Source organism: Castor canadensis, chromosome 11, assembly GCF_047511655.1.
Source record: "Castor canadensis chromosome 11, mCasCan1.hap1v2, whole genome shotgun sequence".
Lineage (NCBI taxonomy): Eukaryota > Metazoa > Chordata > Mammalia > Rodentia > Castoridae > Castor > Castor canadensis.
Window position 1 is genome coordinate 17098268 of NC_133396.1, and position 137320 is coordinate 17235587.

Consider the following 137320-nt stretch of genomic DNA (forward strand, 5'->3'; position numbering starts at 1 on the left):
CAAAAGATCACTGTTCAAGGCCAGCCTGGGTAAAAAGTCCTGGAGACCCCATCTCAACCAATAAAAAAGCTGAGCATGCTAATGTGCACCTATCATTCCAAGTAAGAGGATGGTGGTCCAGGCCCGATGGGGCATAAATGTGAGATCCTGTTTGAAAAATAACTAAAGCAAAAAGCTGGGGGCATGGTTCAAGAAGTAGAGCATCTGCCTAGCAAGTGCAAAGCTGAGTTCAAACTCCAGTACTGAAAAAAATATTAAAAAGTCAGCAGATTTAAACCCAAATGTATCCATAATAAAATACATCAGTGGAGCTAAGTGCTTCATCATGGACAAAACGTGAGACAGGCTAAGAAATCCAATCACATGTCATACGAGGAGCATCTCTGGAACATCAGGGATCAGCAAGCCCCACCCCCACAGCTCCAGCAGAAGTTCCATCCTGTAGTACACCACCTCTGCCTACTGGCAGAAGAAATGCGAAGGGCTGGCAGGATGATTCCAAATCTTAGACCTGCCCCTGCTCTCCCCTTCTCCTGCAGTGTCAGTCTACTCCCTGTCCCCCATCCCCACTTGACTCCAACCTCACTGTTCCACTCCCTCCCTCAAATGCCCAGCAGACTCACATCTGGCGGTGACAGAATAGCCACCCAGTGGCGACAGATGTCCTTCAACAGCATCAAAGCCAGCGGAGACTAGGACCACTTCAGGTGAGAACTTGTGGGCAATGGGCATCACCACTGTCCTGCAAAGAGATGGCCCAAGCTGACACCAGCAGGTGACAAACCCAGCCTCACTCCATTAGACTCTCCTCTCAGAGACCGCAACCCCCACACCCAGAACTGAGTGCCTGCTGCTTCTTCCACCTCAGAGCCACAGGACTCCCACCCACCCTTGGCCCTTTCTCAGTTCTCACCTGAAGGCTGTCAGGTACTCCACATCTCCAATGGGGGGATCCACACCTCCTGTCCATGCCACGTTCACATTGTACCCCATGCCTGGCCCTCCACCAACCTGGCCAAGATACCGGAGGGGGTTATTCTCACTGCCTGGCAATCCCAGACATTGCCCTACCCTCACCCTCGCCTCCAAGGCCCCACTCCACTGACCTCTGTTCTGCCTGAGGGGCAGTCAGACCCGTGAGGTCCTCCCACTAGGAGCCCTCAGACGCCCCAGGGACCAGCACCACATGGGCTTTCGTGGATTCCTGCAGGGCCCCAGTCAGCTACCTCCCGGAAGGGCCTGAGTGCAGGCCCACGAGCTGTACCTCTTCAGGAGCCCCAGAGCCTGGAAAGAAGTTCCCGTTGTCATAGCGATGTAGAGAGATGTAGAGCACAGAGGGATCATTGTAGAATGCTTGCTGGGTGCCATTGCCGTGGTGAATGTCCTGGCAGGGAGAAGGGGAAACTTGGGGAAAATGGCCCAAGCTCTGACCCAAAGGTCAAAATGCCACCTGTCCCCAACCCACCCTATGGGGAGCTTTAGGCATGAGCCCACCACTGGCTCTGGGGTATCTATGCTCCATTCACAAGAGATTGCCTGCCCCCTACTTCTCTAACTAGGGTCTGCACAGGCTATAGAAAGTCATGGGTTAAGTGGTTTATCTTCCTGAAGAACCCATTCCATTGAAGTTTGGGGGAAAACATTATGGTCTTAAAAAACAGTAAATTCTAAATAAGGACCCAACATTTACATGAATTTGTTGGTTGGCTGTTTTATTAAATTTTTTTTGTGATACTGGGGTTTGAACTTGGGGCTTTGTACTTGCTAGCCAGGCACTCTACCACTTGAGCCAATCCTCCAGCCCCGGTTTGTTTTTTTGAGACAGAGTCTTGCTATGTAGCCCAGGCTGGCCCCAAACTCACTATCCTCCTGCCTCAGCCTCCCAAGTGCTGGGATTACAGATGTGTGCCACCACCCCTGGTTATATGAATTTTTAAGTCAAAACTGGGCTTCAAAGTTTCCACCCTTACTAAGGATTGCTCCCGGGGACTTCCTCAGCACAGTGAGTGGTGTGTACCTTTCACTCCACCATTAGGGCAGGGTCTAAGAAGCACTCATGACAGCAGAAGTGTGGCATCTCCAGCTAAGAGACCTTGAGTAAGTCTCCAACAGTACCTTCATTTATACAAATGGACATCTAGTTCTTTCTATTTGAGGTGGCACCATGTATTGAGTACTAGGTAGGTTTCTGGCACATAGGACCCCCCAGTAGTAAGGGGTGGGGAAGGAAAGTAGCTTCTGGCAGCGTGGTGGCATCCCTGTCCCTTCTGTGCATGGGAGAAAATCCCTTGGTTGCTTGAGGCTGCCAGGGAGAGGACAAGGTGGGTAGGGGCTAAAAGTGCTCTAGGGTCTCTCAGGGAGAAGAAGGAGCCCTACTGGAACGTTAAGGACCAAACTAATGGTCCAACAGGAAGGACTGAGGTTAGTCGTTCATCAGCATGTGAGACCGAGGAGTGAGCCCTGTGCTGCCCGCATCGCAGCTCTGCCCACCCTTGCCCAGTGCCCCATCCCACTGCCTACCCAGTCCACGATGAGAACCTTGCCCACGTTCAACTTCTGCTGCAGGAGTTTAGCTGTGATGGCTACAGAGTTGAAGAAGCAGAATCCCCTGGGGGGTTGGGGGGAGAAGAAGGCAGGGAGGTCAGCTTCAGAGTTGGGTTAGGACTCACTTCCTGAGCAAAGGATAGGAAGGGCCAAGGGGGTGACAGGACGGCACTCACATGGCTGTGGACTCCTCAGCATGGTGTCCTGGGGGCCGGATGATGGCAAATCCATTCTGAAGAGGTGAGGGCAGAGGGACAGAGCAAAAGACAGGGAAGTGAGGTGGCCAGAGACAGAGTGGATACAGAAGAAGAGAAGTACAGCCAAGCAGAGAAGGGAACGCAAATCAGAAACACAAATACATATTTAAGAAGCCACTATGCATATGCCAACCACAGGCCTTTTGGGCAAGCAGACACTGTCTCTGCCCTGTAGACATCCACAAGCGCACCAAACATTGGTCGTCCATTCAGCCTCTCATGCCCCTCAACCCATAGCTGTTCCCAGAGTTGTCACCTTCTCCCCACTTTGGCACCTGAGAGTTAAGATTACAAAGGACAGTGCCTCACTGACTGGGAAGCCACAGCTGTTCCCATCTCTACTCCTGAGGACACAGGACCAAGCCAAGGAGCACTGAGACCCTCACCTTGAGCTCTCCTGAGGCCACCTTGAAGGCCAGCTCTACCAGGCAGCCCACCGCCATGCGCACAGCACTGGAGGAGTGCATCTCGTTCCACACAGTGTCACTGTCCACCTGTTGGGGCAGGAGAGCAAGCTTCAGCATACCCACGGCAGTAGGAGGGCAAGACTGGGGTTGGGCACCAAACAGCAAGCCAGCAGTGAAGCCAGCCAGCAGGAAGGGAGAAGTCAGGGCTGGGAGAGCCACCAATCCACTCCCACTGAAGCACACCCCACTCACCCCAATACCCCCACAAGGCAGCATGGCATACATCTTCTGGCTGATAGGGCCTGGAAGGAAGAAGACTAAAGTTACTCTAGAAGGTGCCTCAACTGCCAGGCTACAAGCTAGGCTCTGCAAAGGGCAGTGAGCTCAGCCCAGATCTAAGCTCTGATCTAGGCCCAGGCTAGGCCTCTGCAGCCCAGGCCAGGTGGGAGCTCTGTGTCCCATTCTGGGGGTACAGCCTACCTCTGGGAGCAGATGGAAATCATAACAGACTGGAAAGAGCAGTAAAGCACCCATCACCATCACTTCCGCCCTCCTGCACAGCACCCTCCAGCATGCTCAGGCTGCATCCAGGTTAATGACACCCTCTGGAGGGATGGGACGTGGTATATGTGTCTATCAGGACCAGTGCCAACCCCAGCCAGGTGATCTTCCTGATAACCTTATCACACCTAGACATTCAGACCTGTCCTGGCCCATGTCCTGCCAGCTCACCGAGCAGCTTCTTGCTGTCTAGCTTCTGCCTGTTGAGAGGGCTGGTCCCATAGAGCAGGGTGTGGTATTCAGAGTGCACTGTCTGGATCTCGTCCAGTGTGGCTTTGCGACCCCGAATCCGCTGCCAGGGGAGGGCAGGAGAGGCCAGTGAGAGGGGCGACACTGAAGGCTCAGTGCTCCTGATGCCCACAGCCTGGGGCCTACAGAACCATCCTTGAGAGATCTGAAGGATTTTGAGAACCTATGCCCTGACCCACAGAGACCCTACTCTAGGCCTTTCCACAGGACCAGGAGGGAAACAGGTCTCAAGGGACAGACCTGGGGGGAAGGGCTGGCCACACGACTCAGGTGTGAGAAAGGTTTCACTGTGGAGAGGGGGAGCGGAGAAAGAGAGACAAGGTTCTGCCTAGTCAGAAGCTGGGGCTGGAGAAAGGGGGCTCCCTCACCTCACACTTGCTGAGCAGGCCAGTCTCCTGCAGCCGGGACCAAATGCTTTGGATGCGGCCAGCATGCTCAGGGTGCACATGCGTGTTCCCACACATGCACTGGTGCTTCAGCATGAATGTGTCGTAGACCACGCCTGGGCCACAGACCCTAATGTTAGCCAGCATCACAGCCCGACCACCCCCCAACCGCGCCCCCCGCCCCCCGACACACACACATCACCTGCCCTCTCTCCTCTTTTCTTGAAATTCCTTTCCTTATATTCCTGTCAGAAGCCTCCAACTTCTCAAGTCCAGCAAGACTTCTCTTCACACCCCTAACTGGTTTTGATCTTTGCCCACTGTGTTTTCTACACTGCCTCCGATATCCCCCTTCCCTCATCCCTCCCAGCCTGCGTGCTGCTCCCCATTGGTGAGACGGGATCATCCTCAGCTAAATCTGTACCCCCTCAGAGTCTAGCATGTGGCCACTTCATGGAGAAGAGCCTTCTGGAACCTACTGAGGCCTCACCGTCAACCTTACAGGGAGCAGGAGAGGAAGCTAGAGGGGCAGGGCCCAAAAGAAACAGGTGATTCTCTCCACCCAGGGCTCTGGATCTTGCGGGGCGATGGTGTAAAATCAAGTACCCTGCAGTAAGGGGGCACAGAAAACAGTGCTGCCCCCAGTGCATAGGAGCAGAAAACTATTGTAACTACCATGAATAAACCATGGGCAGAGAGAGATGAAGACCCACTTTCCCTCCCTCCAGGGTGTCTGAGCGGCCCTGGATGCCACATACAGGACTCTGGTGCATGGTAAAAGCATGTAACAGGTGACGATGGGGCTTACCTGTGGTGAAGAGGTGCTTGGTGGGCTGGTCTGGGGGGCTCTTCATGCCCCCAGGAGCAGCAGGTGAGGACTGGGTGCGGCCCAGGGCCTGGTGAGGCACAGTGGCCAGACTGAGGGGTGCCTGGTACACTTGCAGGGGCTGCAGCTGCTGGGCATCTGTGAATAGCTGGTAAGAAGTGAGAAGAGGTCTGGGTGAGGCTCGGCCTGGATGGGAGTGAGGACAGGTGCCCTTGGGGCCTCCAGGGGCCCCCCAATCCAGCCCTTTCTTCCAAGTCTCCTCCATCCCCCACCTCCTCCTACTGGCTCCCTCCAAGGACAGAAGACATTTCAGCCTTTGCCATCTCCTGCAAGACTGGGAGGGCTGAGGGGACGTGATGAGTCACACCAAAGAGTCACATTGAGGTAAGAGGCTGAGGGGCGGAGGCGGGATGAGTCAGGCCGCTAGGGCTCAGCTGTGTCCGCAATGAATGGAGCGAGCGGTAGGCTCAAGGCAGACTGTAGTAACAGCGGGGGTGTGTACACACGCACACAAGCACGCAGAGACCGACGCACGGCCAGCAGGCACAAACACATATACACACGGGCCACGTGCTTGCATGCACATGACACACTCAGAAGCAGAGAGGTGGGAGGGGAGCTAGCAGATTGGTAGAAGCACAGCTCAGGTACCAACACAGCAATTCTCCCTTCTACTCCCTGCTGGCATCCCTCCTCCCCTCCTGCTCTTCAGAAAGCTGGCAACTGGCCTGCTGGGAAGAGGGACAGGCAGGGGTGCAAAAGAGATGGGAAAGACCAGCAGGGTAGGGGCCAAGAACTGGGACCAGGGGCAGAGTGGGGGGTGCACCTTTTTGTAACCGGTACTGGACTCCTCCAAGTCTGGCCCCTCTTCAGGTCCACTCTCGCCTTCCTCATCCTTGACCTGGATGCAGTCTTCTTCCTCTTCTACCTCCTCCTCTTCCTCTTCCTCCAGGTCTTCTTGGGTGCTCTCACTCTCTGTGGAGCCTTCCCGGGGCATGGTCAGGGCTCCCTCTCCCAGTAAGGCCTCCTGCTGCTCAGTCAGCTCTTCCTCTGTCTCCTCAGGGTGGGTAGTGGGCTGCCTAGACAGCTCCCCAGTCTTGGTGAGGATCTGGAGGCAGAACATAGCAGGGAAACATCAGCAGGCAGCGGGGCACAGCTATGCAGCTCTTAGCTATCCTTCTCTCCCTTCTTCCAGGCAACTGCGAACCCACAGAGCTTTATGCGAATTAGAAAACATGAAAGTGGCTTCCCTGGGCAGACATGCACCCCTGGTGTGACCCAGACTCAGGGCCCATCCCTTCCTGCCAGCCTGGGTCTCGCCTGGACACAACCCCAGAACATCTGTCTCTCCGGGTGCACCTTGCCCAGCTGCAACTGCTGCTGCTTCTGCTTCTCCAGGAACTGCTGGTGCTGCTGCTGCATGACCAGCTGCTGCAGAGCCTGGGGACTCTGCGGCAGTGGCGAGGACTGAGTGCGGCTCAAAGGCCGGTGCCTCGGAAGCTTTCCCACTGTCCGCATGCTGGTGGCCACCCGTTCACCAGTCACCAACGGGGATTGCCCATGCAGAGGCACTGTGGAAGCAAGGGAGGGAAGTAAGCACCACTGTCAGGGGGGGCACCAGGTTCACCTTCATCCCCCTAACATTTCCCTCTCCTAGAACACTACACCTACATACTAGAAAAAGCCATGGAGGGGTTTCAAGAGCCCCATCCTAAGCCTGAGCCCTATTCTGCCTCCTTTCCACAAATGAACAGCCTCAACTCAGAGGCACTGATGCCAAAAAGTCTCTAGGAAGTCACCATTTCTCCCTTTGGTTTGGTCAACTGAGTGCACATTAGAAACCTGGGCCAGCCACATGGAAGAACAGCGACTAGCTCTTCCAACTGCAACAAGACCTCCCTGACCATGGAGCCCAGGGATCTCAGCAGGCTGGGTAGCCCTGGACCAGGGTCCCTTTCTTTCAGCAGAACCTCTACCAATGCTAAGAGGTTAAGGGCTGATGAGTGCTCTGTTATCCAATGCCATAGCTATTGGCCATCTGTGGCTACTGAGCAGCCCTTGAGACATGGCCATCTAAATTGTCATGTACCATCAATGTGAAATACACACAAAATTTCAAAGACTAGGTATGAAACAAAAAGTAAAATTTCTCATTAATAATTCTGTATTACATGTTGGAATAATATTCTGCCCGTAAGTTAAGTATGTTATAAAATTAACTCCACTGTTTCTTTTGTTAGGGACAGTACTAGAGTTTGAACTCAGTGCCTTACACTTGCTAGGCCGGCACTCTACCACCTGAACCATGCCTCCAGTCCTTATAGCTTTAGGTATTTTGGGACAGGGTTTTGCAATTTTGCCTGGGCCAGCCTGCACTGAGATTCTCCCATTTATACTTTCTGGGTAGCTGGGATGATAGGTGTGTGTGCTACCAAAACCAGATTTTATTGATTGAGATGGGATCTCTCAAACCTCGATCCTCTCCATCTCTGCCTTCTGAGTAGCTAGGATTACAGGCATGAGCCTTCCCACTGGGTCCCACCTATTCCGTTTTAAGTTTTTAAATGTGGCTATTAGAAAACTTCAAACTACACCTGTAGTTCGCGTTAGGCGTCTACTGGACAGAGCTGCTCTGGAACATGAACTTGATGAAGAAGAACAGTGCCAGGCACTGTTCTTCGGAAACTGTGATGTCTTCGAAATACGGAAGAAGTCAGTGATACTGTTGAGGGTTTTGACAGGGCTGGAAAGTATCCCTGTCTGCTTTGCCCTGACAGTTGGTCATGGCTTGAGCCCCTTTGAGGGCCTAATGCCCCCTCCCTAGCACAGCCGCTCCCCTACTCACCAGCGATGAGGGTGCTCTGCTGCCGGGCCTGCTCCAACAGCAAGACATGTTGCAGGAGCGAGGCATGCCCGTGGGGGCTCGTGTCACCCTCCAGTGCCACACCCAGCAGGCAACCAGGGATGGAGGAAGTGCTCATGAACTTGCCCGTCAATGTGCTGCCCTGACGCAGAGACTGAAGGGCCTGCCTCTCGGCCTCCTGCTGTGTTGACAGCTTGGGGGAGGCCTGGCAAAGGGCGAAGAGAGATGGGAGATAAGGCAGAGGCTTCCACCGCCCCATCCTGCCAACTTTAAACCAGTATCCCTCAGCTACCCTCTGCCCATCCCCCTCCTCTGGCCTTAGGCACAAAGCCCCAGCTGGGAGCATGCAGGACCAGTGACCTAAACACCAGAGGGGGAGCATTATGTGCTCTGCACTTACGGTGAGGTGCGAGTTGGTGACAGTGACTGTGGCTTGCAGTCCTAGGGAGATGTTGGGCAAAGAGGGAGATGTGTAGAGGCTGAACTGGTTGGGGGAGCTGTCCAGAGGGAGGGCCCGGTGCTGGGGGAGCATCTGAGGAGCAGTCGGGAGAGACAGCCATGAGAGTGGGCAAAGGAGGACAACCTGGGGCTGAGGCCCAGGGCTCTGAATGGGCCCCACTCTCCCCACCATGAGCCACGACAGGGGGTGGCTTAGAGATCAGAGCTCTTCATGAGCTGGTGGGAAATGTCCCTTCGAGGCAAAACATCTAGGCAAGACCCTCCAGGCGAACAGAGAGGTCTCTCCTAGGTACTCTCAGCCAGACTGGAAGGAGCTTCACTCCAAGGGAAAGAAAGCAGCTCTGGGTCCCACCACCCCACCTCCGCCAGCCTCAGCTAGGCCTGTACCTCGGTGGGGATGTTGGGGACTGAGCCAGTAAAGCCGTTCTCAGCGATGGTGCTGTGGGAGCTGTTGGGAGAGCTGGGGCCGGAGCCAGGCGCACTGTTACACACGGACGACACTACAGGAGAAGTGGCTGTCACCTGGGCCTGCTCTGAGCCACCCCCATTTCCAGACCCTCAGAATGGGGACATGAGAGGAGGCCTTACCCCCAGGCCCAGTGCCTGTGATCTCAACTGCTCTCTTCTTGAAGGTGCTAATAACTGTTCCATCCTTGCGACGCAGGAGGGGACTGCTTCTCCGCTCAGCCACCTTCTGTTTTAGCCTTGAACGCACTTTCAAGTTGGGTTCAGAGGCTAGAGAGAAGGTAGCCTAGGCTCAGCTTTATCTACACACACCTGCAAGCCAGCCCCTCCTCACACATTCCCACTTCTGCCCCAGCAGCCACATCTGGGAGGCCAGGCCAGTCACGCACCTGTTTTGCGGAGGGGGAAGTCATCACGGCTGTCATAGGGCCCAAGCAAAGGCAGTTTGTAGGAGGGAGGCGTCCCAGGAGGGCCGCTCTGGGGAGGGGAACTCTGGTCCAAAGAAGCGTGGTGGGCTCCCCTGGGGGGTGGGGAAGCAGGACTAGGGTTACCACCCTGCCCTTGGACCTGCCACCTGGCATTCTATGGTTATGAAAAGGCCATTGAACATTAGAGACAAGAAATGGACCCTGGGGAGGGAATCGAGGAGAGAAACCCATGGTAAGAATTTCATTTCTACTGATGGAGTGGCTCAAGCAGTAAGAGCACCTGCCTAGCAAGCATGAAGCCCTAAGTTCAAACCCCAGTGTTACAAAAAAAAAAAAAAAAAAATTCATTCTCTAGGAAAGATTGCAGAGCCTGAATATGGCCACAAGTAGGAGCCCCTAGACACCCTGTAGCCAGGCAGCCCCTGGTCAGGGCCCCTCCGCCCACTCTTGCCTCACATGGCCGTTACCAGCATTTGGGGTGCTGAGGGAGGGAATGGTTGAGGCCGCCTGGCGTGGGCTCCTTTGACTTCGACAACAGGAATTCCTGGAGCCTCAGTTTCACCTCTGTGCTGGCGATGGCACCTGCGGGGCAGGGCACAGCTGACCTAGCTGCTTGAGGCCAGGGCAGTGTGGGGTGGGCAGGAGCCCTGGGCCTTGCCCACAGCCTTACTCTCTTTGCTTTTCTCCTTGTTGCGCAGGATGAGCAGCTGCTGTTCCAGCCGCTGCTTCTCCAGCTCCTCCTGCCGCTGCTGCTCCCGCTGCCGCTGCTGTTCCAGCTCTTGTTGCCTCTTGGCTGCCAGCATCTCCTGCTGCTGCTGCAGGAACGCAGTGGGGAGCGTTGAGCTAGACCCCGGGGGCAGGGCTGCAGCTTTGGGTGGCCTGGCTCCCTTTGCTCACCTTGAGGTGCTTCTGCAGCTGAACTTCATGCTGCCGTGTCAGGTGGTCGTGCTGCTTCTGGAACTCAGCAAACAGGAGCTGCTTCTGCAGCTGCTGCTGCTGCTTGAGCACCAGGAGCTCCTGCTGCAGTTGCTGCTCCCGCAGTGCAGGATCCACAGGGCCGGCCAGAGCCCCCCGCAGCTCCACAGGGCTGGGGCTGCCTCCACCCCCTCCCCCAATGGGGCTGGGCATGGCTCCTGGCAGCACTGGTTTCACCTCCACTGTGGACACAAGACACACAAAGGGTCAGTGGGCCCAGACCCAGACCTTACTAGGTCCTGGCAGCCAGGCCTGGAACACAGAAGGCACCGGGTAGAATTATTAGACTCAGAATAGAGAGCGGGGGACAAAATCTCTCTGCCTACAGATGCTATCCTCCGCCTTCTTCAAATGACGCTAAAGCCATGAGTTTCAGTAAGAAAATATGCAGAAGGTCCGGGGATGGGGGGTTAGCTCAGTGGTAGAGCTTAGCATGCATGAGACCTTGGGTTTGATCCCCACTACCACAAACAAATGAACAAAAAAAATTTCAGGAGCGTGAAGAGTGGTAGTAGGCAGAATGAGTACCCAACATATAATACTGTCACTGATGGTAAACTGGGCATTTGACATAACTCACTTAAACTGCAAAGTCACTGGACTGGAGGTGTGGTTCAAATGGTAGAGCACCTGCTTTGCAAGTGTGAAGCCCTGAGTTCAAATCCCAGACCCACCAAAAAATTACCATAAACTGCAAAGCTACCTATGCCTTAGTTGCCATTATCACCTCCATTTTACAGATAAGGAAACTGAGCCTGAGAAAGGTTTGAGTAACTTAACCAGACACAGCCAGAGAACTGAAGAACCAAGATGCAAACACGAATCCTGCAATGTGCCTTCTCCTTGTCTCTTAACACTATGCCCCAGAGACTGAGGCTCACAGGTGGTTCTAGAACTGCTGGGCTGGCAGCCAGGGCCCTTGGTAAAACCAGGCCTGGGGAGGCTGTCTGACCATCCTGCCCTCTGCCTTTCTCTCTACCTGGTACCAGATGGGGCAAGAGGAAGAATAAGGTCTTGGAGGCAGGGTGGGAACAGGAGGCCTCTGGGAAAGGGGGTGCAGGGCTGCACCAAGCCAGGGACAGGAGGGGGCTGGAAGTCAGCCTGGCTTCCTTTGCTGGATTATCTCCTTTCAACAGTTTTATTGTAATTACCCTGAAAATGCCGCTATATATAGAGCGAGCCAAACAGCAGCTGTGTTGGAGGGAGGGGGTGAGAGAATGGGCGGGCAGGGAGGTGGGAGGAGGAGACAGGACAGGAAAGGGAATCAAACAGGAAGAAGGGTGAGGGCAGGGGGAGGGCTGGGGCTTCAACAGGGACCTTAGACTTCAGCCCCAGGGAGCACAGGACACACTGAGAAAGGGCAGAGCAGCAGAGGGTCCCAAAGCTTTTGAGGCCTTGGGTCCAGGACTCCATGCGGACAATGGGTTAAGGGGCCATAGAGAGCACAAAAGATTCCAATGGACTTATGGGAAAGCTGGGTCCTTGATCCTTGTACACTATCCTCTAGTCACTGAATGTCACTCCCCACCACTGCCCTGTGGTTGCTGGGGCAACTGGGCAAACACCACACTAGCAAGGAACCCCAAGCCCAGCCCACACCCTATGAAGTCTCCCGACGCCAGCAGGAAGGGGAAGGCAGCATACCGCTGCCTGGGAAGGAGGAAGCGAGAAAGACAGGGCCAGCCCATCTTGTTTCTTTTCCACTTTCTTCCCCCCAAAAAGTCCCACTTTCCTCACTACAGCTCAAGAAGACCACAAAGGGCTGGGAAGATGTTCCTGTGCCCAAGTGGCACACGGCATCCTAAGCAGAGAGAAGCTGGACCCAATATCCTGATGGCTGCCAGAGAACAGACCTCTCCCCAGGCACCCATGGCCATTCCATGTCAAGAGTGGGAAGAGTCTGGAGGAAGAGAGCTACAGGAGGCACCTATACCCTGTCCATAAGCCTGGCTTTCTCCAGGGAACCCAGCATCAAAAGGGGCATCACTGAGGCATGGGCAAGGCCAAGGCCATGCCACCCTCATGCCTAAATATGCCTCTCAGAGCCACTGGAGGCAAGGGTGGGGTGTGGAGGTGTAGCCTGAGCAGAATGTCTCTATTCCACTGCCCTTCCTCCCCTAGCACGGCTGGGCACATTCCTCTGTGGTTTCCCCATCAGCCGCACTGACGACTCTGTGGCCACCAGGCCAGAGCCACATCTGCAGGAGTGGCCAGATGTGGCGAAAGGGGTGGAGTTTTACACACAAACACTCTCTCTCTCTCTCTCTTCCTCTAAGCTCTGCCCTGCCCCAGTACCAGGAGAAAGGGCCCTTGAAAACTTCAGAGGGCCTTTCCATGGGGGACCAGCCCTTGTTCAGGGTGAAAAGCAGGGTGGCAGCTTTTCAGGTGGCCCTAGCCCCTGCAGCATTAGCAAGGCCCTAAGCTGGCTGTAGGGTTATCTGTACCTAGGCAAGGCTGGTTTGGCCCAGGGCACTCTGATCCTTCAGCCAAGGGGTGGACGGGCTTCAACCTGCTGTTCCCAGCAGTGCTGGGGCTGTGGAAGCCGGATGCCAGCTCGCCTGCCCAGGCAAGGGCAGGGGTCCAAGCGCTCCTGGCTCCCAGCAGACAACTCTGCCTCAGGCTGGCACTATGGCCAGCAGGGCTGGCTTCCCTTGAGGGAGCCGTGCAGAAAGCACAGGGCTCAGACCAGGGCAACCTTCTACTGCCAATGCTGGTGAGACGTTCAGCCCAGCACTGCGGTGACAGCCACAGCCCCACTGGTATGCAGGTGGCAAGGCAGCCAGAAGGCTATGCCACAGCCTTGTTCCCGTGCAAGCAAGACACACAGGCAACTGGAGAATGGTAATTTGCAGCCACATGCAGCGGTCCAGGGGGCTGTCAGGTAGCAAATGTTTCCATCCCAAATGGACATCAGGGAAAAGGAGACACGGAGTCCCCAGAATGTAGTCTGTCTGGCACAGAACCTATAGCCCTGTTGTAGGGGCCTAGCACCCCCTTGAGGATCTGTGCCCCCTGCCAGCTTGGTTTGAGCAAAGCAGGTGGCAGCAGCTGCCATCAAATCAAGCACCTGGAGGGGAAAGTAAGCGTGTCATGACTGGAAGAGGCTCTTGGTCACCTCCTGGTGGACCCAGAAGGGCAGGCAGAGAGGCACTGTTCCCTAAGGGTTGGGACCTCTAGGCAGTAAAGAGCCCAGAAAGGTCAAGAAACAAGGCCACATGGGAGGGCAAGCCCCTTGGTCCTTCCCTCCCCAACCAGGCCTCACTCTGACAGATGCAGAAAACTAAGAGGCCAGACAACTAACACCTGGTTCTCCTGTGAAGGGAAGAGGTAGGGTTCCAGGGACAGGCCCTGGCCACCCACCCTGCTCCACACTTACTCTTCCCAGTGGACTCACACCCTTCCTCCTCCTGGGAGTGGTGGCCTCAGGAACAAGCCACAACCTATCCTGTCCTCTGGCCTTGTGGCAGGGATGACCTGCACTGCCTCCATGAAGCAGCTCCAGCTTGAGCAATGGGGTGGGAGGGCTTCATGTCTCCAGCCACCAGAAAGGCCCTGCAGGTACCAAGCACTGGCTCAGAAGGGGCTTCCCTACCCAGCTCATGGGTACAATGAGGTCGTGGTGACACCTCAGTGAAACTTCCTTCCTAGCCAGCTGGGCCTTTCTCCTTCTCCCATGAACCCCATCAGCCTAGAGAAATTCCATGGCAGATTCTTCAGGTAGCATAAGACACAGCCTGGCTCTTATGTCCTATGGGGAAGATGATGCAGGGGCTGTTGGGGCAACTCCAGGACTACTACAAGAACTGCCTTACCCTAAAACCAGGGGGCAAGCTGGGTGGGGTAGTGCATCCTGTAATCCCAGCTACTCAGGAGGCTGAAGCCAGAGGACTGTGAATTCGAGGCCAGACAAAGCAATTTAGTGAAAGCCTGTCTCAAAAACCAACAAACATTCTGAGTGCTGGTGGCTCACGTCTGCAATCCTAGCTACTTGGGAGGCTGAAATAGGGAGAATCAAGGTTTGAGGCCAGCCTAGGAGGGAATTTGTGAGCCCCCGTCTCAACCAATACCTGTGGTGGCACATACCTGTCATCTCAAGCTACACTGGCAGCTGAGATGGTGAGGATCATGGATCCAGGGCAGCCTGGGCAAAAAAGTTTGCAGGACCCCATCTCAATGGAAAAAAGTTGGGATGGTGGCATATACCTGTCATCTTAGCTACAGCACAAAGTATAAAACAGGAGGATTGCAGTCCAGGATGGCCTGGGCAAAAATTGAGACTCAAGCTCCAAAATAATCAGAGCAAAGAGGTTGGAGGTGTGGCTCAAGTAGTAGAGTGCTTGAGTTCAAACCCCAGTACCACCTGCCTCCTCCCCCTCACCAAGAAATAATCATAAAAATAAAAACAGAGGCTCTGAGCAAAGGGACACAGCTTCCAAGCAGACATGGGGCTCTGGGCCACAAGGGGCAGGTTTTGGCAGCACCTTTGGGAACAAGGGTTCAAAGTAAACAGGGCTAGCTGCCGAAGAGCAAGAGTAAGGTTGCTCTGAACACACACACCATAAGCCATGTCCTCACTCCACGCCCCCTCCTGGCAACATCACCAACTCAGACCCCTGGCCAGCAGGGAAAGGTACCTTTTGTTTCCCTGGAGAACCCCTGAAGCAGGCCAGTATGTGGACCCCTCTTACAGACCCAAGAGGCTTAGCAGAAGGCTCTAAAGACCCTGCTCCAGGAACCACCAGCCACTGAGGACTAAGGGAGAAGGGGACCCAGGATAGGGAACATTACGCTGTTTGTGACATTTACACAGGGCAGAAAAAAGGCTGCACAGACAATCCCTGGCTCTGAGGAGCCACCCTTCTTTGAACAGACAGGGTGAGAGGGCCCTTTGAGACCACTCTTCCAAGCCTCCACTGACACATAGAATTCTGATCCTGTAGCAGGAGATCTGAAGCCAGGTGGCCAGGTTCCCAGCATGGGTAGGATTCCCTGAACTCAAATGTGTGTAGCCTGGCTCCACTGAGAGCACAGGTGAGCAGCCCATCATCTTCTCCCAGCACCAGGGCCCTCCAGGCCTCCCTCACCAGGCTGGGCAGTCACCAGCTTCCTTAAACGTCTAATTACCTTGTTCTGTCCCTTGGAGAATGGGCAAAGGCTCCTGTCACTGTCCTGGCCTTGAGGGAGTTTGGAAGAAGGCAGGGAACAGCACTTCGCACTCCTCAGCCCATAACTCCAATGACCCCTCCCCACCAAGGCTGGTTTCTCATGATCTATTTCTGTGCTCTTACGTGACTAGCAAGGCAGATTTAGGCTCAACAGGTTCTACCACAATTTAGACAGTATTTCCACATGTGCGGGCTTAGTATGAGTCTCACCTAGCAATTTGCACACTCTCAAGCAACGCAATCGAATACACATCACGTCATGGTTAAGAGCCAGGACTCTGGAGTAAAAGATGGCAGGGGTTCAAGGCAGTGCCACTCACTACGGCACCTCCCTGTGCTCCATGCAGGCATCTGCAAAATGGCAGCACAGCATCTACCTCCCAGGTTGCCAGGCTCAAGACAATGCATGCCAAGGAGCAAGGCACAGGGACAGGGAAGAGCTCAGTGACTCCTGATGTCTTTTGTGTCCTGGACCCCTTTGGCTCTGGCAATCTAGAGAAGCCTGTGGACCATTTCTCAGAATGCTTTTCTACAGGGTAGGGTGTGCCTTAGTGGTAAAGCACTTACCTAGCAAGCAGAAGGTCCTGGATTCGATCCCCCAGTACCACACACACAAAAAAAAGCATCAGGACTCATGCTTGTTATGCAGGCACTCTATACCACTTTAAGCCATTCTGTCAGCCCTTTTTTTGATAGGTAGTTTTGAAATAGGGTCTTGCTTTTTTTTTTTGGTACTAAGGTTTTGAACTCAAGGCTTCACACTGGCTAGGCAGGAGCTCTACCATTTCAGCCATTCCACCAGTCCTTTTGTTGTGTTGGGTATTTTCAAGAGAGGGTCTCCTGAACTATCTGCCTGGGGCTGGCTTCCAACTATGATCCTTCTGATCTCTGACTCCCGAGTGGGTAGGATTACAGGTGTGAGCCACCAGCACCCAGCAATAAAGTTTTTAAAGTACACAAAACAGCCGGGTGCCGGTGGCTCACATCTGTAATTCTAGCGACTCAGCAGGTTGAGATCAGAAGGATCACGGTTTGAAGCCAGCCCAGGGCATATAGCCCAGTTCTCCAGACCCTATCTCAAAAAAACTATCACGAAAAAGTGCTGGTGGAGTGGCTCAAGTAGTAAGAGCACCTGCCCTGAGTTCAAATCCCAGTGCTCCCAAAAATAAATAAAATAATAAAGTGTACAAAGTAGCCAGGTGTGGTGGTCTTTAATCCTACCCACATTCAGGAGGCTGAGGCAGGAGGATTACCCAGGGCAGCCCGAGCTACATAGCAAGACCTTGTCTTAAAAAAAAAAAAAAAAACAACAACAAAATTTAGAAAACTGGCACTGGTGATTCACACACGTAATCCTAGCTACTTGAGAGGTTGAGATCAGAAGGATTATGTTTCAGTGATGTCCAGGCAAAAAAGTTCGAAAGACCCCCATCTCAATGGCAAAAAGTTGGTCATGGCAGCACACATCTGTTATCCCAGCAATGATGCGAAGCATAAATGAGGACTGTGGTCCAGGCCCACGTGGGCAAAAAAGCGAGACCCTATCTCCAAAATAACCAAAGCAAAAAGGGCTGGAGCGTGTGGCCCAAGCAGTAAAACGTCTACCTCACAAGTATGAAGCCCTGAGTTCAAATTCCAGTATTCTCCCATCCCAAATAAATAATAAATAAATAAATAAATAATAATAAATAAATAAAGCAAGCATACAGAATAAAATGCTTAGAATTACCCAGAGCCAGTTTCATAGGTCGCCTGAGTTCTAAGGATGTCAGGCTTAGACTCCTGCCAAAGCAAGGTGTTAGCTCTCTGAAGGTCACTCTGTGGCCCTCTCCCACCTAAGCTCTTCCTCTGTCCCCATACTACACAAGCCAGAGTGGCCAGCAGTGAGTAGAGAGGAATCTCAAGGAGCAGCCTTCTCCCAGCTCCAGAACTTGCAGGCCATCTCACCTACCTTGCTATGCCCTCCAGAACAGCCACTCTTGTCACTTAAGCTCAAGCCACAATAGTGAGATCCCTTTTGTCCCTCACAACATTACCTGGCACAAATGAGCACAAGTTTTGGTCCTTACTCTTGCCTCTCCCCACCCCCAGCTCTGAGCAGTCCAAAATTCTTCTCTAGTTTCAAACCTCAGCAAGTGAAGCCTGTCTCCCCAGTGCTATTCCACACCCTCCTGGGCAAGAAGCTGGCTTCCCACAAGGCAGAAGTGATGTGGAACTGACCTCAGAGACCCTGAGAATGTCAGTGAGGGAAAGGCCTGGAGCTCAGAACTCCCCAGCTGCAGGAAGAGGAAAGTGAGGCCAGAGAGATGCTTATCCAAGGTCACCTGAAAAGGAGGCAAGGAGTCGGGGCTTAATCTTGGTGCTTCTGGCTCTCTCTGCTTCCCACTAAAAAACAGAAGGGGAAATCCTGAAAGCTTCTCCTGAATTTAATGAGAGGTGGAACAAGGAGTCCCCACTCTGTATTAAGGGTCTGGGAATCTAGACAAGAGTACCTGGTTGGTTCCCAGAACACTAGAGCCTAGTAATGCAGGGTGGAGTGGGGCAAGGAATGGAGGTAAGTGGCAGAAATCTGGAGGCAGACGGCGACTTTGAAGGATCTTACAAGGGATGTAGAGCCCTGGTGAAGATGGAATTAGTGGAAGACTATCTGGAGTCTCCCAACCATTTCCAGGAAGTATTTGGGCACAAAGCTGGAGGCAATGAAAAGGCAAACTAACTATGCAAAGTCTGCAGCTGTTGCTGGGATTGTTCGCTCCCCACCTGGGGTGGGATGGCAGAGGCCCCACAGCAGGCAATCTGCCTCCACTCTCCATACACAACCCAGCCCTGAATGTCCAGCAAGGCACCCTGCCCACCTGGCTACTTGCCATAATCCCCCACCCCACCAGCATTTAGACACCTGCTCCTGGCATCTCAAAACATCCTCTCTCTCCAGACTGCTGGGAATTGGATTCACCAGTCTGGGGCAACAGCCACCCTCCCTCTGCCTAGGCCCTTCTCCCAGAAGTCCCAAGATGCACCAGTCGGCAGACTGCTGGGCCCCATGACCCATCCTCATGGCCCTTATTTTAAGCATGAGCTCAACATGAGCTCAACAGAGAGAAGTCTTAAATGTTGAGAAAAGTTTTAAATGTTGGTTCTGGGGCTACTCTAACAGACTTGGAATCTGGGAGCTGAACTGAATACAGTTCCTTGGTGATTGGGACATAATTAAAAGCTTGAGGATGCAGGGCACTGGTGGCTCACGCCTGTAATCCTAGCTACTAAGGAAGCAGAGATCAGCAGGATCAAGGTTCAAAGCCAGCTCTGGGCAAATAGTTCCCAAGACCCTATCTCGAAAAACCCATCACCCATCACAAAAAAATAAAAGGCTGTTGGAGTGGCTCAAGCAATAAGAGCACCTATCTAGCAAGTGTGAGGGCCTTAGTTCAAACCCCAGTGCCACCAAAAAAAAAAAAAAGCAAGAAGAAGAAAGTTTGAGAACCACTATCTCACCGTTTCCTCAGACTGCCTACAGTCATTTCAGCTTCGAATCTGACAGCTGTTACAGCTGTGTGTTCGGACACAGTTAATCTGATTTCCTGTCTGGCAGCTGTGAAGCGGGAAGGGACAGCTGAGGGTCTCAAAAACAAGAGGAGGGTAAAGTTAGAAGGGATGGGGGAAGCAGAGATTGGCTGAATGGGAGGCCAGTGTATAACTGTTCCTGAGCCCCTCATTCCTTCAGGCCAAAACCCATGCAAGGATAGAGATAATCAACCAAGTGGTCCCAAGTATTTATAGAAACAAAGACTCCTCTCAGAACCCCCCAGGATTTCCCAGGGGCCAGAATGTCCCTGTTCTCTAGGAGCACAAGCTTTGGAGGCACCTAGACAGGCCCAGCACATAAGGCTATACAGGATGTATACTGCACACACGCACTCATGCACTGAGAGGACAAGTTGGGCCCAAAATCTAGCCCATACTCTGAACTGTTAACCCACATACATTGGCATGAGGACACATTCCCCTAAGAAGAAGGACCACCTTTTAAAACTCTGCACAAAAGGCGGTGCATCAATGGCTTACGCTTGTAACCCTAGTTACTTGGAAGGCTGAGATCAGGAGGATTGAGGTTTGAGACCCCATATCCAAAATAACCAGAACAAAATGTACTGGAGGTGTGGCTTAAGCAGTAGAGCACCTGCTTTGCAAGCATGAAGCCCTGAGTTCAAACCTCAGTTCCACCTCCCACCCCCAAAAAAAATCTGCACAGAAGAAGTTTTTGTGTGGATTAATAATGGCCCCACATAGAGATATGAGTTCAAACTGCAGCTCTTACTTACTCTGTGACCTTGGACAAATTCCTTAACTTCTCTGTTCCTTCTCAATTGTGAAATACAGTTATTAACATCCTTCCTAAAAGAGGGTAAGGAAAATCCCAGGTACCCTAGTTACCTAGCACATTATTGTTCCCTTCCCACCTGAGTGTTGCCCTTCCTACCTTCCCACCATCTCCACACCTACACCTACACCTACACACACACACACACACACACACACACACACACACACACACACACACACACACACACACACACACACAGAGTCATGCTTGGAACGATCTAAAGAGCATAAGTAAGAAAATCCAGGGGAAGCCCAGGGCCAAATCCAAACTACTTGGGACTTCACAATACCCCAAATATTCCTTCCTGGCACAGCAAGATTCACACCCTCCCTCAGAAGGGAGAGGAGACTCCTACCCTGAGCCTGCATACTGCCCAGGCATCAGCTCTACCCAGAACTGGACAGAAGGCAGAGAATTCCCCAACTCTGTCTTTGGGAATCCCATAGTGGTGTTCAAACTCCCAGGCTCCACAAGTTAGGACCAGGCCTAGGTGATGGTGGTGTGTACTGTATGCTGGGCTGTGGCAGGGTAGTCAGGCAGAAACCTTATTCATCAAGAAAGACCTCCAATCACCACTAGAAGCTGAGATTTGTCCCTTGTCTCCTCCTTAAGCAGGAACAGCCATGTCCCTACCCTGAAGGGGCTGAGGCTCTGACTCATCCACTGAGGTGCCCCCTGTAGCTGTCTCTATACACCCAGAGGGCCAAGACCCAGAATAGAGCCCAGGACTCCTGCCAGCAGTCTTGGACTCCATCCCCTCATGCAACATTCATTCATCCAGGTGCCAGGCACTATGCTTGGTGATGGGTAATGGCAGTCAACAAGACAGCCTAGAGAGCAAACAATGCCCCCAAATCAGGTTCCCAAGACATGCTGCTGGAGGCCCCTTCATCTAATCTCTTGGGCTGGGGAGGCCTGCACAACACACACCATGCAAGAAAGCATCCCTGAGCCAGGTGCTGGTGGCTCACGCCTGTAATCCTAGCTACTCAGGAAGCAGAAATCAGGAGGATCAAAATTCAAAGCTAACCCTGAGCAAATAGTTTGAGAGACCCTATCTCAAAAAAACCCATCACAAATAAAGTGCTGTTAGAGTAGCTCAAGTGGTAAAAGCGTCAGCCTAGCAAACATGAGGCTCTGAGTTCAAACCCCAGTGCTGCCAAAAAGAAAGCATCCCTGTATACCTGCTTTTTCTTTGCATCCTGTCTGGAGACTGATGGAGAAATGGGGCGGGGAAGGACGTGGAGGGGACAGAGGAAGGAGGGAAACACCAGGCTGCCTGGGCCCTCATGGTGATGTTTATCTGGGGAGGATTTTTTTTTTAACCCAAAGGTTAAAGTGTTTCTATTTGAAACATCTATTTACATTCCAGAGTCCAAAAAAAAAAAAAAAAAGGCAGCCAAGCTCCAGGCCTATATCTGTCTCTAGCCGCGTCACAGACACAGCATCAGAGCTGCTCAGGGGGAACATTCTTAGCCCTTTCCCCGAGCCACTGGGGTGACTCACACCTCCCTCCTGCCAGCATAGATAGAGACACACAGTGTTGGGGAGGGGAGTAGAAATCTGGAAAGAGGGGCTGGCTGGGATCTGCCCAGGGACAAGCAGGCCTAGAGAAGGGGTGGGGGAGAGAAGTCTCAGCTTCCAGGGTTTCTGGGGTCTCACTTGAAAGGAAGTAATTAAACAAGCTAAGGAGAAAACTTCAGGCCAACTGCTGGCTGCTGCAGCTAGGCAACAGACATGGGACCCACTCAGGATGACTGGATAGGTATGCAAACAGGTATGCCAGTCCTTTGTCTTCCAGGAGTCCACTGGAGACCCAGACACCAGGCTGGGGAACAGAGGGTAGGGACTTTGGCTAGGCTCAGTTAACCTAGGGCAAAAAACAGCTCTCTCTGTTTGTATTCCATTCCAGAGGCCTGGTGGGCAGCCTGCAGAGCCGGTTTCCAGGGCTATGCCTCAAACACCAGGACACGGAGTAGGATTCCTTACCCAGGCAGATGGCAAGCCATGTTCAAAGGATTTTCTGAACCTTCTCAAGACAGTCTTTTGACACATGCCAGTCCCGCTGCAACCTTATCCCTGGACAGCTCAAAGCCACATCACAGGTACCCAGAGAGGCACACAGCTCCCACCTTCTAATTTGAACTTTGGGATCCACACCCACGTATTGAGTCGAGGACTCCCCAACACACACACACACACCCGTACAAGTGCCAAGCTACTGCCAGGAGGGGCAAAGCAGGCCCCTCCCTGGAGGAAGCATCTTGTGGTGCCGGCCTGGTGGGAAGACTGTGCCAGAAAGGGACTAATGCTGCCAACAGGTTCCTGGGAGTGAGGGAAGGAGTGGCCCAGCTCTGCAGGTCCTCCCACCTCCAGTCAACAAAGTTCCTGCCAAGGAGGTAAGGGGAGTCCATGTTAGGGGGTCCTCGACCCATCTGAACCAAAGTAACACCTCTCCATCCTCAGGATCTGGAAATAAACGAAGGCCTGCGGAGAAGAGAGATAGGGGGGTGCTACGAGCTAAGAGAGCCAAGATCCTTCAAGAGCCCAGCTGCCAGCCTCTGCCTAACACTACCACAACAGCATCAAGCTTCTTCCTAAGTATCCACTCTCAGGAGACTCCTGACCAGAGACTTACCAAAGTCACTGTACCAAGTCTTCTAGTCCTAAATCAAACCAGATGAGCTGGGGTACCTTTTATTCCTGTGGACACCCTAGCTATAGCTTCTTCCTCTGCCCAAACCTGGGGAGCAAGCAGCCTGGAGACAGATCACTGATCCACTTCCTCCTCTCTGACCATGATGCCAACTAGGCCACGCACCTCTAGTAAGCCCCAGCCCCCAGCAGCTGATGTCGACCCTGCCAGAGGCAAAAGGGACTGGAGGATGTAGCAGAACAGGGTTGGAAAGCACAGGACAAGGAGGGCAGGGGTGTGGGCAGGAACACCCACCCTGGAAGCACAGCTCCCCAATCCCACAGATGCTTAACAAAGCTCTCAAGAAAGACTGAAGCAGGACCCCATCTGGGTGAGACTTAGAGCCACATGCTCAGCCCAAGCACAAGGATGCCCAAGAGCAGAGGGCAGGTGGGGACACGAGACACTTACCTGCCACAGGGATGCTGTGCAGAGGAGTCCGCGGCAGGATTTCCAAGGATGGCTCCCGGCCTAACATGCCATCTGCTGAGAAACAGGACTCGGTCTCATAGATGGTCTGCAGCATCTCCACGAGCCCCTGTGCCTTGGGCACCAGCAGCATGCCCGGGAGGGGCCGCCTGAGGCGGGAGCCAGCCAGGGGAAGGTGGTCAGGCAGGGCGGCTGCTCTGGGACTCCCTCAGGCCGCTGCCACTGGGACACACAAGGTAGGGAGGCACCTCATCCGGCCTGGGCGCTCCAGGAGGTAGCACGGCCCACCGGGGAGGCCCTGAAGCTACAGGCCTGCCCTCTTCTACAGAACATCTACCACTGCATGTCCTCAGGTCCCAGGACCTGGGGTATGTGGCTGAGCACTCAGGGGACAGGAAGGAGAGCCTGGCAAGCAGGCAGGCTCTCTGTGTTCCCTCCCAGTACTGGGTGACAGCTCTGGGCCAGCTCCCTGCTCCTCCTTCCCGAATGAGCCGCCGGCAGCTGGCAGGAGACTGAAATAGCAGTTGGGGGAGGGCCCTGTCTATAAATAGGTGGAGCATGCTCAGGGAGCCGCCGGCTGGCTGCCAGGAGCCCAGGCCTGGCGGAGGCCCCATGGGGGGGAGGCGCGTTCCACCCCAAGAGGAAGCGCCAGGCGAGGGGGAGGGGATGAGAGAGGGCCTGCACTCAGGGCCAAGGCCACAGAGCTGGGTGGCCAGAGGCTGTGCTGGGGAAGGGCGCAGGCAGGGGTACCCATGAATCTGGGAGCAGCTCTGGCTACTACTGTTGGCAAGCAGTGGACGAGAGACCAAGAAGATCTTATTTTTCCTCTTGTGCAGTGCAGGTAAGGGAACCAGAAAGACTGGGGAAGAGGTGACAGACGGCCACTTGGCCTAACCTTGCTCCTTCCCTGGAATCCTGACAGCCCTGTGGGGGTTTGTTTAACTTCTGCCCTCCCCCAGAACTGGGAGGTACTTCCCCACCCCCTTAACCAGCAGGGAGACCCTAAACAGCAGTTAAGTGGCAACTCCCTCCCACCAATTCTGGAGCATTGCCAAGCCTGCTCAGCTTCTTTCCATGGGCAGGCAGACTTCCTGGGCAGGCCTCACCCAGTCCAGGCAAGGGACAGGGCAGCACCTGCCCATTCTCAGCACAGGCAGCTTTTCCCTGGCAGTGTGCCAGGTGCAATGCTAAGAGCATCCCATACATTATCTTATTCTGCATGATGACCTCAGGAGAGAAGTGAAGATAGAGAAACTGAGGCAGGGAGCAATTAAAGTCACTGGCCCTAAGTTATGCAGCTGTTCACATGGAAGGGCTGGGAGGTCTGAGCCTCAAGTCTGAGCCCTAACCACCACGTCCCACTGCTTCACGTGCAAAAGAATGCATAAGGCTGCCACAGGGTTTCTGTTAACAGGTAAGATGACCCCCACGCTCAAGCAGAAACAGACTGGAAGTTGGAGTCCCTCCAGGAAGTCATGAGGCTGTCAGCATCCAGGCCTGGCAGAGCAGCTTCAGCTCCTTGGGCCCTGCTGGAGCCTGGGGTCGTTGCACCATGAGAATTGGTGCCACCTGCCAGTCCTACCCACCACTGGCCTGCCCTTTCTCTCCAGGTTGTGCCTCCCACTGGTACAGAGATCCCACTTGGCCCCCTGACCTCACTGGAGCCTTTTAATAGCCTGGTTATTCCTGGGTCTGTGTCCCCCTCCCCCTTCCTGATGTCACAGTTGCTATTTTGGAGCCTCCTCCTTGCCCCCCACTCCAGGCATGGAGCCAGGGACACCTGTCCTCTCCCTGGACTGGATGACCTCACCCTCCTGTCAAGAGCCTGGGAGAAACTGGCCAACCAAGGACACAGAGACTGTGGTTCCTGGGGCCCATCTTTTCAGTCAGCTTTTGCTAACCAAGGATGACTGGGGAGAGGAGGGAGGCACACAGATAGGGGTGGTGACTAAGGTAGGCTTTTCCAGGCCCTAGCCTGGCAAGATATAGATACAGGAACTTGGGGGGGAAGGGAGTGCCCAGTGTTAGGAAAGGAACCAAACTGGTCTAGACTCACAGCTTTCTCAGTCAAGACAGAGATTCTAGAAAAAAGGCAATGGAGCAGTGCTCTCTCAAGGGTCTAGTGTTGGTAGGCATCTTAGGGCAGGGACTTTGTTCACAACCACCCATCCCAACGTCATTCTGGCCAGCCAAGCCCTCTCAAGAGAACAGAAGAAAGGGCCAAGGCTCCATCAGTGAGATGATGGGCAGCAGATACAAGGGAGCCCAGAAAGCACTGGGGTGGGAAGCAGCCCCTCCCAGCCTAAGACTCCACCCACCCACGCTAGGAGCAACCAGAAGGGCTGGCTAGCCCTGTCCTGGCTCTCTCTACCTGCCCGAGGCACAGGAGAATGGCAGAAGAGCCCTTCTCTCCCTTCTCTAAAGAAGAAGTCATCAGCTATGACCACTCAAAAGCAGTATCCCCAGAACCCAGAGCGGCCAGATGCCTAAGCAAAGAGGATTCCCGGCTCAGGGAAGACAGGAACACCCAGGACACTGGCATCCAGAGGTGGCCAGAGCCAACTCCCAGCACTGCCACGGCTTCCATCAAGTAGGACAAAAAGTGTCAAACCCAGTCAGACAATCTTCAGTACAACTCCCAAAATCCTACAGGGAAATAAAAATGGGGTGGAGGAGGACAAGTGTCTTCTTTTCTTCTGAGATTCAGGTGGTGTGTGTAACAAGGTCTTCTTTATGTCTAACCTCAATCCTTCCTGCTCTAACCCACTCCTTGCATCTCTTCTCCATCTGTACACATCCAGCCGTCCATGAACTATCCCATAAACCTTACAGAAAAGCCTCTAAGGCTGAGGTCAACACCAGTCTCCCTGCACTCTGGTCTCTGAACTCTTAAAGCTAGAGGTGGGGGAAGCCCAATGCTGGCTCCTTCAGCTCTGCCAGGCTCTCACAACACTGGCACGCGTCCCTGACCTAAAGGGAAGAGGAGTCTGCTTCAAGCACAGTCAAAAGCCCAGAGCTGGCAGGGCACCAGTGGCTCCAGCCTGTAATCCTATCTACTCAGGAGGCAGAGATCAGGAGGATCACGTTCTGGAACCAGCCCTGGGGAAACAGTTTGTGAGACCCTATCTCAAAAATACCCAACATAATAAAAGGGCTGGTGGAATGGCTCAAATGGTAGAGTGCCTGCCTAGCAAGCACAAAGCCCTGAGTTCAAACCCCAGCATCCCCCTCAAAAAAAAAAAAAAAAAAGAAAAAAAACAGAGCCAGTCCAGGGACCCTGGAGACATTAGGCCTGCCTGTCCTCCAGTACTTTCCTGCCCTTTGATCCCGGTAGTGCTAATGTCCATCAGCATGGCCTGGTAGACAGAGGCATGTGCCAGGTCCATGCAAGGTGCTAGCTGAGCCCTCTCATTGGAAACCAATTGCAAGAAAAATGTGGACACCTACTTTGGCATCTTCCACTTCCCCTCTATGTTGACCCTTCCTCCTCCTGCCATCCCATCCTAAACCTTCAATCCATTTGGAACAATGGAGCAGGGAAGAGGAAGGAGGAACAGACCCCAGTCTGGAATGAGCAGAGTGTGCTGAGGCATCTAAATGGAGAGAGGAGGTTGGGGTCCACTTCCCAGACCCCCTCCATGCCAACACTGACCCACTTTCTCCTCCTCAGATTGCCTGCCTCTCTCCCAGGGGCTCAGAGGCAGAGCCTGAGGCTGGGAGACAGGACGCCAAGGTTCCCGGCTCCACCCTACACCTATGCCCCAGTTTCACTGGTCAACTAGAAGGGAGGGGGCAGCTGTCCTCCCTCCTGGGAAAGAGAAGGAGAGAAAGTGTGGAGGGTGCTGGGAGGTGCTCAGCAGACAGGTATTGTCATGAAGCTTGTTTCCCTCCCATGCTGGGGATAAGGAACCTAGCTGCCTCCTCTGAGGCCCTACTACTACCCAGACAGGCTTGCATGGCAGGTAGCTCTCTTACCCTCTCCTGTGGGCAATGGCACAGGGGACAGGTATGTATGACCTAGGCAGTCCAAGTCCTAGGTCCCAGGACAGCTCCTCCAACCTGGCTTGGCTGGCCTAGGCCGCAGCAAATCGTCAGTCTTCCAACCCCACAGAGGAGAACACGCAGATGGGATCACATCCAGCAAAATAAAGAATGCCTGGCTCCTCTGGACCCCTTCTTTCTGAAGAGAAGGTAGAGGCCCAGGGAAGGGACTCCTTAGGGAGGCAGGCAGCCCCATCAATGGTCTCTGTTCAGACTCACAGGACTACTGAGATGGTAGATGAGTTCAAGTGCTGGCATGCAGCCCAGCCCAGAGGTACATGGATGAGCACCCACTGCCCAAGACAGTAGGCAAAGCAGATCACTCCATCTGCATCTGCCATCCCTCACTCAGGAGCTCTTACTAACTTGCTTGCTGTGAGAGCGGGGATGGACCATCTCCCATCTTCTTGCTCCACAGAGGCTGAGCTTGTGGGTGATGCTCAGCAAGGATGCTAGAGACATGCAGAAGAACTGGAGGAACAACAGTGGAGAAAACTGTCCTTCTCAGCCCCAGGAAAAGAGCACCAAGTGGGCCAGAAGGCAGGAACAGGTGGAAGATATTCAGAAACTCGGGCCCCCAGAGCCTGGGCACTAACCATTTCATCATTCCGACCTCCATCACCTGCCCCATGGTTCCATGCCTTTCTTTCGTAGGGCTCTCTGCAAGGTATTAGCAGGGAAATGGACACCTGTGTGCTTTGGCTACAATCTGTGGTTTCATTTTACTTCTATGGAGTCCCAAAGCATGTGGTTCCCAGGCTTCTGCATTGGCACCCACAGTCCTAGCCCAGATGATAACCTGAAAACAGCAGACATGAGTCCCTCAGAAAGGAGAGCTGAGTGAAGGTTGGCTGTCTCCCTGGAACAGGGTAGCTGGAACCCTCCAATTCCAGCCAGTCCCAGAACCACAGGAAAACTGAGGGAAAGGCCTCAGTGGAATTACCTCCAAGCAATGACCCCAGTTTTGAAGCCTCCCTTTTTTCTTTTTCTTCTTCTTTTTTTTTTGGTTTGAAGTCAGGGCATTGCACTTGCTAGGTAGGCACTCTACTACTTGAGCCACAAGCCCAGCCCTTTTTTGCTTTAGTTATTTTTCATATAGGGCCTTACACTTTGGCCTAGGGCCCATCTTACATCATGAACCTCCTACCCATGCCTCCTTCATAGCTGGGATTACAGACACTACTCCCAACTTGTTTGTAGAGATGGGGGTCTTCCTAACTTTTGCCTAGGCTGGCCTCAAACTACAATCCTCTGAACCTCTGAGTAGCAGGGATTACTGAGCCACTGTGCCCAGTCCCTTGAAGCCTCTGAACATTCCTAAAATGAGGTTCCTGATCCCAGGTCCCCTCCTGCTCTCACTCCCTCCCAAACACAGGGAAGACAGCATCTCCCCCTACTGGGGGGAGCTGGAAAGCCAACCCAGAAGCACAGTCAATGCCATAGGCCCACCTGGGAGGCCCACCCTCCCAGGACAGGTCAGCGGCTCCCAAGCTGCCAGACCCCTTTAGATTCCACCACATTCTGGCCAGCTCTGACTGAAGTGGCTACAAGAACTACAGCATCTAGAAAGGCAATCCAGTAACTTCATCTATCCTGAGTGGATTACTGTAACTCACTACAAGGGAATGAAACCCCACAGCTAAGAAAGGTCCTTCCCAAGCCACCAATGGATGCCTCTGGGCAGCCTCTGTGCCCCAGCCAAGGGTTATACTCTAGTCCCCAGGTGAAGTGAGGGCTGGAGATGGCTCCTAGAAAGGTCAGTGCCATAGTTCAGAGGAAGGGAGCAGCTGGTACTACTGTCAGTCACAACTGATCTACACAAGGAGCAGTGTTCAGCTGAGATGCAAAGAGGGACTGACAAATGTCCATTAGGCCTTTCCTGTCCCTTCAAAACCCAGCCTAAGAGATAGGAAGTCAGAACTCAAGACCCCACCTGGCACAGCACCTACAGGTTGGACAAAAGCAAGGGCAGAAGCAGAATGACCTGAGGGGGCCATAAACCCCACAGGAGGAACGAAGGGGAGCAAATCGGTGGTGGCTGCTGCTTCTGGACCACACTGTAGATGGGTTTTCATCCCAGGCCCCAAGTTCCCTGTTTCTAAAAGAAAAAAAAAATGTCCATCCATTTACCCCTAGAGAAAAAGATGTGGGGACATGATGGGCCATGGAGCATAAAAATGAGCAAGAGGGACACTGAATTTCTCAGACTGTGCAGAAGACACTCAAGGAAGAGAAGGCAGGTACTCTGACCCTTGACCCTCCTGGGTAACTCATGAGGGTCTGGCTCAAGCTACTTGGACACATCCTCATTGGTGCACATCTAGTCCCACCTGAACATAAAGTTGCCTGGAGTCCCACCCTTAAACGATTTCTGCTGCCACTGGGCAGAGTCCTAATAGAGGGGAATGGGAAATCTCAAGAGTAAAAGATCCCAAATGAGGAATCCACCATGTCCAGTGCCCAAGAGGAAGAAGGTTAGTCTACCTGCACTGTGCAGAGAGCCAAGACTCCTCTACAAACATGACACCCCGCTCCCATCCTAACACCACACACCCAAGCACCAAGGTTAAGGCCTAGGACCCTGCAAACCTCCACCAAGAAAAAGTATGGAAATGGAACAGAGAAACATTCCAGCCCTCACGAGAAGGAAGATGGGAATTCAGCTACTGAAGTGCTTCTAATACCACCCCAGACCCAGGGAAATTCTGGGGTACACACCCCCTCAGGCCTGCCTGGCCTGGCCAAGCCAATAGGGCAGGGTAAAGAGGGAATAAAAGGCTCTTAAATTGAGGAGCAGTACAGGGACAGACGTAAACCTAAGCCTTGCCTGGGCCATCAATTCCCAGGCCTACCCCATGGGTGGCCTCTGTCCTTTTCTCACAATGCCACTCCACTCCTAACCCCTCTCAGACACTGGCTGTCAGCCGGCCTGGGTGGGAAACCCACATAGCCCATCGCATCCAAAGCTGCCCCGGGGCTCTTCTCCAACCTCCCAGCTCTTACCCGACTCGTTGGGAGAGTTCATGCCGGCTCTGGGCCCACAGGAAGCTGTCGCTGGGGGCTGGGACAGGAGGGGGTGGAGCTGCAGTGATGTCAAGAGAGACAGACGATGATAACAGACAGACGGACGGGATGGGAGCCCGGGGCCGCCGTGCCTCTAATGCCCATCCAAGGCCATCCTTCGGGGCGAGACAGTCAGGCACTCAGAACGGCATCCCTGGGGAGAGATGGAGCAGGATTAGAGGCCCCCAACTCAGAAATCTGATAGCTGAAGGGAACCTTGGAGCAGTCAGTTTACACCTTGGAAGAGGGAAAGGGACACCTGTCCTGAGGCATAGAGGGACTCAGCAGAACTGGACCAGACTCTGGTTTCTTCTCTTCCTAACCAGTGAGGCTCTTGGTGCCCAAGGGATAGGAAATGGCTACAGTGGCCACAGCCAAGCAAACTCCTTGCAGGCATCATGTCCCCTCCCAGAAGCATAGACCTTACAGACAGACTCCTGAGGGTCTCTGACGTGGGACAAGATATCACCAAATGAAAAGTGCAGGAGGCTTCAGTCACCATCCATGACAGTGAAGAGATAGAGGGATGACCTAGAGACCCTAGCAGAAATTCAGGGACACACCGGTACCACCTCAGTAGCCTAAGCTGGGACTTCCAGGGGAACAGTCGTCTTCTCCCTACTTTCACCACTCACCGCTGGAAATGCAGATTTTTTTTTTTTTTTTTTTTTTTTGGTGGGACTGGGCCTTGAGCTCAGGGCCTCATGCTTGCCAGGCAGGCGCTCTACCACCTAAACCAATCTGCCAGCCCCCACAGATGTGCTTCTGTCTTAGTCTCCCCCAACTCAACAACAGGTCAGGGCACAAAAATACATTTTCAGAAATTAGGGAAGTCAGAGATGTCCATCCCAGATCCAGTACCCTGGCCTGGGGCGTCCAGGGCCCATGCCCAGGGTTTTACATGTGCTGTGCAGGTTGTGCCTGTATAAAGACGTATAAAATCCAGCTCATGTTCAGCCTGACATATGCTGAGTCCACCAAAACAAAGGACATCTTTTTCCAATTTATATAAAGGCACCAAAAAGCCCAACGGTAGCTGAGGCCCATATAATAATGGAGAATGTTATTAGAGGATCATGGGTTTGCCAAGCCATTCCCACCACACCTCTCCCTGCACCAGTCCCATAGTTAGTCCTTAAGCCTCAGACACTAGGCACAAACCTATCTGGGCCAATCCCTATACAGCCCACGATCCACCCAGACATGATCTCATTCATTTGCTACCAAATGAAGATAGGCCCTCCAATACCCAATGAAATTGAGTATCAGGAAGCGATCAGAGGAAGCTGAAAGCTGCTGGATGTTTAAGCCCTAACTCTGCTTTCTTCAGTAGGCAATCAACCCTGCCTCCCAAACAGCCCCACCTCCTGGTAGGATTAATTCTCAGTAAGCCTTGCAGTTCTCATCAAGGATTCCTGGGGTGGGGTCTATCTGGCACCCAGAAGCCCACAGCAGCTGTGGCAGGGACACAGAGACATGCATACACATGCACCCAGAAGACCCAAAGTCCTGGACCTGCTGCCCCCTGCTCTTTCCCACAGGCTTGGACTCTGTAGCTGCAGAAAGATACACTGAGACTGGGGGGTCGGGGTTGAAGGGGCTGAGCTGCTCTGGACAGCCACAGGTATGGGGTAAGGGCAAAAAGAGGCTGTGCAGGGCTGTAGCCAAGTTCAGGAATGCAACAGGTGGGGCTGTTGGTGCCCTGGCTGGGCCAGCGTGGGCAGGCAGCTCAGTCCATGCCCACACCAGGGCTGGCGCCCAGTCCTGCTCACACCCTTTCCCGTGGGTTGGGGAATACAGGTTCAGAAATTCCCACGATTGCCAGTAGCTTAAGTTGCCCAGCACTTCTCCTTAGTGACAGCACCTCTACATCAGGGTGCTCAGGAGGGGAAGCCCAATGAGAAAAATAGTTAAACCAGTCCCTAGCCCTTACCCTCACCCTCCCAGCCTCTCTCAATGGCAAGAACTCCTCAAATTCACAGGGCGCTCAGAACCCAGGTATGCTCTATTTCTCCCCTCCTCATGGGACTCAGCAGTATCCCCTGGCCCCGTCCACCTGCAGAGAGTGTCTGCCTGGAGGATCACAAGTTTAGGGCCAGCCTGGTCTATGTAGTGAGTTTCAGGCCAGCTTGAACTATATAGCAGGGCTATGTAGATGCTGTTTAAATAAATAAATAATCTCCCAGGTGAACAAGAGACACAAGCCAGGATTTCCTGGGAAACAAAGCAGCTGGGGTGGGGCACAAAAGGGAAAGAGGACAACCTGGTGTTCAGAACCTGAGCTGTTTGTGCCCGCCTCTGCAGAGAACTCACTGTTACATGAGGGTCGGAGTGGGCAGCTGGCGGCCAGGAGCTGTGTGGCTCCTGGACTACCCACCACTTGGATGTCAAATCAATGAAAGCCCAGCTGTTATGTCCCCAGAATGCAGATCCCCAGGGTCCTGCTCCCCTCACCCTGGTGGCCAACTCTCTCTGCCAGACTCTACCCCACCCCAGGATGCAAACCCACCTTCCACTTCCAGTCAGGACAGCAGGGCAAGAAGAATGCAGGAAACTGGCAGAATCTCACTGGCTAACCTGAAGGAGGAAGTGCAAAAAACCTACCTAGAGAGACACCCCCACCCCGTAATAAAAACTCTGTCATAGCAGAAGGTGGGAGGAGGGCAGACAAGTGAGGGAGACTGGAGCAATGCAATGCCCCAAAGGCCACAAATTCACAACTTTGCCCTGAAGTGATCTTGTCCCTCAAAATTCCCTGGGTCAGGCGCACCTTGGAAGGCCTCTCCATAACCTGGACTCTAGCACCTCCATGCCAACCCCCCCAACATACCAGTGCTGGCCTTCAAAGAGGCAGACCCAAGTTCTGAGCTTCCAGGCCAGGGCTACTCCCCAGGTCATAGGCAGCATGGTCCAGCAGTCCTGTGAGTCTGACATCAGCTTCAGTTGCCACAACGACTGCATGAGAAAGCTCCAAGATCAAATATCCCATCCAAAGGCACCAAGGGCTTCTCATCTTGACCTCTCCTGACCATGTCCACAACAGACCAATTTCCCCAGCTTCTGATCACTTCCACTGCCTTGTGCCCCCAAAACCGAGCCAAAAGAAGACCAGAGGGATCACAGCCATTCAGGGTGGCTGACTTAGATGTCCAGATCCTAAACTAGGGAAAGGGAGAAGGCAACAGGGGAGGAAAAAAGGCACCAAGCTGATAATTCATTTTTGCAACCAGCCCATTTCTGTTTGTCTGCTCAGACGCAGCTCCAGGCATCTGCACAAGCCAGATGGAGGAGGCTGCTATTTCTAGAAAAAAAAGGGGGGGGGAGGGGAAAAAGGGAGGAGGAGGCGGAGATAGAGGGTAGAAGAGGGGGCCTGTTTGCCCTAAAACCTCAGACAAGACTAATACCCCCTACCCAGCACTACCAGACAGGGTTCCCATTCAAGAAAGGGCCAGGGTGAGGTGGGGTAAGGGAAGAAGAAAGGCAGAGAAAGTTTAATTAGCCAAAGTCGGCTACAATGGGCTTCCTCACGGACTGTATCAGGTTTTCATTCATGAGCAAGAGAGAGTGCTCCAAAAAATGCCAAGAACCGCCCCCCCTTGCCATCTCTCTCTCGCTCCCCCCACCATCACCAACAGGAGTGCGTCCTCTAGCAGGCTGGCTGAGCCTGATGCCATGTTCCAGACATCCCTCCTCAAAGGGATGTGAGTAGGAAGAATTAATTATTAAAGAGCAGCTGCTACTTCAGCACTGACTGCACTACCCCCAGCTCCTATGGCTGATCCCCCTCCCCTGCCATGCAGAAACACTAATGACCCCCCATTCCCAGGCCCCACCTCTAAGCACACAGCTAAGCCACCACCCCCAGCAAAGGGAAAGCAAACCTTTGTCTCTGCAGCTACTTGGAGTGGGTGGGGCAGGTGATACTGTTGCCCCCACTCCAGATTACAGGATGCAGCCAAAGTAGAGAGTTATAAAGCACACAGGGGGGTGGCCCAGAGAAAACACTTCCTCCACCCTTGCCCCCAGGTAACCTGCACCTCGGACCTGTCTCTCTGGCCACGGGGGTGCACACACTACCAGGACAGTGGAGATGTTGCAGGCCCGCTCCTCTAACATTGCCCAGTTCCAAGTCCAAGTAGAAAGAAGCAAAGAGAAGATTTAAGAAAAGGGAAAGGAAGCAAACCAAGATCTCCCTTAAGTGTTGTCTTTAGGGAAAGAAAGGAAGGACAGAAGACTGTAATGGAGCAGGCAGCCCCCAACATGGCTCACCCACATCCCTAGCCCAGCCCAGCGTCTCAACAGCCAGCAGACTCACGGGTCCCAGTGCCTGAGACCTGGGAGCCGGAGGATCCTCCCTGACTACACCCTCAGAACTAAGAGGAGGTCCAGGGCAGGACCCAGAGAGCGGATCCAACCCTGCAAGGCAATCTGGCTAGGGGTTCTCTGACCAAGACTCTGGGATCTCCATCATCTCCCATCCCCTGCCTCCTTTTGTTCCTATGATCTGGCTCCAACCTTCCCTCCCAGTAGGATCCTGAACCCAATCTTCACTAACACCACCATCCACTGGCTCCAAACCTAATGCCAGGTCCCAGAAACATAGTGGTCACTGTCAGAGTGATGGGTCCCTTTCACACACACATCCCAAAGCAACTGCAGCTGCTACCTTTCTTCTTTAGAGACTCAACTCATCTCTGAAGGCCAAAGGCAGGGATATCAGGTGGTGACCTCCTCTTCCAAATGAAGTACTCCCATCCGTCTCCCTTTCTCGCCCCCTCCACCATATGCCCAGATTGATTACTTATCTTCCAGCCAGTTCTCATCTTCCCCAGGGCCCCAGGGAAGGGTGGGGTAGAGAAGCAGACTCCCCCCAAGTTAACAAGGTACCGGCAGCCGGACCCCCTGCCTCCATGAGATACAAACCCAGGATGAAAAATGGGGGGGGGGCATCCACCCCAGACAAGAAGTGGGGAGCTCCAATTCATCTCCTAGCTGTCTCCCTAGCTCCAGGGTGTCAGACAGAAGAGGGTGGGAAGGAACAAACGCAGTTAACACCTCACAGGCGAGGGGGTGAGAATAATGAGAAAGAGAAGTAAGGTGGGCCCAGCAATCCCCCTCCTCCTGCACGGAAGTCAAGGACATAAAATCAAGGATGCGTTCTTAGTGACGGGGAGAAGCGCTGTGGGTGGGCAGCGCCCCTCACCTCAGAATACTAAGAAAAGGGTGTCCAGAGAAGAGGGGTCTGCACAAAATTCGGGCGCAGAGCTCAAATCGCTCCGCAACGCAACATGCGCCGCTGGGGAGGGGACAAAATCAGACATACACGGCTAGTCTCCGAGAAGACTGGGGGGCGCGGGAAGACGGGCTCCTCCCTTACCTGCAGAGCAGGCACCCTGCACGGGAGGGGTGGGGAGGGGCGCACGCAGCGAGCCCAAGGCCCGGCTCCCGGGCTAGCGACGCTCCCGGGGGGCGCCGGCTGGCACCGGGCGCCGGGAGGAAGGAAGGGGGGCGCGGAGCGCGGCGCGCGCGCGCGGGGAGCCCGCGGGCAGCAACGGCGGGAAAAGGGGGTACAGCCTCATGTCCCGGGGGGCCGGGGGAGGTGGGATCCGGACGGATGCGGCGCGCTCACCCTCTGCGGCTCGAGCACCGGCTTCGCGGGCGGCGGCGGCAGCAGCGGCGGCGGCAGCAACAGCAGCACCTCCTCGACGGCTCCTCCATCTTTGCGGCGGCTCCTCCGGCTCCGCTCGCCGCCGCCACCAACAACAACATTCGGAGACGTCACTCCCGTCACGTGACCCGACCCGGAGCTAAAAATAGACCCAGCCCCCCCCCCCCCCCCGCCAGCTTCAGCCACCACGAACCCCTCCCCTCCCTCTCGGCCCTCCCCCCGCTGGGCGGGGCCTGCAGCGCCACCGTGACAGTTTCTTAAAGGGCCGGTATCCAGCAAAAAGTCAGGCTGGAGAAATGGTGGAAGGGAAGGATTTCGAGCCCCGCGCATAGCGGTGCAACTGGGATCCGGGCCGGCTACTGGGACTTGGCCTTTGGGACCTACCACTGATCTTCCTCGACTTCCTTTTCAAACCGTGGATGGAGCAATCTTTCCTGCATTAGCTGCTCCCTAACACGCCCTCCCATGGGGTGGGGAGGCGGGGCCTGGGGGTTTCTAGGGGCTGCAAGGGCTGCCGAAGCCCCTGCTGGAGGGCGAGGCTAGGCGTGCCCTGCTTGGACTGGTCTCCAACCCGACATTCCTGATGCACACGTTACATCTCTGCTAGCTAGGAAAGAAAATCCAGAGAAAAGCCAGTCCTTCAAAAGGGCAAACCAGGAGCCTGAAAGATTGCCGTTCCCTAACTTTGGTCCCAACCTCACTACACCTTCCCTTGGAAGACAGCATGAGTGTATGTGATTAAACCTAGACAGGCGGGGCACCGGTTTTAGCTCCTCAGGAAGCAGAGATTAGGAGGATTGTGGCTCGAGGCCAGCCCAGGAAAATAGTTCGAGAGACCCTATCTCGGAAAAAAAACCCATCACAAAAAAGAGCTGGTGGAGTGGCTCAAGGTGAAGGCCCCGAGTTCAAACCCCAGTACCGAAAAAAACCCCAAAACTAGACAGTTTGCCAATTACCTAGCAATTCCACTAGCAAAAAGCTATTCTAAGAGAATAAGTACTGTGTTACTAAATGAGCGTAGAAGGAGATTGTTTATAATAACATGAAATGTTGGAGACAACTTAAATATACATCAATAGGGGACTTGTAAATCCATTCGGTGGGATACCACCCAGACATTAAAAATTATATAGGTCAACGGCTGGAGGGTGTAACACAGAAGTACAGCATGTGTTCAGCATGTGCAAAGCCCTGGGTCCGATACCATGATAGATAAATAAATAAATGTATGTTGTATAGTCTATATTTGCCTGACAAGGTGCTCATGATATATTTTTGTCTCGAAAATCAAGAATCCATGATGGGTACCTGGTGGTTTATGTCTGTAATCCTAGCTACTCAGGAGGCAGAGATCAGGAGGATTGCGGTTCAAAGCCAGCCCAGGCAAATAATTCATGAGATCTTACCCTATCTCAAAAAAATCCATCACAAAAAAGGACTGGTGGAGTGGCTCAAGGTGTAGGCCCTGAATTCAAACATCAGCATCACCAGAAAAAAAAAAAAAAATCCAACAAGTATTTTTTTTCCAATGTTGTAAGTAACAAATTGGATTCATATGTCTAAGTATACATGTATATAAAAATTCTAGAAGAATATATATCAAAATGTTTATCTTTACTTTCTTTAGTTTAATTTTTTTATTTTTTAGCCAGACCTGTATATTTTTAAGCTCATTCCTGTAATTCTAGCTCTTTGGGAGGCTGAGATCAAGAGGATTGTGGTTCAATGCCAACCCAGGCAACTAGTTGAAGAGATACCCATCTCCAAAATAACCAGAGCAAAATGGACAGGCGGTATAGCTCAAGTTGTGAGCACCTGGTTTTCAAAACCCAGTCCCACAAGAAAAAAAATAATTTAAACAATTACTTTTTACATTTTTTTGGTGGTGCTGAGATTTGAACTTAGGGCCTTGCACTTGTGCAGGTACTCAGTTATTTGAGCCATGCTTCTAGACCTATCTTTACTTTCTTTGTTGTTTTCTGTATATCTGAAATTTTGCAACAATCATGTGTTATTTACCTAATCAGGGGAAGTAAAAGACAAACGTAGCTGGGTGCCGGTGGCTCACACCTATAATCCTAGCTACAGGCAGATAGCAGGAGGATCATGGTTCGAAGTCAGCCTGGGAAAATTGTTCAAGAGATCCTATCTGGAAAATATCCAACACAAAAGGGGGCTGATGGAGTGGCTCAAGTGGTAGAGTACCTGCCTGGCAAAAGTGAAGACCTGAGTTCAAATCCCAGTACCACACACAAAAAAAGATGAATGTAGATTTTTCTGTAATAAATGATAAAGGTCTTTCCTTTACAAAGTATCTCATGAATCCATCCACTCCCTCTGGTCCATGTCCATTCTCACCTCTTGTTCTATGCCAAATCACCTCCAACCTGAGATAGTCTACCTGTCCCCTCCTCAACCTCTGCAACAAATCCACTTCCTGCATCCAACTCAGCCTCCTCCAAAAACCAGAGGGACCTTTTAGAATACAAATCTAGTCAAGAAAGGGTTTAAAACCTTTCTGATTTTCTCAGTAACACCTGTCACTGGTTCAGAAAAGTGGTTTTCAAACTTTTTTTGCAGTACCAGGGTTTGGACTCAGGGCCTATACCTTGTGCCACTCCACAAGTGGAGTGCCCTTTTTCATAATGGTATTTTTTTGAGATATGGTCTCCTGAACTATTTGTCCAGGCTAGCTTTGAACCCCTGATATCTGCCTATTGAGTAGCTGGGATTAGAAGATTTTCAAACTTAGAGTGTAACAAATCACTTGTTCAGTGGGAATAAGGCCCAGAAATCTTCATTTTTAAGAGGTATCCAGTTTGCTACTGTTGGTCTATTCCTCATTCTTAGAAAAATGCCAGTCCAAAGTCTCTACCCAAACTCTCCTCCCTTAGCTCTGTTTATAACCAGCCATGTGGCTTTCTCTCCTGCCCAGGAGCAATTCCAACATGGGCTTCTTGTTCTTCAGGAACTTTGCACTGTTTTTTGTTGTTATTGTTGTTTTTAATTCTTTTTCTTTCTGGAATGCCCCCAACCCCACTTCAACCCTTCTCTTTGCCTAGCTAAAGCCTACTCATTTGTCAGTACTTAATTAAATATCACTTCCTGAAAGAGGGCTTCCTTGGTCCTTTAATTCAACTAGGTCCCCTTATTACATATACTTTCATTAACCCTGATAATAATTTATATATACACCTGTTTATGACATTCTTGGTTCAGTGTCCATCTCCCCTAAACTATAAGCACTTTTTTTTCCCTGCTGGGGATCAAACCCTGGGCCTTGTTTATGGTAAGCACATGTTCTACCACTGAGCTACACCCCAGCCACTATAATTCTGCATCTTTTCTTTTTTTTTTTTTTTTTTTAGTACTGGGGTTTGTTTGAACTCAGGGCCTATACCTTGAGCCACTCCACCAGCCCTTTTTTTTTATGGGTTTTTTCGAGATAGGGTCTCACAGACTATTTCCTGGGGCTGGTTTCAAACCATGATCCTCCTGATCTTTGCCTCCTGAGGATCTAGGATTACAGGCGTGAGCCACTAGCATCCAGCCCATAATGCAGCATTGTAAGCACAGAAACAACACATCTTCTACAACTAGGCCTGGCAACAAGGACATGTGGTGAACAACTGTTGAATGAGATGAATGAGTGTTAAAAGAGTAAAACAAGGTGAGCACTTTCAGGACACTGGACCCTGAGCAGAAAGGCCACCCCCTGGAAAGTCATCCCTCATCACTCTGAGACAGGGATCCCATGATGGGGTCACCCTCTGAGCACCGGGATTACAGGTATACACCATGGTGAGCAGTCTGTTACTACTCCTGCACAGCCTTAAGACGTCTCTTGGCAGTTGGGTTGGGTTGGGATTTTGCTCTCTCCACTGCTTATGTTGCCTTCTGAACTGATTGTGACCCCTTGGAGAAAAAAGATGAGATCATACAACTTTTTGCTTTTCTAGCTCCTACCACATTGCTTCGCACATAGTAGGTGCTCAGTAAAGATTTGGGGTCACTGGAAGTTTCCAGAGTCTCCCTTCTTGGGATTTCCCCCATCTGGTGATGGTCAAATGGAGCACCTTAGCTAGGCACATCCCATTCCATAGATGACAGAACTGAGGCTCAGAATTATAGAGTTCATACAAGTGAGAACTGGGATTCAAACCCAGGTCTCTGTGCTCCCAAACACAGGGAACGAGTGCTGGTGGAGCAGGTCTCCCAAGTCCACAAGTCTAACCTTCTTCTCTGGCAGTCTCTGACATTATCACATGGTCTCCCAGAAGCCAAATGCCCCAGAGATCACAAGAATGTACCCTATGGGAGGCTGGGGGGTGTAGCTTAGTGGTAGAGTACATGTTTAGTATGTGTCAGGCCCTGGTTCAATCCCCAGCACCAAAAAAAAAAAAAAAAAAAGAGAGAAAAGAAAATTTACCATGCGGGGTCCTGATGAAACATCAGATTTCCCCCTCTCAGGTAAGTAGGGGTTTAATGCATCAGAATTTTTCCCTACATATGTTTCTTTGGCTCCTGAAGTAGATGCTGGGGATACAGACATACCTCAGGCTCTAAAGAACTTAAAGTTCTTTATAGAGAATAGATCTGTTTTTATTATGAGTCCCTAGGGTGGGCAGAGCCCATTGCTGGGACCATTCCACCATAGAAATGGGGGTTGAGGGGCCGTCTCCTTTTTTTGGGGGGGTGGTATGGGACTGGGATTTGAACTCAGGGCTTCACACTTGCAAAGCATCTGCTCTAGTGCTTGAGCCACACCTCCAGTTCTTGCTCTGGTTATTTTGGAGATGGAGTCTCAGGAACTATTTGCCTGGGCTGGCCTAGAATCATGATCCTCCTGATCTCAGCCTTCCAAGTAGGATTACAGGTGTGAACCACCAGTGCCAGACTGAGAGGCTGTCTCCTTAACCATCACTTTAGTTTCTCCATGTAGACTGTGCCTATGCATGGGATCCAATAGCTGACTGGGGAATTCCTGGCCATGGAACCCATGGTGAATTTGTCCTCTTGGTAGAAGGAAATAAATCTCAGAGGACAGCCATTTAACCTATAGCCTGACAAGTGGTAGCACAATTGGACTTTGAAAAAGGCTTGGGAGGTGAATAGGGAGTGGTAAGCCACACTGCTAGGGGCTCTGGGAGTTGCTACTCCTGCTTGGAATTATCAGAATGTCCTGGCCATGACTTGGGCAGGAGATAAAGCCACCTTCCTCCCCACTTTTAGATACTGCTCAGCTGACAGCCAGCAGCTACCTCCTCCACACCTCTGGCTCCCCCAGGGTCTGTGCTCTTTAGGGTTAGAATACCTGGAAATCAGACAGGGTACCCAGTTCCCAATGTGCCTTCACCTCCAAACTCTCACCCAGAATATCTCTAGAATGGAAATCTCCAGATCTGTGGGCAGGATTCCAGAGACTCCAGCCAGAATGGTCTAGCCCACAGTTCTGGTCCTTGGTAGGGCCATGTTGGGGTGGCCCTCCTTGCCTCCAAAGAGTGACTGAGGTGGAAATAGTCCAGTTCTGCCTAAACACAGCCTCAGGCAGAAAGTAATACAGAATGAGGAAGAACTGAACTAATAAACCTGAGTAATAATCATTTATTAGATATTTATCAAACATAATATGTACTCCAAAGCTTTTAAAAATTGCCAAAGGCGTCTTGCACACAAAGACGTCTTATACGTTACATTCAGTAAGACTTTATTGAGCACATTGAAAAGTTATGAGGCCAGCACAATGCTAGGTACTGTGGGGACCTGCAAAGAAGAAGGATAAGAAGACTATGATGATGACAACAGGTCAGGAGATGAGGAAACCTGGGTCCTCAGGACAACTCTACCCTAGTATGCTGCTGGATGTCATTTCCCTCAGGGCCTTGATCCCCTTATCTGGAAAGCAGGACTTGGACTGCTGTCCTGACACTCTGTGAGTCCCAAATTAGGTATGATGGCATATATGACAATATCCAGTATAGCGACGGCTTCAAAATTTGGGCTGGACCTTCATTCCTTGAGAGGCCCAGTTCTGTCATTGGGCTGTTTACAATGAGCTCTAGAGCCAGAAGAAAATTTATTTCAAGGTAAACCCAGGTGCTCCCAGATATAAAGCAAGGGCAAATGTTACTGATGACTAAGAGTTTGGCCTAGGTCTCCCTGTTTGACCCCTAACAAGTCTTATCCTCTCTCTGGGCCCTTTTACCTTTCTTTTCTTTTCTTTTCTTTTTTTTTTGGTAGGATGGGTTTTTGAACTCAGGGCTTTACTCTTGCAAAACAGGTGCTCTACCGCTTGAACCACACCTCCAGTCAATTATGTTCTGGTTATTTTGGAGATGGGAGACTGTCAAACTGTTTTCTCAGGCTGGCCTCCAACGATGATCCTCCTGATCTCAGTCTCCCAAGTAGTTAGGATTATAGACATGAATCACAGGCACCCGGATCTTTTTTTTCTTTCTTTCTTGGTGGCAGCAGTAGGATACAAATGGGCCCCTGTTTATCTATCTATGAGATGAGAGAGTTGTATTAGATTTTCTTTCTTCCACATAGAGACATTTCTGGATGGTCCAACAAGGTGAAGTTGAGATGGAAGGGTGGAAAAACAATTTCTTTCTTCTTTCCCTTTCCTCCCCATCCCCAGGGCCTTCTCCTCTAGGCTTGAGGCAGATTGAAACCAGTTTCCGCCCAGCATCCAGCACCCAGTCACGCTTGACTCTGGGATGTTTAGAAGAAGAAGAACAGACAGAGGTCTTGGGCAAGCCACCAGCCCTCTGGGCCTCAGTTCCCTCATCTCAAAAAGGGCATGGTTTTACCTGTAATCCCAGGTAAGGCAAGAAGATCATGGGTTTGAGGCTAGCTGGAGACACATAGCAAGACTCTGTCTCAAAAAAATGTGTGTGTGAGGGGAGATGGTTGTATAGATGACTTCTGACTTTTCCAGCTCTGTCTGCTAACTCTATTCTACAGTTGTAGCTCAAGACAAACAAACAAGACAGGGAGGGCCTAGCTAAAGGCTAGGTCCTTAGTCATTGCTTAGCTGAGCCTTTCATAGCCCTTGAAGTCTTATATCCCTTCCTAGACCTCCTGCCTCCTGCTTTTCCAGTCTAGAGACTGGGGGCAGGCCCCATCTCTACTCTCAGCAATTGCCAAGCGCAGGGAAAGCCAGCAAGCAGCATGGCTCCCAGAACAATAAAAAATAAAGATTATTCTGGGTACAGCTTCCATCATTTGTCATGGCAACTAAAAAAAAAAAAATTAAAGATTTTATATATATGTATATATAGAGGGAGAGCAAATGAAAGCTGCCAGTCCTCCAGTCTGCATATTGTACATTGACCAAGAGCCTTTCTCAGCTGCCAGCTATCTGCTAAAGAACAGCAGGTGATCACAAGGCCTGGGACAGAGGTGGGACCCTCCTAAAGGATAGCCTAAGAAAGAAGCCTCTCCTCTTTGGAGGCCCTCTTGCTGGGACCTGGAATGGGGCCCAGGATTTCTTGAACTGTCTGGGGTTTTTACCTGCCGGCTCAGAAGTCAAGGCCACATGGACAACCACACTGCAAATGACAGCTGTCACCAGACATTTCCCACGTCTCTTCTAGGGTGTCTTTTCTGGGTAGAGCAGCCCCTAAGAATGCTGGGAGAAGAAAGAGGGTACAAAAGTATCTGCCCTTAGGAGCTCACCATCCTGTGGAAACAATACGGCCATGTCCCCTGGGGGACAGAAGTCAAGTCTGACTGTAGTTCAGGCAAGTCCCTTGTCCTCTCTAAGCTTCAGTTTCCCTTCTATGATTAGAGGGGTGGACCCTGTGATTCTGGAAAGCTCTCTTGGCCCTGAGGTTATGACACAACAGAGAACAAGACACAGTAGACCTACACACCATATGGAGATTCAGGGAGTATTGGCACATAAAACCTGCTCCCAAATCCCTTCCCTTCCAGCAAGAAGTATTTGGATAACGTGCATTCTATACCCTTTTCTATATAAACATTTATTTATTTACCTGCAGTACTGGGGCCTGAGCTCAGGGCCTTCATCTTGAGCCACTCCACCAGCCCTATTTTTGTGAAGGGTTTTTCAAGATAGGGTCTCTTGAACAATTTGCCTGGGCTGGCTTCATTCCACGATCCTCCCGTTCTTTGCTTCCTGAGTAGCTAGGATTCTTACAGGCATGAGCCACCGGCACCCTGCTCTATATAAACATTTATTGAGAAGCTTTTTTTTTTTTTTTTTTTTTGACAGGGTTAGGCTGGCCTAAAGCTTGATATGTAGTTCAGGCTGGACTCAAACTTGTGATCTTCCTGCCTCAGCCTCCCAAGTGCTGGGATTATAAGCAAGTGCCACCATATCAGGAGAGAGATTTTCTTTTGAAAGGCTCTGTCACATATATTATCATCTTCATAGTAACTCTACAAAGCAGATATTGTATGCTCTACCTTGCAGAAAAGGAGACAAAAGCTCAGGAAAGTTAAATAACTACTAAGAGGCTCGGCCAGGACAGAACCCAATGCCAAACAGGATCTCTCTACACCTGAGGGGTCTCCCTCAAATAGGCAGAGATGCCTTATCAATCATTTATCCTGGGAACGCATTGAGGAAATCCTCAGTTCATTGTTATCTGGAAAGCCTGTTTCCTTATCTTCAAGCAACAGGGTAACATTCACAGGGAACTTGCACATTTGTGGTGAAACATGTCTACTAGACAGAGCAGCAGCCAACACACTTTATCTCCCAACGTCCCCTCAGGATGGGCGTTATTATCATCACCACCACTTTTTTCTGAAGTGGTGCTGGGGATCAAATCCAGGGGCTTAGCTGGACGCAGGTGGCTCAGGCTGCAACCCTAGCTACTCAGGAGACAGAGGTCAGGAGGATGTAGGTTCAAAGCCAGCCCAGGCAAATACTTAGCAAGATCCTATCTCAAAAATTTACAACATAAAAAAGGGCTGGAGGAGTAGCTCAAGTGGTAGACCACCTGCCTAAGTATGAGGCCCTGAGTTCAAGACCCAGTGCTGTCAAAAAACAACCCAGGGCCTAACACATACTTAGGCAAGTGCTCTGCCACTGAGCTACATCCTCTGTTTTAGACCCATCCTCTCTTTTAGGATGAAGGAGCTGAAGCTAAGGAGACTTCAGGAACTTGCCAAAAGCCACAAAACCAAGGAGTGACAATGCCAGGTCTGACCCCCAGTTATCAGAGCCCAAAGCTTGACTTAGCCACTGGTTTAATCAGTGAACTCCATTCTCTTTTTGGAAAGTGCCTCAACAACAGATTCAGCCCTCAGCCTGGTCTGAGGGTCTGGCACTTACCAGCTCTGTGAGCTTGGATGGTTACTTAATTGCTGCATCTCTGTTTCCTCATCTGTGAAAATGCACATCCTCCTCGTGTCCTTGAGGATGGACACTGAGTGCCTCTGTGAAGGACTGGCATGGAACATGGCCAAAGGTAAGCAAGCCCCTCCTGCCTCACCTCCAGCCTGCTTCTCTGGTTTTGGCCACTCCCACTCACTGGGCCTGCATTTTCCTTCCAAACGGGAAATGACCTCTTGCCCCCATTCTCTGTTGCCTGGCTGTTTCCAGCACCTCGCCTCCTCATCCCACTTTCCCAGGCTTTGTAGAATCACCTTGGGGGCCGGGGGGGTGGGGGGGACACGGGACGACTGTGGTACAAACCCAGATGTCCAGATATCCATCCCCAAATCTGTTTTCCTGCCCCAGGAATTCTGCATGGGTAAGGACCCCAGACCAGGGTTGCTGAAATTAGCAAATCATTTATCTGGCGCCCTTACTTCCGGACCCTGGGCTCCTTCAAAGCCCCTAAAAGCACATTGGGCTGGAAGACTGACTGCAATGGCAGCCCAGCAAATGTTTTTTGTTTAAATATTTTTGAAACAACTTTATTTATAAGTATAGTGTACATAACATAAAATTTACCCATTTTAAATATACAATTCAACAGTTTTAAGGAAATTTACCAAGTTGTACAATCATCAGCATAATCCATTTTTAGGACATTTTTCATCATAATAAAATGACCCTTTATGGTTAATTCCCATTAGTACCCCATTAATGGCTTTAAAAAAAAACACTTAATACATTATTTTTTCCACTGTAAAAACTCACAAACTCTTACTGTAGAAAATTCCTAAGATGGGGGAAATCAAAAAGTACAAAGAAAAAAAAATCACTCCTTGATCCATAATACAATAAAGAATAATTGTTAGTGGATTAGGTAAATATTTTAAAAATCCTTTTTCTCTGGCTGTAAGTGTGGCTCAAGTGGTAGAACTCCTGCCTATCAAGTGTGAAGCCCTAAGTTCAAATCCCAGTATTGCCAAAAAAACCCCAAAATTCTTTATCTGTAGTCATTTTTCTTTTTCTTTTGGTGGTACTGAGGTTTGAACTCAAAGATCTCACTCTACCACTTAAGCCACTCCACCAGCCCTGTTTCGGGTTAGGTATTTACGAGATAGGGTCTTGAGAACTATTTGCCTGAGGCTGGCTTCAAACCATAATCCTTCTGATCCTCCTGAGTAGCTAGGATTGCAGGTGTGAGCCATGGGCGCCCAGCTTCTACTCACTTTTTAAAGAAAACTTGTATCGCAGGTGGTGCAGTGGCTCATGAAGCCTGTAATCCCAGATACTTGGGAGATGGAGATGGGAAGGATTCAGACTCCAGGCCAGCCCTGGCAAAAAAATTCAGGAGACCCCCCTCAACCAATAAACTGGGTATGGTTGTGTGCGTCTGTCATCCCAGCTAGGTGAGACATAAATAGAATTGTGGTCCAGGTTGGCCTGGGCAAAAACTTGAGACCCCATTCAAAAAAATAAAGCAAAATGGACTGGAGGATATGACTCAAAGTGCTAGAGTGCCCAAGTGCAAGGTCATGAATTCAAACCTCAGTCCTGCCAAAAAAAAAAAAAAAAAAGGAAAAAAAGAAAAACTGTATTGCATTGTACATAGTATTTTACAATCTGATTTTATTTATTTATTTATGGTGGTACTGAGTTTGAACTCAAGGCTTCACCTTCCAAGGCACCCTTGAGCCATACTTCCAGTCCTGTTTTTTTTTTTTTTTTTGAGACAAAGTCTCACTGTTACCTTTCCCCAGGCTAGCCTGGAATTTTTAATCCTCCTGCCTCTGCCTCCAGAATATCTGGGATTACAGACATGTACCACCACACCCAGTTTACAATCTGAAAATACTCCAAGAAAATATTCCCATAGCATCAAATCTTCTTGCACAACATCAGTTCCAGTGGTTGTGTAGTTGGACATTTGGGCTATTTCCAATTTTTCAAGACTTTTTGATGCTGGGGATTGAGATCAGGGCTTGGTAAACACATTCTCTACTATTGCGCTACACTCCCCACCCAGTTCTGTTTTTGTTTTTTTTCTTTTCTGTGGTTTGGGTGAGTGCTGGGGATGGAACCCAGGGATTCAGCATGCTAAAAAAAAAAAAAAAAGTGCTCTAACACTGAGCTGCACCTCCAGCCATTTAAGGCTTTTAAGGCTTCTGACCCAGTGAGGGACACCACCATGGGACCAAACTGTCCAAGTCAGAAGCCTCAGGTGATGTTCACTTCAAGAGGACAGGGCTAAATTGGTGGGGGGGAGGGGCGGGGAGAGAGCAAGGGATTAAAGGAAAGAAATGCTACCGGATTCCAAAGACGGTTAGGCACTGGGGAGGATCGCAAATGGGACCTCCCTGGAAAGAAGAACTCTTGTCCAGTACATACCCCTTCTTATCGGCCACGGGTGCTCCAGGCAGCACCCTTCAACATCTCTTTCCCTGCTCCCCTGTGCCCCAGGACCAGCCAGCTGCTACCTGCCCTAAGCCCTGCCTCACTCTTACATCCCTACTGAAGTCGGGCCTTGCACCAGGGCTCCGGCCCCCCTTTTCCCAGATCCCCTCCCCCGCCCTGAAGGACAAACTAGGCTGGGCCTGGGGAGGTGGGTGTTGGATCGCAGCGTAGAGGATGGAGGAGCTGGATGTCTGCGTCCTCAGGGAAATCTTAAGATGACTCACAAGCCACCCGAGGGGAGAGAGGGGCTAGGGGATGAATGGATTGCCACGCAGAGGGCGGGGCGGAAGAGACGAGCTTCGGGGCGTTGATTGGCCCGCGTCAGTTTCTTCCGCACATCTGCAATGCGCGGGGCTGAGCGATCCCACCGCGGGCTGGGGGGGCTGGAGGCGGAGGGCTGCGGGGCTGGCTGACGTTTGCTTCCCGCCTGCTGGGCCGGCCGGGAGCAGTTCATGAATGACTCACCTCATTGTCAGGCTGATTCATGGCTCCGCTGGGGACTTGGGGGAGGGGCCCAGCCCCCTCTGTACGACTCACACGCGCGCGCGCGCATACACGCGTATAGGCGCGGGCGGGGCTCCTGAGCTGCGGGGGTCCTGACGTGATGGCTGCGTTTCACGTGGAAGAGGAAAGAGGGGGCTATACACATCAGCTGGTGTGAAGAACTGGTGTACCTGTAGCTATTTAACTGAATGCAGTTAAAGCCTCAGTTCCTTAGTCGCACTAGGCACATTTCAAGTGCTGACCAGCTCCAAGGGACTAGCGGCTCCTCTCTTGGACAGGGTCAATCAAAAGCATTTACATCCACACAGAAAGTGCTATTGGACAACTGGTTTCCATGCTGCATACACACCCTTCCCACGCAGCCACACAAACAGGCCAGCCCTCCCCTACCCCCATATGCAGCACACAATACACATTTAATTCCCCACTCAGTGGACTTGCAGCACACCCACCAACACAACCACACAAAACTTTCAGTGTGTGTGCACATTTCCCGTCCAAATCCGCCCCTTTCCAAACCAAGGCAAATGTCAATACAAACCCATGCATCATAACAGGGGTTTGCCTACAACTGTTAATAAGATGAAAACAAATTAGGGTGAAACTTATTTCCAAATAAGCTGAAATAGATACAAAGCAATTCCCAGCCCATGTCTGTAAACTCAAGTAGGGGGGAAGGGAACCGTTTGTTGAGGCCCTGACAGTCTGCCAGGCTTAGTTATCCATTTCAATGCATTAATTCATTTAATCTCAAGCCACCCTGTGAAGATGCAGTGTTCTGTTTTCATAGATGAAGCAACTAAGGTTCAGAAAGGTAAAGAAACTTACTCAAGGTTACACAGCCATTTAGCAACTGAGTGAAATATGAACCAGGATCTGTCTGACTAATTTCTCTCTCTAGGTTTGCACTCCTTTGTACCTATGTAAGTAAAGTTCCTTCCGAACAACTGCAGCTACTTGTGGAAGTGAACGTGGAGTTGCCCAGATTCATCCATTCTCCTTCCTGACAAGGACATTCAGTCATTCAACATTTGCTCCGTGTCTTCATACTGGTTCACAGAGGTGAAAAGCCACAAGCACAAGTCTTGGCCAGAAGGCATGCACAGTCCATTGGGGGTGTGAAGAAAACAGGAAGACAACACAGGGCATACAACAGACCTGAGCTATAATGAAGACAGACTCCAAATGCAGGATAGGGCAGTTTAAGGAAGGCTTCTTAGAGGAGGCAGTCAGTGAGCTGGGGTTTGAAGAATGAGTGTGGTGGAGAGGGATTGGTAACTTTGGTATTGATTGGAAGACAGGATGGGAGGCAGATACTGTTGTAGTCACTCACAAACAGAAAATCCGGATTCTTGTATCTCATGTGGGTGCATCCAGGCAGGAGATCCAGATGAGTGGGGGTGATAATAAAGGGTTCTTAAAGGTTAGGGGGAAAGTTACAAACAGCATGATGGGCCAGGGATGAGGTGGAAGCATTGAAAGAGCTCCTGTTTCCAGATGCTTTTAAACCTGTGCTAACCTATGAGAGGGGAAAAGCCTGGGCGATTCTTGATCAGCAACAATGGATGAGTGGGCAGGGATTTGGGGGTCGGTGGGCCAGGGTGTGAATAACCTGCAATTGAAAAGAAGGCTCTGAGAAAGAGAACGATGTTCAGTCTGAAATATAATATTAAGTCATATGTGTTTTAAGAGTCTTAGCTTGCCTCAACACCAGAGCACAGGCACTAGGAATTTTATATACCATCCTCTGGTGACTGGGGAGGGACTAAAGATTTCAGGCCTTGTGGATGTGAGGCAAACATTCTACATTGAGCTACACCCCCAGCACTAAATAATTCTTTTGAACCATTCCACCTACCCTTTTTTTGTGTTGGGTATTTACAAGATAGGGCCTTGTAGGCTGGTAGAATGGCTCAAGTGGTAAGAGCGACTGCCTAGGAAGCGAGGCCCTGAGTTCAAACCCCAGTACCACCAAATAGAAAATATAAAATAATTTAAAAATAACATCATAAGATAGGGCCTTGCAAACTATTTGCTCGAGGCTGGCTTCGAACCATGATCTTCCTGATGTCTGCCTCCTGAGTAGCTGGGAACACAGGTGTGAACCACCAGCGCCCTGCTGCTTTAGTAGTTTTTCACACAGGGTCTCACGTTCTTACCTGGGCCAGCCTGGCTCATGAGCCTCCAAGTTTTCTGCCTCCTGAATAGTTGGGATTACAGGCGTGAGTCCATGCTTGCACAAAGCCTTACTGTAAGCCTTCTTACAGTAGGAAAACAGGATCCCAACTGCATGTCAGAAAGAATGACTAGAGGGCTGGGGATGTAGCTCAGTGGTAAAGGGCTTGCCTAGCAGGTACAAACCTTGTATTCAATCCCTACCATGAAAGAAAGAGACAGAGAACTGAATGGAGAGAGAGAGAGAGAGAGAGAGAGAGAGAGAGAGAGAGAGAGAGAGAGAGAATGGAGAGAATGGGGGGATGGGGGGGAGGGAAGAAAAGAGAAGAGAAAAGAAAAGAAAAAGCAAGGCAAGGCAAGCTTGGACTAGGCGTATCATGTGGGAGGTATTACAATAGTCCAGGCTTTAGCTGTAAGGTAAGTTCTGACATGGGAGTGTAAAGCATGTGGAGAAGACCAAGGCGGGGAGGGGAGAGGGGAGTGGGTGTATCCTGTTCCTAAGATAGGGCAAAACAATAGCTTTCTGACCCACAAAAATATGAAGGGCTGGTGGAGTGGTTCAAATGGCAGAGTGCCTGCTTAGCAAGCATGAGGCCCTGAGTTCAAGCTCCAATACCACCACCACCAAAAAAAAAAAAAAAACCATCAGCCAGTACCAGTTGCTCACACCTGTAATCCTAGCTACTCAGGAAGCAGAGATCAGGATTGAGGTTGGAAGCCAGCCCCAGGCAAATAGTTGGCCAGACCCTATCTCAAAAAAAAATTCACAAAAAAGGGCTTGTGGAATGACTCAAGCAAGGTTCAAGCCCCACTAAAAGAAAAAAAAGTATGTATATTATATGTACATATATATAGATAGATGATGAAAAGCCACCTGGGCATAAGCACATGATACATGATGTCCTGCACAGAACAACAGAGAACTTACATTCCCTGAAGCCACAGGTCAAGAACTCAGTTCCTTGGAATTCCAAGAAGCAAAATAACATAGCAGGCAAGCTCATGGCTGCTGAAGTCACACTGCCTGGTTCATACTCTCCACTGCCTCTCTGCTTTGTGAGTTTGACCCTAGAATGGTACCTGGCACAGAAAGTGCTCAGGAAATGCTGGCTGTTATTGTTACTGGGTTAAGTCAGCATGTTACTGAGATCCCCTTACTATATAACTGGTGTCTCTGGCACGGATCTTCCTGCCCAAGCCCCTGTATCCACTTTGCCATTCTCTGAACCCACCCCTTCCTTTTTGTTTTTGCTCTTTCTAGTATTTTCAAGCCTTTTTTTTTTTTTTTTAATGGTACTGGTGTTTGAACACACGCTTTATGCTTGCTAGGCAGATGCACTACCACTTGAGTCATTCCACCAGCCATTTTGTGTTGGGCATCTTCGAGATAGGTAGGGTCTCTCAAACTATTCACTAGGGCTGGCCTTGAACCTGGATCCGTCTGATATCTGCCTCCTGTGTAGCTAGTACTCCAGGCGTGGCTATTGGTGCCTGGCTCAAGCCTGATTAACCCCTTTTCTAAGAGAAAGAAGAGCAGGATCCTAGGTCCAATCACCATGGAAAGTCAATTGTTTCCCTTATTTTGAGATGACAGTGATAGGAAAATGGAGACATCGTGTTTGGAGGGGTCTTCAGCAAGTGGAACCTTCCCAACTCCACACTCACAGACAACTCCTCTGTGCATCCTGCCAGTCTCCCTCTAAAATGTTCCAACTAGGGTTGGGGGTTTAGAGCTCAGTGTTAGAGCACTTGCTTAGCCTAGATGAGGCCCTGGGATGCACTGTGCAGTTCCAGCCCTGAAACAAAAAAAAGAAAGAAAGAAAAGCAAAGCAAAGCTAAGCTTTGAGGAAGCACACCTATAGTCCCAGCATTTGGGAGGCTGAGGTAGGCGGATCACTTTAGCCATGTCTCAAAAACAAACAAACCAACAAAAGATGCAGTCGCTCATGCCTGCAATACTCAGGAGAATGAGGTCTGAAAGATTGAGGTTTGAGGCCAGTCTGGGGGAAAAAGTTCATGACACCTCATTTTGACCAATAAAAAAGCTGGGCACGGTGGCACGCCTGTGGAGGTCCAGGCCTAGGCATAAATGCAAGACCCTATTCAAAAAATAATCAAAGCAAAAGGGCCAAGAACTTGGCTCAAGTGGTAGAGCACATGCTTAGCAAGCACAAAGCTCTGTGTTCAAATCCCAATACCATAAAAAAAAACAATCCAGCTCCACATTTTTCATTTGCTCCAGCCACCTCCCACAGCATCCAGTTTTGTTTTTTTTTAGTACTGGAGATTGAACCCGGGGCCTCATGCACGTATGCCAGGCAGTGCTCTACCATTTCAGCCATGACTCCAGTCCCTTTGTATTTTGTTTTTGAGATAGTCTCACTAACTTGGCCCACACTGGCCTTGCACTTTTTTTTTTGGCTGCATTGGGGTTTGAATTCAGGGCCTCACACCTGCTAGGCTCTTACTGCATGAGTCTACCTATCCTGGCCTTGAACTCTTGATCCTCCTGTCTCTGGTCTGTTTGAGTAGCTGGGATTGCAGATGTGCACTATTGTGCCTGGCCAGCCATAGAGGGTGGGCAGCAGGCAGGAAAGGGATATACCAAATTCATTTAGAAAGGTGATGGAGGAGAAAGTGCGGGCTTTCTACAGAGAAGATCCCCCAGTAAGTAGCTGTGTGACTCTGATGGAGTCCCTTCCCCTTTTGGGGCTCAGTTTCCTAACCTGTAAATAACTGTTCTTTACCCTTCATGAGATAGATTTTTTTTTTTTTTTTGAGATAGGGTCTCGAAAACTATTTGCCCAGGCTGGCTTTGAACCCCGATCCTCCTGATCTCTGCCTCCTGAATAGCTAGGATTACCGATGTGAGCCACTGGCACCCAGCATGAGATAGATCTTTATGAAGAGAAAATGAACTAATGGTTAAACTGGAAGCTACAAACTTTAGTGTGCCCAGTTGATATTCTTCTTGTGATTTCTCTTTGTCTGGAGTTGACAGAGCTGTTATCCACAGGGAGCCAGGCAGGATGAGTTGGGCCAGGGCCCCTATGAGGAGGGGAGGCCTATACATGGAGGATGAGGTTTTGTCCCCAGCTCAGAAGCACAGAGGCCTTGAGGAAATCCCTAACTGAAATGAGAGTTGCCAGTCTAGGTTCTTTATCTACTGCCATTCTGGCCTTCATCCTGATATATGACAAGTAAACTGAGCTACCTGCAGCTCTGATGGGAGCCACAGTTGTCCCATGGTCACACTGGGGGAAATTTGGGCTAGCTCCAATCAGATCACTAAGAACTTAAAACATAGCCAGGCACTGGTGGCTCACGCCTGTAATCCTAGCTACTCAGGAAGCAGAGATCAGGAAGATCAAGGTTCAAGGCCAGCATTGGCAAATAGTTTGAGACCCTATCTCAAGAAATACCCCACAAAAGGGGTGATGGAGTGACTCAAGTGGTAGAGCAAATGTGAGGTCCTGAATTCAAACCCCAGCACCACTAAAAAAGAAAAAAAAAAAAAAGAACTCAAATAATTCAGTACTAGAGAGTCTTCTAAAGGAAAAATAAAAAGAATTCAAGCCACAGGTGGGTGTGAGTCTGTAATTCCTGGGGGAGGCTGAGGAAAAAGAACCTCAAGTTCAAGGCCAGTCAAAGCTACAGCTTGGGCTACATAGTGAAACCCTGTCTCAAAAACAAAAGAAAAGAAAAACAAAAACAAACAAAAAAGAGCTCAAGTCACCTTCCTTCTGCTTGTTGTGTCTTCATAACTGCGTGAATCAAGCTGTTGCTATAGAGACAAGCAAGAAGGGAAACTGAGGTAAGACTGAGGGTCATTAACTACAGAGAGCTGGGCTTTGTCTCCCTGATGTGTTATGACCTTGAGGACACAAGAAGTCTTATTCATCAACACTCTGACTCTGGTGTTGGAGCTGTTGCACACAAAAGTCCTTGTGTTAATTCATTCAATAACTCATTGAGCAACTTGTTGGGTGCTGGAGGTACAAAGTTGAACAAGTCAGACAAGATCCCTGCCTACAGGGAGCTTGTATATTCTAGTAAGGAAGACACAAAATAATGATGTAAACCAAGTGTAAATTATAAAAAGTGCCTAGGAAGAGAAAGAGAACTGTGGTGAGGGAAGATGTTTGTTACTGGAGAGAAAAAGTGACAAGAGAAGAGCTGAGATCTAGTTTGAACCACAATGGATAAAAAGAATCAGACCAAGAACATCTTTGCTTGATAAGTGTGTTACAAGAATAGTCGAATGGAAGTCAGGTGTGGTAGTGCACGCCTGTAATCCCAGAACTCAGGAGGCTGAGGCAGGAAGATGTCGAGTTCAAAGCCAGTCTGTGCTACATACTCTGTCTCGACACAAAACCAAAACCAAAACCCCCAAGCAAAAAAGAACAGATGTTTGGATAGATGAACAGAGCGACAAGCACACCAGGTGGGTTCTGGTGAGGATGAAATCACGCCCCATATCCAGTCCCTAATGTGCTCGACTCAAGAGAGAGAGAAGCAGTACTGGGCATCACAGGCACAAGATTCCCCAACCTTCCCCACTACGGTAGGTAGCTTGCTCGGAGGGGCCCCTAGGGGGCGACCGAGAGCCTATCAATTTCCCCTTTAAGGCCGAGGCGGAAGGCTAGAAGGTGAAGGCTTTTGTGTCGTCGGAAGAGAAATAGGGCCTTTCCTTTAAGAGGGCGGAGACTGGTGTGGCGGCGACTTCGAATGTGGACTGGGGCTCCGGCCCCCCCAGCCTGCCGGCGACCCTCTCACAGCCTCCGCCGGGGTTGCAAAGGCGCTTTCCTCTGACTCTGCTGCCGAATTACCGTCTCCCAGAGTCCGACCCTTCCACCTGGGCCGAGTGCGAGGCGACCCCCCGAGCACGAGTGGGCCGCGCCAACTAACGGGCGGGAGCCCACCGTCGTCGCCATGGTAACGCCGCACCCCTCGTCTAGGTCACCTGGCTGCGGGTTCCAGCCCCTCACCCGCAGTTGCTGCAGGGCCTGGGTTGTGGGTGGTTCCGTGTAGTCTGGAGACCTGGGCTTGACACGGAGGCGCCTTCTCTCCCCACGCAGGTCCTCAGTTTCCCTCCTGTTGCCTAACTTCTCCCTTTGGAGAATTGTCCATCCTTCCCCGCGTGCTCAGACATCACTAGCTTTGAGAGCCACCCCTCCCCACGCACCCGCTCTGACCCTTGGACTCTTAGGGAAGGTCCCTGTTTTGGTAGCTCTGGCGGCTCTGGCATCTGGGGTCAGGAACAACCCTTAGCTCTGGGTTTAACCCTTACCTGGAAGTGGCCATAGCAGCTCTGCTGGCTAGAAAGAAGCAACCTGGAGTGGGGTATCCCATCCTCTTGGGTCCCTAGCTTTTCCCACATTGGGTTAGGTAAAAGGAAATCTCTGGCTTGATTCTCAGAAACCACGCCTCTGTGTCAGACGTGCTTGCATTTGTGGTAGTTTCCTTCTGTTTGACAAACCATGGGGACACTGCAACATTCGCAGGCCCATATGCACTGTGTGGATTCTAAAGACCTGCCCTTGATCCCCTGGGCAGCCTCCCAGCGTCCCCATACCCCCTACTAGGATTAATGCAGATGAATCTGAGTAGCTTCTATTATAAGAAAGTATTTTGAGTCTTTTAAATCTTTCATTAAATCCCATTTTTTTCTTTCTTCATCCCCGTTCCTCCCCCAGCGCTAGCAAAACACAAAAAAAAACAGTACACCTGATGGTCTTGTTAGAGCCAGAAAGAGACGCAGCGAGGACAGAATGTACTCGCAAATGGTGTTTCTCCTCAGCTTCAATTGCTTTGTTTTCCTTTCAGGCATGTAGTTTGCGGAAGCTATTTGCTGTGGAAGAGGAGTTTGAAGATGAGGTAAGGAATTGTTGGTGATCAGAAGTGGCAAAGAAGGGCTGAAGATGTAAACACCCAGATCTGGAACATTTTGAGGCAGCCCACACCAGCCTCCTTTTATTTGTGAGAAAATGAGAAATAATGAGAAATGTAAACAACTTCCTGGTGTGGTGGTTCATGGCTGTAATCCTAGCAGTGAGGAGGCTGAGGCAGGACGATGATGAGTTCCAGGCCAACCTGGGCTACATTGACCTTGTCTCAAAAAAAAAAGAAAAATGTAAATAACCTATTTTATTGCCTTACAAACAAACAAAAACCAGAGAAATGAGTAGCCTGATTGTCATACTTTCAAATTATAAGGGCATTTTTTTTCTGGAAGCTGCGTCATACCGATGGTTTAATTGACCTTCATGATAACTTACTTGAAGTGGGAAGAAAGTTTATAGACAGACAGAATAGTGTAAGAGATAGCACAGTTAACTGGGTAGCTTGAGGCCTTTGGTCATCAGCTGACCATGTGAACCAGGACAAACTACTTTATTTTCTGGCTTTCCACTTTCCCTTCTACAACATGAGGGACATTCTTCTGCCTCCAATGTTCTTCCCTTCGCTCTCTCTGGTCAGAAGATGAGGGATTAGACAAGGTTCAAAGCCTGCAAGTTAGACCCACCCTTGTCTAGGTCCTACCACATACTAATTGAATCAGAATTTCTGGGACTGACGGGTATTTCTACTGGCCATCAAGTGGCTATGAAACCAGGGCAAATTACATTGTGTGAGTTTCCCTGGGGGGTTCTGATGAGTATTTCTACAGTGCAGTCAGAGACCACTGAGCTAGATCTCCATAACTCTCTTGGCATTTGGAACCACCAGATCTAGTTTCATCCAAGAGGCTGGAAATCCTCCAATCCTTTTTGGAAAGAGGCAGATTTTAAGTAAAACCCAAAGAGGTAGGTTAACCTGCCTGAGAATACAGCACCAATGGTCAGAAGGACTCAGCCTCTGAGTCCAGGCTAATATACATGGAACTTATTAAACTACATTTTTTTTTTTTTTTTTTTTTAGTGGGATTGGGGTTTGAAGTCAGGGCTTTGCACTTGCAAAGCAGGTGCTCTACCTCTTGTGCCATACCTCTAGTCCATTTTGTCTGGGTTATTTTGGAGTTGGGGGGGGTGCATCTCAAGAACTATTTGCCTGGGCTGGCCACAAACTATGATCCTTTCAATCTCAGCCTCCCAAGTAGCTAAGATTACAGGCATGAGCCACCAGGGCCTGGCCTAAAGTAAATTTATAAAATAGAATTGTTCTATTTTACCAAGGACAAGCCGTTCAAAAGCTACTTTTTTTTTTTTGATAGAACCCAGGGTTTTGTGCATGTTGAACACATGCTTAATGCTTATCACTATGCTACACTCTGAGCACCCACAAAACTACTTTTTGTTTCCTGTGCTTTGCCTAAAAAAATTCTAAGAAGCCTAACTTGTCCTTGGTATTGTGGTGAATGCTACACCAGAGACCCTTCTCGTAGCCCAAACCCCAACCTTCCCTTCTTTTGAGGCTTTTTTTGTTTTTGGTGGAGGTACTGTGGAAAAAATCCAGGGCTAGAACATGTTAGGCAAGCACTTTATCAACTGAACCACATATATAGATTACTTTGAGGCTTTTAGAAGCTGAGGTTTGGAGGAAAAACTGACTTTCCTCAGATCTCTTAAAAGTCTTGGTAGTTGGGGATGTGGCTCAGTAGAAGAGCACTTGCCTAGCATGTGCAAGGCCCTGGGTTCCATCTTCAGCACTGAGGAAAAAAAAAGTCTCTGACTTGTTTTATTCATTTGGTCTCCAAGACACAGAGATTAGGGCATAGACAGGTTCTAGTTCTAATAATAATACCCAATCATAGGGCCATTGTGAAAATTCACTGAAAGAAGTCTAGTAAAATACCTACGTGATACTTGGCACCCAGTGAGGTTGCAAATGTTAATTTTTGTTATGTGGGGACCTGATCCTTTGTTTTTACTAATAATTCAATGTCAAGGAGATGTGTCCTTGTCTTTACCTTTCAGCTTTGGAGATATGTGATTACAAGCTGAAAAAGTAACTGTGAAAGTGGCCCTCTTGGGTCTTACCCGGTGATGAAAGAGTTGCCAGGCTGATATTAATGGAATTATCAGAAAGGACTGTGACCATTCAAGTTTGTGTTCACTGAAAATGGCAGGCCAGTCCCTTTCCCCACTCCCAAGGGACATGACATCATGTCTGAGAGTGAGCGCTTCAGGAGAAAAGGGACCCACCAACTCTCCAGGGTCACCAGGATTCTGTCATTCTAATTGTTGTTATTATTGCTAAACCCTAAGGTGGTCCTGCTGGAGTGTGGGACTCTCTTTGATAATACACAAAGCAGAGACATACCTTTTTCTAGCCCAGACAAGCCACTGTGGCAATAAGCAGTGAGGGTGGAGGGACCTTCCTGTCAGTTAAATCAGTGGTTCTGACTCAGAAACACCCTCAGAACAGGTCTGTTGCTCTGGAAGGTGTTAATATCACCTTGCTTCTTAACTGGAATCCATACTTAATTTAACTTGCTTAAAAAGCTATATTTAACTTCTGCCTGTTTTGTTGGATTAAGGGGCTTTTTGGCTTACTGAAGACCATGGGTATAAGTGTGTGTGTGTGTGTGTGTGTGTGTGTGTGTGTCTGTGTGTGTGTGTGTGTGTGTGTGTGTGTGTGTCTGTGTGTGTGTGTGTGTGTGTGGTGGGGGTAGGGAGTGGGCTAAGTACTGGCATCATGACCAGCTGGGTTTATCCCTATTGCATAGATTGGATACCAGAAAGCTCTTCTCCTTGAGATGGATGTGTGATCTTGGGTGGTTCCTTTGGCTCCTTGATGCCCTTGGATGTTTGCTTACATTATGAATTTCCCTATGAATGTACCCCATGAAGACCAGAGGGAGGGAAGCCACCTGAAGACTTAGCCTTAGAATATTTCTGATAGAAACCAGGTGGTAGGCTCATAGGCAAGATCAAAGATGGTAAGAAACACCACCATTGCATCTCTCTCTCTCTCTTTTTTTTTTTTTTGGTACTGGTTTGAACTCAGGGCCTCATACTTGCTACGCAGGCCACTGGGGCCATTCTGCCAGCCCGGTTTTGTGTTGGATATTTTTGAAATAGGGTCTTGCAAACTATTTGACTGGGGTTGGCTTTGAAACCGAGATCCTCCTGATCTCTGCCTCTTGAATTGCTAGGATTACAGGTGTGAGCCATGGGTGCCTGGCCAGAATAGCCTTTCATGTCTTGGTTTCTTGCATACATACGTAGACTCACATACCTTAACAGTAAAAGTAGAGTGTTTTTAAGTTTCCAGATGCAAAGACCTACTACCTCTGCTGCTTTGTAGGATTTCTTATCTGCTGTGGAGGATGCTGAGAACCAGTTTGTTGGTGCCCTGCCTGTGAATGCTGGGCGCCTGAGACCTGTTTCTTCCAAGCTCCAGGAGACTGTGCAGGCACAGTCATTGCACTCTCCTGCTCCTTCAGAGGTTTTGAGCCTGCCAGCATTGGGAACCTGTCTCCCTAACCTCAGCGGGTCCAGAGCCATCAGGGATCCATCTTCCATAGGAACAGCCCACCTAAGGCCTGTCTCGACTTCCAGCAGCTGGACTGGCAATCAGAGGAGAATGATGGTGACAGAAGTGCTCCAGAAACCAGCTGGACTCCCATCCTCAGCCCCACACCATGTACTTACCTTTGAGAGGCATCAGTGGGGCATTGGTGGCTTTGAGGGGCCTGAACAAGATGAATTTGATGAAGTCCTGGCAAACATGGAACTGGAGGGAACTGGCATGGAACAGGAACTTGGAGTTAACAGTGAGGCTACACATATCCCACCAGCCCAGCAGCAGCAGGAGGACCCAGTACTGGCTAAAAAGGCCCGGGTAGCCGATCTGAGTAAATCTTGCCTGAAGGGACCCAGGCCTGCCACCTGCACAACTGATGTCATGTCAGTCCAGGGTGAGCGTCTGGAGCCTATTGGCTGCAGGACTCCTCGGCCCTACTTGAGACCTGTTGCTGCTGGTAACCTTCCTGTCCCAACTACCTCAGCAGTTCCCACTCAGCAACCCCACTGGGAAGTCTATATCAAGGGCCCCCCAGTTCCAGCACACCAGCTTCTTCAAGCTGCTGGAGGCTCCAGTCAGAGCAGCCCTCAAAATCGTTTGCCCAGACAGCCATTTCAGTCTCCCAATGCCTGGTTAAGTGGCAAATCTCATTTTCCTGGACCTCGAACTCCCAACTCCAACTGTTCTACTCCCTCAAGGACCAGCTCTGCAGTATCTCCTCAGGGGCCTTTGCAATCCCGAGCTTCAATGTCTTCTGTTGAGTCTCCTATTGGCACCACAAAAGGTCTCCATTCCTCCCCGGTTCCCCAGGCAGCTCTGCAAACGCCCATAGTCACCAACCACCTGGTGCAGCTGGTCACTGCTGCCAGCCGAACACCTAAGCAGCCCACTCGCCTCTTCACCCGAGCCAAAACACGCCGCTTCCCTGGCCCAGCAGGGCTCCTGCCTCACCAGGTGAGTGACCTGGTTCTCAGGGATGCTGGGACCAAGGGAGAGAAGCAATGGTCCAGCCCTAGAATATCTTCCCTCCTGGAGGGCAGGAAGGAAGTAAAGAAAGGGATGGTTTGCAAAGCTTTATTTATTTTTATTATCAGGGCCTCATGCTTGCCAGACAGGTGCTGTACCGCTTGAGCCACTCTGCCAGTCCTGCAAAGCTTTAAAAGAACTGAAAGAAGAGTAGGGGTACAGTACTTGCCTAGCAGGTTTGAGACTCTGGGCTCAATCACAGCATTGCAAAGGAAAAAAATGGGGGGGGGGGAAATGCTTGAAAATCCACCCATGAAAAAGATCCTGAAGGCTCTGAGAACTTCCTCATTTTCATGTATTTGTTGAGTGTCTACTGTTTACTAGCACTAGGGTAGGAAGATACATTCATATTTGCTAAGGAGTAGATATTGGGCAATTTGCTTGGAACTGAGAACACAAAGATTAAAGACAAATAGTGCCTGTCCTAAGCTGCTTAATGTGTATTGGAAGAAATGGGTGTGAACAAATCATGATGAACAAAGAGCACAGAGCACCGTGTAAGTAGGCGTCATTCTCTAGCTCTGCCTTGGGCTTACCGAATGGCTCTGGGTAGGTAAGTAGGTTCATAGGTGGGAGAAAGGGGAGCTGTGTTGAGTACAGTTCAGCAGGGGGAAGACAGAGGCCTAAGAGCAGGTGCTCTTCAAAGATCTAGGGAAGAGTTTACTGTGGCTGGTGTTTGGGTCCAACATGAGGAGGCTGGGGCTGCAAAGGAGATGCCCTGCTAAGAGTTTGTGTTTAAGCAGTGGTGGAAGGACAGGATCTGTCAAATCCCAGGTAGTTGGGCTCTGAGGCTGTGGTCTGGTTATGATAGTGTGTACCCTTTCTCTCCTCTTAAGGGTGTCTGGAACAATCGGCTTGCTAGTTCCCTTTCCCTGGCACTTTAAGAGAAATCCAAGGAGGCAGTCTATGTTCCTCCTGGACTGGTTCTTCCTGGAAGGGAGGGTTAGGATCCTGGGAAGGGACTTGGCAAAAGTCTCCTCTATTTGGGTCACTGCCCCCTTCAGGCAGCCCTGGGCTTTGCTCTGGGCCAGCTCTAGCTTCCTTACATTCCCAAAACGATCCCCAAAGTCTTTTTTGAGCTGCCAACAAGGCTCCTGAGACTGCGTTAGGAGAGATGTAATATGTGTTAATTGTTCCTGATAGTTTCCTGAACTCATTATGTAACCCAGACAGGACGCTGTACTTGTAAATAACAGCTGCTGAGTTTGCTCTCGCCTTCTCCTTCTCTCTCCCCTCTTAGCATAGTGGGAAGAATCTAGAGGAGATCATGGTTTCCATGCCCCAGACTCCAACTCATGGTGCTCTGGCTAAATTCCGGACAGAGGTAACTTCTTCCATGCAGATGTTCATTCCTGATCATCATTTGAGAGTTGGGGGCCAGGAAGGGGGGGCGGCATCCCGTCATTTCAGGAGTCAAGACTCAGTTAATGCTACCAGACCTATACCAAAGGGCATCTGGGGAAGGCAGCAATTTTACTGGCATTAAGTGAGGCCCATCCTGATGCCAGCCAGGCATTAACCAATGCCATGGGTCCAGCCTTCTTTCCAATCTAAAAAATAAAGTTCCAGTTAGCACCATCTTTCCCCAGGGGAGGATAATGTAATAAGCATTATGAGATGGTATCTCAGAAACCCTTCCTCAGGTTTCTGGGAACTAAGCTGGGAAGATCTGCCTTCATCTTGACTCCTGGGAGTTCCCTTTCTGTGGGTGAGAACAGCTTCCCACCTCCCTACCTTCAGACCCACTTCTCTTCTAATTCTCCCTAGGACTTCTATTTGCTATAGCTCCCCAGATCCAAAGTAGTTAATAGGCATCTGGATTCAAAGCAGTTATTAATATAAGAAGGTTAATAGTTAATATAAGAAAGTTAAAAGTTAACCCAAATAAAATGACAGAATTTGAAATGGCTAAGACACTCTGGAAGCCTGTAAATATATGTGGGGGATCCCTACTCCTAAGACTTTTCAAGTCTGTTAACAGAGATAAGCATGGATACTTTTTGCTTCAATGTAATTAAAGTCAGGACCTTATTTAAAGAAAATAAGAAAAATAGGACTGGTGGAGTAGCTCAAATGGTAGAGTACTTGCCTAGCAAACATGAGGCCCTGAGTTCAAATCCCAGTACCACCAAAAAGAAGAAGTACCTTGGCTCTAGCTGCTTAGCGAAAAATGTGTAGCAAGATTTCCTGAGCCACTTTCTGGCCTTGAAGATAATTGAGGGGATAGACTATAGCCACCAAGCTCCAGTTTTTCCTAGGAATTCACCATTCCTCTCCCACCCTTCTGGTCTGTCTTAGTCAAGGTTCTGTTGCAAGGAAGACCCACTAACATAGACTCCCCTGTGCTCTGTGGTGCCAGATCATTGCTAGTTCCCAGAGGTCGGTGGAGGAGGATTTTGGGCAAGGGCCCTGGCTGACTATGAAATCCACTTTGGGCTTGGATGAGAGAGACCCCACCTGCTTTCTCTGTACCTACAGCATTGTCATGGTGCTGCGGAAGGTAACGATTCTGAGTGGTGAGACCCAACAGACTGTTTTTCTCCTTTCTCCCACCTTCTACCCCACTCTACCTTAGGAAGGGGCTGTCTGCTCCCTCTTACCCCAGACGTGTCCTGAGGGTTGTATCTTTCACTTTCCTACCTTTTCGTTGTCACCCACAGTAATGAGCATAAGAAGGAGAGAGTAGGTTCTGGGCACGCCTTTGCACTTCTGGGCCCTGGATGGAAATGGGGGAGGGAGAGGAACACATTATTATCTAGAGAGCTCCCCAGTGATCAAGGCCATATGCAGATACATATTAGTACATGTGCCAACACATGCCTGTTGTCGACCTGCCATGATAGAGTGATATGGGATGGCAGGGTAGATAAATGAAGGACCTGCCAGCTTTAGGCTTACCAAGTAGGAGATGACATGTACCCTTCCAACTACCAGCATTGCCATCCCCTGGTTGCCCTTGCACACTTAGGGGCCTGGGAAGTTATAGGTGGGCCATGGCTAGCTCAGTGAATGCCTCTCTTTGTAAGCAGGCAGCCCTGAAGCAGCTCCCCAGGAACAAGGTCCCCAACATGGCAGTGATGATCAAGTCTCTGACTCGGAGCACAGTGGATGCCAGTGTGGTTTTTAAGGACCCCACAGGTAAGGAGTCCTGGAAATGTCTCAAGTTTGGAAGTCAAGATGAAGAGAAGTCATCTGCACCATTTTCAGATGGGATAATTGAGGCCATTTCCTGGCCAGGGCTCAAACCAGTTGCTGTTACCCTGGACCCTGAGACTGACCACTATGTGGTGTTTGCAGGAGAGATGCAGGGGACCGTGCACAGGGTGCTGTTAGAGACACGCCAGAATGAGCTGAAGCCTGGCTCAGTGCTGCTGCTGAAGCAGGTAGGGGAGCTCCAAGTGGGGGCATGCCCTGGACTGACTGTCTGTCTTTACCTGGCTCGCTGCATTTCCTCCCAATGCCCAAGCAAGGAGTGGCCAGACCATTACTAGGATCTGGTTTGCTGGAGCCAAGAGCAGGCCTATGGCCCTTGAACTGCTCCTGCTGTTCAGGTGTAAATAGGGGTGGAGGGTTGGGTGGTAAGTGGTTCCACTCTAGCACCAAGGCCAGGGCAGGGGCTATTTGTGTGATTCTGGTGCAGAGGATACCAAGAAGAGGCAGGCAGGTACCAGGTGGCCACCTGGAAGCACCCAGTGCTCCATCAGGACACTGACCTTCCCTTTCCTCAACTCCAGATTGGAGTGTTTTCTCCTTCACTCCGAAATCACTACCTCAATGTGACACCCAACAACCTGGTCCATATTTACAGCCCAGATTCCAGGGACGGGAACTTCTTCAAGCCCTCTCAGCCTTTCCCCAAGGTAAGATGGGCAGAATCAAGGGGCCTAATGGAGCAGTTCTTCTGCTGGGTCTTCTTATTTCTTCCTCTCTTCTACCCAAGGGAGCAGAGGTATGAAGGAGGCAGTTGCCCTGAGGTGAAGAAGTACCTTTGGGGACAGGATTATCTCCTCCTGTCCCTGGTCCAGCCGCCTGCCAGATGGCTCAGTAACAGTACCTTCAGGAGCAGCTGGCTTCTTGGTGATCCCTGTGTCTGATGGCAGGCTTGAACACCTGAGAGGGGAGGAGTTACTTGAGAACTAACCAGGGTGAGGGCCCGTCAGAGGAGGGGGATGTGACTGGCAGAAATGACAAACAGAAGGTCAAACTTGCTCCAGGTGACATTGCAGAGAGCAGTAAGTTACAAATGATATGTCAAGTGAGCCAGCACTTGCTCTGCCTCTTCCCTTCTGGCCTCTGCCTCTGCTCAATGAGGTGGAAACCACTGCACAGTGCCCTAGGAGAACACCCCTTGTCTTAGGAAACTAGGCAAGCATTTGGTGTCTCTGGGAGGTGAGGATGGGGTTCCAGGCAGCTTCATTCCTGGGTGAGAGTGCAGAGTCCAGGTTTGACTTGGGATCCCAGAGGACAGGAGATCTAGGTCTTGTCCAAGTTCTGCTGATAATTTCTACTGTGATCTTGGGCAAGTCCTGTCCCTTTCCCTGCTGTTGCATCATCTGCAGAACAAGTATGTTAGACTTGATGACCTCTAGTCAACTCGAATCTGTAGCTCTAATTTTTCACTTATATTTCCTTATCTTTCCCCTGAATCCCTCCACATTCTCTTAAAATTACCCTACCTCTAAGAAATAGTCTTCATTTTTCTTTTAAATTTCTGGTCATTCATACTCATTGAAATAACAGAATAAGCAAAAAATGAAACTCACCCTTTCTTCTTTCATTCCCTAATTAAAGCTAATCATAGGACTGGAGGCATGGCTCAAGCTGTAGGAGGCATGGCTCAAGCTGTAGAGCAACTGCTTTGTAAGCATGAAGCCCTGAGTTCAAACCCCAGTCCCACCAAAAAAACATGCTACTTACTACTATACTGTGAAAACTTTCCCATGCTTAAAATAAATTTCTTTGCTGGGTGCTGATGGCTCACGCCTGTAATCCTAGCTACTCAGGAGACAAAAGAGCAGGAGGATTGCAATTTGAAGCCAACCCAGGCAAATAGTTTGCAAGACCCCATCTCAAAAAACCCATCACAAAAAAAGGGCTGGTGGAGTGGCTCACGGTGTAGACCCTGAGTTCAAATTCTAGTACCACATCCAAAAAAAAAAAAAAGTTAACAGTTGAATTACTGGTTTTATTTTATTTATTTGTGATAACTGTTTTTCGTTTTGTTTTTTAGTGCTTGCAAAGCAGGTACTCTACCACTTGAGCAACACCTCTAGTCCATTTTGCTCTAGTTCTTTTGGAGATGGGGGTCTTGGAAACTGTTTGCCTGTCTGGCCTCGAACCTCAATCCTTCCAATCTCAGCTTCTCAAATAGCTAGGCTGGTGCCCGGCTTGTTTTGTTTGAATTATGTGCTATTTTGAGTGTTTGGTATTTCACCTCCCTCCCTGGGTGACCCTGGCCCCCACCATATTCCTCCATCATGTCTCTTTCCTGAATCCCCACCCATCTCTTGGAGGTTGTGTGGATACGGCTGGTACCATCCAGAGGGGTTTCAGGAGCATGGGCATTGGTAACCAGATCCTCTGTCCCCAGGATCCAGGAAGCTTCCATGGCAGCCTCCAGCCTGATATGGCTGTAAAGCCCACAGAAGACCTCAGAACTGCACAGATCCCAGAGGCAGGGGTGTCCCCTGAGGAAGAACTCTCAGAAGCAGGTAAGGTAGTCAGCCTATTAAGATCAGGAGAGGCTCTATTTCCTCTGATGCAGCTCAGCCATGGTCCTAACTGCATCTTATTCCTCCTCCTGTGAGTCTTTTAATATTATTTTTTATTTTTTACTATTTTTTTGGGGGTGAGACTGGGATTTGAACTCAAGGCTTCACACTTGCAAAGCAGGCCCCCTATTACTTGAGCCACACCTCCAGCCCTTCTTGTGAGTCTTTGGATCTTAACATAATCTCACAGAAATTGATACAGTGTCTGATTTGGCAAAGGCTGCAGGCCACAAACTAGTTAACAGTGTGAAACAAGTCACATAAAGTGTGACCCACATGTCTCCCCATTTTGAGACTATATGGGGTCAGCCACAGGAGGGAACATTGTGCGCTACTTGTCAGGGTGGACAGGTGCTGTCTGTGTGTCAGGCTTTTGAGTCTTCTGTGGGTTGACGACCAGACCATGGAGGCAGATTTCCTCATTCTAGCTTAAGTTCAGAAGCCCTCCAGAAAGTGCTGAGGAATCACATATCCATTTAGTTTGGGGGACCAGGACACAACCCTGAGAAGCCCAAATGCAGAGCTCTTGTATATAGGCAACAGGAGGGCTTATCAATAGCTGAAGCCAGCACAGTTCCAGGGTCACTTCCTTAGCTTTTGATTCTAAAAATTAACCCTATCTGGCCCCAAAGACATAGGATTATGGGTAGGTGTCTCACATAACCAAATCCACAGTATACCAACAGATAAACCACAAGGCCATTTATTTATGTCCTATGAAGGTATCAGCTCCTATGCTAGAGTCTTCCATAGTCTGTAATCTTATACTCTGCTCTTGTAAGTAAGTTTGATGACAAAGGCCAGTCATCATCAGAAGAGGTTGCTGGTGGTCTTGAAGCAAGAGTGAGGAGTTAGCTCTAGAGTATGGGGGCTGATGTTATAGCTCCAGAGTAGGGAAAGACCTGTTGAGCAGGCAGCTGCTAGTGGTACATAGACAGGGCTGGAGACTAAATACAAATTCTTGCTCTGTTTCTCAGTTTTCTAGCCCACTCCTCATTCCCCTTTATTTCCCATGGGGTTTCTCTAGCCAGTCATAGAGTAGCTAGTGCAGGGCAACCACTTTTTGCTGTAAGCAAATTCCAGCCCTTCTTTCCTGAGTATAGTGCTGGTACTTAAATTGTTGAATGCTCCCAAACAAACTTCTCTCCTTCCTTTCAGCAGCAGTGTTTATTGAGTGCTCTTGCCAGAATTAGGGGCTAGACTGAGTTCTCCCAGGGCCTCCTGATCCTATCCAGGAAGTGGACTTTTCTAGTTGGCAGCATGAGTCCACTCACCTTGGGCAGGTTGCTTCACTTCATTAAACCTTGTTCTCCAGGTAAAGTGGGGTTTATCAAAGAAACCACCATGAACTGCCCTGTAAAGGGCTGTTGAAGCACAGAGCAAGCACTCAGTCTCAGTAAGTACTAGCTGCTATTGTTAACAAAAAGCATATCAATAGAGATTACTGAGGTCAGCTCTGTTACGAAGTTCTTAGGTATAAGCACCACATCTGAGAAGTACAGTTAGTGCTCAGGCACTATGGGGTTTCTCTACTGTCAGCTGAGAACCCAGAGCATGAACTGTGTAATTCTGAACACATCTGATGACTCTTTCTCCCACCATCCGATGAGAGGGTTGTAGGAGGCACCCTCAGAAGTCTTCCTGCTCACACTGTGCCTCTGGGTAGGAGAGGAACAATTGTGGCCCAGGGGTGGGGGGATCCCCTTCCTTACCATAATGGCCTAGGGATTATGTCCTGCTAGGTTTGTTGTTTTTATTTGCTTTTGTGGTGCTGGGGATCAAACCCAGGGCCCGTACATGGTAGGCAAACTTTCTACCACTGAGTTCTATCTCCAGCCCCTGCCATACACTTTTTTTTTTTTTTTAACAATCCTTCTGCCTCAGCCTCCTAAACGCTAGGATTATAGGCTTTCACCATCATTCCAGCTATGTTTTGCCTTTTTTTGTGTGTGTGTTTGTGGGGAGCAGAAGGAAACTCAGCCCACCAGGATGGGCACTACTGTGCAGTGGGAAGCCACCGTCCTGGCTATACTGCCAGACCTAGGCCCTCTTGAAGGGGAGGAGCTTTAGATGTGAGTCATGTGGAACTCTAATTTTGTCACTGAAGCTATCCTTCCCCATCTCCCTCTGCAGATGACCTAGATGGACTCCTGAGTGAGCTCCCTGAGGACTTTTTCTGTGGGCCCAGCAGTTTGGATTGTCCCAAGGCAGGACACCCACCATGAGAAAGCAGCCCTCTCCGGTCTCAAGCACAGCTCTGAGTGGAACTGGTCACATCCAAAAGAGAAAAGGCCAGCCCTACTGGAGACTAGACAAGGTTCAGGGCTTCTGTGGTGCCCCTAGCACCACAGACGCTTTCCCTGAGAACAACTTCACCTGATTCTGCACTACTGTGACTTCCTAAGGCATTGGCATTCTAAAACTCAGCACAAGACTGGCTCTCTTACCTTTCTGTCCTTCATAGCCCTCTTGTGCATCGTTCCTTCTCCTCCTGCCAAAAGGAAAGGTGTGCCCCTCTCCCACTTCAGCTTAACTTTAGAGAACATTGGGCCTAGTTTCCTTGTCCCTTTACTCTCCAGTCTCCAGATAGCTGAAGGACTGAGAGAAGCTACACCACAGCAATGGTGACCTGAGGCCTTAGCTGATCTGTGCCCACAGTTCCCAGGTGTGGGCTTGGGGGTACAGGCTGTTGTGTACCTGGTTCTGAAATAAAGCAGCTCTTGTTTCACCTGCTCCTCCTCCTTCCAACTCTGCCCTCACATGTCTTGCTGGCCCTATCAAAGCAGGGTACAGGCTAGGGCAGAGCCATGCAACTCTGGTTCTCTTTGTCTGTTTCTCTTTTATGTACTTTTTCTCTTAAACAGGTTTTTTGTTGTTTTTTTTTTGTGTGGTGCTGGAGTTTGAATTCAGGACCTACACCTTGAGCCACTCCACCAGCCCTTTTTTGTGTTGGGTTTTTTCAAGATAGGGTCTCACAAACTATATGCCTGGGCTGGCTTCAAACTGTGATCCTCCTGATCTCTGCCCTCCCCCCATAGGTGTGAGCCACTGGTGCCAAGCTCTTAAACAGTTTTAAATTTACAGAATTGCAAAAATACTAGAGTTTCCATGTATTCCACATCCAGTTTCTCCTATTAATTAATATATTAACATGATAGCTTTATCCTTTTTTTTGCAATACTGGAGATTGAACTCGGTTTTCTTGAGCCATGCCTCTAGTCCTTTTTTTGCTTTTAGTTTGTTTTTCAGATAAGGTCTCAAGCTAACTTTGGGCTGGCAACCAACCTCAATCTTGTTACCTCTGCCTTCCAAGTAGTAGGGATTATAGGCTTGTGCCACCACACACAGTCCTAAGGAAGACTTTTTTGGGGGCAGTACTTGGGTTTGAACTCAGGGGCTTGCACTTGGCTAGGCAGGCACTCTACCACTTGAGCTATTCTGCCAGCCCTGTTTTTTGGGAATTTTTTGGTGGGACTGTGGGTTGAACTCAGAGCTTTAAGCTCACAAAGCAGGTGCTCTACCACTTAAGCCACACCTCCTGTTGTTTTTGAATTGGGGTCTTGCTATAGCCCAGGTTGTCTGGAACTTAGGCTCCTCCTGCTTCTGCCTCCTGAGTGCTGGGATTACAGGAATGAATACCATACCCAGCTCCATGTTATCACATTAGTGAACCAATATTGATACACTATCATTTACTAAATTCCAGATACTTTTCAAATTTACTGTTTCCCCTCATATCTTTTCTCTATTTTAGAATCCCATCTAGGATCCCATATTACAGTTAATGTCTCTTTAGGCCCCTTATCTATGGCAGCTTCTTAGGCTTTTTGATGACCTCAACAGTTCTGAGAGGTCCTATGGGTTACCCCTCTATTAGGATTTGTCTGGTGTTTTTCTCATGCTTAGACCAGGTGAGCCACTGGCACCCAGCTACCTAAATTATTTTGAATTCTTCTGCAAGGGAGATTTGTCTTGTGTCCCTTTATTTAGTTGTTCATTGATATCATATGAGCTCAGGTATTTATTTTATATCCAATACTACTTTATTTTGTTGCCAAGTAACACATTTTTAAAAATTAATTTATTTTTTATGGTACTGGGAGTTGAACTCAGGGCCTCATATTTGCTAGGCAGGTGCTCTACCGCTTGAGCCACTCTGCCAGCCTGCCAAGTAACTCTTCATTGCTGTATCACCTTTCAGACCAGTGTTGGACAAAAGCATGTGTGGGGCATAAAAGGTCTAATTATTCAAGTTGCCAACCTTATTTTCTTTTCCAGAATGCAGGGCAAAAAGGAAAACTCTCCCAGCTCATAGGTGAGAGGAATCAAGCTCGAGCCCAGTTTGACTGCCAGCCTCCCCTGCCTCAGCCTTCTCTAAGCAGCTGGGAACCAGGAGCCTCCCCTGGGCATGGGTCTGGCACTGCTCTGGGAGGGGGCACTAATCTCCCTTTTCCTGTAGAGAGGCTGACCCCATGGATCCTTGTCTTAAGGGTGAAGTGAACAAGTGCCTGGAGAACTCTGTGTTCAGTTGGCTGTTGGTTGCAGAGGGCCCTGCTCCAGAAGGCTTTTGTGCTTGTAGGCTAGGGCAGGAAAGAGCTAACTCCCCAACCCCTTGCCCCTTCATGTTCTTGTTCAGTGTTCATACCTGAGTATATCATGTACTTCTTCCACCTGATGCTAATGCCCCAGCTCTGCCTCTGTGGCTTAGATCTGGGCCAGGGCCCATCTACACATGGTGGTCCTGCAGCTAAACGACTCTAGGTCCTTGTCTGCAGTGTTCTTCCCCACTCTGGATGCCCCTGAGGCCTGTTCTCCAATGCCCAGTCTTCACTGATCCCAAACAGCTTCATGTCTGGGTTTCTTGGGTGCTTCATTGCCCCACAGGCTCTGAGCTCCCACAGAAGGCAGGCTGGGCACTGTTCCCTTCAGTACAACTTTTGGGCTCCTGTGGGCTCATGGGCAAGTTGAAATAAAGGCTGCCTTTTTCTGCCCTCAGGAAGCTACACCTTAAGGCTTGTGTGACAAGGCAGGGAGAGGTTGGGCTGTGACTATTGGGTGCCTTAGGGAATAAAGGTACACCTACCACCTTGCCCCTCTTGGCCCCACCCAGCCTTGCCAGACTCCCAACCCTGGGAACCTAGCTGTGGGTGCTCAGCCAAGCTGTTGGTGGGGCAATTAAAACAAAGAATGGGTTCCAATAGGGTTAATCATAGCTGCATCCATAGAGGTGCCTTTCTCTGAGGAGCTCCAAACCCTTGCTGCACATGATCTCATTCCTCCTCTGGGGTCCCCCCCACCCCTGGAATGCCACCAAGAAGTTGGGGCCAGGCAGAGAGTGAGTGAACAGAGGGTAAGGGCAGTGCCGGAAAAGGCCCAAGCTGCTGCCACCCACTTGGGCGGGCAGATGAATGTTTGCTCTGGCAAAGAATAGAGACCTTCATTCAATGCACTACACATAAGAGGCCAGCCTGCCATGAGCCAAGTGCTCCTAAATGCCATGTCAAGACCAACTGTGCCAGGGCCTGCTCTGGAGCCCATGTCCAGCAAGGCGATGTCTATGGCACAGGATGGGTGCTTTGCAGAGCCCACCTGACAGCCTTTAGCATCACAGATTGGGGACTAGCTGGAACTGTACAGCAGGGCATCTGGGGTTGCTGCAGAGACATCTCCCCAGAGCAGGTGACTTTTGAGGTGGACTTGAGGAATGAGTAGGGAATTCCAAGTCGTTAGAACAGCATTAGAGGGAATGACTGGAAAGGGTGAGGGGCCGTGATGAGCATGCTTCATGATATGGGGCCAGGCCAAGGAACTGGAGCTTAACTGGAGAGGGCAAGTGCAGGAAATCAATCAGACATTTTAAGCAAGGGAAGGAATCCTTTTAGACAGATCTGTTTGGCAAAGGAACAGAGGGGGTGTGGCCAGAGGAAGGAACACCAGGTCAGAGGCTTGGTTGATCCAGGTCGAAGGCACTGAACTGGAGGGGCCTGAGAATTCGAGAAAGGGAGCCAGAGCTGCAGGGCCACATCTCCTGGGCCAGGATAAGAAGGAAGTGCAGAAGAGCCAGGAGGAACCCACACTGCATTGCTTCAAAGACACCAGCCACAGGCCTGCAACCTGCTTGCTGGGAGGCAGTAGCTGGTATTCCTTCATCCTCTCCTTCCCCAATGTGGCAGGCACATGTTTCACGGCCTCATTCCTCCCCCTAGAGGCTCCTGGAGGAAGAGCAGCTTCCTCCTAAGGGCGAATGGGCTTTGGCTTGAAGATCTCTTTGATCCAGTCCCTAGGATTTCAAGGTCAACCCCTTGGCCCTTCTCAGGCAGTCATGTGAGTCTCACAGGAGCAAGGAAGAAAAATCCATAATCATTGAGGACAGTTTGTGGAGACCATGCTGTTTTGCTTGGGGTGTGGAAAGAAGTTCACAACTGTCTTCACCCATGTGGCCAGGGCAGCTTGAGCCAAAGTGCACACTCTTGGGAGTCAGGCCCATAGGGATCCTGGCTCCACACCTCATGAGCTGTGACCTTGAACCAGTAGTTTTACCTTGTTAAGCCATAAATTCATCTATAAAACAGATAAGACCACCCATCTCAGGCATTTAACTGGGATAATTAGCCTGACCATGTCATTTACTGTCCAAACCTGTTTTGTATTACTGTGTTGTTTACCTGGTTTTCCAAGAGAAAATGGATATGAAAGTGACTTAAATACTGTAAAGGTAAGTGCATACATGCAGCAACTGCTATTCTATGAATGCTAGAAGAGCCGTTGGCCTTCTCAGTATCTGTCTGGACCTCCCCTTACTTTCTGTGCTGAGATCTACCCTCTCTCCTCCAGGTGAGCCAGCTTGGGCTCAGGCCCTCCAGACATCACAGAGGCTAGAGGACCTTGGTCTTCCTGCTTGCCCTGCCCCATACCATGGCTACTTCACTTGTCTCAGACCTTGCCAACCCAAGAGGTTCACTCCAGAGAATTGGGAGAGTGTGTGGGGCCCAGGTGTGGCCACAGCCAAAGGCCTGCTGGCCAATCAGAGGCTATCAGCAGGGGCAATGGGCTGGCCCAGCAACACCTCTGCATCAGGATCATGACTCTAGGCAAACTGCTTACCAGGCCAGTGAAGGGCCTATTTATAGCCTCAGCTGCTCTTTTCTCCTGCTCACAGTAGAGGGGGCAGGGTGGATCGCCAGAAGCAGGGGTGCTAGTCGGCAAGGAGCAAGGCTTTGCCTAGGTGCCACTGCCCAGACCCCTGGGCCCCTTGCCATGGCAGGGGAGACATTTCCATTCACCTCCTCCACTCTGCGCGCTCTCCGCCTGCAGCGGGAGTGGCTGGAATGGGAGGACCGCCGGCGGGCTGCTGCCCAGCAGTGCCGCAGCCACAGGTGTTTCTCAAGTCCCACTGCCCGACTCACGAGGCCTCGAAGGTCCTGCCGAGACCCAGCTGTCCACAATGCCCTGTTCTCCGGTGACCTGCAGCAGGTCCAAACCCTGTTCCAAGATGAAGAGGCCACCAACATGATTGTGGAGACCGTGAGCAACCAGCTGGCTTGGTCAGCAGAACAAGGTAAGGAAGGGAGCACCAGTAAAGAGGGCAGAAGAGGGGGAAAGCGCCAAGAGGGATGGGAGTGAGGAGAGAGAGGGAGAGTCCAGGCCCCATCTCTCTCCTGCAGACCCTAGACTAGGCCAATCCTTGACGCTGCCCATCCTAGCTCCCTCTTAAACTCAGTTAGTGGCTTGTATGTTTTTTCAGAATTAAGTTATAATCTTTTAATATATATATATTGTAAATTTTATTTTTAGTTGAAAAATAATTGCACATACTAGATGCATTATATAGTAATAGTATATTCTGACATAATTTTTGCTTTCTCTGCATATGTGCCCACACATGACTATTTTTTGTTCATAGAATAGAATTCTGTATGTTATTTTTATTTTTGGTGTTGGGATTGAACCCAGGACTTCTCACATGCTTATGAGCAAACCTTCTAACACTGAGCTACACCCAGCTCACATGCACTTTTTCTTGTTTTATTTTGCTTTGAGATAGTCTTGTTCTATAGCATAGGCTGGCCTTAAACTTGTGATCCTCCTGCCTCAGTGCTGGGATTACAAATATGCACCGCCATGTTTGTTTGTTTTTGTTTTTTTTTTTGCAGTACTAGAGATTGAACTCAGGGCCTCATGCTTGCTAGGCAGGTGCTTTTAGTGCTCCTGGCCTTTTTTGTGGTGCCTTTTTCAAGATAAGGTCTCATGAACTATTTGCCAAGGGCTGGCTTCAAACTGAGATCCTCCTGATCTCTCTGCCTTCTAAGTAGCTAGGATTACAGGCGGGAGCCACCAGTGCCCGGCTCGAACCTGATTTTTTATTTTTGTGTGTGGTACTGAGGTTTGAACTCAGGACCTACACCTTGAGATATTCCACCAGCCCTTTTTTTTTTGTGATGATGCCTAGCTGAACCTGATTTTTTTAATGTAACATCTTTTCATGTCAATAATCATAAATCTACAAAATACTTAAATGAAACATATATATGTGCCAGGATTTATATAACTATCCTCCCTAATAGAATGAATTCCTTTTTTCTTTGTTTTTTTAAAACTATTTTATTTATTTATTTTGCCATAGTGGGGATGGAACCCAGGGCCTCCCACATGCTAGACTAGCACTTTACCACTAAGCTACAGTCTCAGCCCCGTTAAGTATTTTAAATAGCAAAATGATTTCTCTAGGATTTATTCTGACTAGTAGGTTTGTCCACATCAAGTAAACACCTCAACTGAGACTGCTCTGAAGATTGACAGGAGATTGATTTTAGGCACAGTCACTACAGGCTCCAAATTCTGTTTGGTTGCAGCAGTTAGACTGACCCCACCCAACCCAGGGCATTCTGGTTTTGCTCTTCATCCTCAAAGTGGAACTTGGCTCAATTTCAGTCCTAAAAACCAAAACATGCTTTACCCAACATGTAGAGAAACTAGGGATTGACTTCACTGTCATGCAAACAACTCGATATTAGGCATCTCTGTCCTTTAAACAAGTCCTTGACTATTTCTGTCATTAAGATTCAACACCATCCACGTGATGAACACCTCTTCTCATTCTTTCTTTCCTCATCTCTTATCCACCCCACCCCTTCCAGCTTCCACCCAATCATCTTGCCTCAGGAATATCCTAGAATTCAGTTCTGCTCTTTTGCCCTTTGCAAACTCAGCTCCAGACAAAACCCCCTTTCCACATCAATGCCAGAAAGAGCTTTTGACTCCATTAGGTACTCAAAGACCCTGAGCTTTCCCTAACGCGATGCGCCCTGCTCAGTTAGTCCTTGTGGTTTTATAGAGCATTTTAATTTTTTTTTTTATGACACAACATGTTTTTTCCCCCTCCTGATTCTGGGAAAAAATACCAGGTTTTGTTACAAATTGACAAACTATTCTAAAAGGCCCAAACTATTCTAAAAATGCCCCCAACTCAGGACTTGAGTGAGCCCCTTTCCATGGGTACAGCCTGGCAGTGTTTGTGCTCTGCTCAGGAAGCCATGCAAAGGGAAAGCCAGCACCAGCATCTGCATCCCTGCCCTGCCTCCCTCCAGTTGGACACACAGTCCTCCAACACTTCCTATTCTCCTCAGGATTCTGGGTACTGACCCCCAAGACCAAGCAGACGGTACCTCTCACCATTGCTGCAGCCAGAGGTTACACAGACTGCGCCCGCCACCTGATTCTGCAGGGGGCTGAGCTGGATGCCCGTGTAGGGGGTCGTGCTGCCTTGCATGAGGCCTGTGCCCACGCCCAATTTGACTGTGTGCAACTGCTGCTCACCTTTGGTGCCAAGACTAATGTGCTGTCAGAGGAGGGCGTGACCCCCTTGCACCTCTGCACAGCTCCTGAGTCCTTGCAGTAGGTACCCACAGGCTGGAATTGGAGGAGGGTGTGTGTGTGCTTGCGTGCATGTGTGTATGTGTCCCCATCCATCCAGCATACAGTTCACACACCCAGAAAAAAGAACTTGACCTCCATATACAGCTTTGTGGTCCCTGAAGCACCTCACATACATCTTCATATGTAGAGACAGGTATCATTCCATGGATGAGAAATGACGTTCAGAAAAGTTCAGTGACTTACTTGTTCAAGGCCACGTGTGCTAGGCCATGTGTTTTTTGGGAAAGCCGCTCCCCCCTTTTTAGGGGATTTGTTTGTTTTGCAGTGCTGGGAACTGAACTCAGGGCCTCATGTTTGCTACACAAGCACTTTACCACTGAGCTACATCCACAGCCCCAGGAAAACCCTATTCTAATTGCAGTCTCCAGTTCTCTGGGAGTCCTCTGTAGCCAAATTCCTAGTTGTTTTGAGGTGGACATCAAGAAAGATTTAGTCATGTCACTGAGTGCCAGTGGCTACTCAGGAGGCAGAGATCAGGAGGATCACGGTTCAAGGCTAGCCCAGGCAAATAGTTCCCAAGACCCTATCTAAAAAATACCCAACATAAAAAAGGGCTGGTGGAATGGCTTAAGTGCTAGAGCACCTCCCTAGCAAGCATGAGGCCCTGAGTTCAAATACCAGTACCATTTAAAAAAAAGTTTAACCACATTTCCCAACCTCAGCATATTCCCCCCTCCTTTTTTTTTGTTTGTTTGAGACAAGGTCTTGCTATGTAGCCCAAGCTAGTCTCTAACATGATCCTTTGGCCTCAGCCTCCCAAGTACTGAGATTGCACCACGCCTGGCTCCCCTTCCCCTTCCATTTTTGTAACATCAACAGTTTCTTATATCTCCCCCCTTTGTGATGGTATTTGCACTTTTACAAGTCAAAACAACAGATCTGCCTGGCAGATCTAATGATTCAAGACACTCTTCAGCCCACATGCTGGGGACCTCGCCCCATTAGATCTAGACCAATGATGGACACCCTCCCCACAAGGTGATCCAAATTCTTTCCCTCCCCCATCCAGAAGTGATTCAAATTTGCCAAGGCCTTTCTTGGGTTCCTATGAGCATTTCTGATCTTCTGGTGACTGAGCATAAGAATCTTCCCACAGACTTCATCCTTTTAAATAAGTGAGAATGGCCATTTACAGGAGCACTACTGAAAAGTTTTAAGTATTACTGAAATTTAGTATTTAGAAACAAAAGTTTGCCCATTAGAATTTATCAAGAAAATAAAATCCAGCAGTTTGTGGAAGAAGCTGGCACTCAATTCTTGGCCACTCAGCAAAGCACCTATAGGACCTGTGAGCTGGCATTCTGGCCATTTGGAGAAACCCTGGTTATCAGGGTTTCATTGGGGTTGATGGGTCTGCTCCTGACTTTCCAGCAGCTGCCATTCTTTTTAATTATAAATTATTGCTAGTTTATTTCATCATTATAGCTCATTGTATGTTTTTCTACCCCACAGTAGGTAATGATGCATATTTGCTGCAATAATGTGTTGGCCTATTTTTCCAGGAACTTGGGAGACTGTGAAATGTGGGCTCTCTACGTTTTTCCCTTTGGCTGTTCTTGTTTTCTCAAGGGGAAAGTGGAGCAGGAAGGCCCCAAGTGCTGTCTTTTGCCTGAAGGAACATGGCTTGTTTAGAATGGTCTTCAAGCTTGGGAGCAGGGATTAACAGAACTTTGTTTGGGGGGCAGGGGGCACATGTGCTTTAATTTCCTATGCTTCATAGTACACTTAAGAGTGGGTTTTCAAAATCTGCTATGAAATGATTCAAGCTCAGGCTTCAGGTCCTATTCCAACTGGAAGTCAGTGGCTGGAGTGTGGCTCAGTGTTCAGTGATGAAGTACTTGCCTAATATTCCTGAGGACCTGGGTTCCATCCCCAGCACCTCTCCTCCCCCCAGTGGGGAGTTAGGCAGGCTCTCAGAAGGACTGTCTAAGGCAGAGAGTATGACTTCTAGGGGTCATTAATGTGCTGTGTGTTTTTGTCTGCTGCATAAGATTGTTCTGGTCTGAAAACTGAAGTTGCTTCTGGTAGCTTCGAAGGACGCTCCAGTATGGTGTCTGCCACAGGGCCTCTGTGAGGTGAACACTAGACCTCAAGGCAAAGGGGTGGGAATGAAGGAGTGAGGCGGCAGGGCCATCAGGATCATGGCGTTGCACCTTGTCCCTAGGTGTGCCAGGTTGCTGCTGGAGGCCGGAGCTGTGGTGAACCTGGCGGCGCAGGAGAGTGAGGTGACACCCCTGCATGTGGCTGCTGCACGCGGCCTGGAGCAGCACGTGGCTCTCTACCTGGACTATGGCGCCAACGTGGGTCTGCGCACCAGCCAGGGCGAGACGGCGCTGAATGCAGCATGTGCGGGAGCAGAGGGCCCGGGCCCTAGCAGGCAGCACGAGGCGGCAGCGCGCCGGCTCTTGGAGGCTGGGGCTGATCCCAAGGCTGCTGGGCGCAAGCGCCACACACCATTGCACAACGCCTGTGCCAATGGCTGCGGTGGCCTGGCCGAGCTGCTGCTGCGCCACGGAGCCTACGCTGGAGTCCCCAACGGGGCAGGCCACACACCCATGGACTGCGCGTTGCAGGCGGTCCAGGATGCCCCCAACTGGGAGCCAGAAGTCCTCTTTGCTGCACTGCTGGACTACGGGGCCCAGCCTGTGCGCCCTGAGGTGCGCAGGAAGGGCCTGAGGAAGGAAGCTCCAATTGGGCAGGGGAGCCTGAGCTGGAATTGCCCTGCCCTTGGGGAAGAGAAGGGTCGGAGAGACTGAAAGCCCACCCTCAGTGGCTAGAGGTCCGTCCCCATCTTACGGTGGGGAGAGAGGACTAATGGGTAGGGTGTCCAAGGGAGCAAAAAGCCAGGTGCCAACAGCTTACACCTGTAACCCTAGCTACTCAGGAAGCAGATCAGGAGTATCACTGTTCAAAGCCAGTCCTGGGCAAATAGTTTGGAAGATCCTATCTCAAAAAACCCAACACAAAAAAGTGGCTCAAGATGTAGGCCCTGAGTTCAAACCCCAGTACCACAAAAAAAAAAAAAAAAAAAAAAAAGCCCCCAAGGAAATTGGGGCCAGGAGGCTGGAGCACACTTGAGGATGGGGCAAATTGAGGCATGGGAAGGATGGGGACCCAGTCCTCAACTCCCCCATATGAGGGTGTGAGTGGGGATTTGGATTGGGCTAGGCCTGGGGCTGCCCTTGGTTGGAGGAGGAATGGTGTTCTAGAGATCGTCTTTCCATTCCCAGATGCTGAAACACTGTGCCAACTTCCCTCGGGCACTGGAAGTCCTGCTTAATGCCTATCCTTGCATCCCATCGTGTGACACCTGGGTGGAGGCAGTGCTCCCGGAGCTGTGGCAGGTATGACACACAGGGCTCTTGCCTAGGGGTATGAAGAGGAAGGTGAGTCACAGGCCTCTCCCTCCAGAACCAACTTCATGGAGGGAGGAGCAGGAGGACCTTGAGCAGAAAAGGATGAGCACATGAAACCCTTGAGTTACAGGTTCCATCCACTAGTGATATGGGTTGACCTGCAACCCCATGCACCTGTCCAGCCTCTCACCCACAGCTCTGACTTGGGCACTGTGCCAGCATATCTGTGGTACAGACCTGCCTGAGACCCTGTCCTGAAGTGTTAGACCCAGCCCCATTACCACTGCAGGGCCTCTCTGGCTCTGAACCTAAGTCCTTTCAGATGTACCAAACACCCAGGTGTCTACATGTTGCAAAATCTCGGGGCCCCCACCTCTGGGTTGCACCCAGATGGTAAGACAGAGTCAAGGGTGATCCTTTTTCCCTCCTGGCCTAGGAGCACGAAGCCTTCTACAGCTCGGCTGTGAGCATGGTGAATCAGCCGAGGAGGCTGCAGCACCTGGCCCGACTGGCTGTGCGTGTTCAGCTGGGTGGTCGCTGCCGGCAAGCTGCCACCAGGCTCCCACTGCCACCGCTCCTCAGGGACTACCTGCTGCTGCGTGTGGAGGGACGGATCCAGTGAGCCCTGTGCCAGGTCACTGCCAGTGTGTCCTGCCCCCTCCTCTAGAGAACCAATTGCTGGCCCTCTGCATGCTCTCCAGGACCAGCTCATCCCTTCACTGCCCTCCACTGGCCCCTTGTTTTTTTCTTTTCCTCAGTACTGGGAATTCAACCCAGAGACTCATGCATGCTAGGCAAGCCCCCAATCTCTGAGCCACACCCCTATCCCCAAGCCCCCCCACTGGATTCTCTTTTTCTTGTGGTACTGGGGACTAAACCCAGAGCCTTGTGCATGCCAGGCAAGTGCTCTGCCACTGAGCTACATCCCCAGCCCCTCCAATGGCTTCTTGAGCCACCTGCTGACCTCCTTCTCCAGTGGAAAGGTTGTACACTCAGCCTGTCCCAGACTCATTCTTTGCCCATTTCCCCATCTTGTGCTGAAGTGGATGGTCCTTCTCCACTTAAGCCAAGAGCTGATGACCCTTGTTGCCTTTTCTCCTTGCTACCCATATACCGGTTCCACCACTGAACAGTGACAGACCCTGAGCCAGGTGTGGTGGTATATATCTGTAATCCCAGCACTTAGGAGGCTGAGGCAAGAGAATCATGAGTTCCAGGCCAGCCTGGATTACACTTAGAAAAAAAAGAAAAATGAATCCTCTAGACCTTGACCTCTGTCATATTTCTTGGCCTCCCAACTCCCTTCCCCAGGTCCTGTAATCCAGATTTAATAAACTGGTACCAGTTGCTGAATCTGACCCACTCTTCTTTGCTTCCAGGTGTCTGCAGGCATGGTTCCCCTGTTTGGAAAACCCTTCCACCTTTTTAGGCCTGGTCAAGGCTGATTTGACCCTCGGGACTTAGTTTAAATAGCACTATCTCTGCAGACCTTCCTTTAACCACCCCAGCAGGGTCCTGCCTTGGCACGGTACTTATTTAAGAACCTGTGTCTGCCTACACGAGGCAGAGGCTGGGACTGTATTCCTTGAACAGGCATTTCAGCAAATGTATGAGGCCTGGGACATTTAGGATGTGTTCCTCCCACCCCCAAGTAGTGCATGGTGTCTTAAACAGCAGTGCTATATATAGATACCTATACACATAACCACCAGCTGTCCCCCTCTCACTTCTGGTTCTGGTCTGAGATTCAGAAGTGCCACCATTCACCTTTAGGAGGAAGCTTTTCAAAGCAAGTCTGTTTTATGAATGCAAATAAAGATTTGCGCACAGAACGAAACTATGGACATTGTTGGCCTTAAATGTGAGTACGGTTCCCGTCACTCCATGTTTATTTTCCCTCTTTGTGCTCTTCTGTGGCATCCAAGTTTTCTGCCCTGAGCAAGTGTTACTGGTGGCAGGAAAAAGGCCATAGGACACAAGGCTCCCCTCAGACCAGAGCCTGTGGTAGAGGGACAAAGGGGTGCACAGCAACCGGTTGGCCTGTCCTTTTCTGGGGGATCCTGAGCTATCCAGTCCTATTGTCAGTTGGAGTGGCCAGCAGAGACAGCAGAGACAGGGATCAGGAGCCTGGGTCTGCAGCCTCCACTCAACCCTTTTCCAGGGACTTGCATTTACACAGATCCCCTTTCACCAGCACTAGACAGTCTTTGACCTGGTTCAGCAGAGCAGCAGCTTCCCCTTTCTAGACAAAGTTTTGTTTTAGTTTTCATGGACCCAAAGGCCTGAGAGAAGAAAAGAAAATCCCCCCTAGTTCTGGGCCCAGCTGGGACCTCACTCCAGAGAACATGCTGAACTTTCTACCCTGCACAGTAGGCAGACCCCAGCAGCCTGGCCTTTTCTGTAACGTCTACAACCTGCTGGAAAACAAACAAAAACCAAAAAGATGTATGTGACTAAATGTATTTTGTGACAGGAAAAGATTTTCCAGTAAAGAGCATAAAAGACTAATTGAGCAAGGCACAGAAGAGGTGTAAATTTGACTTTATAAGCCAGGCACCAGTGGCTCATATCTGTAATCTGAGCTACTCAGGAGGCAGAGATCAGGAGGATCACAGTTCAAAGCCAGCCTGGGCAAGTAGTTCTCAAGACCCTATCTCAAAAAACCGTTCAGAAAAGAAGGGCTGGTGGAGAGGCTCAAGGTGTAGGCCCTGAGTTCAAAACTCCAGTACTAAAAAAAAAAAAAAAAAGATTTAGAGGCAAAAGTCACCATGTTATAGCCACCATAACTGCATATAAAAAAGCATGAAAATACCTAAGTTCAATAGTTTAGGGAAAACAAACATTGCATAAACAACATCATGAAGAATGTCCAAAGAGTGAAGACCCATGGTTGTAGCTCAAGTGGTAGAGCACCTGCATAGCAAACTTAAGGCCCTGAGTTCACATCCCATACCAAAGGAAAAAAAAAAACAAACCCAAAAAACAAAAAACTATGTTGCATGGCTCAATGGTACACACCTTTAGTCCTAGCTACTCCAGGGGTTGAGATGGATCACTTGAGTTCAGGAGTTAGAGATCAGCTAGGGCAATACAGGGAGACAATCTCAAAAAAAAAAAAAATCACCTCAGAGCTAGTGTCTCACACTTACAATCCTAGCTACTTGGAAAGCTGAGATTGGGAGAATGAGAGCTCAAGGCCAGCCCAGGCAGGTATGGCTCAAGTGGTAGAGCACCTGCTTTGCAAGCCCGAAGCCCTGAGTTCAAACCCCACCAAAAAAAAAAAATCACTTTGTGCTGAGGACCTGGCTCAGTGGTACAGTGTTTCCCTGGCACATGGAAGGCCCTGAGTTCATTTCTACCACCACAAAACACAAAACAACAAAGTACAAAAGCAGGGTAAAACAGAAGGGGGCTGTGACTCCCACAGTAATCCTAGCTAGTTGGGAGGTAGAGAACAGGAGGATGGAGGCCAGGTGCAGCCCAGGCAAAAAATTCTGGAGATTTCATCTCAACCAGTAAGAGGTGTGGTGGTTCACATCTGTCACCCCAGCTACCCTGCAAATGTAAAATAGGAAGGACTGAGGTCCAGGCTGGCCTGGGCATAAACTGGAGACCCTATTCAAAAAGCAACTTAAACCAGGCGTCGGTGGCTCACGCCTGTAATCCTAGCTACTCAGGAGGCCGAGATCAGGAGGATCACGGTTGGAAACCAGCCCCGGCAAATAGTTCCGCGAGAACCTATCTCAAAAAAAAACCCTTCACAAGAAAGGGCTGGTGGAGTGGCTCAAGGTGTAGGCGCTAAATTCAAGCCCCAGTGTCGCAATAAATAAATAAATAAGCAAGTTAAAAAGGGCGGGGGGCGTGGCTCCTGCAGCACACAGGCCTGGCAAGCAGGAGACCCTGAGTTAAAATCCCAGTAAAAACAAGGAAAACTAATCTATGGTGATAGATACCAGAAAAACCAGTGATTCTTTGTAGGTTGGTAACTAGAAGAAAACGAGTGTTCACTTGATTCAAACTATCAAAGAGCTCTTCGCTTATGTTTAGCCCTGTCTGCATTATTTATACTTTAATCAGTTCACCAACCGCCCCCGACCCCACATATTTTTAGAAATTTTAATCTCAAAAACCTGGATAAATTCTTGGAAATTGTAATTTGTTTCCTTGCCTGTTTTTGATTGCTTTTCTGTGGGCGTGGTGGTTCATGCCTGCAATCCCAGCTGCTCAGGAGGCTGAGGCAAGCGGATCGAAAGTTTGAGGCAGCCTGGGCAACTGAGACCCTGTCTCAAAATACAAATTTCTTTTATTGAAATAAAACTTTAACTGGAGCGGTAGAGTACTTGCTGAACAGGCTCGAATCCCTGGATTCAGTCCCCAGAACCGCAAGTGGAAAAAAAAAAGCGCTGAATGTGTGTCTGCTTTGAAATGCTTTCCCGCCATATCCATCGAGGTTTCACACTACCTGGAGCCGCACTCCTCGAGAATTGCAAGATGAGTAAAACTTGTGTCCTCTCCCGGACTAACCCAGGGCTGGGTTCTTGCAGGTCAGAAAGACCAGACCTTACTGATCACACTAACCTGGAGGCCGGTGCGCATCGCCGAGCAGTAACAAATCCCATCCGTCCCGGAGGTAGCGAGCGAGGCCCAAAGAATTAGGTTGCAGACTGAACCCTCGTCCAGAGTCCGCCCAGCAGCGCCAGCCTGGGAAACCTTCCAGACACGGGCCACGCCCCTTTCCCAAGCACCTCCCCGGCTCACTCCTCCCCTTCAGGCCTCGGCCTCTCAGCCGGGACGCCTAAGGCCCCGCCCACAAGGCGTGGCTCAGCACCAGGAGGCCCAGGATCCCGCCAACAATGACTCCGCCCCTCCTTCCGCTGAGAAACCTGTCCCTTTTATTTAAAGATACATTTACGTCAGCCCGCCTTACGTAGCGTTGCGTCATTACTGCCAGGCGCGGAGGCAGGACTTCCTGTCCCTCATTCTAACAGTTTCCGGGAAAAACCGGAAGAGACGGGACCCTGGACAGAATCGGGGATAGCCAGCCCCTTCCCCGGCCCCTACGGAAAGACGAGTTTAAGGGCCGTCCTGGCGGAGTCAAAACATTTATCCTGGCCTTGTCAGGTGAGGACCTCCTTCCCCATCGAGGCACAGTAGCAGTCCAAGCCCCCTTTAATTTCCCATAACTCCCTGCGTTCTCAAGCCCCGCCCAGTCCCCCAGCCCCGCCCCGAAGTTTGAGGGGTGTGGATGGTTTGTGACCCCCTCACCTGACTCTACCCATCGCGGGCTTAGAATGGCTGGGCTTGGGTACGACCGCTGGGACCCGGCAACCCTTCGACTCGGGGACTCATGAACTCCATTCTGCTGCTGCGGGAATAAGACCGCCTAGCCGAGGACCCTTCGCCTTAGAAAAAACAGGGCTAGGGACCCCTCCTCACCGCGCCGTCAGAATCGCTCACAAGCTAAGGAGAAAGCAAAGGCCTCGGAGGAAGGAGACCTGGGGACCTGCCCGGCCCCTCCCACCACAGTTCCCTGTGTCTGTGCCAGTCGTTTTGTCTCTCTTCGCCGCAATTTCTTTTTCCTTAAATCACAGTTAGTGACATTAACCTTCTTAGCATCATCAGAGGTTAGTTTTGGGAGTAATACATATTTGCTACCATTTGTTTATTGAACTATTACCATGTGGCAGGCATTGTGCTAATTATTTTGCTTCGATGATTTCACGTCATCTTCAAAGCAACCTTATGAGGTAGGTACTATTTTTAACCCCATTTTACTGATGAGGAACCTGAGGCTCTGAGCAAGTCGTTGGAGGTTACATAGTAATTAGCTATCATTTTCCTCACTCCCGGGCCAGTTTATTAAATAAGGATGTAGAAATTATTCAGATGTTGATGTTTTCCACAAATACTGTTGAAGCAACTACTATGATATTCCGCTGGGCGCTTTGGGACAAAGAGAAAGCCATGTGATTCTTGTCTTCTGGGAGAGTAATAGAGAGATGGACAGGTAGATAAGCATAATGAAGTTTTATAGGTGCTGTGAGAATAGCCGGATAATGATAATCACTAGATGCATTTGCCCGGGGACAGCTGTGAGAGCTGCAGATTCTCCGAGCGAAAGAGTAGGTACTCCAAGGAGCAGGCCGAGATCCTTCTTGCCTTTTGAAGAAACTGCAGAGGGAGAACCTTCACAGCACCAGGAGACCCTGAGATGGGGCTTGTGAGATCTGCTGTCATTTCCTAATCAATTCACTTATGCAGTGGTTTCTGCTGTCGTGACCCCAGGGTGACCCAAGAGGAGTCACCTCGTGCTTGTCCCATGTGGCTCCCCAGGTCTTGCCAGAAGGGTTTCAGAGGCGGCATAGTGTCTTGTCTGCTGGTGGCCTCTGCAGAGTTGTCCTTTTGGGTGATCAGACTCTGCTGTGGATGGTAGGTCAGTTTTCTTTGGTTCTTGAGATCTGGCATGGATTTGTGACCACCTATGAGATGGGAATCAAATGAGACAATCTGGCAAGGGTGGCTGCACAGTCTTTCCAGAGGAGCTCCAAAATAAAAGATTCAGCCTTTCGGCCTCTCTCTAGAGGCTGCTCAGAGGACATATGTACTTGTCCAGGTGTTAGAAATCCCAGGAAAACTCTGGGCTCACAGAATTCCAGATGTTTTTCCCCACCAATAAGCAACAAGCAGTAGTAGCTGTAGCAGCAAAGCTGTGAGGTTTTCCTTATTATTCGTGCTCATATTCATGCTCCCCCTTGTACAAGACACCAAGCTCGGCCAGGCACCAGTGGCTCACACATGTAATCCTAGCAGAGATCAGGAGGATCAAGGTTCAAAGCCAGCCATGGCAAATAGTTCAAGAGACCCTATCTCGAAAATACCTAACTCAAAAAAAAAGGGCTGGTGAAGTTGCTCAAGTTGTAGGTCCCGAGTTCAAGCCCCAGTGCCACAGAAAAAAAAAAAAAAGATAGCAAGCGCCTTTTTTTTTTTTTCCCATGCTGGCTCAGTTAGAATGTAAACAAGTTAGAAACGCAGTTGTAACCCCTCAGGCTCTGCTGATACTCTCTCCCTTTGTTCCTGCAGTGTGGACCCTGTCAGCAACCAGGCCATGGAGCTCTCTGATGTCACCCTCATTGAGGGTGTGGGTAATGAGGTGATGGTGGTGGCAGGTGTTGTGGTGCTGATTCTAGCCTTGGTCCTAGCTTGGCTCTCTACCTATGTAGCAGACAGCAGTAGCAACCAGCTCCTGGGCACTGTTGTGTCAGCAGGTGACACCTCTGTCCTCCACTTGGGGCATGTGGACCAGCTGGTGGCGGGCCAAGGCACCCCAGAGGCAACTGAACTCCCCCATCCATCAGAGGGTAATGATGAGAAGGCTGAAGAAGCTGGCGAAGGTGGGGGAGACTCCACTGGGGAATCTGGAGCTGGGAGTGGTATGGAACCCAGCCTTGAGCATCTCCTTGACATCCAAGGCCTGCCCAAAAGACAAGTGGGCCTGGAGAGTGGCAGTCCAGAAGACCCGCTGAGACCAGAGGAGAGCACTTGCCTCCCTCCCAGCCCCGGCTTCATCAATGTGCGGCTCAAATTCCTTAATGACACTGAAGAGCTGGCTGTGGCCAGGCCAGAGGACACTGTGGGTGCTCTGAAGAGGTGAGTGTGTTGGAAAATGGGAGGCTGCTTGTGCCCTGTGCCCATAGACCTTGGCTCTGAATGCAGACGGGAACAGTAGGAGAGTGTAAAGGCAAGCCCCTACTAAGGGCAAGTGGGAGACTTCTTAGAAACCCACCTGTCAAGTTTCTCCCCTCTGCCTTGCTTTCTTGGTGCAGGCCTGTTTATTCTTTCATCCTTCATCCTGTCTTTTCTTCCATCTTTTATCCTTGCAGCAAGTACTTCCCTGGACAAGAGAGCCAGATGAAACTGATCTACCAGGGCCGCCTGCTGCAGGACCCATCGCGCACACTGCGTTCCTTGAACATTACCGACAACTGTGTGATTCACTGCCACCGCTCACCCCCAGGGGCAGCTGTTCCAGGTCCCTCAGGCTCCCTGGCCCCGCCAGCCACTGAACCACCCAGCCTTGGTGTTAATGTGGGCAGCCTCATGGTGCCTGTGTTTGTGGTGCTCTTGGGTGTGGTCTGGTACTTCCGTATTAATTACCGCCAGTTCTTCACAGCACCTGCCACTGTCTCCCTGGTGGGAGTTACAGTCTTCTTCAGCTTCCTAGTATTTGGGATGTATGGACGATAAGGACATAGGGAGAAAATGAAAGGCATGGTCTTCCTCCCTTATGGCCTCCCCGCTTTCCTGGCCAGATCTGGGCCCAAGGCCCTGGGAGGGAGAGACGAAAAGGATGTGGTGGGTATCATGTCCGTAAGATACGGGAGGCAGGTGGGGCATCCCCTCATGTCCACAGGGGTGCAGACATCCCCTCTGTGTAAGCACAACTCAGGTAGACACAGGGATGTCATCTTCCTTCTCTAAGAGTCCAGAAGGAGTTCAGAACCATTGGCCAAGCTCATTGGGAAGCCTGGGCTCTAAGGATTCCCTCCCAGTTGTGCCCCTAGCCTTTCCAGCATCCTGCATGTCTGCCTCCTAGCACCTAAGAGTGCCTGCTGGGGCAACCTAGCATGGCCCCAGCATACTTCTGTAATGGAGCATCTCTCCACTCCTTAGTTGAGTGTCTATCTTTTGAGACTGAAATTGCATAGGGATGAAGACTGCAACCTTTACTATAGATACCCAGCCACTGCCACCTCCTCCCTCTACCCCTTTGACAGGAATAGGGTGTTCTCCCTTCTTTCAAAGCACTTTGCTTTTTTAAAAATAGTCCTTCACAGAGCTCAGTCAGAAAGGGGTTGATGCACAAGGCCAAGCCCCCAGCATTGGGAGAGGCCAGGCCACAGCTGCTGCTACCCTAGGCCTAAGGCTGTAAGAGAGCATTGGCCTTCAGCCAGTGTCCTGCCCTGCCCAGCTCCAAGGACAAGCTCTGGGTATGGATCACCAGGCTCTAGGCCCTTGCCTTTGTGGCTCTTGGATAGTATCTGTGAATAAACTTCCATTTTGTGGCTGTGGCGCCTTCTGTGACATAAGAGAATGGCTTTGCTCTGCCCTCAGCAACATGGTAATGAGGGTGGGTAGGCCAGGCTACCAATGGGAGATGCAGTTTATTTACACCAGCAGCCATGGGGGCAGAGGGAATACACAGCGTTTACAAAGTTAGCTACCTGTACAGGATGGATTACATATGCAAAAATAAAAATCTCAAGACCACAGGACAGCGTGAGCCCCACCCCCCCCTCCCCCAATGACCCCAGCATGCGGTAATGCCAGGCGGGTGGCCCCTGGGCATGCGGGGGGGAGTGATGCATGGAAGGAAAAGCCACCGGCCATGGAAATTAGTACAGAACCCCCGCCACACACTCAGACACATGATAGGATACAGGGTGGACGACACCTAGCCAGGGTGGGGAGGATGGGAATTGAAACCCACAGAGCCTGCTGTTAGAGTGGGGAGCTCCTAGCCCCTGTTCAACTATGTGGTGGGGGTGGGAGGCACTCTCTCCAGAAGGAAAGGGGTTTGTTCCCTCAGGGTCCCTGCTGGACCAAGCCCATCTCTTACCCAGCCTGGGCAGGGGGCTCTGCCCTGAGGGTGGGCCAAAGAACAGTGGGGAAGTTTATGTGGACAAACCAGTTTCCAAAACTACTCCCCACTTCTCCCTCCTCCAACTAGAAGGGCGAAAGGAAGAGGCCAGAGGGGACAGGGTGAATTAGGGCCTGAGCTGCAGCTGCCTCTCAAGGAAGAGTGGCCTCTTGGCCTTCCTCCCCTCACCTTCAACAGATTCCAAGCATGTACTTGGAAGCCACTGGAAGCTCACTGAACTCCTCCTCTCCCTCTGGCTTCCCTTTCTAGGGAGAAGGATGTGGAGGGCCAAGAACAGAGGAGCCCAGGCCCCAGAATTTATTCTAACTTCTGCCAAAATTGGCTTGGCTTTTTAAAAAATAATCACAATACTTGGGTTAAAAACCAATTTGTAACCAGGCATCAGCCACAATCAGAACAACCCCAGGGGGAGACTGGGGTTCTAGATAGGGTATGCAACCCTATCTGTTGTTCCCTTAACCCTCCAGGGTCCCTAACCCAAATCAGTCCAATCAGTCCTGGGTACTAGCTACCCAAATGTGAGAGTGGCAGGGGGCATGTCCAGCAAGTGCCAGAGAACTCGGCTCAGGGTCAGCTCCATCCCTGTCAGCTCTGCTCCCAGCCCAGACCATGGTCCTCCAGTTCGGCTCCGGGTGGTGATGGTGCCCACATGGAGGTGGGACAGTACATCTCTTCAGGATGTAGGTCAGACAGGTGGGCACCCTGGCATGACATTCCCACAGAAGGGCAATGACACCCCAACCCCTCCACTGACATCCTGAAACACAGCAACCACTCTCTTCCCACCCCACTCCTAGCAAAGGGGGAGAGGCACAAGATTTAAGATTTTCCTCAGAGCCCCAAACCACAAGTACAGAATAAATAACTTAAAAGCGGCAAAGGAAAGGGAAATAGGGCAGGCTTTGGAGGCAGGAGCACTGAGAGGAACTGAAGCTGGTCAAGGTGAGGGGGTGGCAAGCAGCAGCTGGGAACTCAGGCTGCCCCAGCAGGGCAGGGCAACAGGGCAGGGTGGGCAGGAGGAACATGGGGCCACCCCAGGAGGGTGAGGCTGGGCCCCTTCCTGGGGCAGGGAATGAGGTAAGAAAACATTTCAAATAAAGCAGCACCGTTCCCTCTCACCTTGGGGCCCCACTCCTCACCAGTCCTGGGTGTGGGAGGGATGGCAGGGGGAGTAATTTTGATCCGCAGCTCCCTCTTCCTACCCTCCCATTCCATCCCTTGAAGCTGTAGAGACTGAAGGCCCTTTCCTGGCACCCAACAAAAGGACAGCTCCTGCTGCCAAGGAGGCCCCTGGGGACTGAAGGGAAGGGCTGCCCCTGTGAGGGGCAGGAAAGGCGGCGGCAGTTCTGGGCGCCTACCTCAGCACACAGTACTCTGTGCCTGCCGACCCCTGGGACTGGGGGCATCTGACAGGACTGCACACAGACAGAACACGCACAGCCTTGCCCCTCAGCTCCAAGCACCGGACCCATTCACATTGCTGAAGGCAGCTGGGGGAGACCCCCTCCAGGCTCAGCTTCTAACCCACGGCCTCCCAGGTAGCCACAACGCCCCTCAGCAGGGCTTAGTCCAGTTCCTGGGGTGGGGGACAGGCAGTGCCCTGGCACAGTGCCCAGGTCAGGCCCCTGGCCTAGCTGGACATCCAGTAACTCACAGAATAAATAGGAAAACTGCCTCCCCACCAAACTTATGTCCAAGGCATAATACATCCAGGTCTGAGTCCTGCACACCAAGGGGTCGTGCTTCATTGCAGAGGACCTTGACACCCCCCAGGGGTGCATAACTAGATCCTCTGCCTGCGCGGCCCACCAAGCTTCCCAAGCCCAAACCCCCAGCAGCCGTCCATGTGCCAGGCTATGCCACCTGGGTGGGGGTCGGGAGAGAGGGCTCTGCTCAGCCAAAGGCTATCCCTTGCACCCGAGTCAGTTGATGTCATCATAGATGCTGGGCGTTGGGGGAGCCGGTGGCTTTGGCTTCTTCTTTTTGTTGGAGCCCAGGCTGGAGGCAGTCCCTACCAGGCTCAGATGGGATTTCTTTTTCTTGGTTTTCCGTGACTCAGAGCTGTTGGAACCTGAAAAGAGGCACGATGGATGAGTGGTGTATAGAAGGAGAGGTGGTGCCCCCAGGCCTTTGGGCAGCAAGCCCCTGGGACCCAACTGCACCCATACCTAGACCCCATCCCTGATTTTCACTCGTCTTCGAGGAGCCTGAATCAGAAGGTGAGAGATCAGAGGAGCCATCCCACTGAAGCCGGCTGATCAGGGCCTGGCTGTCAGTCATGTCAAAACTGTCATTATCCAGGGAGCTCTCGACCTCCGGAAGGACTCTGGAAAGGGAAGGGCCCAAAGAAGGGGTTTAGGATATTGATCCCCATCCTAAAACACGACAACCCATCACCCATCTGACAGAGTCACTTACGCTGAGGGCCCAAGGAAATAAATCCGCACAGTTCGCCTCTGCTCATCAGTGTGCTGGGGGCAGCGCAGGGACCTGGTGGGGACAGAATTATCAGACCCTGACAAGGAAGGGAAGGGGTGAGTGGAGAGCCCTAGAGGGTGGCCTAAGTAAGGCCTGACTATTGGGAGGGGAGGGAAGTGGAAGGGTAGGAATCCCACTGCTCAAATCCAGGCATAATCTGGACCCATGTGCAGGACCAGCCCATAGCCCCATTTCTTATTTCTGTGCTCACCTTGTGCACATCTTCTTGGTGTGTTCAGAAATCACCCCACATTGCTGGAAGAGGAATATAAGCTGAAAGGAGGGATCAGGGGAACCTGCAGGGGAACCTACTCTAGACACTTTTTTTTTTTTTTTTTTGTGGTGCTTGGGCTTGAACTCAGGGCCTATACCTTGAGCCACTCCACCAACCTTTTGTGTTGGGTTTTTTCAAGATAGGGTCTCACAAACTATTTTACTGGGCTGGCTTCAAACCACAATCCTCCTGATTTCTGCCTCCTGAGTAGCCAGGACTAGGCATGAACCACCTGTGCCTGGCTTAGACATTCTCTTCTGCACTTATTCTATACTGCACAAGCAGAAATGGCCCTGAAGGGTGGGGCGGGGGAGGGGGGCAAAGCAAAGAGGCTAGGAAATCTGCTTCCAGAAAGAGAACTCTATGGCCCCCACCCGCTATGTCACCAGCCTCCTTTAGGGTCTTGACCTCTGCCTGTAGCTCCAGCCCATTCCAAGGGTCCCCTGCCCCAGTTCCTCACCGTAGTGAGCAGGCTACGAAGCTCCTCCGGCCCCAGGGTCTCATAGCTGATCCCAGTTGAGTTGCTATACTGTGAGAGAACCAGAAGTATGGGTCAGAGGAGAGAAGAACAGACAAAAAAGGTACGGGGGTGGGAGTGGACAATCCCATCCTCCTGCCTCTGTGAGAGTTTTCCAAGTGAGTCCTTCCAACCCACTCGCACACCAATGAGGTGGGATCCAGAAAGACCATAAATAATGATAACCAATAACTACTGCTTCCAACTACCAGCATTCTGACTTCACTTGTTCAAATCCCAGTCACCTCACAAAGACAACAAGAAGGAGAATGAGGGGCATCCTCTACTCACCTTAAAAGGATCCGAATTGCTAAGTTCCCCTGAAGAAGAAAAAAGAAGGGGAAGGGTGTTTGATGCAGAGGTACAGACAGAGAACCCTGAAAATAACCAGAGAGGAAGTGGGGGTGACAGAAGGATCACAGGCCCTCCCTCACACCCCTACTCATCCCTCCTCCTTTCACCCTTTCACAATTCCCAGAAGACACAGCTAGCAGCACTCCTGTTGCTGCAGTCCCACTTACCATTTTTGTGTTTTAAAGACTTGGATCTTCGAGGGGAATTGGGGTTCTGGAATGGGAGATACCATAGCTTTGGGGAAAGGGCAACGATAAGGGGGAGCCGAGAACCCAGGGAAGGAAAAAAGATTTGACAAAGAAACATCCTCAAATTCCTACTCTTTTCTCCCCAGTAAAAGGCATGTCTGCCTATAACCCCTCCCCCACACCTCCAAAACTTCTGAAGCTTTCCTGCCCACCAGACACCCTCATCCCCAAACCCAGGGAGCCCCCGCTCCCCCGCCACCATGACCTCAGACTTGAGTCAAGACACCAGAGGACTCCCTGCCCAAATGGGAAGGTATTTGTCCTTCGCCCAAACTTCCCCCATGCCCGCCCCGGCTCTCACCTTGTCTGATTTTCTCTTCTTGGCTGTGGGGGACAAAAAAGATAAAAGAACAGGGTTACTTGTTCTTAAGGACATTTACAGAAAAGCGCACGACACTCTCCCCCCATCGTTCATGACTATCTGCGAGCAGTGGCTACCCAGCTCCTGCTTACCCACCTTATCCCAGTGTCCCCCAAGGTTCCCCAGATCCCCAAACACCTTTCTTCTCTGAGCCATAGGACCAGTCGTTGTCATTGATGTCATCATTGTCCTCTTGGTCACTCTCAGATTTGTTCATATTGTTGCTATTGGCAATCCTGCCGATAGTTAAGAAGAGAAAGGGTCAAGGCTGTCACCCTGTCTGCCAACAACTTCAGAGGCACAGTGGAGCATCTGGGGCTGAGAACAACCCACCCTCTATATCCTACAAGTGACCCCAGGGCACTACCCCATGGTGTAGACTGCAAAAGATGTTTAGCTCTGGTTTTGGCAGAGAAGAGGCCTCACCGGCGGTTGGCGATTCGGCTGCTATTCCGACCCATTCCTAGGCACTTCTCCAGATGGGGAGCAAAGCGGGAGGCGGCAATGCTGCGGCTGCAATTGGGGCAAACACACTCCTTGCTCTTCCACTGGTTGAAAACCTGTCCAAAGATGTCCAGCCCAGGCTGGTCCACGATCTCTGGGGACAGGAGAGGCGTGGCAATCAGGGCAGGCAAGGAACCCTTGCCTCTTGTTCCCACTCATGGTCTCACAGCCTTGTCAAATCCCCTGCCTAAGCTCACAGTAGCTTCAGGCTCTGCGTCTAGTGCAGTTTTCAAAAGACTTCTCCAAGCACTCTCTAGGCAGGGTTAAACCGCTCTCCTTCCACCCTGAAGCTCACCAAAATCCTTCATGCTATCAGGGTCTGTGTCGTCCAGGAAGAAGTAGCCACACTTGACCGCCCGATGTACCTCAAAGCAGAATCCCAAACAAGAATCCTCGACCAGGTCTGCGTATATCTCCTGAGCGATGGCCTGGGCCCCAGGGGAGAACATCCAGTCACAAGAGTCACAGTCCCCTGGACTGACAGTAACTCTCAACAACCAAATTTCCTGGTCCCAGGCAAACATGATTTCTTTGCCATTTTTCCCCATCTTGACTTTGAATTCTTTCTTCCTGGATCCTTGGGCCTTTTCAGTGCCTATTCCCTTTAAGGAACAAGGCTGACTACCCAAATTCCTGTTTGGCGTGGATGCCAGATTTAGCGACGTAGAGACATCAAGAGAAAGAACTAGAGGCACACGTGGGGGAGCCCTCACCTCTAGTTTGCTGTTATCCAGGCCAGACAAAGACATTTCCTCCATTTTCATTTGTAAACTCTTGTGGAGACGGCGCTCTGACTGCTCATAGCACAGCGGGCGGCAACACGGCTGCACACATGGGGGTGGGGGTACTGGTGTGAGTCCAAGATACCTCTGAAAACTGCCACCTCCCCTCCCCACCTCGCTGCCCAGGGCTTAATCTTGGCATCAGTGTATCTCCCTTCCCAAGGCCCAGGATCACTAGGTCTGGATGGTCCTTCAGGGCCTGAAACCCAGAGGTGGCCTAGTCCTTTCCAGGCCTGAGTTCAGGCCCTGGACTCCACTGCCAACCAGAGTCTGGGTCTCTAGGAGGCAGCAGCTCACCCCAGGTCCCTAAAACTCAAACCCCTCTTTGATACCCATGGTGCAATGCAGCAGGGGGAGGAGAAGGAACTCTAAGGCCTCAAAGCAAACCCACAGGGTGTGGCAAAGAACTGCACAGACTCATAAGGACACCCCCCTTCCCTAAAGGCTCTCCTCAGTGTCACCTCTGCTTTCTGCCAGGATGTCCACTTGGGGGGGTACTGCTACCAGAAGTAGGACTAGCCCTAGCACCCTACAACCTTCACCCCACTCTGTCTTCCCCTGAAATAAGCCTGCCACTGCGCTGGAGGAGCAAAACCCACAGAAGCCTACAGTCAAAGGGCCACTTCCAGCCACCATGGGCAGGAGCGGCAGGGGGTGTGGGGAGAGCCCAGTGGGACGCACGCGGGGAGTGGGCACTCCCCTTACTTGTTCTTTTAAGTATCACCTTCCCTCCCTCAGGACCGGCCCGGAAGTCTCTCCAAGAGCCCCAAAGTCCAGAAACCCCCACCACAGGATTCAGAAAGAGCGCCCACAGTCCGGGGCCCCACTGAACGGTGGGTACGAGTTTAGGGAGCTGCCGGCCTAGAGCGGGGTGGGGACTGACAAATGAGCCAGGGGCACTGAGAAGGGAAGGAGACCGGGCCGCGGCTCTTCCCCCGTCCCTGCGGCACTGCTGCTGCATCATACCGACTGGGGGGAGGAGAGCCGGGGCCGCCGAGGCCGGCGCCGGGCCGGGACAGACCGACCCCCCAGAGAGTGGACAGAGTGGGACGCGTCCCGGTCCCCCTCCGTCCCAGCCTGCCGACAGTCCTGGTCCGCCTGGGGGAGGACTCCGGGAGGGTGTCTTTATTGTCCCGGGGGCTGGGGCCTGACTCCCTAACAAAGGCCCCGCGCCCCCTCCCCGGCCGGCCTTGCCCCGCCCAAGGGGGACCCAGCCAGGGGGAGAGCAGGGGGCCCCGGCCGCGCCGGGAAGCCGGGGGAAGCCGGGCGTTTCCGCGTCGGCCCGGGGGGAGGGGAAGGGGCGCTGACCCAGACCTGGGGGGAGGGGGCCCAAGCCCCGCCTCGGGCCCCGCCCCCCGCCCCCCGCAGGCCCCTCCCCCGTCCCCGTCTCCGTTCCGTACTCACCCCGCCCGGGGGGCCGCGCCGGGGCCCGGCGGCCTCTCAGGGCCGCGTCCTCCGGCGGCGGCGGCGGCGGCGGCTGCTCCGGAGCCCCATGTCCGTCGGTCCGTCCTCGCCTCTCCCCGGGGCCCAGGGCCCGGGGCCGGGGGGTCGGGCCGCCCCCCCGCCTCGCCGCCTCACCGGGCGGCCATGGCCCCTTCCCCTCCCTTCTTGTCCCGTCGCCGCCTCCTCCTCACCTCACCCCGCCCGCGCGCACTCCGCGCGCCGTCCGCGCGCCCCTCCCCCCGCCCCCCACTCCAGCCCGCCTCTCCCGGGCGGGGGGTGCGGCGCGAGCCCGGAGCGCGCGCGCGTGCCGCGACCGGAGGATGGATGGATGGAGCGAGCGAGAACGCGAGCGTGCGCGCGCGCGCCCCTCTCCCCCTCCCTCCGCGCGGGCGCGAGGCCAGGCGCGAGCGCGCTCCAACCTCCTCCTCTTCCTCCTCCCTCCCCTCCTCAACACCCCGCCCTCGCCCTCCCTTCCTCTTCCTTCTTTCGCTTTCGCGCGCCCAGCGACTGCTCGCGCCAGCTACAGGAGCCCGAGCGCGTGCATCTGTCCCACGGCCGCAGCTCGGCAGCATTTGCTCCAGGGGGCGGGGACCGGGAAGGGAGGAGGGGCGCCACGCCGCCGTCCAAAGTACCGGCGGACGGGAAAGGGGGCGGGGAGGTAGGCGGGGCCGTCGCGGGCCATACAGACCAATCGCCGTGTCGTCTCGGCCCGGGAGACCCAATAGGACAGGGGTGGGTGGGGCAGCGTTCAAGGTGAGGTGCGCGGTGCGCTGGGGGCGGAGACATTGTGCCGTCCCGGCCGGCTCGGGGGCGGGGGCAGCGGGTGGCGTCGAAAGAGAGCGCCGTCTCCCAGCCGAGCCTGGGACGCCTTCCGGCCCAGGCTCCCCCGCCCTTCCCTCGGGGCTCCCCGCTCTTTCCTTCCCCTCCCTCCGCTCCCCACTTTTACCCCGAGGTGTGCAGCCACTTCTGTGAAGAGCACGGACTCGAAGGAGGGCGCAGTTAGGACCTCAAGGCGGAAAACCCTTGGAGGGACTCGTCCGCGGTCGTCCTCCCGATTCCTGGGTGGGTCTCAGCCCCCCTCCAGGCCTGCGACCCAAGAAGCGCCCGAGAGATGAGGGTCCACCGCGGAGGGCGGAGGCCGAGCTGCGCCCTTCCGAGCGGAGCGCCCTCCCCGCCCTAGCCTAATTTAGATCCCACACCTGCTCGCCTTTCCTGCTTCCGGAACCCACGCTGGACCCCCCACCTCTCAGCCTGCCTGGCGCTGGCCAGACCCTCTCTCCAACCCAGTGCTACTCCCCTGGGGGTGCCCGTATTCCCAAGCTCAGTCCTCCTCTACCTTCGGGAGGAAGGGTCCTTTTCTCAGCCACAGTGGGTGTCTAAACCGGCCCTTCCATCTCGGTGACCCTGTGACTCGTGCCCTGTGACGGATGTCTGACCGCCCTCCCTTTAGGAGATAATAGTAAAGTCTGAAATCACGTACTTTGAGACCATGTTGGCTCTTCGGTTTCAGCAAGCATTTGTGGAGCTTTATTAAGGGAATATTCCGAAGTAGTGTTAAGATCTAGAATTTAACTCTGTGGACTTGGCAAATGAGCTCACTGTGCCTCAGTTTCTTCCGTTGCCAGTGGGTATAATGATAGTACCTATTTTATTAGATTGTGAGAATTAACAAGCCAGTGCGTGTGTGAGATTCTTAGCTCAGTGTAAGTGCTTGTTATTTTGAGACAGGAGCTCAATATGTAGCCCAGACTGGCCTCGTACTCGATATTCTGCTGCCCCAGACGCCTCAGTGCTGGGATTACAGGCCTGCACGGCTATACCCATTGCTGGGGTACAAAGATGAAATAACTTCTTTCTCAAAAAGTCAGCTGGCGCCAGTGGCTCACGCCTGTAATCTTAGCTGCTAGGGAGACCGAGATCAGGAGGATTGGGGTTTGAGGCCAGCCCAGGCAAATAAATCATGAGACCCTACCTCGAAAAAGGGCTGTGGGAGTGACTCAAGTGGTAGAACACCTGCCTAGCAAGCATGAGGTCCTGAGTTCAAACCTCAGTACCGCCAAAAAAAAAAAAAGTTCATAGTCTTCTGGGGCAGGAAGACCTGCAGGAAAATAATTGCAAAATAATGTGATAAAAGTGAGAGCTATGGACTAGTGGAGTGTCTTAAATGGTAGCACGCCTGGCTAGCAAGCATGAGACACTGAGTTCAAATCCCAGTACCTTCAAAAACAAAAACCAAAAAAGAGGTACAGGCAGAGTTCAGAGGTGGGTAGGGAGAGGCATTTAATTATGTAAGAGAATCACCAGGGCTCTTGCAGGGGGAGATGAAGTGAGGGGACAGAATGGCATTAGAAATAACAGTGCTGGACGCCAGTGACTCACACCTATAATCCTAGCTTCTCAGGGGGTAGAGATCAGGAGGATAATGCTTCAAAACCAGCTCCAGGCAAATAGTTTGATGAGACCCTGTCTTGAACAAACCCACCACAAAAAAGGGTTCACTGAGTGGCTCAAGTAGTAACAGCGCCTGCCTTGCAAGCAAAAAGCCCTGTGTTCAAACCCCAGTGCCACCAAAAAAAAAAAAAAAATCCAAACAGTGAGCTTCAGAATATGGATCATGTTAGACATGTTGGTGCTTGCCTGTACTACCATTACAGCACTAGGTTTGGGGACAGGCTGAGGTAAGAGAAAGCAAGTTCAAAACCAGGCTGGGTCCATATCAAGACATGTCTCAAAACAAAAAACAAGCTGGATGCTGATAGCTCACACCTGTAATCCTATCTACTCAGGAAGCTGAGGTCAGGAAGATGGAGATTTGAGGCCAGCCTGGGCAAAATGAAAGTGAGAACTTATTTCAAAAATACCAACACAAAAAAGGGTTGGCAGAGTGGCTCAAGTGGTAGAATGCCTTCCTAGTAAGCCTGAGGCCCTCCGTTCAAACCCCAATACTGCCAAAAATAAATTTAAATAACCAGAGCAAAATGGACTGGAGGTATGACTCAAGCAGTAGAGCCCCTGTTTTTCAAGTGTGAAGTGTGAGTCCAAATCCCAGTCCCACAAAAAAAAAAAAACAACTTATATGACTTATATGGATGAGGTAGTAGACTAGTTGGAATATAGTTTCAGGAGGTGATCATACAGGACTAAGTATGTGCTGAGAAGTTTGTGGACTTGAATCCTACAAGTGATGAGGAATCCTCACTGGGAATCATTTGGCCAGTGTTGGAGATAGAATAACTGAAAGAAATGGGCTTTCATTTTGGAGCTGTAATATGGTAATGACAGAGGCCCTGAACATTTATATATCCAGGATGGGAAACTCCGTGGAGGACATAGAAGGATACAGGGAGATGACTAGTTCAGTTTGAAATCTTTTGGGGTTATGGTAGGACCAGCCGGTGAAGACTCTGAGACAGTGATTGAATTTTGATCAGAAACAAAGAAATGAACCATGCTTTCAGGAACTTCCAGAGCATGGTCTCAGCTTTCCCTTTGCTCCCACCTCCCTCTCAGGAATTCTCCACTACAGTGACACTGATTTATTTCTCACCTAAATAAGCCCAGGACTTCCGGTCCTAAGGAATTTGCATGTGCCCAGGAAGCCCTCCTGGATCCTCCTGGTTTACCTAAATTCTTCATCTTCCCACCTGGAACTGGAGTGTTCTAGTCATTCAGCACTTGGCCTGGGTTGCTCTGTGATGGTGACATTTTGGAACACATGTTCGGTCTCCACAGTTAGCATCAGTTAATAAATACTAGGGACTAAGCTGGCCCTGGCTCTGGGTGGGGCTCTGGGGTTTCAGCAACAAACAAGGGAGGCACACAGACCTTGTCTTGGTGGGACTGACAGCCCGGCAAAATCTGACATGGAAGAAACAAGTCTGAATGTGAAGGCATCCAGGCTGCTAAAGAAACAGGGAATGGCGACCTTTTTTGTCAGGGTTTTTAGGAAGCCCTCCACTCCCTAGTGGAAGTGGCCTTCAATAGTTCTCATAATTAACTAGGCAGAGAGGTGAAAAACATTCTAGGCAGAGAACAGCACATGTACATTCCCTGGAAGAGTATGTTTGAGGTAGGGAAGGTTAATGCGGCAGGGTTGGGGCAGGGAGGCAGCAGGAACAGCGTATGTCCCTCAGCCTGGGCCTGTAGGCCATACTTAGTAACTCATTCAACACATGTTTCTGGGGTGTCAAATATATGTCAGGCAGTTTTAGGAACTAGGATTGTAATGAACAAGCAGGTTAAGTGTCTCCTACTTGGGGAGATAGAAAATAAACAAGTTAAATACATACACAAGGAGGGCTGGAGGTATGGCTCAAGTGGTAGAGCAGCTGCCCAGCAAAGGCAAGGGTCCTGAGTCCAAACCCACAAATAAAAACATAAATAAGGAGATGAGGGAAGAGGGAGGAGTTTTCTCTGGAGAGGGTGGTTGGGAAATGCCTGCCTTTGAGGTGCCATTTGAGCTGAGGTCTGAAGAATGAGAAAACTATCCATATGTAGAGGGGGAAACAGCCACTTTGGAGAGAGAGAACAGGAATGCAGAGGTCCTGTGGTAGGCGTATTTGAGGAAGGGAAAAGAGATCACCCAGCTTGATCACTGACTCTAACAAGAGCAGGGTGAAAGAGGGAGAGAGGATGTAGAATCATGGCAAGTTTTTTAAGTGCAGAAGTAATCAGATTTGGGTTTTGTTTGTTTCTCACTAAATAGCCCACACTGGCTTGGACCTCACTGTGTAGCCCAGGATGGCTTCAAATGAGATCCTCCTGTCTCAGCCTACTGAATGCTGGAATTACAGGCAAGCACCACTACACCGAACATTTCTTTTCCAAGTTTGAATTCAGGGACTTGGCAAGTGCTGTATCCCTTCAGTCACCTCCCCCAGTTTGCTGTATTGCTCAGGCTGGTCTTGAACTCCTGTACTCTGGTGACCTTCCTTTCCCCTCCTGAGCTTCTGGGAACATGGGCGTGTGCCACTTGGATTTGTGTGGCTCCTGTGTGCAGAACGAACTATAGAGAGCAGAAAGTGCAAGCAGGAAGTTTTGTAGAAGTTGAGCAAGTGTGGTGGCCTGGACTGGGATGGGAATGGCAGCTGTGGAGGCTAGGCAGCTCTGAGAGAGGTTTAAGAAGTGGAACGGATGGGTGAAAGACAGGGAGAGGAGTGGAGGCTGACATCCTGGTTTCAGGTTGAATGACTAAATTGGATCCTTAGGTACAAGGTATCCGCAAGATACTCATGATGAGCTCATCCTGCTCATCCTCTCTGTCTGCAGAATTGCCGTGTCTTAGTCCATTTTCTACCGTAACAATACCACAGACTGGGGCAGTTATAAACTATAGAAATGTATTTATTTGGCTCATGCTTCTGGAGACTGGGAAGTCCGTCTGGCCCTAGCATTTGGTGAGAGCCTTTTGCTGTGTCATAACATGGGGAGAAGGCAGGTGAGCCAGGGAAGAAATGTGGCCGAATTCATCCTTCATCCTTTTATTTTTTTGCAGTACTGGAGTTTTGAACTCAGGGCCTACAACTTGAGCCACTCCACCAGCCCTTTTTTTGTGAATGGTGTTTTCGAGATAGGATCTTAGGAACTATTTGTCAGGACTGGCTTTGAATCATGATCCTCCTGATCTCTGCCTCCTGAGTAGCTAGGATTACAGGCATGAGGCACCGGTACCCAGGTGCATTAATCCATTCTTGAGAGCTGAGCCCTCATAACCATATTTCCCCTTGAAGGTCCCACCTCCTACTATCATCGCAGTGGCAATTACATTTCCACATGAGTTTCGAAGGGCATGTTCAAACTGTAGCATGAAAAAAAGTCTGTGTGGATGCCACCTTTTGGAATGGTTGTGTATGGGTGACAGTGGGAGGTTCAAAGAAGAGGCATGAACACCCAGGATAGAATGGGGAGGGAGGGCTGGCCCCAGCAGAGTGGACCCAGCCATGGGACATACAAGTGACCACTAGAGGTAATGATGAACCTGTTGGTGACCATAGAGAGTAATTTCTGGGGATAGTGAGTTAAGTTTTTTGGAAGTGTAGCCAGAATAGGAGAGAGGCTGAGAGTAGCTCTTGCATAGAATCAGGGTCTTCACCTCTTGGCTATTCTGGGAACGCAGCAAGGCCTGTGCAGGGAAGGCAGTCCTTAAGCCAGGAATCGAGTCATCCAGTCCCAGCCATTTCCCATCAGAGGCCTGGGCGGAACTAGGAAAATCCTAAACATGGTGTGGGGATGCTGAGAGTTCAAAGTGGGAGGGCTCCCCCATATTCCCATCAGTCATACACCAACCATGAGGGTTGCACACTCTGGATGATCCCTTGATCGCAGTGGTTCATCACCTCCCATTTCCCAAGGCAAAGCCCTCTGGGTGAAAAAACTTTTGTTCTTCAACTCGAGTCCTTAGTGGCTATTAAATCCTGGTGAACAAACTGAATTAGAAGTCCAAGAACAATAGCACAGAACAATGTGAAGATAGGTTGCCTATGGAATCTTTAAGAAAGAGGATGATGGTTCTATAAAGGGAAAAAAAGAATTTTCCTACATCAAACCTGTGGTTGGTCACCCCTGCCACCCACCTTCATTCCAGTGATCAGACAGCAGTCAAACCTTTGTTTTTCACTTTATTATACAAAAAAAGGGAAAACAAACTTCCACAGTTGGCCTTAAGCTTAGGCAGACACCTCTAAGCCACCCCTCCCACCTCCCATTATACAAATTCAAGTGTGGTTGTTGTTGAAACCTACAAAACACTCCTTAAATATTAGAAAAGGGGGGTGGGGGCAGGTATAGGGATCCTCCCACCCCAGCCAACCCATCCCAGTGCCAAAAAGCACTCAGAGTGACCTCTTACAGCACCAATACCCCACCCTTATGGCCCTGCTTGTACTGTAAGAATTTCTCAATGTTTAGAACAGGGGAAGAAAGCATCCTGTTCAAAGTTGTTTTTAAATGAAAACACATTCCACTAAAAGGTAATAGTGCAGGGAGCATTCAAATAAGGAAATGGGCTCTCTGCAGGGGCTCTCAGGAAGTAGAACCTATAAACCCTGTACCTATCCCAGGATCAGGACAAAGGACGGGGAGTGGGCACTGTCCTTCCCTAGGCCTTCCCAACCCAACACCACAGTCCATCAAGGCAGATGTCTCTACCTTCCCTTGGCTGGGGCCCCCCTCACCTCTCCTGCCTCATCACCCTGGTGGAGGCCCCACTTCCCCATTCCTGGCATTCATTTAGAGGGGAAAAGTGGGAAAGCACAAAATCCCAATTAAATAAGTTGACATGATTTTTTTTTTAAAAAAAGTAAATTTTGACAAATTTAGTCAAAAACACAAAAAATTAAATCCACAGCACTAAGGTGGCTTGGCTTATTTGAGTCAAGGAATTGGGATACTAAAAGCCTGGGATGGCTGGCAGGGGTCAGAGGGCAGTTGCAGAAAGCACCTTCTGCAGCCCCTTCCCCAGTTTTGGGGCTGGGGAGCAGGGAAGAGGGACAGCAGACCTGAGAAATCAAAGGAAATGGGGGCAGCTGGAGGACATGGAGGAAGGCAGAAAGAGATGCATACAGAAGAGATCCCAAGACACTTCCCTAAACCCCAGGTTCTGAGCCCAGGGTGGCCAGGTGGCTCCTCAAGTGAGCCAGGAGGCCATTTCTACCAAAAAAAAAAAAGCTTTAAGGTGCGCACTGTCTGCCCCTTTCCAACTTCCTGCTGGATGGCAGGGACCAGCAGCAGCTCAGATGCACATGGCCCTGGCAGAGGCAAACTGGCATAGGAAACATCAAGCTTTAGTGCCTGCCCCACCCCCCAAACGGAACCAGACCCCAGGCAAAGCAGAGGACATTAGGGAAGGGGTGGCCTTGGCCCGTTCCTGCCAGGGTCACCATCTCCCTGGCCCTCACCAACCCTTTTTCCAGATTCATAAAAACTGAGGTGGGCTCCAGGATAGACCCCCTTCTCTTTTCCACACACACACATGCACTCACATACATCCACAGGTGCACCCATGCTACTATGTACAGGACACACACACACACACGCACACACACACACGCACACATTCTCTTCCACACACATCAACACCATTTTAAAAAAGTCCCAAACCTACCCCCTAAACCCTCCCTCTCCCAGAAATGACAACAGAGACGGCAGCCGAGATCGGTAGGAAACGTCTCGTTGACAGCTCAGAGCTTAAAAAAAAAATATATACACATATATAAAAAACACTCTGCCCCTCCCCCATGAGCAGGTCCAGGTGGCTCCTCCATGAAGAGGGCCATCAGGGCAGCACCCGCTCTCCTCTCCCTCAGTCCCTGCCTCCAGTTCCAATGCAAGGGTCCAGGCAGCAGGCCCCTCTGGGAAGGAAGGGTCCTCCCCAAGCTTCTACCCCAACTTGGGTTTGGGATACAGGTATGGAGAGCCTCACCGAGCTCTTTGGGAACCCCCCAACCCCCCCACCTCCCCGGTCCATTGTCCATGCCGGAACCGCAAGTGCAGAAAGGGGTGGGGTGGGGTGGGGTGGGCCGGGCTGGTCCAGTGCTGGCTCAGTCTGATGGTTGTTGTCCCTGGAGGATCCTAGGGCTGATGGCTCCGAGGCTGCAGAGTCCTAGCCTGGGCTCCTCCAGTCCCCTACCCCCACCTTATTTTGTTTAAAAAAAGAAAGAAAAAAAGAAAGAAAGAAAGTGGGGGAGATCAGGGGGCAGGGGACAGAACATGGGGAAGAGACAAAGGTGTTCAGCTGGGGAGGGGAGCTCCGGGGCTTTCCCTGGCTGCCCAGGGGGGCCAAGCCTCAGTTGGAGTCAGAGTCTGAGGAGTCCCCTGAGGAAGAGGAGCTGGAGCTGCTGCCCTCAGACTCATTGTCTTCATCCTCATCGTCATCCTCATCCTCATCCTCGTCCTCGTCATCCTCCTCGTTCTGGGGAAGGAAGGGATGTGCAGTCACCAAGTCACCAGGGTTGGGTGGAACCCAACCCTCCCTCCCACCATGTCCTGTCCACCCCACCTCATCCCCGTCCTCGCTCTCATCCTCGCTGCTGGACTCCGAAGAGTCCCCACCATCCTCAGATGAATCCCCATTCTCATCATCTTCCTCCTCTTCATCGTCGTCCTCCTCGTCCTCCTCGTCCTCATCGTCCTCCTCGGACTCCTGGGAGGGGGGAGGCACACCAGTGGTCTGGGGCTCCTGGGGCCCTGCTGGACAGATGCCCACCTCCCCATCTGGGAGAGGCTCCTTACCGACTTGGACTGCAGGGTGGTCCTGCTAGACTTGGGGTTTGGGCCTCGCAGCTTGGTCATGCTCTTTCGTTTCTGCAGGAGGATGGGGACAAAGGGAGGAGGGTAAAGTTGTGAGCTCCAGACCCCTGGAGCTCCTTACCCTGCCACTGCCCTGCCCCTACACTTCCACACTCACATTGGAGATGTATTCTTTATATGCTGCACGGTCCTGGGGAGACAGGCTCTGGGGACAGAAGAGATGGGGGTTAGAACACTTCCCAGACTACTGCTGGCTATGCTGACCTTAGTCAGACCACAGGCTGGGCAGTATTCACCATCACCCATCTTTAGCCCCCATCTCTTCATACTCTGGGTCTCTGCACAGACCCCTGGAGTCACAGAACACAGCTCGAATTTCTGCTTCTGTCACAGAGTTGTTTTCTGAGCCACCCTGAGCTAAGACAGCTGGTTTTTGTGTTCCTCTGGTTGCTGTGCTCAAACAGAGGTGCCACAGTCAGGGCCTTCCTCAGTTCAGAAGTCCCCCAGGATGACTTATGTAGCCTGGCATCATTAACCCCTACTGTCTCTCTGGGTCCTTGACCAACCTGCCTGAGTGACGGGACATTTTACAGATCTGGCTGCTCAACCAAAGCACAGAAGGGAAGCTCAGAGGCTGTAAGCCATGCCAGAGTATAGGAGAAGTCTCCTGGTCCTGGCCCAAAAGAGGAAAAGGCAGTTTGATTTGGTTATTTCTACTGGTGATTTTGTTTGTGACCCTGGGGAAGTTACTTAGCCCATTTCCTTACTTTTAAAAGTGTGACAGTAACTGTTACCCTGTAGGACAGTGGGGTACTGAAGGGAATCATAAATAAGGACCAACTGGCACAATGCCTCTCTCCCCCTTTTGGGTCCCTTGCTCTCTCACCTTGACCCAGAGGTCCAAGTGCACCTTGTACTGCTTCTGCTGCTCCTCGGCAAGCTTTTTGTAGTGCTCCTTCTGGCTCTGGGAAATGCGCTGCCAGCGGCTGCCTATCTCTACCATGCGCTCCTTCAGCGGCAGGTGGTTCAGCTCCCCATTGGACAACAGCTCCTGGGAAAACTTCTGATAACCGTTCCTGGGAGGTGGGAGTGGTACAGAAAGGTCAGGACCCCAAATAGGCCCACCACCCTGACCCTCCACACCAGGCCAGGCTCCAGCCCCAGGCTCACATGGGAGGCTTCTTGGGTTCTCCCTGGAACTTCATCTTCTTGGAAGAGTTTGTAGCAGCTGGAGGTGCCCGCATCTCACTCAGCTCTCTCTGTGAGGAGACCTGGGAAGGTCACACTCATCTCCCCCCATCATACCTTAGTTGGTTTTTTTTTTTTTTTTTGGGTGGTGCTGGGGCATCTCGAATTCTAGACAAGTACTCTTCCACTGAGTTGTCTCAAGTAGAGATTATGAGACACAGCCAGGGAGTCACAACTTAAGTCACACCTACACCAAATACTATGGCTTCAAAGTGCTTGCAGAATCAAACTCACATTCCCCAACAATCACCCTGGAGGCCTGAACCCCACTTTACTAAGGACAGACTGAGGCTCAGGGGAGGAAGTTAAAAGAGTGGCTCAAGAGTCACAACCAAAGCTGGGACTTCTGGTCCCCAGCCGCAGTTTATAGTTAGGCAGGTGGCCCAGCCCCTTCCCACCTCATATCGCTTTTGGTCTTCAGCTGCCTTCTTAATCCACATCAGTTTCTCTTTTTTCTCCATGTTGTTCCAGGTCATCTCCATGGCTTTCAAGGCCTTCACCCTGTCATTCTGGGGACAGACGGGTATTAGCTGTGGGAGAGTCACCTGGTGCTAGAGGCTGCAAACAGCCCTTTTTCCACTCCCTGCCACCTTGAAGCGGGCCATGTAGTCGCCAATGACGCTCTGTTGCCAGATCTCCTCGGCTCTCTTCGGTGACTCAGGCAGCTTGCCTCGCTCCTCGCGCTCACTGCCTGGCTTCCTCTCTGACTGAGCCTTCAGCGCCGCCTCCCGTGCCTTGTACTTGGCCTGCGGGGAAAGCAGGGGTGTCAAGCTTGCTGGCCACCCCCAGGGGGCGCGCCGAGCCCGCTCAGCAGCAGCCGCTCGGCTCTGGCTGGGAGGGTGGGGCCAGCAGAGGCGTGGGCGCAGATGTCCCCACCTCGCTCCGCCCGGCCCACGAGCTCCCCGGGGAGCCAACAGCCCTCGCTGACAGCTTCCCGCCTTCCGGCGCTGGGTTCCAGCCCAGCATCTGGGCCCGGCACATGTGTGGGCCACACGGAGCAGGGGCAGGGGCAGGGACGCGGCCACTTGGCTACCGGCAGGGAGACGTGGCCCTGGCTGCCCCTCTGAGGACACTGGTGCCCAAGGCTCTCCGAAGCAAGCCTGACCTTTTTCTTCTCGGACAAGTCATTCCACATGCGAGCCAGTAAGCGGGTCAGCTCGCTCTCTGAGAGCTCAGGCCGCTCTTCCTGCAGTTGCCGCCGCTTCTCCTCGGAAAAAATGAACATGGCCGACACCGGCCGCTTCGGCTTCTCTGAGCCGCCCTGGGGAGGTGCGGTGAGAGTCACAGGGGTCCACTGCCAGGAGCCCTGGGCGTCTGTCCCACCCTACCTGGCTGCTCTGCTCACCTTGCCGCCTTCCTGAGAGGGCTTCTTGGAGGCGGGGCTGGTGGTCTGCTTCTTATTGATATTCAACATCTTCTCCTCCCCCAGAACCCGCTGCTGTTCCTCCTCAGGCAGGCTCTGGTTGGAAGAAGAGGGCAATCAGGCTGCACCCTTCTGCTCTCCAGGCTCCCTCTGCCCTCTGCCCTCTGCCCTCTGCCCACTGTCGAAAAACAACACTCACCTCGAGGAAACGGAGTAGCTCCACCTCATAATCCTTCTTTTTCTGGGGAACGGAGGGGAGTCAGGGTCAGTTGGGGACAACCTCACCAAAGCCTCCTGTACTTAGATCCAATATCCCTCAGCAAGACCCCAGGGTCTGAGAGTGGCCCCCCACAGTGGGAGGCAAGAGGCCTGGGCTATCTTAACAGGTCCTGATGCTAAACCTAGCACCCCACCATGCCCCCCAAAATTGGCCAAGGTACATATGACCAATGACCAACTAAAGCCAAGTGCTAGTAGCTCACGCCTGTAATCGTAGCTACCGAGGAGACAGAGATCTGAAGGATCGAAGTTCAAAGCCAGCATGGGCAAATAGTTCGAGAGACCCTAGTTCAAAAAAATCCATCACAAAATAGGGCTGGGGGAGTGGCTCAAAGTGTAGGCCCTGAGTTCAGGCCCCAGTACAGCAAAAAAAAAAAAAAAAAGAAAAAGAAAAAGAAAAAAAAGCGGGGCCCGAAAGTGTCTGCAGGTGCTACACACACCTGGTCACACTTCTTGTGATAGGCATCCTTCTCCTTCTGGGAGAGCAGCTTCCACTGCTGGCTGCATAGCACCATGCGCTCTGTGCTAGGCACATCCTTCATGTTGGCCATCAGCTCTGCACAGTACAGCGAGTAGCTGTTCCTATCAGAACCGGCAGAAAGAAAAGCATACTGATAAGCAAGATGGCAGCAGGCCTCCTTGCCCACGTCCTTAACTTGCCCACCCACTCAGGGCAATGCTCACGGAGGTGGCTTGGTGGGTCGCCCATCAAACTTGTCCTTGAGCTGGCGTTCTGCCTTGGTGAGGGTGGACTTGGTGATGCCCTCCTCGCTGATGTTCAGCTCGGGGTGCTTCTGGATATAGTCACGCATAATCTCCTGCAGAGCGAGGTGGGGGGGCGGAGGGTAATGGGGTGTGGGGTTAGCTGGGGCAGGGGAAGGGGAGAGCCGCTAGGGAGGGGAGGCAGGGAGCAAAGCTGGTGATGGCTGTGTGTCTGCTGAATCACACATGACATGGTGCCCTGCCCTGCCCTAGCCTGAGATCTCATGGGGGGGCATGGGGAAGGTAGGGACAGAGGTGAGGGGCCCAGAAGGCCCCTCCCTCCATGGAGGGCTGGAGAGTGACTGCCGCCCGCAGAGTGCGGTGGCACCGAGTCAGAGGGCAGAGGCTCGTGAAGAGCCGGATGGGGAGGAGCGCAGCGGAAGCCTAACCTCGTACTCCTTCCGCTGCTCCAGGGCCTTATGAATCCATTTCAGCCTCTTTTTGTCCGAGAGCTGAGACCACTGCTTCCCCAGGGAGTCCTTCACCTCCTTCGTAGTGGCCTGCAAACCAAAAGCCGTCAGACACACACAGGCAGCCAGGGGAAGGGGAGGGGGTGGGGGGCACGGAGGCCCCCGCCCCCTCAGGCCACAGGGGGTCACATAAGTGTCCCCCTCAGGCCAGGAGGGGAAGGCGGATATTCCGCCTGGGTGTAAGGGACAGGCTCACTCACACACACACTCACGCCAGCTGGCCCAGGCCCTGTCCATGCAGCCCCCCCCTGGGGAGGGGCCTCCTCTCCTGCTCCCCTGGACCGTGCCCGGCCACCTGGCGCGGCTCCCCCCTTGCCACCGCCGTGTGCCCTCCACCCCTGCCCCTTGGCCAGACACTCACATCTGGCCGCACTTTGAGATACACTTTCTTCTCATGGGTGTACCACAGCTGCTGGGGGGTTTTGGGCTTCTCAGGGATGTCCGACTTCTTGGCATTCTGGATAAGGTCAGGGTGATCCTCCCTAGCCAGTGTGGGAGCAAGGTCAGCAGAGGACATGGCCAGGGCAGACCCACAATGACTGCCCCACCCACCAAGCCTCCTAGGCTTTCTAGTTGGGGCTAGTAGGATAGCAGATACCTGCTTGTCCCTGCCCTAAGCATAATATATTGGGGTCTATATAGGACCCATCCATCTTCCATGTCTCATAGATGGCCAGCTCCAGGCTGCACTAATTATCAGCTTATTCTGTTGCACCCAGTACCCTCCTCTGGCCTTACCTGAATCGGGCCAGGTTTCTCTCGAACTCTTGTTTCTCCCTCTGGAAGTCCTGAATATATTTCATCTGGGGGGAGGAGGGGATGGGGTCATCCAGGACCCAAAGGCTATCTCACCTAGAGCTACAAAAGCCACCTTCCTCTCTGGCTCTCTTGCCTCCTGCTTTGGTGTGAATTGGTGACATGTGCCTTCCAGTGACTAGAACTTGCCACATACTAGACCTGGTGGCTAAGAACCATCGACAGAGCTTTAGGGGTCCCCCAGATGTAGACTCCTGTATCCTATTCTGTTCTTTCAAGAGAGCAAAAATCCCAGAGAGGTGACAGGGCAGAGACCCTATACTTCTTTCTCCAACACCCCAGAACTCCCAGTCTGGTAGAGACCTAGCTCTTGTTGCTCCCTCTCCCCATGGCAGCTCAGTCCTCCTTGCAAGGCAGAAAAGATTGTGTTGACAGAACACAAAGAATTCTTGCAATGCAAATCACATCCTAATAGATCTTTCCTGAATTTGGGGTTTCTTCCTCATCTACTCACTCTGGGTCTCCAGCTGGCCCTCACATTCCTTCCTAGTTGCCACCATTCCCTCCTGCCTCAGAGCCCTCCCTCCTCAGCCCCTTCAGCCACTTGGCTCCCTTCCCTTCCCCTCCACCTGACTCCCTCTCTTGTATCCCCTTTCCAATTCTCTCCCTTCCTCAGCTACCTCTGTCCTGGCTGTCATACAATATCTCTCCTTCCTCCCTCTTGTCCCCAGGGTAACAACAGTAGCACTGGATGGGGCCAGGGGCTCACGGCAACCAAGCCCAACCTGTCTGCTGCACAGACAGGCAGCTCACTTTCCCCAGTGGTTCCCACAGAAAACCAGGAGCAGAGCCTAGTCTCCTCTTTCCCATTTTGGTCCTCTTCACACAAAACAGCAGTGTTTGGAGCTGGAGATACCTTACATCTGGCTCATCTTCTACACCCCCGAAGACCAGGTGCAGAGAAATGACTTACCAACAGCCCCATGATGACAATCAGTGGCAGTCAAGGCGGGCCCAAGTCTGTGTGCCCAGACCACTCTCCACTTTCCCAGCTCCTCTGCTCCTCCCTGGCTCTCAGAACCTTGTCTCTTCGCCTCTCCCTTCCCACCCTGTGAGTGTTTGGTGATGTGCATAGTCACTGTCTCATGCTCTGAATGGGGTTAACTGCAGCTCCAACAGTTAGCTCCTGCTTGGCTTAGACACTGGCCACAGATGGCTGGCTTTATCCAAACCCACTTTGAGTTCGGCACTAAGAGCATGTGAGCCTGCAGCCAGAGTATGTGAACTAGGAAAAAGAGCTACTTAAGTGTGGTGGTGGGTGCCGCCATTTGTAAGCTAGCTGTATAACTGCCTCCACTATCAGCCAGTGGGCCTTTTTGTCTCTCCCACTGCCCTTTGCCAACTTCTCTTCTGACTCTGTCTCACTATCCAGCATCTCTTGTATTCAACTCTTTCTTCAACCCATACCTTGTTCCATTTGCAGGGCTTCTCCAGTGTTTTGGTGCCTGTCTTTGAGACCTCTGAATTCCGTCCTTGACTTTGTGTATCCCTGACTGGGAGGTTTGGCTAATTTCTGCCCAAGGTTAACAACCTCTGCACAGTGCCCCACTTCTGCAGGGAACAGCCTGAGGCCAGAAGCAACAATGTATACCCTTGTGGATGGGGGAGAAAGCCCACTTAACATGTAGACATGGCAGTAAAAGTCTGGGGCTTCAAGTCCAAGTGCTGCTCCAGCACCATTAGTTGTGTGACCTGACACTCAACTCTCCTACATCTCAATCCCATGCCCACAACATCAGAATAACCCCCTTTCCTGGGGTTGCCTGTATGAGGATATCATAAGCATTAAATGAGCACGAGGGGATTGCTGCAGTGGGCACAGAACTGTGGGCTGACAGTGAGGATGCGTGTGTGGGAGAAGAGCTATTCTGAACGGTGCCGATGACTGTAGGATATAGGTCGGTGAGTACCTGCCTGGGCCTGGGCTTCATCTGGGATGGTGTCTACCTGATCATGTGTAGGCCTGGGAGGGAGCCATCAGGGGTGGCTGCCCAAGATCCTATTCTGCTGTGCTGCTGACTCGCCCACATCCCTGATGCCAAGTCCCTCTAAGGCCTGTCCTCCACCCCCACCCAAACCAGCTGTTCCCAGCCAAGAGCAGCAGCCCCTCCCTCCCACCTGAGCCCCCCTCCCCCCACCTTCTTCTTCTCTGGAAGCTCCTTGTATTTCTTGGACAGAATCTTGGTCAGGTCCAGGTTGCTCATCTCAGGGTGGAGTTTTGCATACTTGGCCCGCTTCTCCATGAAGAAGCGGAAATAAGGAGTCAGGGGCTTCTTTGGGAAATCTGGGTGTTTCTGGAAGGTGGGACAAAGACATAGTAGAGGGTCAGGCACCATTCATTCTTTAGCCCATTCTTCCCCTTTTCCTTTGTATGCCTCCTCCTGGTAACTCACCTTGAGTTTTTTGCCCTTGTAAGGATTTTTAACATGTTCCTGAGCATCGAGGATCAATTCTGTCAATGTACGGAACTTTCTCACCTAGAGGAAGAAAAGACATGGGGGAAAAGGGATGTTGGGAAAACACCACTCTGTAACACAGTCTCCCTTTCCAAAGGGTCTCCACTATGCTCCACCAGATTAAATTTATTGAGACCCAGGACCAACAGCCCACAGTACAGATGGCACCTAACACCCAGGTACTGTCATATGCCTGCTGCAAAGGCCCAGGCAGTCAAGACACCAAAAGACAGCCACAAGGGGATTGGATTTCTTGATTTCAATGTCGCTCCCATGTCAGCACTTCATTCAATTCCCAGAACAGCTTATGAAACAGAAACCCCAAGATATGAGTATTCAAGGCCACTTATATAGGTTGTGTAGAATTTGAAACCTTTAGGCTGGTGCTGTCATATGTGCCACCTCCTCCCATAAGGCCCCTTTCCTCTCTGTTGATAGATTTGTTTCATCTTTCCCACCAGGAAGGTCAGGGTGTGGGCTTGTGTAGATGTGCACATGTGTGTGTCAAAAGGTGGGGGTGATCAGTTACCTCATTAGAAATTTCCACCCATTTGAGCTTGCACATGTCTCCCGAAAAATCCTTAAATGCTACTTTTTCCCAATCCATATGTGACTCAGTGGTTTTGAATTTGGAGCTGTCATTGGATGGAAGGTTGTTCTTCATGCATTCCAGCAAAGTTAGCATGTCTTCCTGGGACCAGCGGTCTGGTGATGGGTAAGAGAAGTCATTCCACCTGGCTCATGCCATCTCCTGATCTGTTCCCCAGTCCTTGAGTAATCAACCCTTCCTCCCCAGAAACCCTGGTTGCTTCCCATTTGAACCAAGGCATCTTTACTTAGGCATGGCTCAGCCCTAAGAAAACTGTAGCCATACTAGATTAGAGCAGGGACTCTGGGCTAGACAACATCACACCTAGAAAGCCAGGCTACATCCCAGGTCTGGCCTACTTCCATGCTATTATTTCAAATACGCCAGGCTGCCATGGACCCCTATTTACTGTAGGGGATGAGATAGAGGCGGGGAAATGAAGCTACAGTGATTTGGGCCCTATGGAAAAGCACCTAGCTTATCAGGAAAGGAGAGAAGTAGAAAGACAATGTATCTAAATGTGTTGCCAAGTTCAAGCCTACGTTCTAAGTAGATACCTTAAACATACAAAGACTGAGAATGGGATCTGGGCAATAAATGAGGAACTCTATGCGGAGGTCTCTCCAGCACAGCCAAGAAACAACATTAGTAACACAAATATCCTACCGCCTTCCTCCCTTGCTCGTCCCTCAAGGCAGGCCAAAGGAAAACTTCTGGCAGATAAGAAAAGTGGGATAGAAATGGAAAAACCACACAGAGCAGCTCCAAGGAAAGGCATGCAGGTGGGTAAAGTCTCTCAGGACCTTGCTCCAGGGAGAGCCCCGAATTCCAAATTGCATTCTCAGCCCAGTTCCTTAGAGACGCAAAAAGGGGATCTGGGCCCATTATTTTCAGCCACTGAAATGCAGCCCAGAGAGCTCGAGCCTCCAGGGCAGGTCGGCTGCCCTGAAGGTGAGCTGAGGGAATAGCCACTCACTGCCAAAACAGTGAAAAGGGCCCTGCACTTTCACTTGCATCTAGTAACCTGGGCCATGGTTTCTACAGAGCAGGTCACATGGCCTCATAATCCTCTCTCCCCTCAATGTCCCACAAACATTGCCAGATGCTCTCTTCATTTTCCCTTCCACCCCCATATATGCTGGAACCCCAGAGGATAAGGCACAGATCAGGCCATCTTTGTAACTCCCATGGCTGGGGTCCTTAAACCACCAAAAACACCCATCCTCTCCACCTGTCTCTGCTAAAACCCTAGCCTTTTATTAACAATAAAAAACCTGAAAAGCTTTCTCAGCCCAGGACACTGGATGGGACGCACTTCAAGCTTACTGGGAACCTCAAAAGGAAGGCTTACTCAGACCTCCCTGCCCCACAGACATAGGAGAGGGAATGTGAAAAACGGCATATTGGCTCAAGGCTAAATAGTTTGGATTTAGCTAAACCCCAAGTTAAGAGATGCTTTATTCTTGTAATACTCTGGACACCCCGCCTCCAGTTCAGAGAATGTATACTGGAGGGACCCTTTAAAAGTGGGGTGAGCCCTGCAGATGGCCATGTGAGAAAGAGAACTTAAGTTACAGAGGGCTGGGCCTGGGGGGACCCTACCTTGGCCCTTAGGGGCGGCCATTTCCAGGTCTGTGGGGCAGTCGGCTTCTCCGTTCATCCTCCAGCTGTCCAGCCACCTCCTTGATCGCGCTGGCCGGGCAACCCGGGTCAAAAGCACCTCACCCTTTAGGAAGAGATACCAGTCTCCACTCAGGCAGGTTGAGAAGCAAGGGACTTTCTAGCAAACCCCGCTCCCCTACCCCCCTCCCAAAGGGGAGGGGGGACAGGTCCACGGTCTAGGTAGACCCAGCCAAGAGGCTCAGACTTAAGGCCGGAGGGTGTAAGAGTGCGCCCCTCTCCTTCCCTCCCCACTTCCCTGCAGCCCGGCTCCGCGGCGTGTGTCCTCCCGTGCCCACGCGAGAGATTGCTCCTAGCTCCCGCGTGCAGCTAGCGTCCGCCCTCCTTCCCCACCCCGGCCAAAAAAAAAAAAAAAAAAAAAAAAAACAAACTCCTCCTCCTCCGCGGTGCGCCCGCCCCGGGGAGGCCCCAGGCTGGAGGCGGGGGAGGAGGAAGGGCGGGTAAAGGGCGCGCGCGGCCACGAAAGCGGGCACGCGCCCCAGTCTCCTCCTCCCGCCTCCCCCCGGCCGGTTCCCCCCGCCTCCGCAACCCGGCGGGGACCCGGACGCAGCGCAGCCGCCGCCAGCCCGGGAGCGCAGCGGCCGCACCGCCCCCGGGGACCGGATCCGGATTCCCGCCGCTCCCCCCTCCCGAGCTCCCAACGCCGTCCCTGCCCGCCCGGGCGGGTGAGCAACCAGAGAGAAGCGGCCTAGCCTGCCTCCCGCCCCCGAGCTACCCACCCGGGCCAGAGGCGCTGCCACCGCCCAGCCACCCCGACTCGCACGAAGGAGCCCGGCGCAGAGGCGCGACCGCGGCGGGAACCGCCGCCTCCTCCCCCGAGCCTGCGGCCCAGCCCCGCCGGCGCCCCCGCCCCGGCCTCCGGGGAGCCGAGCCAAGCAAGAGGGCGGGAGGACGGCGGCCGGGAGGCGGGGGAGCAGCGCTCACCGGCCCCGCCGCCCCCTCCGGCGGCCGGCGAGAACTGCGCCTGCCGGCTTGGAGAAGCGCGGGCTTCTCCGCCCGCGGCCCGGCTCGGCTGGGCTCTCAGGCCCGGCTTCCTGCCCTCCCCTCCCCCGGCTCTCGGCGTCCTCCCCAGTGCCCTGGTCAGCTCGCGCCCAGTCCCGTGTTCGGAGGTCGCCCGGGTCCCGCCGAGCGTCTACTGCACCCCCTGCTTGTTGCCTACCGCCGGGCCCCAGCCCCGACCCCAGCGCGCGTCCCCAGCTGCCTCGATTACCCGGCGCAGCGCGGCCTCCGGGCTTCCCGCTCCGGCGGCTCCCTCCCCGGCTCTGAGCGGCGGCGCCCTCCCCCGCTCAGCCGGGCACAGCCGCAGCTCCCTCCCGCGGCGGCAGCGGCTCCTCCTCCGGGCGCGGCGACGGCGCTGGGGCGGCGGCTGCTGCTGCTGCTGCGGCGGCTGTGGCTGTGGCTGCTGCCTGCTGCTCCTCGCGGCGAAAAGCACAAAGCACAGCGCCCTCCGCCTGCAGGCAGCCCGCCCGCCGCCCGCCCGCCGGCCCGGGCCTCAGCTCGCACACCCCCCGCCGCAGCAGCAGCCTCCGCCGCCGGAGCGGGGAGGAGGGAGGAGGAGGAGCGGGAGGGGGGGGCGGGAGAAGCGGGGCAGCGAGCGCGTCCTTCCCCGTAGAGTGCACACCGACCCCCGGGGAGCGAGCGCCAGCCCGCCCGCCTCGCCGGCTCCGCTCCCTCCCACAGCCTGCCCGGGCGGGCTCCGCGGGGGGCAGCTGGGAGGAGGGGCGGGAGCTGGGGGGACCCGGGCGGCCGAGGCGGAGGGAAGGAAGGAGAGGAGGGGAGGGGGGTGGTGGTAGTAGTGGTGGCGGCGGCTGCTGCTGCTGCTGCCGCCGCCGGGGAAAGGGGGGGGGTCGGGGCAGGGAGACACGCAGCCGCCCGGATGGCGGCAGGGCTCCGATCCGAGGCGGGCGGGTAGGCGCCGAGAGCGACCTCGCCAGACCCGCGGGGGAACTAGCAGGCTTGGCCGGCGCGGGAGGGAGGCCTGAGGCGCGGCCGTGGAGAGGGTGCCCGGAGGGCCCCCCGGCGGCCGTGGAGGCTCGGGGGCTGCCGGCAGCCCTGCTCTGGAGCTCTCTTCCAGATCCCCCCAGCTTAGGCTCGTTCTTCCAGGCCAGTCCTCACCCGCTCCCTTTCCCGCCTCCTGGAGCGGGCGGTCAGCGCCCACCCTTATCCCGGGAGCTTGGCCACCAGCTTGGGGCGCACGTACTCGGGTCGCGGCGCCGGACTTCAACGCCTACCTCGCGGTCTCCTTACTGCCAAACAGCACCCACGAAACTTAAAAAAAAAAAAAAAACACTCTAGGCCCCCAAAACAAAACAAAAATCCCCTTTTCTCCTTACACCCCGGAAACGGGGAGGGAGCGCCGGCCCCGGCAGAAGAGCCGCGCTGGGAGCCGGTTCAATCCAGCCCGGCATGGCTCCTCAGGCCTGCCGCGGCGCATGGAGATCGGCGCTGCCGCCGCTGGGAGCTACCCCTCTCCCCCGAAATCCGCGGCACCGAGGCTCTCTTACCGAGCGTGTGGACGGGAGCGTGGGCCAGGGGCACCTAGGAGCGCTGCGGGCCGAACAGCTGAGCCGCAGCTCCGCCGGGGCAGCGAGTCGCCAGACAAAGCCCGAGATGGCGAAGCGGAGCGACGGCTAATGGCGAGCCCCACGCGCCGCGCTCCGCCCGCCCCGCTCCGCCCGCCCGCCTGCCTCGGCGCAGCGCAGCGCCGCTCCGAGCGCTCGCCCGTCAGAGCCGCCTCGGCGCCGCCGCCTCCCGAGCCTCCCCGGCCTCGCTTGGCCCCTCCGCCTCCTCCGGGCTGCTCAGCCTCACCCCTTCCCTCCCACCGTTCTGGGGGGCTGCACGAATTTTTAAAAAGAAAAATAAAAATGCTTTTTTTCCTCTTTTTTTTTTTTTTCTTTTTTAGCAGGGTAGGCGTGTTGAGACTTTGGGTCTTTTTTGCCCCCAGCTCGAACTCACCTGCGGAGCCGCCGGCAGGGCTGGGGGTGGGGGCGCGCGGGGCTGGAGCCGGCAAGCGCGGGTTGAAAGCTAGCCAAGCTCTGCAGCGCCCGACCCGGGCGTGTACGCCGCCGCCAGTCCCCGCAGAGAAATCGTCCTCCTACCCCCGCCTCCATCGCTCTGCGTTTCTCTTCCAATCAGCCGGTCGCTTGGCGGCTCCTCCATTCTCCGGCCAAGCCCGCTGCCTAGAGCGAGCTCCACTCCTCCGTCTGCTCGCCCGGCTCCTCGCTCCCCTGCCGGGGCCTGCGAGGCTGCGTGAGGCCGGAGGGGGATTTGCGAGGGAAACTGCCTGGTTCCCGCTCCCATTGCTCCATCCCCTCTGCCTCCTGTCTCCAGCTTCCCTCCTGCGTCTTTCCAACTCTCCCCTGTCGCCACTGGTGTGTGTCTGAGTGTGTGCGTTTTTTTTTTTTTTTTTATTGCTCTTTGCTTTTGCAACCCTGAAGGCAAAGCGGAGAGAGGAGCAAAGGGGGCGTTATAAAAAGGAGAGGGAAAAAAAAAAAAAAAAAAAGCAAGAAAGAAGCTCCTTGCTTTGCAATACATCGGGAACCCGGGGGAACACCCCGCCTCGTCCGATCTCCGTTCCCCGCAAGGGCCTTCCGGGTTTTAGAGCAAGTCTTTCGTTGTTCTCAGTGCCCCCCCACCTTCGTCGGGCTTTGGATCCGAGGAATCCGAGCAAAAAGTTCTTCCCCTGGGTCGTAGTGAAGGGTGTCAGGATGGGAGTTGGGGGTATTTTTCAAGAAGCAGCAGCCATCCCTCCCACCCCGGCTTCGTTAACTGGGCGGGGGCCCGGGTGGGGGCGAAGAGCAAAAATCCCGGTGGGTTTGCGGGAAGGCGCTTCCGGGGGAAAGTCAGGAACCAGGAGACCATGCTTCGCGCATCTCTCCCCCCTCTCTGCCTCCTGTCCCCTGCCAGCACCCCCTTTAATTTTTCTCCCCCTCTTCTTTAATCTTATTTCTTCCAACTCCACCTTTGTTGTTACCGGCGTCACGCCCCAACCAGCCAATCCCCTCCATGCAATCAGCTTGTCAAAAAGGCTGGGCCAGCCCTGAGAAAGCTGGCCGCGGGCGCTGCCCCCCGGCGGCGGCCAGGAGCCGGGAAGGGAGCCCAGCACCCGGGCCTTGCTGCTGGAGCTGCAGCCTCGCGGCCTCCGCGTGGGTCTCCCACAGTCCACTATCCTGCGGGCTCAAGAAGGAAAGGCCGGGGCGGGAACCACCCTCCAGCCTCCCACTGCCATGGGCTGTGGTTGTCGTCTGCTTTGTCTTCTGAGGAAGGTCTATCGTGTCCGGATGCACGGAGCCAGAAGGCCATGGGAAGGGCTCCTGCTTCCAACAGGCCAGCCTATGGCTTGGGCCATGGCTCCTGGGGCAGCGCCATTGTTCCTGACTCCCAGGCTGCCAGTCTTCCACATCAACACTGCCGCTGCCCACAGTTCGGCCAGCTGGGTCACAGCCCCTTTGTACTGTCCTCTGGCACACTGCCTTCTCCAGCCTCACACAGCCTTACTGCTGGTGCAATTCCTCTTGTCTCCTGGGAGAAATGAGATTTCTTTCCCAGGACTTCCACATCCCACTTCTGCCACGTTGCACAAAACAGGGAGGGAAAAGCTGTCAAGATCTGGTGTGTCCGGTTTTTGCAGAGGGCATGGCACATAGGAGAGGCAGTTTACTAACTTCAAGGTCCTTTACTTGCAGGACCTGCCTAAGGCCCTGTACTTAAATTTTTGTTTTTGTTAAAGAGTCTTCCTTCTCCTAAATTGTACATGTTCTAAGACCCACAAACTCACCTCTATCCATGGAATGAACACCTTTTTTTTTTTTTTGTGGTACTGGAGTTTGAACTCAGGGCCCACACTTTGAGCCACTCCAGCCTTTTTGTGAAGGGTTTTTTTGAGATAAGATCTTTCAAACTATTTTGACAGGCCTGGCTTGGAACAGCATTCCTCTGATCTCTGCCTCCTGAGTAGCTAGGATTACAGGTGTGAGCCACCAGCGTTTGGACCTCACCTTTCTTAATATGTGAGTTTGTGCAAATCCCAATCTCACCTGATCCCATTTCTGTGTCTGTATAATTAGGATAACAATCCTATTAACTCTGCCTTCCTTACCAGAAATTGGAGGGTCAAATAAGATGATGAATGCAAAACTATAAAGTTCTCCACATATGTCACTTACCACATATACTGCCAGAGAAACTTAGACCTCAAGAAAGTTCCAAATGTTCCACCCGAAGATCTGGAGTCCAGGTGTTCTGGCTCCTGGCCCTCAACTTCTTGGCTGGGCCAAGGGGCTTTTTGGTAAAGTGCTTTGGAATAAAACAGGATGAACATGAATCCTAAGCATTATTATTATTGATTCCTTGGGAAGCAAAAATCATGGCTGGCACCTTTCCCACTTGGAACTCAATTGGCTTATTTTACATCTATTGCATCTCTGGTGGGGTAGCAGTCCAAGCCCAGCTTACAGGCCAGAGTGGGAGAGAATCTGCCCCGGTCCTTTTTCTTTGCTCCCTTTCCCAGTTTGGCTCCTCCCCGCTTCCAGTTTTCTGGCATGTGCCTTGAAGCAGAACCTTGGCATTTCACAACCCCAGCCCAGGCTGGTGACAAAGCATAATCCTAGCCATGCAGACTCCACCTGGCTGTAGGCATTCCTTGGGTGCCAGCATCCACACAAAGCTCCTATGGAACCCCCAGAGTGCCTAGAATGCACTAACAAAATGTGATCCTTGAATTCCTGGTGTATTAGGAGTATTTTTTTTTTTTGTACAAAGAGTATTTTATTTTATATTATTTTATTTTATTTGTTTAAAACAACTTTTTTTTTAAATTATTCTGCTGAGTGAAGTATTTTAGATGGTATATAGTTGTTGTGGTTTTTTTTTTTTGGCAGTACAGGGCTTCACACTTGCTAGGCAGAGGCGATCTACCATTTGAGCCACTCCACCAGCCCCTAGAGTTACATATTTTAATACACATGATTAAAATGATGTAAAGATTCCTTTTTGGGGTGGAGGTACTGTGCCTTCTTTATGTATGTACCTCCTATGTATGTTTTTGTTTATTTTTGTTGCAGTAAATGTACACATTTTAAGTACACAGCTTGATGGATTTTTTACATGTTTATACATAGTATATGTTACCTATGTTTATGCCATGTAACCATCACCCAAATCAAAATACTAAACATTTCCAGCATCTAGCAAGCTCACTCAGCCAATAATCACCTCCAGATGTCAACAGTATTCTGAACTCTATCACCATATATAAATTTTGCCTGATTTTGTGAAAGTCCATGCATAAATATGCCACAAATTATGCACCCCACCACTAATGAACATTTAGATTGTGTCCAGTTTTTTATTATATATATATATATATTTTTTTTTTGTTTGTTTGTTTTTTTTTTTTTTTTGAGACAGCATTTCCCTATGTAGCCCAGGCTGGCCTCAAACTCGCAATCTTCCTGCCTGAGCTCAGCTTCTCCTGAGTGCTGGGATTAGAGCTGTGTGCTCCATGATGCCCGGCTAAGTTTTTCACGATTGTGAATAAAGCTGCCTGGCTTTTGGGGCATGCATATATTCATTCCTCCGGGCATAGTTCCAGGTGTGGGATCCCTGCATCACCGGAGGTAAACATATTGAACCTTAATAGATTGTACAAATCTATCATAACAAGTTAGTCCCCCCTTCCTTCCAATTCAAGGGAGTTCCAGGTGCCCCATATCTTCACAAGACTGGATACTGTCAATCCTTTTCATTTTAGCTACTCTGGCTGGAATGTAGTAAAATCTTGTTATGGTTTTCATTCCCTAACATTGAACATCTTCTCACATATAATGTTTTTGTTGTTGTTGTTTGTTTGGACAGTACTGGGGTTTAAATTCAGGGCCTCATGCATGCTAGGCAGGTGCTCTACCACTTGAGCCACTTTAGTCCTTTTTTGTGTTCGGTATTTTCAAGACAGGGTCTCATGAACTTTTTGCCAGGGCTGGCTTCCAACCACAGTCCTCCTGATCTCTGCCTCCTGAGTAACTGACATTTTTTCTTTTTTTTTTTGGACAGCATTTTATTATGTAGGCTAGGCTAGCCTTGAACTCCCAATCCTTCTCCCTCAGTCTTCTAAGTGGTGGGATTACATGTTCATACCACCATGCCCAGTTTATAATGTCTTAATTTGTTTAAATTTGACATTTAAAAGTGAACCAATGAGCCAAGTTTGTTGGCACATACCTGTAATCTGAATTTGGGAGGCTGGGCAAGAAGATTGTGAGTTCAAGGCAGCCTAGGCTGCATAGCAAGACCCTGTCTCAAAAAAAAAAAAAAAAAAAAAGTGAGTCTGGAAATGTAACTCAGTGGTAAAGTGTTTGTTCAGCACAAGGCCATGGGTTTGAGCCCAAGTACCACCAACCAAAAAAAAAAAAAAAAAAAAAGCGAATCAATGACAATATTATGTAAATCACAGTATGTTAGTAGTTTACAAATCTGGAAAAGATCATTAGGTGATATGTGAATCATGTCTGGGAAACTCAATAGTGACAGTGTCTCACATGGCAGCCACTAGCCACATGTGCCTATTTAAATTTAAATTAATAAAAAAGGGGGGCTGGGGATGTAGCTCAGTGGTAAATGCTTGACTAGCATGCACAAAGCCCTGGTTTCACTCCCCAGCACCACTAAAAAAAAATAAAATAATAATACAAATGAAATAAAATTGAAAATTCAGCCCTCACATTTCAAGTGCTCCATTGATACAGATGTCTAATGGCTTCCTTGGAGAAGTAGAGATATAGAACATCCCTATCTTGAAGAAAGTTCTACAGAACAGTGATGCTTTGTAGAAGGCAGCGAGACTTGTCGTCCTTTTCCCCCTCCCTGTTCATAAAGGAGAAAACTAAGGCTTACAAATGGAAAGCAAGGAAAAAATCTGGGGCTGAGATTTGGTTCCAGACTGTGTGAATCCAGAGCTTAAAATCTTATATTTTAAGTAACAAAAGCAAGATCCAAAACAATATGGCTACTATTAGTGAGTTTTTGAAATTACGTTGTAATTTACATTCTTTATATCTTTTACTATACATTTCTCCAGTTTTGATAAATGCAATGATGTAGCTATCATCACAATGAAAATACTGAATAATTCCATCAATCAAAATAAAATCCCTTCTCGGTACAGCCCAGATCTATTTGTTGTTTTTATTGCTTTGGCTTTTGTAAACATATAGGTATTTTTTTCTTCTTCTTCTTTTTTGGAAGTACTAGAGTTTGAACTCAGGGCCTTGTGCTTGCTAGATTGGCTTTCTAACACTTGAGCCACCCTTAGCCCTGTAATCTGTCATATAAATGATTCTACCCACGCTGTGTATCTAGTCTTTTGAGTCTGGCTTCTCTCATTGAGTATGTGTTTGAGATTCATTCATAATGTACTATTAGTTTTTTTCCTTTTTTTTTTTTATGTGGTACTGGGGCTTGAACTCAGGGCCTATACCTTGAGCCACTCCACCAGCCCTTTTTGTATTAGGTATTTTTGAGATAGGATCTTGTGAACTATTTACCTAGGCTGGCTTTGAGCTGAGATCCTCCTGATCTCTGCCTCCTGAGTAGCTAGGATTACAGGCATGAGCCAGCAGCACCTGGCAGTTTTTTCCTTTTTCTTGCTGAAGAATGCTTCATTATGTAGATATACCACAAGTATGTATTTTTTTTCAGTGCTGGGGTTCAAACATAAGGCCCCATGCATGCTATGTAAGTGCTGTACCACTAAACTACATACCTAGCCTTGAATATACTGTATTTGGTTATCAGTTCCCCAGTTTGGGTTGTTTCTAGTTGGTTTGTTGTTGTTTGGTTGTTTTTGGTTTTGGTTTTGGTTTTTCTTGGTGGGACTGGAGTTTGAACTCAGGGCTTTGTGCTGCAAACCATGTGCTCTACTGCTTGAGCCACACCTCCTGTTTCTAGTTTTTGATGAGTATCAATACAGCCTCTATAACCATTCCTATACAAGTTTTTGTGTGAACCTTAAGTATTCATTTCACCTAAGTGCGTATTTCAGAACAGGAGTGCTGGACCTGAGTCATATGGTAGTTTGGTCAGGATTCTCCAGAGAGACAGAACCAGTAGAATGCATGGCACTACAGTTTCATGCTTTAATTTTTTGTTGTTGTTAGTACTGGGGTTGGAACTTGGCTCCTCATGCTTGCTAGGCAGGCACTCTAGCGTGTGAGCCATTTCGCCAGCCCCTGGTTTCATGTTTTAATTCTCATTGTGACATAGTAAGATGGTGGAAAATTTATCCAACTATCATCTTTAGGGGTGTGGCCTTTGAGAGATTTATTTAAGTCACTAGGGTGGAACCCCAGTCATTGAATCCAAGAGGGTTATAAGAGGAGATAAAAAGACAAAAAGATACACACATACACATATATACACGAAACCCTGCATTGCCCCAAGACTCTGTCAAGAAGAAGGCCATCACTAGATACAACACCTTGACTTCTAACTTCCAGAACTTTAAGCAAAAAAAACACCCACGTTTTCTTTATAAACCAGTCTATAATATTCAGCTATTAACAACAGAAAACAGACTAAGATAGATAGATAGATGGACAGACAGATAAGAATTGGATCATATTGTGCTGGGCATGATAGCACATGCCTGTGATCCCAGCTATGTGGTAGGTTGAGATGGGAAGACCTCAGTTTCAGACCAGCCTGGGCAAAAGTTAGTGAGACTGCCCCATGTCAAGAAGCAAGCTATATGTGGTGGTCCATGTCTATAATCCCAGCTACATAGGAGGTAGAGATAAGAGCAATGGTCCTGAGGCTGGCCCTGGGCAAAAGCAAGACCCTACCTGAAAAATAAGGTATAAAGCAAAATGGGCTGGGGATGTACAGCGAATGCCTAGTAAGCACAGGCCCTACGTTCCAACCCCAGTACCACAAAGGAAGGAATGGAGGGAGAGAGGGAATTATGGAAGTTGAGAAGTTCCAAGATCTGTGATGAACAAGCTGAGCTGGTGGTGTAGTTCCTGTCCAAATTCAAAGGCCCGAGAACCAGGAGTGTAGCAATATAAGTTCCAGTCTGAGTTTGAGTCAGAGACTGGAAAAGACCAATGTCCCAGCTTAAAGTCAGGCAAGAATAGTACTCTCTTAACTTAGCGTCTTTGTTCAATTGATTGGATGAGATCCAGCCACATTAGAGAGGGGAATCTGAGTTGCTCAGTTATGTTCATCTCACCCTGAGACACTTACAGGCCCAACAAGATATTTGACAAAATGAATGGGCACCCAATGACTCAATTAAGTTGGCACATAAAATCAAGCATCACATATGATAAGTGTGTGTTAAACTTTGTAAGAAAATAACAAACCTTTCAAAAATGGCCATACCTGCCGTCGTGGGAGCTCACACCAGTAATCAACAAGGTGAAGAGGATGAGACAGGAGGATCATGAGTTTGAGGCCAGCCTGGGCTACACTTAAAAAAAAAAAAAAAAAGACCATACCTTTTTACATTCCAAACAGCAATAAGTCAGAGTTCATTTGGTGTTCCCAGTGTTGTACATTTTGGCCACTCTTACAGGAGTGTAGTGGAAACTCATTGTGGAGCTGTTTTAATTTGCGATTATCTGATGACATAGGATGCTGTGAAGGTCTTTTCATATTATGTTTACTTGACATCAGTGTATCTTCCTTGGTGAAACATCTGTTTAAGTCTGTATTAGCCAGATTTTTTTCACTGTGACAAATACCTGAGAGAAACAATTTAAGGGAGGAAAGGCTGATTTTGGCTCACAATTTTTAGAGGTATCATTCCATCATGGTGGGGAGGACATGGTAGTGCAGAGCAGCTCACACCATGGTGGAAGCAGAGAGAGAATGCCTGTGCTAATAGACTTTCTCCTTTTTCCCCTTTGTTCTGTTTGGGTCCCAATGTAGGCTAGTGTTGCCTACATTCGGTTAATCCTTCCTAAAAACAGCCTCATAGACATTCCCAGAGGTGTGCATTACTAATCTCCAAGGAAACTGTCAATCCAATCAAGTTAATAATCAAGAATACATGCTCATACCTGTAATCTTACCCACTAGGGGGGCAGAGATCAGGAGGATTGAGGTACAAGGCCAGCCCAAGCATAGTTCAAGAGACCCTATCTTGAAAATACCCAACATAAAAAAGGGCTGGTAGAGTGGCTCCAAGTGGTAGAGTGAGTACCTACCTAGAAAGCATGAGGTCCTGAGTTCAAATCCCAGTACCCCCCAAAAAATTAACCATCATAGGCTCACTCTTTGTCAATCTGGCACCGAAAGACATCTGCTTAAACCATCACGTTCCACCCCTGGTTCCCCAGAAGCTTATGTCTATGTCATAATGCCAAATGCATTCGGCCCATCTCTGAGAGTCCCTATAGTTGTAATAATTCCAGTATCATTCAGAAGTCCACACCCAAAATCTCCTCTGAGACCCATGGCAAACTCTTAGCTGTGACCCCCTGTAAAAATAGTTACATACCTCCAACATACAATGGCAGAGAATAAACCTCATATCAAAAGGGAGGAATGGGGACATAGAAAGGAGAGATGGGACCAAAGCAAGACTAAAACGCAGCAGGGCAAACGTTGAACGCTATAGCTCTGTGTCTAGCATTTGAGGCAGACAGTGGTGAAATGTGAGCTGCCAAGGACTTGTACCACCCCACTCCTACCCACTCGCTGGTTGCCGCCCGCCCGTGTGGCCTCTCTCATGGGCCAGCTCTGCAAGGTGTCTACAGCTTTTCTCAGCAGACAGTCTACATTCCTGGCATTTCTTAACTTCCTAGGATCTTCATTGGAATTTGATTTCACTCTCCCAGCTTCACACATCACCTTTTCAGGGGCTGACAGCTGTGAGGGACTCCAACCCTGCCATACATTTCCTGGCCTCCCAGACTTCCCCTTGAATTCTAGGTGAAAGCTTCTTTGACTCTGTAACTCTTGCATTTTGCATGCCTTTCAAACCCTGGACAATGCCAAAGTCTGTTGCCAGCTCAAGCCCCCTTGGACTGTGTCTGGAGCAGCCTCTTGAGTTCCTGAATGGTTGAACTTGAAAAAAACACTTCCCTAGTTGGCTCTGTGTAAGAAAGGAGCCAGGAAGCTGTCTTCTCAAAGCAACATTTTTAAAATGAGTTAAAAACTTTACCCTTGCTGGGCACCAGTGGCTCACGCCTGTAATCCTAGCTACTCAAGTGGCAGAGATCAGGAGGATCAAAGTTTGAAGCCAGCCCAGGCAAATAGTTAAAGACCTTATCTCAAAAATATCCATTACATAAAGGGCTGGTGGAGTATTTCAGTGTAGTTCAAGCTCCAGTACCAAAAAAAAAAAAAAAAAAAAAAACCCTTTACCCTCTTGAGCTTGCAATGGGTAAGGTCCAGCCAATTTCTGAAATGCCTTCAAGAAAAGTATTTGACTTTTTTTTTCACTCTACCACTTTAGCCCTTTTGATTTTATTATTTTTCAAATAGACTCTCGTTTTCTTTTTTGCATGGGTTTTTTTATGCTGGGTTTGGTCTGACTTCGATCCTCCGATTTACATTTCCCATGTAGCTGAGATAACAGGCACACAGCACCAAGCTCAGCTTTGTATTAGATGAGATGGGGTGTTGTGAACTTTTTGCCTGAGCTGGCCTTGAACCTTGATTCTCCCAATTTCCACTTCCTGAATAGCTAAGATTACAGGTGTGAGCCACATTTCTTGACTTCTTTTTAATGGCCTTAATCTCTTCTTTACCCACCCCTTCTTGGTCCCCAACTCTAAACATGTTCATTTGCCAGCCAAACTGCAAAATACTATCTTTATACTTTTATTTTTTGCCCCTGATTCTCACTGTACACTTGGCTAAAAGCAGCCAGCAATATCCATGCCACAGCCTGAATGCTGGGCTGCCTTGAAATTTCCTCCACCAGACGGATAAGTCAGACTTTTGTCTCTGTGACAAATACCTGAAACAATTTAGGAGAGGAAAGCACATTAGTTGTCCAAAGGAACAGAACCATAGGAAGCTGGATAGTCCAACATGGCAATTGACACCCTAGAGAGGCAGAAACTTCTAGTTGCTCAGTCTAAGAAGCTGGAAGCCTCAGGAAAAGGAGACCAATGCCACAACCCCAGTCTGAGGTTGAAGTCCTTGGATAATTATCACCAGCTCAAGGTCATGAACATCTCCTATACCATCTTCTGAGAGTTTTGTAGTTCTGCATTTTACTTTTATGCCTATGAATCATTTTGAGTTAGTTTTTGTGAAAGTTGGAAGGTCTATATCTAGATTCATACTTTCTGTGAAGCGTTTGTGTCTAGATTCATTTTCTTTTCTTTTTTTTGTCTTTTCTTTTTTGGTGCTGGGATCGAACCCAGGGCCTCACGCATGCTAGGCAAGTGCTGTACCACCTAGCTACATCCCAGCCCAAGATTCATTTTCTATGAAGGGCATAAGATCTGTGTCCAGATCACTTTTTGGCATGTGGACATCCTATTGTTCCAGCATCTTTGACTGAAAATACTTTTTTTACTCCATTTTATTATTTTTACTTCCTGGTCAAAGATCAATTGGTGCCAGGTGCTGGTGGCTCATACCCATAATCCTAGCTACTTGGGAGACAGAGGTCAGGAGAAGCAAGCCCTGGGCAAATAGTTCTCAAGAATTTATCTCGAAAAAATCCAATACAAAAATAGAGCTGGTGAAGTGGTTCAAGTAGTACAACACTTGCCTAGAAAGTGTGAGGACCTGAGTTCAAACCCCAGTACTGCCCCCCAACCCCCGATCCCCCACAAAAAAATCAGTAGGTGTATTCCTGGACTCTGTGTTCTGTTCCAGATTTATTTGTCCTTTCATCAACATCACACTTGTCTTGATTACAGTAGTTTTATAGGAGTCTCCAATATTGACCTGGGTGTTTTGCTTCTCTATAGAAGCTTTAGAATCAGTTTGTGGTATCCACAACATAGTTTGTTGGGATTTTGACAGGGGTTGTGTTGAATCTATAGATCAAGTTGAAAGGAACTGATAACCTGACAACTTGAGTCTTCTTGTCCATGAACATGGGACAATTGTCAATGTGTTTAGTTCTTTTTAAATGTCATTAGAGTTTTGTAGTTTTCTTCATATATATCCCATACATATTTTGTTAGACTTATGTCATTGGGGGAAGTACTAATATAAATGACAATGTTGTTTTGTTTGTTTGCAGTGCTGGGAATCAAACTCAGCTAGGGTGTGAATAACTTACACACATTTGCAATTGGAATGTTTAATCTGAAATACAATACTAAGTCAGAACTTAAGAGTCCGGAACTTTCCCTAATTCTAGCCTGACTCAAGCTGACTGGGGTGGTGCACACATGTAGTACTAGCTACTTGGGAGCCTGAGGCAGGAGGATCCTTAATTCAGGAGACAGGTGTCTGACCAGCCTTGTCTCAAAAAAGAAAAAAATACTTCTAACATTACCTCTGGTGTAAATTAGATAGGATAATATATTTCATAACCTATAATATTCTTTGATAGCTAAACTTTAAAACAGAAAGCAGCTATTTGCTATCTTTAATATGTTTGCAACACAAGAACTGCTCTTCAGATGGGTAAATATCAAAAGGTTTCCTTTTCTTTTCTTTTTTTTTTTTTTTTGAGAACAGGATATCCATATGTAGCCCAAACTGTCTTTGAGCCTTCTGCTTCAGCTCTTCCAGTTGCTGCGAATATAGCCGTGTGCCAAAAAGAAAAAGGAACCAAAAAGAGCAAGGCTTGTTTACTCCTAATCAAGTTATTAACACATCATTTTTATACTAATGTAGGTTTTCTTTTCTTTTTTTTTCTTGGCAGTACTGGGGCCTGAACTCAGGGCCTTACACTTGTTAGGCAGGCACTTTACCACTTGAGCCGTTCTGTCAGCCCACCAAAGGTTTTCATCATTTCTGTTATAGTCCTTTGATTTCCAGTATTTCTTTCTTTCTTTTTAGTGGGTCTGGAGTTTGAACTCAGGGCTTTGTCCTTGCAAAGCAGGTGCTCTACTACTTGAGCCACACCTCCAGCCCTCCCTGAAGTTTTCAAGTTTCAGTTTTTCCACAGGAAGCCTCCAGCATTTGGTCAATTACACATCTTGTTTTCTTGGGGGGTAGGGAGAGCAGCACAGGCTGTCATGGAGGTTGCTGCTTTGAGTTTCTGTTCCAGGACTCTGATTCTTCCTGTTTTCTCTTCAGTTTGGGGGCAGAGATGTCCTGTGTTCTTGCTTCTTTGACACATCTCAAAAGAGTAGATTTTTCCATTTCTTAAGTTTTATCCTTGTTAGGATGGAAGCTGACTTCCACACTCTTTACATGCTGGGCAGGAAACCGGAAGTTCTCTGTTTGTTTTTCAGTGAGTTTGTCAGTTTGAGCTTTTCAAGGAATTTGTTAATTTCTGTTCATTTGCTTAGTGAGCCCTACATTTAAACCCCAGTACCCCAAAAGAAAAAATAATTCCTTCACTTGTCAAATTTATGAGTGTTTATGTTTGTAATATTGCTTCCTTATCTTTTTAATGTCTTTAGGGTCTGTAGTGATGTCCTTTTCTGTTTGTAATTTATGTCTCTTCTCTTTTTTTTTTGATCCGTCTAACTAAAGTTATCAATTCTTACTGATTTTTCCCCCAAAGAAATAGTTTTTGATTTCATTGATTTTTTTTTCCTGTTTCTTATCAATTTCACTGATTTCTCTTCTACTTTTACTAGTTTTCCTTCTTGTGTTTGCTTTGGGTTTAATTTGCTTTTTATTTTTTCTAGTTTTTTACTATAGAAGTTTTAATAACTGATTTGAGATCATTCTTTTTTGTGGTGCTGTGGTTTGAACTCAGGCTCTCATTCTTGTTAGGCAGGCACTCTACCACTTGAGCCACTTCACCAGCACTGTTTTGTGTTGGATTTATTTTTATTTTTATTTTTGTTGCAGTGTTGGTGCTTGAACTCAGGGCCTACACCTTGAGCCACTCCACGAGTCCTTTTCTGTGAAGGTTTTTTGGAGATAGGCTCTTGAGAACTATTTGCCCAGGCTGGCTTTGAACTGCAGTCCTCCTGATCATTTGCTTCCTTAGTAGCTAGGATTACAAGCACAAGCCACTGACTCCCAACAGGGTTGAGTATGTTTGAGATAGGATCTCACAAACTATTTGCTGAGGGCTGGCTTTGAACTGGGATCCTCTGCCTCCTCACCAGCTAGGATTACAGGCGTGAGTGAGCCACTGGCACCTGGCTTGAGGTCATTCTTATTTTCTAATCTAAGAATTTAATACTCCGTTTAATTGTATCTCATAGATTTTCATATCTCTTCATTTCATCTCATCTTTCATCATCAAAGTGTTTCCTAATTTCATTTATGATTTCAGCTTTGGTTTATGGTTATTTAGACATTCATTGCTTATTTTCCAAATATTTGTACTTTTTTCTGGATGAATTTCTATGACTAATTTCTAATTTAATTCTGTTGTAGACATCGATTATATTTTCTATGACTTCAAGTCTTTTTAATTTGCTTAGGTTTGTTTTGTGAGTCAGAATGTGGATCATTGTGGCAAATGATCAATGTGCCACATTGAAAATTGAAAAGAATTTTAGAGATGAGGTCAAGTGGTTGGGAGGGCCATTCAGATATTCTGTATTGGTAACATTGTTCTGTCTACTTGTTCTATCATTACTGAGAATGCTTGGTGTTTTCTACTATAGTTGTGGATTTTTTTTTCTTTCAGTTCCATCAGTTTTTGCTTCATATATTTGAAGCTCTGTTTAAAAATTATATATTCCGCAGCCAGTGCAGGTGGCTCATGTCTGTAATCCTAGCTACCCAGGAGGCAGAGACCAGGAGGGATTGGGGTTGGAAGCCAGCCTGGACAAATAGTTCCTGAGATCCTATCTCAAAAAAAATACTCTTCACAAAAAAGGGTTGGTGAAGTGGCTCAAGATGTAGGCCCTGAGTTCAAACCATAGTATTGTAGCAAGAAAGGAGAGGCCAGAAAAGAGACAAGCTGGTGTTCTGACAACTTGACAGGGGGAGGGGACAGCAAAACAGAGAGATAAAACTTAAAGAATTGAAACATGAAGGTCACATAGCACTGGGAAATGAAATAGCCAATGAAGTCACACGCAGCCGTATGTGGGTTGAGCTTTGCTTTCTACTTCTGTAACCTGCTTGCAAGGTTCTCGGGACTCAGCCTTTGGACAGACCCAGAGTCCTCTGGGTCTGTGGCACAATAAATGTTGCTTCCTGCTAATCTGCCCTAGAGACTGGTATCTCAGCTAGCAAACTCCCCCAACATTTCTTGGGGGCTCATTATCCGGGATTGCAGAGATGGTCAGTTATCACCTCCCTTGTCACCGAGGTGCATCGCCCCCCCCCCACCGCCAAACCCCGGACCGCCAGGAGGAGATCCCACCAGGCGCCAAGGGCCAGCGTGATCTGGAGGAGAATTCATCCTCGGTAACTGCCTGTTGGGGTGAAACCCTGCCTCTCTGGGTTAGGTATTACGTCGTGTGAGAATGCATAAAAGTGCAAGCCTGAGATGCAGCCCAGCTGCGAAGTGAGTGAGGAGTCCCGATCCTCGGTTCTGTGGTGAACCGGGGCCTCTGGTCTGGGGTTTATATGAACTCGCTGGGGCCAAAGAGTCGCCTAAGTCCCCTCCAGGGGAGCAGAGAGGCAGGAGACGGATGAAGCAAGTACTTTTCCGAAACCCCTCCCCCTCTGTGTCTGTCTTGCCATCTGGTAATGGAGGGAGATGGGGAAATCAGAGTAAAAACACTCCCTTGGAGTGTATGATTAACAACTTTAAAAGGGGCTTTAATGGAGACTATGGAGTTAACTCCTGACAAGCTAAACACTCTTTGTAAAGTAGATTGGCCTGCTTCTGGTGTAGGATGGCCCCCAGAAGGGTCACTAGATAAAACTGTGATTAATAAAGTTTACAAAGTAATTGTAAAAAAGCCAAAACAAACAAACAAAAAACCCTAACACCCAGAAGAATGGGAAAAACCAAGAGGCTAAAACTGATCTTCAAAACCCAGACTCTGTTGTTTATTTAAATTCAGGTACCAATTTATAGGGCGGACTGAGTAAAAGTCAGAGTCTTATAGTCTTGATGGGTAGCTTTGATGCTCCAGTTTGCACATCTTCACCCAAAATGGGCATCCTGATGGAGGACTGAGGCTCAGCACTAACTGAGCTCTTAAAAAAATTAACACATAAAGGATGCACTTGCACTGATGCATAAGATCTGGTCTGACTTGAAAGAAAAGGAATGCTACAGAAGTGTTGTGAATGTAGAGAGGGGGAAATGGAGGAATGGAATCAAAATTGGGATAAGATCTTCATGGATGAAGTGAGAGAGAAAAAGAGAAGAGAAAAAAGGAGAAAGAAAGAAAAAATGAAATGTCATAAAATGTTTAAAGACAGAAAAGGATAAAAGGTTCAATACACTCCTTCGGTTGGGTTTTTATGTCTTAAAAATAAAAAGTAATTAAAAAAGCAATTTAGGATTCTTAAAATATGCCAGAAATAGTGAACTTGTTGGCACCTTTACTTCTAGGGAGCATAAACAGGGAGAGCCTACCTAAAAGGGTGAGAAAAAGAGCAACTTTGACTGTTGCTAGTTAAAAAAAAAAAAGCTATTCCAAAAGGTTGATGCAGTGAACTTGGTCTGTTATTGAGACAGTCATGAGATTCTTCCGTGTCCCTTGCTAATGGCTGGTCAGTTATGCATCCATCTAATGGTGTGTCCACAGTGTGTGTGTATGTGTAAACGTCTTCAAAATGGTTCTGAAAAGGCTATTATAGGGTTAATATGATACTCTAGGTAAAAAACAGGGTATTTATTTTAAGGATCTCTGTTATAAACTGCTTCGGCTTTTTACACATGAATATGTGAACATCTTGAGAACAGTTGTTATTATAAAGTCAATGTAAAAATTATTACTCTGTTCTATTGCTACTTTTAAGAGAACAGGTCATTAAACTTATTTCAGTCAGGTCTCACTAAGATGCAGGCATTCTATGGTTAACACTCCAGTTCAGACCAGAAGAGAGGGAAAAAAAAAGAAAACAGGAGCCAGAGCCTCCAACAAAAATCTTGAAATTTGGTTAGTTAAAGAAATGACCTTTGCATGTTTCATTCTGCCATAAACACAATCTGGAATTAAATTCTCTCTTATCATTCATGGGTCTATGAACAAATGAGCTTTCTATAAATTGCTTTTATACAAAAATAACTTCAAGGTTGCTTTCTTTCTTGTTTTTTCATGCAAATGTAAGGCTCTAAGTTAAAAGGTTTTATGAGTTATTTTCAACAAATAACAAAAATATATAAAAGATATTAAGGATATGGTTTTTAAAAAATAAAAGGTGAAAAAAAAACAATACTTTTGGACAAAGAAATGATAATGACAAGCTCCCCCAGAGGATTCATATTAAGTTGTCACAGAGATATAGATGCTTATGTAAGTGATTAAGTTGACTAAAAGCTAAGAGTTACATTAAAGGTTTTTTAAGGTCAAAATTTAATGTACTGATGTTAAACTAAAACTTAATTCTTTAAACTCATAACAAGGCTATCTTTAAAATATTATATTGTTCTTAATAACATTTACAAAAAAATTGTCTTAAAAATGGTTTTTATTTTGTCAAGATAACTGTCAAGAATTTTTGGTGCTACAGGTTAAGCCACAAATTTGTCAAGACAACAAGAGTTTATTAGAACACAAAGGACAAGAAGCAGCTGAGCACAGGGAGTGTGAGACAGATTTACTTATGTAAAACAAAGCCAAAGTACCCCCCCAGATAGGATGAAAAAAAAAAAAAAACTCAAAAAAGGAGCACTACACTGGAAGTCAAGACCTCCAGTTTTTATGGGACTCAACATTGTTGAGTGGAGGTGTTAGTCCTATTCCTTCCACATGTTGGATGGAGGGAATTTTTGCCCTGGGATGGCCAGATTGAGCCTATTTTAGGGGGGGCTCCTTTGACTACAGGTTGGTAGGATCTTGCTGTATGTCATGAGCCATATGTTAATGTCAACAATCTGGGATGTGCTCCCTTATCAACATCTGAGCCATGATTCTTGGCCACTATGTTTCTTAACTCCACACTTAGTCCCCATAAATATTTACCTGTGTTCTCTGGTGATTTTTTGTCGGGGTTTTAACTACTACGGTAACTGAGTCATGTTCATTTGAAAGTTGGTTTATATTGGGGTTAACAATGAGGACAGCCATGTTAGGACTAGATCCCCTACCCCCTTACAGATGGCTTACTAGAAACTCCCCACTCAACCCCAAAGATTGACAAAGAGTCAGTTGTTAACCTTTATTTCCCCAGTGGATGCCAAGGGCAACTGGGCAGACAGTGACCTAACTATAACTTATTTTTCTTGGTTGCCCAGCAACAGTATCCCTAAGTGACCTTCCTGGTACTTTTCCACTAGCCCCCTATATCTAGCCCAAGCCTATGTATGGCAATGGGCTCTAGCTCTCTTGTTGGGGTCTCTCTCCACAGGACTCTTGCCTAAACAATAAACCCTCTACCGGTGTTTGAGCCATCTCTCTGCCTCTTCCATGCCTCTTATTTTCTAACAGTTTATGTAAAATTTTCTGGATAAACTCATGGTTAAACAACTGTTGTCCTGGGTGATTCTAATACAGTTGGTATCCTATATGTGTCTGTGACTGGGCTATTTAGGGTCACTGACCCTGTTCTCCTCCCCCTACTGATAAAAATCTAAGGTTTTACTTCAAAAACAACTAAACTTAATATGCATATATAACCTCTATAGAGTTGTGATGCTGTTGCTGGTTCCAATATTTGTTTTTCAAGTATAGCAAGCCTTCTAAACTACAAAATTTAGATAAACATGGTAACAGAAGCTTAATGGTACTGATACACTGTTCTGTTAGTTGATAAATTGTCCATCAAAAATTTAACCAGGACTCTAAGTTTTTGTCATTACAATTCTGATCGTTCTGGGGCATTTACAACCAAAGTCCATAAAAGATGACTCTAATAACTACTTATGTGTCAACCAGGTTAGCTTTTTAGACATCTGCTTTTGTTAGATTTTGTTTTGTATTGTCTTTTTCTAGAAGCCCACTGCCTAAGAGTCACTCCTTCTAAGCTTCTTTGTTGCTTAAGTTTGACTGAAAGGGTCTAGTTGGCACTGACTCCCACCTGATCTGCTCATTATCTTCCCCCTGACATGGGACCAAAACCAAACAACAAACAAAATCCAGGAAAGAGCACATCTTCACGATGAGGAAAGAAAGTGACCAATCAAGAAAGATCTCCAGTCTATGGCCATACCACCCTGACTGTACCCAATCTCATCTGATCTCAGAAGCTAAGCCAGGTCAGGGCTGGTTAATACTTGGATGGGAGTCGGATCTTCAGAAAAGACTGCTCAGAGACAAGCAGTTTGGAGATAAAGGGGGGAATGTCATCAAAGTTCCCATGGAGGGCTGGTGGAGTCACTCAAGTGGAAGACTGCCTGCCTAGCAAGCATGAGGCCCTGAGTTCAAACCCCAGTACCACAAAAAAAAAAAAAATTCCAGTGGAGTCACTGGTGCCAGACCTCTCAAAAATAACCAAGGCCGAGAGGATTAAAGAAATGGTTCTTATGCATGTGTGGCTTTCTGGCATTAAAGCCCTTGCAGACACAAATTCATATTTTTAGACAGGGTCTTCTACTTAAATAGAGACAAAATAACTATTTTTACTGGCTCTAAACATGTCCTTTGATACTTAAAGATGATGGTTTTAACTTTTTAAAGCAATGTGTTTTCTTGGACATGTATACTGATAATATATTGTTCCCATAGTAATTCTACTCAGTTTAAAAAAAAAAAGACCTGTCTAAAAAAAAAAATA

The 137320-nt window shown here is 50.3% G+C and overlaps 6 protein-coding genes and 3 long non-coding RNA genes across 30 annotated transcripts in view; 4 read left to right on the top strand and 5 right to left on the bottom strand.

The window, feature by feature from the left end:
• The window catches only part of Hdac5 (histone deacetylase 5), a 37377-nt gene extending 1390 nt beyond the window's left edge, over positions 1-35987 (bottom strand). Inside the window, exons 1-23 of one of the 7 annotated variants that reach the window (XM_074045540.1) lie at positions 35827-35987; positions 30138-30351; positions 23076-23242; positions 10343-10602; positions 10116-10260; positions 9913-10027; positions 9407-9537; positions 9141-9287; positions 8940-9052; positions 8494-8625; positions 8076-8298; positions 6590-6801; positions 6057-6338; positions 5213-5378; positions 4387-4520; positions 3941-4061; positions 3461-3510; positions 3188-3295; positions 2721-2776; positions 2521-2608; positions 1265-1384; positions 914-1011; positions 624-742 (exon numbers count right to left, since the gene is read on the bottom strand). In XM_074045540.1, coding sequence (XP_073901641.1) covers positions 624-742; positions 914-1011; positions 1265-1384; positions 2521-2608; positions 2721-2776; positions 3188-3295; positions 3461-3510; positions 3941-4061; positions 4387-4520; positions 5213-5378; positions 6057-6338; positions 6590-6801; positions 8076-8298; positions 8494-8625; positions 8940-9052; positions 9141-9287; positions 9407-9537; positions 9913-10027; positions 10116-10260; positions 10343-10602; positions 23076-23226 — 2971 coding nt within the window. In that variant the 5' untranslated portion in view covers positions 23227-23242; positions 30138-30351; positions 35827-35987. Of the gene's footprint in view, positions 1-623; positions 743-913; positions 1012-1264; positions 1385-2520; positions 2609-2720; positions 2777-3187; positions 3296-3460; positions 3511-3940; positions 4062-4386; positions 4521-5212; positions 5379-6056; positions 6339-6589; positions 6802-8075; positions 8299-8493; positions 8626-8939; positions 9053-9140; positions 9288-9406; positions 9538-9912; positions 10028-10115; positions 10261-10342; positions 10603-23075; positions 23594-30137; positions 30352-35826 lie in introns of those variants that run through there. The other 6 variants (XM_074045543.1, XM_074045541.1, XM_074045544.1 and 3 more) reach the window with 6 other exon arrangements.
• Positions 23612-25774, top strand: LOC141413702 (uncharacterized). The gene is made up of 2 exons (XR_012438510.1): positions 23612-23934; positions 24508-25774. It is a non-coding gene; the product is annotated as an uncharacterized lncRNA (long non-coding RNA).
• A 5218-nt stretch (positions 35988-41205) lies between the features above and the next one.
• On the bottom strand, positions 41206-45433 carry LOC141413703 (uncharacterized). Its single transcript, XR_012438511.1, has 3 exons — positions 45173-45433; positions 43381-43498; positions 41206-42369 (listed from the first exon to the last, which is right to left on the bottom strand). It is a non-coding gene; the product is annotated as an uncharacterized lncRNA (long non-coding RNA).
• Positions 45434-55027: 9594 nt separating this feature from the next.
• Hrob (homologous recombination factor with OB-fold) lies at positions 55028-68880 on the top strand. Of its 3 annotated transcripts, none has more exons than XM_074045548.1 (9): positions 55028-55282; positions 56174-56224; positions 59597-60769; positions 62082-62165; positions 63201-63341; positions 63871-64224; positions 64576-64701; positions 66432-66552; positions 68746-68880. In XM_074045548.1, the coding sequence occupies exons 1-9, from the start codon at positions 55280-55282 to the stop codon at positions 68835-68837; spliced, it is 2145 nt and encodes a 714-aa protein (XP_073901649.1). In that variant the 5' UTR covers positions 55028-55279; the 3' UTR covers positions 68838-68880. The 3 variants fall into 3 exon arrangements, with proteins under 3 accessions (XP_073901649.1, XP_020020272.2, XP_073901648.1); XM_020164683.2 differs by lacking the exon at positions 55028-55282 and having other exon boundaries at positions 56078-56224; positions 63871-63979; positions 64139-64224; XM_074045547.1 differs by lacking the exon at positions 55028-55282 and having other exon boundaries at positions 56078-56224.
• On the bottom strand, positions 56065-84902 carry LOC141413704 (uncharacterized). The gene is made up of 5 exons (XR_012438512.1): positions 84483-84902; positions 64828-64951; positions 63482-63557; positions 59944-60035; positions 56065-56198 (listed from the first exon to the last, which is right to left on the bottom strand). It is a non-coding gene; the product is annotated as an uncharacterized lncRNA (long non-coding RNA).
• On the top strand, positions 73501-81747 carry Asb16 (ankyrin repeat and SOCS box containing 16). The gene is made up of 5 exons (XM_020164674.2): positions 73501-74170; positions 76239-76506; positions 78713-79205; positions 79779-79892; positions 80341-81747. Exons 1-5 carry the CDS (start codon positions 73528-73530, stop codon positions 80524-80526), a joined length of 1704 nt encoding a protein of 567 aa, XP_020020263.2. The 5' UTR covers positions 73501-73527; the 3' UTR covers positions 80527-81747.
• Positions 84873-88969, top strand: Tmub2 (transmembrane and ubiquitin like domain containing 2). 3 transcript variants are annotated; one of them, XM_020164675.2, is made up of 3 exons: positions 84873-85025; positions 86985-87551; positions 87785-88969. In XM_020164675.2, the coding sequence occupies exons 2-3, from the start codon at positions 87010-87012 to the stop codon at positions 88146-88148; spliced, it is 906 nt and encodes a 301-aa protein (XP_020020264.2). In that variant the 5' UTR covers positions 84873-85025; positions 86985-87009; the 3' UTR covers positions 88149-88969. The 3 variants fall into 3 exon arrangements, with proteins under 3 accessions (XP_020020264.2, XP_073901650.1, XP_073901651.1); XM_074045549.1 differs by lacking the exon at positions 84873-85025 and adding an exon at positions 85042-85651; XM_074045550.1 differs by lacking the exon at positions 84873-85025 and adding an exon at positions 85042-85528.
• Positions 88970-89046: 77 nt separating this feature from the next.
• On the bottom strand, positions 89047-96700 carry Atxn7l3 (ataxin 7 like 3). 5 transcript variants are annotated; one of them, XM_020164678.2, is made up of 13 exons: positions 96485-96700; positions 95012-95122; positions 94594-94726; positions 94221-94392; positions 93933-94030; positions 93735-93757; positions 93353-93398; positions 93123-93208; positions 92775-92843; positions 92252-92295; positions 91981-92052; positions 91731-91888; positions 89047-91633 (listed from the first exon to the last, which is right to left on the bottom strand). In XM_020164678.2, the coding sequence occupies exons 2-13, from the start codon at positions 95060-95062 to the stop codon at positions 91485-91487; spliced, it is 1101 nt and encodes a 366-aa protein (XP_020020267.1). In that variant the 5' UTR covers positions 95063-95122; positions 96485-96700; the 3' UTR covers positions 89047-91484. The 5 variants fall into 5 exon arrangements, with proteins under 5 accessions (XP_020020267.1, XP_020020265.1, XP_020020270.1 ...); XM_020164676.2 differs by having other exon boundaries at positions 93353-93419; XM_020164681.2 differs by having other exon boundaries at positions 93123-93151; positions 96485-96698.
• A 6423-nt stretch (positions 96701-103123) lies between these two features.
• Positions 103124-118815, bottom strand: Ubtf (upstream binding transcription factor). 8 transcript variants are annotated; one of them, XM_074045556.1, is made up of 22 exons: positions 117937-118083; positions 117664-117700; positions 115355-115478; positions 113693-113868; positions 113101-113184; positions 112846-113001; positions 110630-110694; positions 110253-110373; positions 109811-109921; positions 109344-109477; positions 109100-109241; positions 108580-108621; positions 108363-108476; positions 108123-108278; positions 107608-107763; positions 107416-107526; positions 106940-107028; positions 106656-106845; positions 105927-105974; positions 105752-105823; positions 105519-105662; positions 103124-105431 (listed from the first exon to the last, which is right to left on the bottom strand). In XM_074045556.1, exons 3-22 carry the CDS (start codon positions 115410-115412, stop codon positions 105306-105308), a joined length of 2295 nt encoding a protein of 764 aa, XP_073901657.1. In that variant the 5' UTR covers positions 115413-115478; positions 117664-117700; positions 117937-118083; the 3' UTR covers positions 103124-105305. The 8 variants fall into 8 exon arrangements, with proteins under 8 accessions (XP_073901657.1, XP_073901656.1, XP_073901652.1 ...); XM_074045555.1 differs by lacking the exons at positions 117664-117700; positions 117937-118083 and adding an exon at positions 118388-118815; XM_074045551.1 differs by lacking the exon at positions 117664-117700 and having other exon boundaries at positions 117937-118095.
• Positions 118816-137320: the final 18505 nt, after the last annotated feature.

Coding starts and splice junctions, on each gene's coding strand:
- Hrob (XM_074045547.1), top strand. CDS start 56,078: ATGGTCTTGTTAGAGCCAGAAAGAGACGCAGCGAGGACAGAATGTACT. Junction 63,342..63,870: donor TTGTCATGGTGCTGCGGAAG/GTAACGATTCTG, acceptor CTTTGTAAGCAG/GCAGCCCTGAAGCAGCTCCC. Junction 64,225..64,575: donor CAGTGCTGCTGCTGAAGCAG/GTAGGGGAGCTC, acceptor CCTCAACTCCAG/ATTGGAGTGTTTTCTCCTTC.
- Asb16 (XM_020164674.2), top strand. CDS start 73,528: ATGGCTACTTCACTTGTCTCAGACCTTGCCAACCCAAGAGGTTCACTC. Junction 74,171..76,238: donor GGCTTGGTCAGCAGAACAAG/GTAAGGAAGGGA, acceptor TATTCTCCTCAG/GATTCTGGGTACTGACCCCC. Junction 79,893..80,340: donor TGCTCCCGGAGCTGTGGCAG/GTATGACACACA, acceptor CTCCTGGCCTAG/GAGCACGAAGCCTTCTACAG.
- Tmub2 (XM_074045549.1), top strand. CDS start 85,617: ATGATTTCACGTCATCTTCAAAGCAACCTTATGAG. Junction 85,652..86,984: donor CTTCAAAGCAACCTTATGAG/GTAGGTACTATT, acceptor TTGTTCCTGCAG/TGTGGACCCTGTCAGCAACC. Junction 87,552..87,784: donor ACTGTGGGTGCTCTGAAGAG/GTGAGTGTGTTG, acceptor TTATCCTTGCAG/CAAGTACTTCCCTGGACAAG.
- Atxn7l3 (XM_020164676.2), bottom strand. CDS start 95,062: ATGAAAATGGAGGAAATGTCTTTGTCTGGCCTGGATAACAGCAAACTA. Junction 93,420..93,734: donor AGAAGAGAAAATCAGACAAG/GTGAGAGCCGGG, acceptor CTTTCCCCAAAG/CTATGGTATCTCCCATTCCA. Junction 92,296..92,774: donor TTCGTAGCCTGCTCACTACG/GTGAGGAACTGG, acceptor TTCCTCTTCCAG/CAATGTGGGGTGATTTCTGA.
- Ubtf (XM_074045555.1), bottom strand. CDS start 115,412: ATGAACGGAGAAGCCGACTGCCCCACAGACCTGGAAATGGCCGCCCCT. Junction 109,478..109,810: donor AGCAGCGGAAGGAGTACGAG/GTTAGGCTTCCG, acceptor CTCGCTCTGCAG/GAGATTATGCGTGACTATAT. Junction 108,279..108,362: donor CCTCTCAGGAAGGCGGCAAG/GTGAGCAGAGCA, acceptor GCACCTCCCCAG/GGCGGCTCAGAGAAGCCGAA.